The 108,514-nt window shown below is 37.8% G+C and overlaps 7 protein-coding genes and 1 non-coding gene across 16 annotated transcripts; 5 read left to right on the top strand and 3 right to left on the bottom strand.

Moving 5' to 3' along the window:
* Positions 1-5,486: 5,486 nt before the first annotated feature.
* LOC116207652 (probable methyltransferase PMT3) lies at positions 5,487-11,917 on the bottom strand. Of its 4 annotated transcripts, XM_031540695.1 has the most exons (10): positions 11,621-11,917; positions 11,420-11,479; positions 10,149-10,538; positions 9,762-9,926; positions 9,491-9,673; positions 8,395-8,989; positions 7,542-7,654; positions 6,864-7,084; positions 6,213-6,566; positions 5,487-5,845 (listed from the first exon to the last, which is right to left on the bottom strand). In XM_031540695.1, exons 3-9 carry the CDS (start codon positions 10,410-10,412, stop codon positions 6,254-6,256), a joined length of 1,854 nt encoding a protein of 617 aa, XP_031396555.1. In that variant the 5' UTR covers positions 10,413-10,538; positions 11,420-11,479; positions 11,621-11,917; the 3' UTR covers positions 5,487-5,845; positions 6,213-6,253. The 4 variants fall into 4 exon arrangements, with proteins under 4 accessions (XP_031396555.1, XP_031396554.1, XP_031396557.1 ...); XM_031540694.1 differs by lacking the exon at positions 5,487-5,845 and having other exon boundaries at positions 5,901-6,566; XM_031540697.1 differs by lacking the exons at positions 5,487-5,845; positions 11,420-11,479 and having other exon boundaries at positions 5,901-6,566; positions 11,621-11,879.
* A 7,930-nt stretch (positions 11,918-19,847) lies between these two features.
* On the bottom strand, positions 19,848-21,076 carry LOC116207256 (non-specific lipid-transfer protein-like protein At2g13820). Its single transcript, XM_031540160.1, has 3 exons — positions 20,542-21,076; positions 20,307-20,357; positions 19,848-20,161 (listed from the first exon to the last, which is right to left on the bottom strand). The coding sequence occupies exons 1-3, from the start codon at positions 20,873-20,875 to the stop codon at positions 20,028-20,030; spliced, it is 519 nt and encodes a 172-aa protein (XP_031396020.1). The 5' UTR covers positions 20,876-21,076; the 3' UTR covers positions 19,848-20,027.
* A 6,699-nt stretch (positions 21,077-27,775) lies between these two features.
* Positions 27,776-32,382, top strand: LOC116206608 (TMV resistance protein N-like). Of its 5 annotated transcripts, none has more exons than XM_031539383.1 (5): positions 27,777-28,329; positions 28,593-29,697; positions 30,141-30,969; positions 31,201-31,415; positions 31,536-32,382. In XM_031539383.1, the coding sequence occupies exons 1-5, from the start codon at positions 27,830-27,832 to the stop codon at positions 32,136-32,138; spliced, it is 3,252 nt and encodes a 1,083-aa protein (XP_031395243.1). In that variant the 5' UTR covers positions 27,777-27,829; the 3' UTR covers positions 32,139-32,382. The 5 variants fall into 5 exon arrangements, with proteins under 5 accessions (XP_031395244.1, XP_031395243.1, XP_031395242.1 ...); XM_031539382.1 differs by having other exon boundaries at positions 31,060-31,415; XM_031539381.1 differs by having other exon boundaries at positions 31,045-31,415.
* Positions 32,383-48,805: 16,423 nt separating this feature from the next.
* LOC116209729 lies at positions 48,806-48,912 on the top strand. Its single transcript, XR_004157321.1, has one exon. It is a non-coding gene; the product is annotated as a small nucleolar RNA R71 (small nucleolar RNA).
* Positions 48,913-51,214: 2,302 nt separating this feature from the next.
* LOC116209032 (TMV resistance protein N-like) lies at positions 51,215-52,003 on the top strand. The gene has a single exon (XM_031542599.1). It carries the CDS (start codon positions 51,449-51,451, stop codon positions 52,001-52,003), a length of 555 nt encoding a protein of 184 aa, XP_031398459.1. The 5' UTR covers positions 51,215-51,448.
* Positions 52,004-54,030: 2,027 nt separating this feature from the next.
* On the top strand, positions 54,031-58,838 carry LOC116206751 (TMV resistance protein N-like). 2 transcript variants are annotated; one of them, XM_031539558.1, is made up of 5 exons: positions 54,031-54,631; positions 54,895-55,999; positions 56,439-56,714; positions 56,802-57,152; positions 57,914-58,838. In XM_031539558.1, exons 1-5 carry the CDS (start codon positions 54,132-54,134, stop codon positions 58,514-58,516), a joined length of 2,835 nt encoding a protein of 944 aa, XP_031395418.1. In that variant the 5' UTR covers positions 54,031-54,131; the 3' UTR covers positions 58,517-58,838. The 2 variants fall into 2 exon arrangements, with proteins under 2 accessions (XP_031395418.1, XP_031395417.1); XM_031539557.1 differs by having other exon boundaries at positions 54,033-54,631; positions 56,802-57,716; positions 57,914-58,837.
* Positions 58,839-67,459: 8,621 nt separating this feature from the next.
* Positions 67,460-69,663, top strand: LOC116208285 (plant-specific TFIIB-related protein PTF2). The gene is made up of 2 exons (XM_031541636.1): positions 67,460-67,783; positions 67,858-69,663. Exon 2 carries the CDS (start codon positions 67,901-67,903, stop codon positions 69,485-69,487), a length of 1,587 nt encoding a protein of 528 aa, XP_031397496.1. The 5' UTR covers positions 67,460-67,783; positions 67,858-67,900; the 3' UTR covers positions 69,488-69,663.
* A 21,834-nt stretch (positions 69,664-91,497) lies between these two features.
* Positions 91,498-92,739, bottom strand: LOC116207049 (protein LIGHT-DEPENDENT SHORT HYPOCOTYLS 4-like). Its single transcript, XM_031539909.1, has 2 exons — positions 92,590-92,739; positions 91,498-92,296 (listed from the first exon to the last, which is right to left on the bottom strand). The coding sequence occupies exon 2, from the start codon at positions 92,291-92,293 to the stop codon at positions 91,730-91,732; it is 564 nt and encodes a 187-aa protein (XP_031395769.1). The 5' UTR covers positions 92,294-92,296; positions 92,590-92,739; the 3' UTR covers positions 91,498-91,729.
* Positions 92,740-108,514: the final 15,775 nt, after the last annotated feature.

Genomic DNA, 108,514 nt, shown 5'->3' with positions numbered 1-108,514 from the left:
ACATTTCCATAGTTGTTTGGTTAGGTCCATGTTCTTTAATTTGCTGTAGAAGTTCCTCCATATGTGCAATACACAATTTCTATGTGGAGCACCAGGACATAATTCCTCCAAAGCCAATTTCAAACTCTACAAGAATCTTTATTGTCAAATAATATTCTAGTTTTAGTAATATTAAAAAATTACAGTTAATTGATAGGTGCCTTCTGTTGATCTGATATAAATTTCCAACCATTGTCATTGTATTGTCCAATATCCCCAAGCAAATTTGTTAAAAACCAACTCCATGTATCCCTACTTTCTTGCTCAACAACAACTACTGCAATCACATAGAAATGTTGATTGTGCCATCTTGAGCAACAACAGACAGTAACTGTCTTCCATAATACCCCTTTAGAAAACATCCATCCAGCCCAAAGAAGGGCCTGCATCCTTTTTTAAACCCCTGAACATTTGCATTAAAGCAAATATATAGCCCACTAAATGTTGGTGGCAGCTCTAGAGTAGGTCTATGTACTTTAAAACCAAATGTAGAATTAGGATTCCGCCTCCTAAGTTCCTCACAGTAGTCCCACAATTTTTTATATTGCAACCTCTCAGACCACTCTACAATTTTTCTAGCCAACCTCATTACTCTGTATATCTGATAATCATCTACATGAATACCTCTATACCTTTAAACCACTCAAAAGTATCATGTGCTGACATTGTTGGGTAAGATCTTAATTCATCAACAAGTTGAGCAGCCAACCACTTCTTATTAGCTTGCTTGTTTTTGAACCCCCTAACATAAGTATGTGGCTCCACGAACTTCTTTATTTTGAAAGCTTTCACCTCATTACTCCAAGAATAGGAGATCTCACATTTGCACCCTTCCGATCTACACTTTGCCCTAACCCTTTCGTTGTCATCTTCACAAACTCGAACACCCTTCCTATTGCTATATTATAATTTGTCACAGCTTTCTTGAACATAGTTAAGTTTGAGAATAACATGTGTAACTGTAATTGAACCTCCCCAAATGTGGCATTCTCATCAAACTCGGGGTACTTTCTCAACTCCTATTCACCTTTGTCATCATCAGAGATACACTTGTTCACTAACTCTTATGAAATATAGCTTTCCTCTTCGTCATTGGATATAACCATATCCGTTGTTCTTGGTAATAATCTAACAACTATCTCCTCCCCATTTTCAGAATCTGATCCGCATTTTCAGAATCTGATTGATCACCAAGATGCTCTTGTTCTTCACCCAAATGACTTTCAGCATCGTCATTAAATATACATTCTTCATCCCAATAAACCCCTGAATCAACATGTTCAGTACCTTCATACTCAAAAAGATCCTCCTGTCTATCTACATCATATCCTTCAAGATTATCCTCCTCACCAACCTCATAATCATTCATTCATAAAACCAAACTATATAGTAAATATAAATCTAATACCAAACATAAAGCATAAACAGATAGTAATCGAGAGAGAGAGAGAGAGGCAAATAAGAGTCATATTAAGTTCCAAAGAAGTGGAACACACTGTTGCAATCAACAGACTTTCGATAGCCAAGGCATCAGAACATTGCTACGATCAGTTCCATAGAATACATAATGCAAGCTCATTGTTAAAAATTTTATGCATTGGCTACTTCATATGCGATACAATACAGAATGCAAGTTCATTGTTATATCTATTTATGCTTTCAGTTAGAATGTTTATGCATTGGCTGCAAAACATTACATTTGTCCCAGAACTACCCAAAAACAAACCAAAACCGCCCAAACGAAAAACTATTAATCGGGATTTGAACTGACTTGCTCCCTATGTGCAACAAGCGGCTTCTCCCAGGAAAACAACACAGCAGAACACCCGCAAGTTCAGGCAACAAAACACAGCAGAACACCTGCAAGTTCAGGCAGCAGAATGAGGAAGTAGAACACAGCGGTAGTCGGGCTTCTCACCGAAAAACAACCACCAGAAATCTTGCGGCGGCTGGAGCACGACTGAACCGGAAGAAGGCAGGGTTTGCTCGATTTGGGCCAATTTCGAGCGGGAAACCGAGAAGAGGAGCAGGGGCAACCAATTTGACAGACTCACGGCATGGAGAAGGCGTTTCCATCAGGGACCTGCAATCTTTCGAATAGAAGGACCAATTGGTTCAAACGTTTCAAACGGTCGGACCAATTAGTACACAAAAAACCTTTCGGGGACGAACTTGCCGTGAGGTGTATGTTTCAGGGACCAAATTGTCAATTTTTCCATAAAATTAGAATGTTTTTACATGAATGAAAAAGAAATAAGTTAGTCACTGCTTACTAAATGGTCAAGAGTCTTCTAGTCAATGAGCATAGATATGTTAACTTGAGTGAGTGTAAAACAATGACAGAGCAGTAAGAATATGAAATATCCATTTCCGATAAGAAGCTCCTTGTTCTTTTCAAGTTTTCGTGAACGGCCAAAATGTATATGGCGAAAATAGAAAGAAAAGTTCAGAGACAATTAATTAAGGAAATGAACATCTAAAGTTTTGATAAGTACATATTTAATTCAATCAACTATCAGATAATCAAGGCATAATCTTCCCAAAAATGGACAGTAATCGCAAAACATGAAGTTGTATGTATATCTTTAATGGACCGACCCAGCTTGACTGGATTAGTCGCGAATATCAGAATTCACATCGAAAAAATAATGTATACTTTTTAAGGAATCATATGATAATACATATATTAATGCATTTTAAGCTAATATTGTTTCGTTCTTATATATAAATAAAATAGGGCAAATTATAAAAAAAAACTTAAATTTTGTAAAAAGTCTCAGTTTTGTCTTAAATTTTGTTTTGTAACAAAAAAAATCATAAGTTTTCTAAAATGCTCAAAAATAACCTCCGCTATAACTTTCGTCAATTTTTGCTGCTGATGGTGGGTTCCTTTAACAGTCCACGTAGGTCACACGTAGGCAAAAATTGACGGATGTTATAACGGAGGTCATTTTTTAGACAGTTTAGAAAACTTATGATTTTTTCTGTTACAAAACAAAATTTATGACAAAATTGAGATATTTTACAAAATTTGGGTTTTTTTTTTGTAATTTACCCAATAAAATATTAAATAGAGCTTATCTAATATGATGAATTTAATATTTTCTTATTTATGTTTAACTTGAAAATTATTAAAGAGTTAATTCTTAATTAATATGTTCAGGGACCAATTTAAATAATATTTTTATAAAATAAGAAAAATCATGTTATGAGTGACATGTTCGAGCACCGTGCGGGTGAAATGACTAGTTATTAATTCATATGCATGAAATTCATTTTCTTTTACATGATTTTCTTTTTCTTTTTTTTAATGACCTTGGTCTAATCTTTGGGGTCGTTTAGTTTGCGGATTATTAAATTACTGGGATTTTATATTGCAAGGAAAATTTTAACTGTGGAATCATTTTCTAGAAATATATGAAAGAATGTGAGATTGTTGTATTTGATAAGTGTCATAGATTACTAAGAAAGTGAGTAATACTATAATATTTAATTCATTTATGCGAGTTAACTCATGGGACCCACGATGGTATTATAAGAATACCATGTGTCACGGAGGAAAAACCTTCCCACCCAAGGGTAGAAAATTTTATATTGCGTTTGGTTTCATAGTAGGATTTTAAAATCAGATTTTAATTTTGAAAAAGAATGGTATAAATGGGGTCCACCCTTTGATTTTGTATAAATTATGTTGTTTTGTTGTGGAAAAAAATGGTATAAATGGAACTCACTCTTTGACTTTGTATGAGTTATTTTGTTTTGTAGTGGATAGAGTTAAGTTAAAATTGTGATTCTAAAATAACATTATGAAACTATGAAACCAAGTTAAAACTTTCCCCCAAACACTGGAAAATAGGTAAGAAAGTTGGGATTTTCCCGGGAAAGTTGAAACATTCTCGCTATCCAAACAGCCAACAACCCCTTAGGCTGCATAGAGCCCAACCTCCTATGGACCCAATGCGTACCCGTACCATGTACATAAGTGATGGCTTTCAAAAGATTTTCGCTATATGGTAGGATCGACTTGCAACCTCTCATGTTATGCAAGGGAAGGTGAGATGTATTCAATCCCCACATAAATATTCTCAACTCATTCTCAAATTTCCGAAGTCCACCCCCATTACTACCGCCTCCTCTTTTGTCGTTGCTGGTAAAACTTCACCTTCAACGACGACAAACACCTCATCCAGTCGATCGTGAGGTGCAAAACCTGATCCGACCTCACCATGGCCCGGTATCATTAAGGCCAAGATCTGGACTCCAAAACCTTAAAAACTTCAAAGAGGCTCAAACCCCCTTAAGCCTAGCTCCTGAGCCTCCAAGGGCTTGAGAGATGAGTTTGCTGGCCCCGAGCAACTTGAGCCCTAGGTTGAGTGAGCTCAAGGTTCGGGCCTCCTGAGCTAGAGAGAGAAATTGATTCATTATTACAAAAAAAGATCTTGAGGTGTTTTACTTTGTTTTTTTTGGAAAATAACTCTGTACATCACGATTTTTTTTTATCTTTTTCACACTGCAGTGTAAAATGAAATACTTTCACCACACGTCACGAAAAAAATTCACCCCACGGCATGCCATCTTTTTTTTTTAACCATACAACACGACTTTTTTAAGTGAGCTTTTTCTGGGATAGTTTTGCATGAAAACTTAAGGGACCTAAAACAAATAGACTAATATAAACAATTTGAAGGAAGTCATCGGAGAAGGGGGTAGGGGTGCCCCGACCGCCCACTAACCCCCGATTTGGGATATCTCAATCTCATGCGATCTCCCAAATCGAGAGGGTAGGGGCGCCACCGCTAGCCATTCACCCCCAAATCGAGGTCGTTGTGGGATTTCAACAGCGACCTCGATCAAGGGGTGGATTGCCGGCTGTGCACCCCCATCCCCTTCTTCAATGCCCCTTGATTTTTTTTTATAACTTTATATTATTTTATTTTGATTTATTTGTTTTAGGTCCCTCAAGTTCCCATTTTTTCAAAAATGCTTTGAAAAAACTCACCGTCAAAACCGTGCTGCATGTTTGGAAAAAAGTACACGGAATGCTGTGACTCTGTGAGTACAAAAAAAATTTTATTGTGACGAATGCTAAAATTATTCATTTTATAATAAGCGCAAAAAGGACAAAAATATCGTGACATATAGTGTTACTTTCCTCCTTTTTTATGAATAAGATATTTTTCTATTTGAATATGTTCTACTTTTCTTATCCAGGTAAACCAAGTACAAAAATTATAGTTTTCAATTAAATAGATGATGGTGCAATGACCCACGCTCTCGTATAATCAAGAGCGTGCAATAAAGAATTCTCAAGTTCGATACTTACGCAGGATCCTTGTGGCCCTTCATTAAATATTTTAGGATTTTAATTTCATTATACTAAGTCTATAAACCTTCTTTGTAACAAAAAAAAATCTAATTTTCAGTTTTCCACTTTCGTCCAAACAATATTTTAGGTAAATAACAATTCTATAGAAATTCAATTCTAACTCTTTAATCTATTTCAGCGAACACTATTTTAATAGTTACTCTATTCAGCGAACAAAACATAACAAAAGTGCTAATAATTGAACATTGATTGTCTTGGACTCGGCATTCCTGGTAGCTAGAAACCATTCATCGGTCCAACTTCACAAGCCGGACAGAGTAAGAGAAACATCGGATCATTCTCCTCTTTAACTTTTGAGGGCTCCTCAATCCAAATCCACCCGGGACATATCATCTGAGAACTGAGGCCGATAATAAGTCTGGCGATAACAGCAATATTCATTATTAACTCAATCCAAGCTGGACCAGGATCTTGCCAAACCTAAAACCAAGCAACAGTGACTAAGATAAAGGAATATAGAGAAGAATACAATTTGTACGGTTTATGCAGAGATATCGACTTCATGAATGGTAATATCGCCAAATGTAATTGACTTGCGTTTACAATCCCTTTCAGCAGACCAAAATGGGCCATCTTTTTCCTCACCGATCCGCTGAAGTAGGGTGGTTTTCAACTTCCAAGCACAAATGAAAGAAAAACAAATAAATTATAATCCTATAAGATGTTTGTAGCCACCTTAATCCTTATCAGCAGAGACATCAATAAATCGAAAACAAAAGAAGAATCACTATAAACCGATCGCAATGCTACAAAACGTGAAAAACTGGTAATTCTTTAATTAAGCAACCTGTTTGTCCCCGAATGACCCGATGTCCTCATAGCCCTTCTCTATTCGGAGTCCCTGAAACTCTCGCTTGTGCGCCATATTTTCTTCTGCACAATGAACACGACCTCCTCTCCTTCCTCGTCAGAGGAGTCTGAGGTTGCCACCGCCTCCCAGTGCAAGGCAGTCAGGTACTTCTTGATAAAGTCCACAATTGATTGCTTGTCCCGGATGATGATAAAGCCAGTGGGCCTGAGGATCCGGTCCATCTCGAGCAGGAGGTCCTCACCGCTGCAACCCTTCTTTTCAATGTCTGAGAACACAGTCCATGCATGGAGCAAGTCGTAGGTCCGAGGATAGGTCGAGTATGCTTCACACCTGTTTATACACATGCCTCACTTAGTTTTATAACTACTAGCGATCAACAAAAGACTCCATAGTTCTTCCACTTATTCAACTTTTTTTTCTTTGTGCATTTTCTTTTCAGTACGAATATAACCTACATGTTTAATTGAACTATGAGCTAGAGGTCTTTTAGTTTTCGGCTGCACACCAAAATTGTATCCAAAACTACAAAGATAATAGTATAATGACAGAAGCTGGTTTCAAAACAGTGATGCAAAAAGGTAAACAAGAAATAAGTGCGAGTGACATGGAAATGTCATGAGTAAATACCAGCTGTGAATTGATCCAATGAGGCCTCTGTCATAAATAAGCTTGAGTGTGTTTGGCCCATCTTCCGGGACAACATTCATCACCCACACGTCCTTTGTTCTCAGAGCAGCAGCGAATGAACCCATGTTTGCCTTCATGTCCATCACGTTCCTCACGGTGTCGGACGAGATCTTCGAGCTCAGCAGGCTCCAGTAGTTCTCCACTCTCCTTTGCCACATCTCCTGTGAGAGAGAAAAAGAGTTAAGCCCCATATGATTTCCTTGTATCATAGTTATCAGAACCGAACAGGTGTCCAACAAATCAATGCACAGCATAAATGGTTTCGACCCATCAATGGGTTTGGTGCATCAAATCGCTTACAGGATTTTATTTAACACAATAGTCAATACTATATTGAAAATGCTAATAATATATAAAATTATCCAGCTCAGGTCTGCTCAAATAGTAGAACCGCTGTTATGTTGATTCTCCTCATATCTGAAAGGTTTAATCCAGTTCCTGCAGGATCTCATCCATTAACTTTGTACAATAGCCAAGGTCCATTTCCGACTAATCAAACTGGGAGGCGTGGTCTACTCAGATAACCATATTGCGTCTACACCACGTGCAGCGTTTGAACACCAGCTCACAAATACATTCTTGTAAAGACATTTTCGAAAAACGTCCACGTGAAATTACCGTATCCTTGGTGAACATGTCAGTCGAATAGCCAAAATCAGTAAGCCGGGGAGGTGGAGAAGTTAATCGAGCAGGCCATGGAGCCAATCCACTGCCCTTGACTCTATGATCATCTGAAAAAGATGAAAAAAAGAATTATGTTTAGTTTTTAAGTTATAATCCAACTTTACTCAACTCTATTCTTCCCAAATTTAACAATATAATAATTACTATTTTGTCTTTTTCTTCCATTTAATGATATATTCTCACTCATATATTTTTCCTAACCATTTTTAAATTTCAGTTTAACAATACCTTCTCACTCATACTTTTTCCTAACCATTTTTAAAATTAAGTTTTTAATAATAAATTCCCTGTCCACTTTCACATCTACATATACATACATATATATATTCTCACATATCAATATATTTGTCAACACTTGCAATCATTGCACAGAATCAAGTTGAGTTGGATAATTTATCCAACTCGAAAACCAAAAGCAAGCTTAGTCTGTAGTAGATTTTCCAAGCACTATATATATTTTCCAATCACATGAAAGTACTTGAGAGTGACAAGAAGAAAAAAGGCATCACAGATGAAGAAAATTAAGAAATATAATGAGACCCGAGAAGCATACATAGGAAAAATCTTCAAGATTTCATCATCATGCATCATCATCTTATTTTGGTACATTCATGGAGATTACTATTTCTGACCTCCCAGCAGGAATTTTTATAAATTATTAGCAAGAAGACTCTGACTATAAATTAAGAGGCTGAAATGTTACTTTAATCCATAGTGTTGTAGTTCCGTACCCCCCCAAAAAAAAAAGGGTAATCAATCCAAGGAAGTAAAATGAATTGAAACTCACGTTCGGAGTAAGGAGTGATGCATGCCTCCATATTAACGCCCCATACTGCATCAGGATCGTCGTCAGACCGACACAGCGGTGGTTGGGTGCCCGGCTCCCTTGCCATGTAGCAGTCATTATTGAGCGGCTTCTGCCAGATCACTGTCTGGTTCCTCTTGGAAGCAATCCTCCAGCACATCCTCTCCACGAGAGCACTCATTTCTCTCCATATCCTAAGGTCCTCCTCGTCCTGGGCATACGCCTCGGGGGAAGAGTAGGCAAAGTAGCCTCCAGGTCTTAGCAATCTGTCGAGCTCAAGGAGAAGGATGCCGTCCCTTTGAAGCCAATCAATACGGCACCTAGAGCAGTGGGCAAGCTCATATGACCTGCTCGGGTATGGGAGTCTCTTGGTGCCTAACACACCGAGGTAGGCTGGGATCCCCCTCTCCAGTGCAAACTGGATCTGGTTCTGGTGCACATCATTCGGTGCTAAGGACATGGCTATGACATTTGATGAGAGAAGGTATCCACCAAAGCTCGCCACACCACACCCAACATCAAGCACAGTCCGTAGCCTACCGCCATTATTTAGGTTGTTATTCGAGAAGTTGAGCATCTGCCCCGATTGGAAAGTGTTAAAAACAGCTTAGTTGCAAAGTAAATTCAGTACGTCAAAGGGAGAAAAGTGGAAGAGCAATACAATTATGAGAAACAACAATTAAGGTCACAGGGAATCAATATTCCGATTATTGACTTACTACATGATAATGTATTTAGAAGAGAATGCTATGATTATGAATGCTAGATAGCCTTTGTTTGGTTCTGGAGAATGGTAACCAACTTTAACTTTTCATGAGTGAAAAAAAGAAGTCAAACTCTCTATGCTTCATACTCTTTAAAGATAAGTTTCTCGTTGTCAATGGAAACTGTATCTTTGGAAGAGTAACCTAATATTTCCGAAGATCGAAGGTCAACAACAATCCTCTGCAACCAAAAACAAGCTACAAAATGTACATACGAGCAAACAAAACAAAAGAGCAAGACGAGGGGTAACTAGCATGGAAGTGGTCCAATTTTTCAGACACTTTTTCTTTTTCCTGAGAGACAAAGGGCTTACATTGGCCATTGCAGCAATGTACTTATCAGCTCCATAGTGAAAGTGGGTACCCCCTCCTGGAAAGTTAATCTTGTCACCTTTCACAACCATCCAGTTCTGATCAGACTTCTCATGGGCGAGGTGAGTGTGAGGTATGTTTGCCTTCCAGACCTCATCTCGGCTCTTTGGCCACTTGATTGGGACCTAAACCATACCACAAGGACAAACAATCTTAGATAGACATAACAATTACAGAGCCGCTCATAATCAAGAGCTTATCCTTAAGGATTACCTGGTAACCCGGAGGAGGAGGAATCAAGCAATTGTACCGTCTTTCAGGAGGAGGACAGTGCCTCTCATAGTGCTCCATAAGGGACAGATCAAGTTTCAACCTCATCTGGTATATGAGGTGCCTATCGAGGCAAGGAATCAACTCTGAATGGCGATCATCACAAACCTTCAAATACAAATTACAGACACGAGAATGTCCAGTGAGAGGATTGAACTTCATAAAGAAAACTTCTAGAAGGGCCCCTGCCACCCTCATTTGTCATAGGGAAGGTCCATCGTTGGGTACTTCCGACGTACCACATCATCATAGTCATGTGAAGAGCAAGCAAAAAGCCACAATTGGGAAAACCGAAGCGGACAAAGAATTCATTAGCAATAGACGACTTACTGGAAAGCTCTTCAGGGTCACATCATTCTCGTCGTCCCCAAATTTCAAGGAAGATTCATCCTGCTTCCCATCACCATCATCATCCCCTCCCAAATAGGAGGAACCGAGCTTTCTCAGCGATCTGCTCCCATACTCGAGCGCCCCTCGGCCCTGGGAACCGAACAGGGAACCGTAGTATGCGTAGAGAAACACGAGAAAGATCGCGACAACACAAACTGAAGTTATCAAGCGCCTCTTCTGAGACCCATCAGATCTTCCTCTCATCGTTTCTATGTAAATGACGGTCCTCTCCTCCCAAATTGTAAGTCTAAATCCTTGGCGACAACGGAAGCTCACGAAGAGAATCTCATTTTAGTGGAATGCCTCGTCCAGTGTTAGCACCCAAAATTCCTAGCAAATATTCAACAAATATAGATGAGATTTTTGGGTAGATTAATAAGAACAAGGAGCCACAAGGCAAGATAACCTGTCAAGAAAATTGGCTGAAATTTATTAAGGAAATTTTCACTTTGCACTGCAAGAGCTCTATGAAGTAAGACAGACTAAGAGAGGTCTATTATGTAAGACAGACTGATGCTCCAGATTTGCTTAGATATAGAGAGCTTAAACCTAAGCTACAAAATGTCTAGCAGCAAACTGAATTTACTGTCACAAGCATCATAAGTTTGTTTATTCAAGATTTTTAAAGTCATACAGACGCAATTAATACAAATAAAGTGGACACACACTATACCAGTCAAACAACTGAGAGAACCATATCAACAGCCATCACATATGCAGCTCTTTCACTTTCTTAAGAGCAAAGAAATAAAAGGAAAATGACATGACGTAGATCCAGCCCAACAGCAAGCCTGAGGCAGCATTAACCCACAGAAACGTACCACACCAGCAGATCTAAATCCTAGATCCCAGTGAAAGACCATACACAGAAACAACAAAAACCCGATAAACAGGATTGCCCAACATCAAACAAGCCCGCAGATTGCTCAGAAAAGGTGACGAGCATTCCTTGAAGTCCAATGTCACCGACAACTGATTAGGAATTCCAAATCTAGGATCGGCCAACCCCAAGTAAACATGGAAAATGGCATAGAAAACATGGGAAAAAGCCACAAAAGCGACACACTCAAGAACCCAAATCGACGAATCTAACGCCAAGAAATTCAGATCGACAATCACCAGAGCCGAATCTCCCAGACCCACAAAACCATTTCCACCGGATCCGAAAAAAGAAACCAAATTTACGAGGATAGAAACAAGGGATAACTCACTGGGGCGTTCGAGATGTTGAACCAGATGAGAGGGGGCCCAAGATCCGAAGTCTGGTTCTTCTATATGTGGAAATAAATGAATCAGAGAGAGAGAGAGAGAGAGAGAGAGAGAGAGAGAGTGTCAGATTGGATCTCGGGGGAATATGGTTTTGTGGGGTTTTTCCAAATTAAGGCAGAGAGAATGAGATAAGAGAGAGAAACCTTGACTGGGCAACTTCAGAGTGTATCGTCGTATGCCGTTTGCTTACACGCTGCTTGCTTTGCTTCCTCTCTCTCAGACCCAACGAGAATTAACGAGGAGTAAGTAAGCACAGAGGAGAGCAAGGGGGGAGGAGAGTGTCAATGATGAACGTCAAGGTCGGTGAAATTGTATATACATATATATATATATATATATGCAATTGACGAGGGAGACCATTGTTGTCTGTCGGGTAGATAGTGAGAGACAGAGCGATAGATAGATCTGAAATGAGATCTCTCCTCCTCTTCTCCGTCAAAAATTAATTAATTTTTTTGTCATTCTTTCTGTGGGAATGTGAAAAAATTGAAAATTTAGGGGCAAATTCGGGGAAGCCCATGTGGAGGGGAATCAGTCTCTCTCTCTCTCTCTCTTTCCTTTGCCCTGCCCGGCTTTATGATCAGATCTCTCTGCCTACGGCCTTTCTCTTCCCTCCCCACCTCCCTCCCCTGCCTTCAAGCTGTTCACTTTTTCAATTTTCTTTGTTTTAAGCGATCACGCTGATCTAACATCGATTAAATGATGCATGGGCTGCGTGTGCTATGTGGGCGTCATTTTTGTATGTTTGCGTCGGCGTGTTGTTCATCTCTACGAGGTCGATGAAGTAGAAGAAATTCAAGGCACGTGAAATGAATTGAGCGTAATAGGCTAAGATCTCATCATTTACTTGTGGAAAGATTTTAGGCATGACTCAAGAGCAGTGTTATTAGAACTGGACCGGATATCGAACACTTCGAGGCATGAGTTCACGGGTTTATGAGTTCAACCGGAGGTTCGATGGGTCTGACTGTACGTTTAATTAAAAATTAAATAAATAATAATATTACCAATGAAAATAATTATAATTTGATAAATATGCAATAATTACAATATTACTATGAAAAACAATTAAAATATGGTTATGAATAGACATTTAGAAAGGTCATTGAGATAAATTATAAAGGAATGGTAAAAAGTGCACAATAAAAAGTTGATAACTCATGGATAAATAAGTGGGTGAAGTCATAATTTGGAGGTTTAAAGTTCAATTCCTTCTCCAATCATAGCCAACAATTTTTAAAAATAAAGAGAACTCATAGAATCGGCCAATGCACAGGTAAAATCAGACCAATCAAAGCGCTGGTTCCCAATTCAATCGGTTGAATTGGCCGATCCAGTCCAATTCTGATAACAGTGCTCAAGAGTTGTTTTTTTTGTTTTCCATGCTGAAAGGGAATGAATTATGACTCATGAGTTGTTCATCCGAAATTTGAATCCTTCCCTAGGAAAATACATTAAAAAGAACTAAATGAATATCCACGCATTGCATGAACATTCTTGTCAATTAAAGATATAGTTATATTACTAATAGGGTGTTCGGTTTCGGGCACCCTATTTTTTTCACGATACCCGAACCCTACCCTGTAAGGAACATGTTCTAAGATTTTGAAACCAAACCCTACCATGTTGAATCATGGAACCGGAACCTACCCGGAACATATATTATTCCACAAGTTCCGGGTACCTTGTTAGAACCTGTAAAATTTTTTTCTCGCTAAATAAAATAGAAAATGTCTCATCCATAATCAGTAATTACGCATAATAGAATGTCGACATAGATTTATATTAAATTCACAATACATCTATAACAAAGAGTAATATGTCTCATCAATCCATTCACAAAACTAAACATTTGTAATACGATCAGGCCTCACCGAGGATACACCTATCATCGTCAAATCAAAGCTAAAGACGACAAGGAATGCGAAGCTTCCACCAAGAGAAGAGAGAGACGGATAGGGGAATAGGGTAAAGTAAAAGAGATAAATAAATCTGAATATAACTAGGGAAATTATTATCTAGACCAAGTACCAGTTTCGGTTCCGGTTCTAGGTACCTCATATGTAGGAACCGAAACCAGAACATGTTTTCACCAGTTCCTAATTTTAATATTCGGACCCTACCCTAAAAGGTAGTTTTCGACCGGTTTCGGGTACACCCGGTATCTGTGCACACCCCTAATTACTAATATGTAATGTTATTAAGATTAAATAAATTATTTTGAAATATTCTTTTGTGAGTATTGAATTATTTATGTTGCAATGTGTGATTGTACTTCGTTTTCGTTCCTACATATGTGATTGTACTTTGTTTTGGTTCCTATATATTATAAATTTATAATAATAATAATAATAATACATAAATGTGATATTAGCTTTTTAAAGTACATTAAACTTATATTTGACAAATTTTTTATTCCGTTTTTCAACGAAATTATTTATCCCTTTAAATAATTATACATCAGTTATACATAAATATTGTAATAATATCATTAAAAAAATCCTCTAATGGAATATTTTGAATATATTATATGAAATTACATAACTAAGGAAAAGAAAGAATAATGGGGGAACTAATATAATATAATATAATATAATACAATGCAATATAATATAACATAATATAACATAATATAATATAATATGTAAATCTATCACCTTAGAATTTATTTAAGTTATTTAGCAATATATATATATATGTAATATTTAATATTTATAAGGGCAAATTACAAAAAAAAATCCTGAATTTTGTAAAAATACTCAGTTTTGTCCTAAAATTTACTTTGTAACAAAAAAATTCACATGTTTTGATAATCGTCTTAGATTTGACCTCTCATTACTATTCTGTTAAGCTTTTCGTCTATTTACCTACGTGGACTTTACGGGACCCACAAAGTTTACATATAATCTGATCATCTTCTCTTTTCTTTACAAAAATAACCTAAGTTTTCAGAAAAGTTTCAGTTTTATTCTAAATTTTGATTTGTAATTTTAAAAAATACATATTTTAAAAGTTTATCAGAAATGGTCCATGAGAGGATATGCTAGCCAAGACTGACTTTAGGAGCACTGCAAGGAGACCCAGATGGGGAGACATATTAATCTTTCCCACTATTATCGAATAATCAAAGCACGCACAAATTGAACATATCTTAAAATAACTTTTATAGTTGCAAATAACAAAATAATCTTCAAAGAGACATATATGCGAGCGCGCGCCAAATCGGGTTTGTTGAATTTGGTACATTTTGGCATCAATTTGGCGCGCACACACACACACACACGCATATATGTCTCTTTTAAGAGTATTTTGTTAGTTGCAACTATAAAAGTTATTTTAAGATATGTTCAATTTGTGTGTGCTTTGATTATTCGATATAGAGACGTTGAAATCATTGACAGGCATTACACATGTGACATTTTAAACATTCATATACAACACTCATAAAACCTTCATTAATAAACAAATAAGATAGTTTAAATAAAAAATCTAAATTTTCAAAAAGTCTCAATTTCATCATAAATTTGGTATGTGATAAAAAAAACACATGTTTTATAAATTATCTTGGAAACAACCTCTCTCCTCATCTGGTCTCCTTGCAGTGCTCCTAAAGTCGGCACTGGCTAGCATCTCCTCTCATTGAACATTTCTAAAAAAATTTTAAAATATGTATTTTTTTAATTATAAATCAAAATTTAGAACAAAACTGAGATTTTTCTGAAAATTTAGGTGATTTTTATAAAGAAAATAGAAGATGATCAGATGATGTGTTAACTTTGTGGGTCCTCTAAAGTCCACGTAGGCATATAGATGAAAAACTTAATAGAATGGTAACGAGAGGTCAAATCTGAGGCGATTATCAAAACATGTGATTTTTTTTATTACAAAGTAAATTTTTGAACAAAACTGAGACTTTTTACAAAATTTAGGTTTTTTTTTTGTAATTTACCCTATATATAAATGCATTATGGAAGTAGAGCTTTCATGTATATAGGACATAGTAATATTTCGAGTATATTACTAATTACCATTCAATTAATTAAGAGATAATTAAGGGGAAAAAATAATAATACTAGAACTAATTCTCTGTGTAAAAATTAATCGTTTCCTACATAATACATTACCTTTTTAACAGTTGTTCAATTTCTGAAATTTTCGGATTTGTATATAATTTAGTGGACATAGATGTTAAAAGAGTGTATTGTCCTGCAATTCTTTGTAAGAAAAAGTAACTTCAAAGAAAGAATTTGAATGATGTAATAATTTATCCAAATTAGTTTGCTCAACATACTTCGAAATTCCTTCGTGATCATTGATGTAATGATGATGATGGAAAGTTCAAAGTCCTCATTCAGAAAATCTGCTTCAATACTGCAGCTTTGATCTTTTATTCCCTAAAATATTAATTTTCAATATGAATTTTTATCAATTATATCATGAATATAGACCATGGATCAATTAACAAATTATGTAAAAATAATCTCGAATAGTAATAGCTAAATATATATTTTATGAGTAAGGTGAGCGACAGTTTTAACTTTTTTCATGTTTTCAATAGCGTGAGCTTTCCAATCTTCTTTTTCTTTTTACTCGGTCACCGACATTGTAATAACAATATCTTTACATCAACATTTAAGATACTTCAATAAGATTGTAGTTATCTGAAAATTCTTGCCGATCTATAAGCCTCCTTCACGAAGTAAAGTTCGAAATAAATCGGTCTGAGACTTCTTACGCTTGCATGCATTAATAAACCATAATTTCATTAGGAGCCATAATTTAACAAATAATCAAATTTTATATATTTAGTCAACAAGTCCAAAGCATATGCTTTCATTAAGGAAAATCATGTCAAGACTAATGATTTCTAACATAAAAAGAGTTGATAGAATTAGCTCACGCACATAATCGTGTGGAGAGCACTCCTATTTATAATGACCCGATACAGTAAATATGTAAAAATATTGAATATTGCAAATATCTTAAATAATATCAATTCAAATATTCTTCAATATCTCTTGATACAATATCTCTTGATTCTTTCTCCAATACTCTCCCGCAAGTACAATAGTTGGGAGCAACATTGCACTTGAATCCACAAAAGAAAAATGCTGCTAGTGACTCGGCTGATCCATGTTTGATTGAAGAGAAATGATAGACGGACCACATGTAGGCTTGGTCCTCTTAAAAGTAGAAGGAAAGCATCATTGGCCTTGGGCTGGGCTGAATAGATCGGATTGAGTGAAAGTGGACCCAACTGAAATTAGATCCACATGCAATTCAAATGTTCTTTGCCTTGTCTTCTTATTCCACGGAGTTTTGATAGCCATAGCCTCCATTATGAGGGCACTAACACGAAAGACAATAATAAGGGAAGTCGAAACTTAGAAGGCTTCAAGGAGGTCTACCATGAGAGACTGATTGAGGTATGTTGGCCACGACAGAGGACACTATTAATAGGGAGAACATATGACATAGGACAGACCAAAGAGAAGCTCGATGGTTGTAGTAGGAAAGGGAGGTCGCCGAGTGAAGGAGATGTTGAGAATAAATTGAAGTCAGAATGAGGGCAATAAGGTCGACACGAAGCAGGGATTTTCATAGAAAGTTAAGAGAGAATTAGTGACTTGAGGAAGCTAAAGAGGGCGTCCCAGTAAGAGAAGGCACCGGGAGATCTGAAAGCCGAATCTGAATGCGATGCGAATCTAGCTGCGTTATTTCACAATAAGCGGAATCTAGCAGCAATCAATGAGTAAAAGGAAGCAAATTTCGGCCAAAAAGAATATTGGAGGGGTTAGAAGGCCGAAGATGAGAGTGTTGGGATTTATTGTTGCCCTAGAAGCAATTCGTCATCAATTTTGTATTATGACATTTGTCAGCACCCCATTTTGGCTCATCAACTCAAACAATGCGCGTCAACAACGATTCAGCCTATGACTTGAGCGTCAATACATAAGAAGGCTAGATAGAGTAGTGAGTCATTATTCATCTTCAAGTCAACAGAGACAAGCAAATGATTCAAGCACATAAAAGAAGAACTTCCAAGATCATCCAGCGATATACAGTGCAAACAGAGAGCCTAAACAGCCTCCAAACCGGCATTTTCAGAATATAAAGCCGACAATGCTATTTTCCATCGGTTCAATGGACCATCAAAAGATAGTCAATATTGAGCTTCAAAAATCTAACGCGATGCCAAACATATGAAAAGTGTCTCCAAACACAATTCGTAGATCATCAAATCTATACAAAGCAATTTTTTGAATACAGACAACTTTTCAAAAGAAGTCCAAAAACGTCGATTCATCAGACAAAAGCTAATGCCTGATGTCAGACACAGTCATACCCCACAGTTCTACATATCATAAGCCTCACTTCAAATTGCTTCTCGGAAAGTCATGCAGACTCCTCAAATGACTCCTGAGTGACAAAAGAAACATACATTTCAACAGAAATACATAACCAAAGACTGGTTTGACGAAATATCGGCAAATAAATTTAGCCTTGCATTACCCCGAAAATTGCAACGGTTAGACGCAATTGGTCAAATCATATTGCATAACTACTTTCGGTTTCACGAATGACCTTCGAATAGCAGAAAACGTCATTTTCAACACAAATACATAATCAGAGGTCCTTTTGGTGAAAACTTGACGCCGGATGACTAGTTAATATGGTGCTAGCAATCCCAAGTCTCAATGTGGAATTCTCAGACTAAACTACATAAGTCATCTAGGCCTCACAATAGTTCTAGAATGGTTCCAAATGCCCTTTGACAATCCTTTGAGATTTGTTTTCAACGAACGGAGATCGCAGTGGTCTCTAATTCACCCAAGCAAGTTAGGAAGCAATCTAAGAAATCTGACTACAAACTCCTAGGATGTCTCCGATTCCACATTTGCGATACCGGCTTAAGAGTCAACTATTCAATATGAATAACAATACATGTCAAAATGACCAACGTGGAACGCAAACACGAGATACGCTCTCAGAAACGACTAACTTTGCTCTGATCGCTTGAAACGAGCAAAATCAGCTTCTGAGCCCCAAAACCATCCGAGCATTTCTCATGCAAAATGAGCAATCTTAGGCTCATCGGGATCGTTTCCTCTCGCATATTGTCGATACGTCGTTCTTTCGAATCACGAAACTCAAACACGCAATCGATCGACACCCGAGCTTTCCCGACTCACTTCCAACCCAAGCCGGACCCATGGCATCTTCTTCCCCTTGCTCAAGACAACCTTAGCCACTTTTGCCCATTTTACCCTCAAAATATCTCAAGTCTTCCATTCTAACACTCTTCCTCAACCAACCATCTTCTTCCATCAAGCCCTTGTCTTCATTCAATCAAAATCCCATGCTAATTACCCTATTCTTCCTCTAAGCAAACCACCATTCACTAAGCTTCTCCTCTAATTGCACTTTGCTTGTTTAATCTTGCCATTAGCGTGCATATATATAGCCTAAGCATAATCAAGCTTGCACACATACACATTGCCATCATCTCTTGCCATTTTTCACTCAAGCAAAAAGCTCTCAAGCCCCCTTAAATTCAGCAAATCGCACAGCCACTGCCCAGCCACAGAACAAGGCCAAAATCATTGGAAAACAAACCGTTTTCCGGCGACCTCCTTTTCGACTTAACCAAGCTTCAAACAAACTTCATACCTCATATATATTCGACCTCCCGAGTCCATTTCCGGGGTTAGTTTCAGCATTTGAAGCCTCCAGCCCATCGTTCCAGGCCTGATCAAAAATGGATCAAAATTTCCACTTCCCGATTTTCCGGCCACCACCTTTCCGACTTAACTCGAAACTCAATCAAACTTCATATCCCACCTATTTTGGACCATCTGAGTCCATTTCCAAGTTTAGATTTTCCATTTGAAGCCCTATGATTTCGAGTAGAAAACGGGGGCTACCATAAATGAGGGGCTAACATAGGCGGTTGGTTGGGTGAGACGAGACGATCTATTGTTTGCAAGTGTGAGTGGTAGTAACCAAACCGTCAGAGATGTTCCAAGAACACTTTGTAGGCATCCACTAGGCCAAAATGGGAAGTGAATGAACGTACAAGGGAAGTCCAAGGGAAGAGGGCCATGGAAACGGAGGAAGGATGTAATTACTGCCATGGGCCAAGCAAGGATTGGAGCCTCGTTGAAAGCCCATCCACTGGGGAGATGCCGCAGTGGGCGGTTGTCGGAGGAGAAGCGAGCCTAAAGGGGCAGCAAGAGACACAATGGGTGGAAGCCACATGGGGGGGGGGGGGGGGGGGGGGGGGGGGGGGGGGGGGTGTTGCGGGGGAGGGGTGGGAGGGGATAGGGAGAGACAAGGCAAGAAATCAGGCGAGACAAGGAGTCGTAAGTAGAAGGAGAATGGGAAGAGAAGAGATTCTCTTCAGCAATACAATTCGGTGTATGTATCAGCCCTCGAGGGGCTAACCAAAAATTGTACGAAATCAACAACTCTCGTGAAAAGGTTCAAAACTCAAGCTAACTATAAATAAAGAATGCATAAACATATCTGTTGGTGTGCAAGTGTGCAATTTTAGTAGGTCGACCAGGTGGAGCCATATGAAGCAGCAAAGAGCAGGACGAAGAAGAGTGGAGCAGAGAGCCTCATGGATGTTCTGTCTGACGAGCCGTCTCCTTCTGTGGATGGAACAGTATTCGATCCAGTTCCTATAAATAGAAACGCTGACATTAGTGACAGAAGCTATATGGTTTCTCTATTAAGATTCTTAATTTCACCAGGGATAGTAAAAGATTGCTCTGAGTTTTGAGTAGTAGTAAAGGGTGTGAACAGTTAGAACAGTATGCTCTGTACCTGAAGGAACTGTGGGAGGAGTTCGAGTAGGAGAACCGGCAGGAGAAGCAGCTGCTCGTCCAAAGACACGACTTTAGTCAGAAAGCAGGAAAAGGGACGAGGAATAAATACTTCATGATATAAAATGCTATATGATAAATTACACTCTAAGTCTAAGCATCACGGGGCAGAATGGCAGGAAGTGACCTATTGGGAAAGCTAATTTGAACTTCGACCTTTCAGTCGTTTCACCCACCATTGCAGAGGCTGACAGATGGGGTCTGAACGTTGCAGGCGCCAGGAAGGCCCATGGCCTGGGTCTGATTAATGGTGATGCCAAGGGAGGAGGCGCCCCCATTGAGGACCTGGCAGAGGCACTGGGGCTGTGACCGGATGACGCTGGCGAGCTGTGAGCAGCAGTTGGAGGACGGGGTGGACGAGTTTCCACTGATGTAGTTGAGGCACGAGGACATGCTGATGAGCACGTTGGTACAGTCCAAGCTCGACTGCGCCGCCGCACCGGCCCAGAGGGTTGCTGCTGCCACAACCAGGATAGTAACGAGGCCAATCTTCATTCTCCTTCTGGCCATTTCAGGGGGTTTAGTGTTGTAAGTTTGCTTAACTGACAAGGAATGAAGTATTTGGATTCGGAGTTGTTTGTTTTCCTGCAACCGTGGAGCGTGGGGAGGAAGAGCGGGGAGTTCGGGGCTCTTAAGTAGCCGAGACGGTGGAAGAAAAGACAAAAGGTAATATTCTATGGGCGATCAAACATCGTTTTTGCCGGTGAGCTACCTTTGCACATCCATCTATCTAATTATTGAATCTGTTTAAAGTGAAAGAGGATTTGCTTTGTGGTTCATTGGACAGTTTCAAAAGAGGAGACTTTTTGTGGAGCCTCCAGTGGGACGCAAAGAAGCAAACAACAGTGTTCAATTGGACGTGTCCGTGTCTCTCTTCGGAGCTTTCCATGTTGCCGTTCTTTTCCCTTTTTCTTTCTGTGGTTTAGTTCGGCGAACGAATAAAATTGAGTTCTTGTGGAAGGAGATATGGCTGGAGAATCAGATTCAAATGGGTACTTTTCATTATAACGATCATGACGTCTTGGACTTAGTATAGTCGAGTTCGAATATTTCTGGACAACCATGAAAAGTAAATCCTGCTTACGTGCTTGAGGCTGGATTTTTCCAACCGCAGCAAATACATTTCTAATGATAGAATTAGTTGGACACTTTTCAATATTTTATGGTGCCTGAGTCATCAATTTGAAATGAATTTATTAGCTCTTATGAGTTAAGATTAATTGCATTTTTATTTTGTTCTAGTAGAATTTATGAGTTTTCAAGTATTATTTCGTATTTTTTGCCTTATCTTTGAAGAAATCATTTGACTTGACATATCTATACTATCTGGTTGACTCGGAAAAAAAATTACGGTAAACGATAGTATATGCCGCTTGATTTTAATTGATAAATCCCGTATGTACATGTATTTTGCTAATTCTTGAGCAAAAAATAAAAAATAAAAGAGAAAATAATCTCACATATCCCAACCTTTTCAAATTTTCTTAGATCCATCCCGTACTCTTAAAATTATCTAAAAAGGTCTAACGTTTTTATTTTGTTTGCCATCTATCCTGCTGTTACATTTTTCGTTTAGAGTTGATAGAAAAGCTGACTCGGCTCCGTTAAGTCGTGACTGTGCCTACGTGGAAAAAAAGTGGGCTATCTTTGCCCATCTCTCCTGTTCGCTTCTCTTTCACTTTCCACCGTGCCAAACTTTCCCAAATTCTCTCCGATCGGAAGCAAATCTTCGAGATTGAACGTGGCGTCGACGATTACGATTGTTGAAGGAAGTCTTTGGATTGTTTTTTTTCTTCCGAAACAGAATGCTGAGGTATACCCTCTGAAATCCCCTCCCGATTGAATCAATTTTGTTGACAATTACGATTGTTGAATCCCGTCTTTGGATTTTTTTTTTCGAAACAGAATGCTGAGGGATACCCTTTGAAATCCCCTCCCGATCGAATCCACGAGCGGTCGTAGTACCAGAAGATCACCGTCCTTAAAGTTGAGGTTAGGGATTTTAAGCAGCAGGAATTTAGTTGCTTGCACTTTCCGGAGGTGGTCGCACAGTAACAGCAGCCACTCCCGAAGCATGTCATCGTAATCAGGTTCCACCGAAAAAAAAAATTTGTAAAATCCCCTCCGCTGTTTTGCTTACTTTGTTTAATATTGTATGACCGATTATGAATGCGATGATTCAATATTATTTTGCCTATTTTTCTTTGAAAATGAATCTTGCCACTCTGTTCTTCCGAAATTCGCACCTTTAAATTGAGATCTTATCAAGCTTTGGCTAAATATGCTATCGGTCTTCATCCTAATACTGATGCAGATTCTTCTACGTCATCCATATTCTAGCAGTATAGCTGATCTCAGTTTTCCGAGCTTGATAGATTAATGCCATTGTCTTAGCAGCTTAGTTATGGGAGTTCAAGGAAGAACTTTCCATATAGTACACACAACACAAAAGATAGAGGGCAAAAACTTCAGAATTAATAAGTCTTTGACCCATATTACATAGTTATGTCAAGCTTCACATTTTTAACGGATGCTTGGTTTATTGCACTTGCAAAAAAGAAAGGAGAGCCAAATGTTCAGGCTCAAATTTTCAGAGAATTGTCACAAGCAAAGAAATGAGTTGGAGTATTTACTGGAGAAAGTGGAAGGAGTTATGTTCGTGTATGTCATTATAACAACGTTACTTATAATATTTATTTGAAAGATATTCAAAACCTTGTATGTGTTGCTTCAGGTACCAGATTAACCATTCCGAATGAGTTACATGGGAAGGCTTGGAGGGCAATTTGTTAGTCCATGCCGAAGCGAGGAATCTCATATGCATCAACCAACTCCTAGGAATGAGCAGCAACAACGGCAGCTTCAGCAAAGTTATGTGCAGATGTATGAGCAGAGTTCCTTGGATAGGAATGAGCAGCAATGAACAACATCAGTGGAGGCCCTTGATGTGAAAATGAATGGGTTATGTTCTTGATGTGAAAATGGATGGGTTATGTTTATATCACATCTACTAGGCCTAGATCATGTGTTTTAAATGTGCGTTCTGAGTAAGAGCTTCATATGTGTGTTGATATGTATTCTGAGGAAATAGAACTTCTCCCGATAGTATGGATGTATCGACTCTGAAACTTGAAAGCATTCAATTACTTGAAGTTCAGAGGAAATCTTCATAAGCTGTGATTGGTAAATTGGATTTGGAGACAGGAATGACTCTGGGGTAGGAGATACTGTCATTGTTGGAGAAAACTGCTTTCGGGTTTAATCTCCAGAAAATGAGAAATCATGAAAAGGGAATGACATGGAAAAGTATTCAACAATTAATGTGTTTTCGAGTTTGATCTTCAGAAAACTTATAGGGAGCGGAACCTAATGGTCCCTTCCGAGCATCGACAACATGTGTTTGTGTTACGTCCTTTTTATGCGACTCTGTCACGGCAATTAAGGATTTGAGTCAACGGGCGATGCATGACATAATGCTAAAGATGCAAACTCAGATCATTCGTCTTCTTCTCTATTCCGGTGCCAATTTCTGTTCTTTTGCGTAATACTATGGTCGGAAAACAAGAATGAAGTTTTTGGCTGTATAGATTATGCTGTGATTCCTATGATTTGTCTTAACCGAAATTGATGGTGGTGAAACAGTCAATGACTGACAGATCAAAGAAGATATTCAACAGACCTTATATTTCATTACAAATAATGAAGTCCACTCCGTACGGAGTAAAGCCTGCAGGTGATATTATTGCATTTACCCTTCTCCATGGCCTCCTCCTACTTGCCAATACAGAACTTGCACCCCAACCACATCCCAAACAAAATTCTAATCATAATACATATGCAAATTGCAGAAACAACTACCCAAGAATTACTATTATCTCGGTGCTTTAACTCCTCTTTCAATTCCTTAATCTTAAATTTCATATAATTCATTTCCCATTCTGTTCTTTTGCGTAATACTATGGTCGGAAAACAAGAATGAAGTTTTTGGCTGTATAGATTATGCTGTGATTCCTATGATTTGTCTTAACCGAAATTGATGGTGGTGAAACAGTCAATGACTGACAGATCAAAGAAGATATTCAACAGACCTTATATTTCATTACAAATAATGAAGTCCACTCCGTACGGAGTAAAGCCTGCAGGTGATATTATTGCATTACCCTTCTCCATGGCCTCCTCCTACTTGCCAATACAGAACTTGCACCCCAACCACATCCCAAACAAAATTCTAATCATAATACATATGCAAATTGCAGAAACAACTACCCAAGAATTACTATTATCTCGGTGCTTTAACTCCTCTTTCAATTCCTTAATCTTAAATTTCATATAATTCATTTCCCATTCAGACGAGGAAACTTCTTCTGCAGCAATTTCTGAAATCGATTTCCTCTGAGAAACTTCAAATGGATGGTCAATCCACCTAAAATACCCACACCCTCCATTTTCCCGGTACCTTGGGCATCCAACAAACTTTTTACCTGGGTTGTTAGCTGTGCGTGATGTCTTCTGTTGGACTTGCAATCCGTAGCTGCAAAGGGCCGCATTGCTCCCAGAAATGGTTGAAGATTCCCTTGAACCAAATGTCTCCACTCTTCGATGCTTTCCTCTGGAAGCTCGCTCTCCTATTCCATATCCAATGACGGCTTCTATGCCAGTCAATTTCTAACTCAACTCACTCCCTCGACTCCAACAATCAGTCAAGAGCACAAAATTTCCATCAAGAGGCCTGTGTGGCTGTGAAAACCAAAAGTATTGCTCGGGTTATGAAACTTCATTACAGGCTGCTTTTATGGATTTTCAACTCTTTCAAGATTATAACGCAAAGAGAAATTTATCAAAAGTTGGGGATTTTCCCCCCACCAAAAGGTATATTGCAAACAAACAGCTGAGAAGCAAATAGAGAAGAACTCACCATGGAAACACAAAACGATGCGAGCTTCTTTTTCCTGAGGGAAAAAAACAGAACAGATCAACCCCAGGGAAACTCCGAGTACAGGCCTTCCAAAGGCCTTCCTTTGTGTTATAACCTTAACTTCAAAGACGGTGATCTTCTGGTACATATGCTTAAGAGAGGTTCATCCTTCCCAAAATCAAAAGATGCATAGGAGAGGTTCATCCTTTCCAAAATCAAACGGGGCCCATAAACGATAACATCCCGTGAATTATATCCTAAGCTGCTAAGACAATGGCATTAATCTATCAAGCTCGGAAAACTGAGATCAGCTATACTGCTAGAATATGGACGACGTGGAAGAATCTGCATCAGTATTAGGATGAAGACCGATAGCATATTCAGCCAAAGCTTGATAAGATCTCAATTTAAAAGTGCGAATTTCGGAAGAACAGAGTGGCAAGATTCGTTTTCAAAGGAAAATAGGCAAAATAATATTGAATCATCGCATTCATAATCGGTCATACAATATTAAACAAAGTAAGCAGTACAGCGGAGGGGATTTTACAATTTTTTTTTCGGTGGAACCTGATTACGACAACATGCTTCGGGAGTGGCTACTGTTACTGTGCGACCACCTCGGAAAGTGCAAGCAACTAAATTCCTGCTGCTCAAAATCCCTAACCTCAACTTCAAGGACAGTGATCTTCTGGTACTACGACCGCTCGTGGATTCGATTGGGAGGGGATTTCAAAGGGTATCCCTCAGCATTCTGTTTCGAGAAAAAAAAAAATCCAAAGACTTCCTTCAACAATCGTAATTGTCGACGCCACGTTTAATCTTGAAGATTTGCTTCCGATCAGAGAGAATTCGAAAACCTAATTTCTGGGTTTATGGAGAGAGACAGAGAATTTGGGAAAGTTTGGCACGGTGGAAAGTGAAAGAGAAGAGAACGGGAGAGATGCGCAAAGACGGCCCACTTTTTTTCCACGTCTTTTTTTTTTCACGTAAGGACAGTCACCGACTTAACGGAGCCAAGTCAGCTTTCCGGTCTACTCTAAACGGAAAAATGTAACAGTAGGATAGATGGCAAACAAGATAGAAACGTTAGGCCTTTTTAGACAATTTTAAGAGTATATGATAGATCTAAGAAAATTTTAAAAAGATTGGAATATATGAGATTATTCTCTCAAAATAAAAATACAAACTTCAAAATTGACTCGCATTGATCAAATATAGCAAGTTGGGTCTACATATTCTTAGGCATTCCCGATCTCATGATAGTATTCACCCAATCATCAAGTTGAACACTCAATTCACTTGCACATCTGATTTACACTCAAATGTGTAAACGTAATGCAAAACATGCTTAGTGCATGATTATAGATATTTGCTTACTCATTCCCCTTTCGACTAATAGAGAAAAAAATGATGCTTACATCAAAAGGATTTTATCTCTGGATTAGGATTTTTTTTAATTGAAAATTTTTGTACCACATACACATAGCTCTTGCCCTAGAATAAATTTGGAGAGATTTGGCACTATATGAAGCAATAGACGAAGTTGACTAGACGTTTCATGATAAGCGAAACATATATGATCGTGCTATGCCGCATACAAAACTTTTGTCTTCGGAGAATTGTGCAGGAGATCCAAAGACGTCATGCATAAAGCTTCTTTTATACTTTTGCCTCAGGAGAATTGCAGAGGAGTTCGTTCTTGAAACTTCACACCCAAAATTCTTGCCTTTGGAATACTACCGAAACTGAAATTACGTGACTCGACCCTCAACCATCCATAAAAAGAACTCTTCTTACCTTGGGCAAACCGTGGAGGAGATCCAGAGAAGTCTTGCACAGAGCTCCTTTTCTTTCTCTTGCGTAGGAAGATGTGTGGAGGTGTACTAGAATCGTCTGGCATTAAGAGGACTGTGGAGACTTTGAAACTGAAATCAGGTGACTTAGTCCTCGACCATCCGACCACTACACCGAGTTACTCCATACAGGCCTTTCCATTCGAATGATGCATGAATAATGATCCATTGCCTTAGTCATCATTCTCGCCCTTTATTTTTACTTAGTTGTTAATTTTCTTTAGACCATCTAGATTGTTTAGAAAGGCATTAGCGCCCATAAATTAAACTTAGATCAGATTGGGATTCGTTAAATCATGCACATCTCATACTAGAGCATATAGGTGGCCTAGGGCCAGTTACATGGCTTTAGCACATGTACATCGCAGCTGGGTCACATTAGTGTCCTAGACCATTGACACTCGGAGAATGTCTTAAGGCATGTTAGTTTCATAGACGTTTGATATGCATACCTCCTAGTGTATTAGAGGTCTTAGCCATACATCCAAGTCGCTTTCATCATCTTACCATGATGTCCCCGTTTAACAACTGCATTAAAAAAAGATATATCTCTACATCATTTGCATTTACTAAGAAGTTGCTGAGAGCTGGCCAATTGACTTTGGCATTGACTTGGCACAATAGAAATAGATTCTTGGCTCAATATCAAGCACATATTTTAGAGGCCTCAGGAATCTCTGAACTTTTCCTTTCACCATGTCTACTGAATTCGCAAATACTGCCCAACAAAGATGGAGATCCGATGTGTTCCTCAGCTTCAGAGGTAAGGACACTCGCAGGACCTTTACGAGCCACCTCTACTACTCCCTAAAAGAAAACGGTGTCAACGTATTCATGGATGACACCGAACTTCTCAGAGGAGAGGACATATCATCCGAACTCACAGAGGCCATCAGGAGCTCTAGGTTGTCCGTGATTGTCTTCTCAGGAAGCTATGCCAGTTCAAGATGTTGTCTCCAGGAACTAGTGGAGATATTGGAATGCAGGAACTCCATTGGGCAGATAGTTCTTCCTGTGTTTTATGACATCGATCCTTCCGACGTGAGAAGACAGTCCGGGAGTTTTGAGAAAGCATTTATGGAGCATGAATCGAAGGCTGCGTCAGACGAGGAAAAGGAGGTTGTTGCTCGATGGAGGGCTGCTTTGACTGAAGCCGGAAAATTATCAGGCTGGGATATGACAAATTTGGCAAATGGGTAACTTACTCTAGTCCTATACAGATGACGGGTTGATTGTTCTTTCTGTTCCTTTGTCTTGCCAAAATACTCACCATCAACCTTTTTCTTTTTTTATTTTGCAATTGCGATCCATACTTTAGTCCCAAAAAAAGGAGTACATAAAGTTTATGTCATATTTTTTTCTCTATTTATTTATTTATTTTATCAAGTTTAAGGTAGTGGTTAGTAATCTTTTGAAACTCAGATGATAAAGGGTATTCCGGTTTTGGAATGATATTAAGGAAGGAGGCAAAAATTGTCAGAGATATTGCTTGCCGAATATGGAACGAATTGAAGAATACACTTCTAGATGTCGCAATATACCCAGTCGGGCTCAATCCTCGTCTAGATCTTATAAGTGAAAGGCTCCATCTCGGCTCTAGAGGTGTTCTGTTTGTTGGAATCAGCGGGATTGGAGGAATTGGTAAGACCACTCTAGCCAAAGCTGTATATAACCAGCTCTTTCGCAACTTCGAGGCTGCAAGTTTTACTGCCAATGCCAGAGAAATTAGTTGCAAGCAACCTAATGGTCTAGTTCTTTTACAAGAGCAGCTTCTCCGGGACATTACTAAGCAAAGGAAGATAAAGCTTGACAATATATATAGGGGAATTAATGTCATCAAGGAGAGGTTGTGCAGCAGGAGGGTACTTATTGTTCTTGATGATCTGAGCGATACAGAACAACTGAGAGCACTTGCAAGAGAGCGTGAATGGTTTGGTTCTGGCAGTAGAATCATCATAACGACTAGAGACCTCGATTTGCTGAAGGAAATTAAGGTGGATTATGAATATATGCTTGAGAAGCTGAATGATACTGAATCTCTTCAGCTCCTCAGTTGGCATGCCTTTAGAAACCCCCATCCCAAAGAAGAATACGTTGACCTATCTAAGACCATCATTGAGTACTGTCAGGGGTTGCCACTAGCTCTCGAGGTGTTGGGTTCTTTGCTGCTTGATCGAAGTGTGGAGGAATGGAGAAGTGCATTTGCCAAACTGAAAAGAGCTCCCCCTGCTCGTATACAAAGTCAACTCAAATTAAGTTTTGATGCTCTCAGTGATGACAATGAGAAGGATTTATTCCTCGATATTGCTTGCTTCTTTGTCGGTCATGATAAAGATTACGTTATCAAGATTTTGAACGGCTGCAGTTTAAGTGCAGAAATAGGACTAAGTATCCTCATTAACAGGTGTCTTGTGAAAATTAACAGAGGGAATCAATTGGAGATGCATGATTTGATTCGGGACACGGGAAGAGAAATTGTATGCAAAGAATCTCCCAGGAATCCTGGAAATCGTAGCAGGTTATGGTCTCAGAGCGATGTCCTCACCACTCTACAAAACCATCTAGTGAGTGTTTGATAATCTTTTATTCTCTTGGTGTTGATGCCAATTTCACGAAGCACTAATCTATACAAAAGATCATAAGTGGATTAGCACACATATTGAGATATCATGCGGAAGTTGGTGTAATGCCCTGAACCAAGACCTGTTTTTGAATTAACTCAGATGAATATAGATATAGTGTGGAGCAAAAATTTTGTTAACTGATAAATCAAATCCAAGTGCTTCAGGTTCAAAAAATTGAAAGACGCGAATGTGAAAGCAATTACGAAATTGATCACCCTCTAAAATTATTTGAACCATCAGAAGTCTAAAAAACTAGAATGACTAATTTATGCTTTTGTTGTATCTTTTTTTTTTTTTCCTTTTTTCAGTGATATATATAACCTTTTTTCTAACACTGTTTTTGCTGCACTGAACCCTGAAATAACGTGGGGGAACTATATTAGGGAACCCATCAAGTTGAAGGACTTAAACTGGATTCGCCAGACTTATGTGAAGTACACATATGTACAGAAGCTTTCGCGAAGATGTGTCAATTAAGACTACTCCAACTAAACAATGTACATGTTCATGGGGACTATGGGCTTCTGTCTAAAGAGCTGAGATGGTTGCAATGGCGTGGATTTCCTTTGAACTTCATACCAGATGGATTCTCTATGGGAAACCTGGTTGCTATTGATATGCAATCTAGCAAACTACGAGCAACTTGGAAAGACACAAAAATATGTTGTCACTCTTCTTTTTTGCATAAAATTCATTTATTCAAACGGGGAGATACTTGTGTAATCGTTTTCTTCTCCATATTTCAGCTCGTAGGGAACTTGAAGGTCCTTAATCTCAGTGGCTCACCCTTCTTGACCAAGACCCCTGACTTCTCAAATATTCCTAGTCTTGAACAACTTATTCTCGCGGACTGTTCTGAGCTGAAGTCTGTTGACCAATCAATAGGACATCTCGAGAGACTAGTTAAAATGAATCTGCAAAACTGCAGAAAGCTCCGATGTCTTCCTAGTAGCATCTGCATGGTGAAGTCACTCCAAACCCTTGACATCTCTGGTTGTTCGAGTATAGACAGATTATCAGATGACCTTGGAGATTTGTACTCTTTGTCAGTGCTTTGTGCTGATAGAACGGCTATAACACAACTTCCTACAAGCATGGTAAGCTTGAAGAAACTGGCAGTATTATCCTTCAGTGGCTGTAAGGCATCAACCTCTGGCTCCGTTTCTTCACTCATTTGGTCATGCATATCAGAAAGAGAAGTGCCCAAGCGAGGTAACCAGCTGACCACTACATTATCAGGCTTAATCTCGTTAACCAAGCTAAGTTTAAGAGACTGCAATCTTTCAGATGATGCTATTCCAGCACAATTTGGGAGCTTAAGGTCCCTTATATCTTTGGACCTCAGTAGAAACGATTTTTCTCGCTTACCAGCTGCCATCAGTTGTCTTCCTAAGCTCCTGAGCATTAATATGGAACGTTGCGCTAAGCTTGAATTCATTCCAGATATGCCCCCAAGTTTGAGCACTCTAAATGCAAATAATTGCATATCTCTGGAGAGAATATCTCTGTCAACATGTCGTAATACACAGATATTGGGTCTCGTGAATTGCTCCAAGCTGGTGGAGATTTTTGGCTTAGATCAATGGAAAGCTGGTGGATCAATAAGATTTGATGGTTGCAAGAATCTGTCGACCAAGTTTAAAGAGTTTCTCATGAAGGTTCATGCTGTCTTTCCCTCTCTCTCCCCCCTCACGTTATGTGTGTAAGCTACAGTTTTCCATTATTTGAACATCAGATTCTAATATCTCATTTCTAACCAGTTGGTCTACTTCTTACAGAACTGGGAGGGAGGCCGGTTTGTTATACCAGGGAACAACATCCCGGAGTGGTTCCAGTATAAAAGTGTCATTCCTTCGATATCTTTCCAATTGCCTCCTTGCAATGATTGTAAGCTGAAACTGATCACCCTTGGCATTGTGTACACACCCAACACTGGTCCCACACTGGATGTAGAGTGCCCCTTATTTACTCTCACTGATAAGGCCAGCAAACTGAACCTGACTGATTACCTTGGAAGGGTGTTCCCTAATTTTCCACTCCCATCTGAAGATCACACTTTCATGTTTCACTTGACACCCTCTGATATCATGGGAGGCTCGGGTCACAGGTACACTAAGGTCCAGCTGGATCTTGACTGTGATAGTCGTTGGACTATTAAGGCCATCGGAGTCCATTTACAGATTAGTGTCTGTCCGAGATGTCAGTTATCTCACATGGGGAATTCAGTGGTTGGAAGCAGCAGCCTAATAACAACTCATGAAATGCTGCGATGCGATCACCTGGATGCTACTGCAGCAATCAGTGATGTCGGAGCAGGTCCCCTTGATTGCCCTTTCAAGGAGAGCCTGGAACATAAAAGGATGCGGTACGAGCTCCCTTGAGAAAGGGATCTAATGGCAATGGGGTTGGTGTTGTTCAGTATAGCAGATTCAGCCAGATTTAAAGCCGATGGAGTTGGTGCTGCCCCAAAACAATCTTTTGGAATTCTTTTTTATATTTATATTTTTATCTTTTATTGTTCAACCCCCAGTTCTGTTTGTATGCATGTGGTGTTATGGCCGAGATATTCTTAAATGACTTTATCTTATAATAAGATGGCCAAGAAGAACAACAAAATAACTACAATTATAAACAACTAGTCCGTGCGTTGTATGAGATAATTCCGTCAATGTGAAAAGAAATTGTGATTAAAAATTAAAAGGAAAAATTCCTTAAAGAATCAAAGTGAAATAAAAAAATAAAATAAACAAATAATTTTAAGTTTAGTAGTAAACGAGCTTACTTTCTGAGAGCTTGCAAATTGGAGTAGCAATACCTTTCGAGAGACGAAACTCACATCGCCAATTTTGAAAAAAAAAAGGAGAATAAAAGCAAAATAAATTCATTCGAGAATCAAAAGTGAAACAAAAATAATAAAATAAACAAATAACTTCAAGTTTAGTAGTAGACGATCTTAATTTCAGAGAGCTTACGTATAGGGTAGCGGTACCTTTCGAGAGACAAAACTCACATCACCAATCTTGACAAACAATATGAGGAGAAAAAGCAAAAAAATAGAGAACAATAAAATAAAAAAAAAAAGAAAAATAATTTAATAAACTCACTTGCATCTAAGGATAGACATGTGTTTGGAGAGCTAGCTCTAGTTGTAAACGTATTTTAAGAGTTGAGTAGGCTCACTTATCAAAAGAATAGGTTCATGTTTATGTGTATGATAATTTTATAACTATCATACAAAATTTAGATAAAATATAATCTGATTTGTTTTATAAAAAGAAAATATAATTTATATATATATAAAATATTATCTAATCCACTTTTTAAAAATAGATTTACATAATAATATATAATTTGTTCATACTTTTTCTTACTACATATATATATACACACACTAAGTTGTCCATGTAATCATATATTAAAATATTCATATTATGTATGAATACATACTAATATATACTTGTTTTGATATTATTATTTACTTATGAAATATTAATTTTTATTTTGGAAATTCAAAATTATTAAATCTTCTCATTTATTTCAAATACATTCTATTTTGTAGATTTTAAAAATTAATGAAATCAAGAAATCAAATTTTATGATGAGATTCTTTAAAAATATTTTTTATTAAAAATAATTTCGAAAATAGAAAAGTAAAAAACATGGAAAATTTTATTTAGAAAATTCATATTGCCTTAAATTGGAGATTACTGTAGTATCAAAAAAATTATTATATTTTCGATTTCTAAATGGAATATTATATCCAAAAATAATTTCAAAAGTTTTTGTTGCTAATTTTATAATCGAAAATAATTTTAAATTTTAAAAACTCAATAATTGAGAAATTATTTTTTTATTTATATAATTCCCAAAATAAAAAATCGTAAATAATTTCAAATTTTAAAATCTAAAAGAATAGATAAATTTGTTTATTAAAAGTAACTCTAAAAGTAAAAAATATAAAAATGCTAAGAAAATTACTTTTAAAAAATTCATATTGCCTTCGATTGGAGATTACCGTGATATCCAAAAGATTTTATGTTATTTTCAATATTTTTAAAATGAAATATTGTAATGGAAAACTAATTTTTCTAGATTTTGGTGCTAATTTTATAATAAAAATTATTTAAAATTTTAAAACTCAAAAAATTAAGAAAATTTCATTCAGAAACGAAGTATTTTGAAGCTATCTGACTAGGTTTACCTCGTATGTTGCTTTTATATATATAAGTTGTGGAGCCTTGCTTTGCACATGATATTTTTACCAACTTGACAATATATATATATAATAAAAATTAAAAGAAAAACTCCTTAGAAAATCTTTTGTGAAAAAAAAAGAATAAAATAAACAAACACGTTTATGTTTAGGGCTAATAATACCTTTAGAGAGATGAAAAACTTTAATAAACTAATGTGCATCATAAACATACTTTTCGAGAGGTTGCGTCTAGTTGTGTATGATAATCTCTATCTAAAACTATCGTACAAAATCTAGATAAAATATAACCTGATTTATTTTCTTTTTTAGGTAAAATTTGTTTTGAAAAGAAAATCTAATTTTTTTCGGTAGGTAAAAAATTCTAATTTATATATCTATAAAATATTATCTAATCTATTTTTGAAAAATAGAATCTTTAACAGCATATGATTTATATATACTTTTTATTCCAATATATATACTAAAGGTTGTACACTTAACCATATATTAATATATTTATTTTATGTATGAAAATATATACTAATATATACCTATTTTGATGTTAATATTAATGTGATCATATATTGCTTTTTATGTTAAAAAAATTCAAGATTATTAAATAATGTCTATGTTTATAACAAAATTTTCTCGTTTATTTTAAATAAATTCCTGTTATATAAATTACAAAAGTTAAAGAAATCAAGAAATCAGGTTTTATGATGAGATATCTTTAAAAAAAATTTAATTAAAAATAATTCCTAAAAGAAAAAAATAAAAATCTGGAAAACTCATTTCAGAATATATATGCTAATATATACTTATTTTTATGTTAATATTTATGTGATGAAATATTAATTTTATTATTAAAAATCCAGGATTATTAAATAATATCTATATATATATATATAATAAAATCTTCTCATTTATTCAGACACATTATGTTATATAAATTATAACAATTAACGACATCAGTAAGATTTTAAGATGAGATATCATTAAAAAATATTTTTTATTAAAAATAATTCCGAAAATAAAAAATAAAAGCCCAAATTCCATTCAGAAAATTTATATTGCCTTCAATTATAGATAACCGTAGTATTTAAAATATTTTATGATATTCTCAGACTTTTTAAATGAGATATTATAACCAAAAATTATTCCGAAAGATTTTGTTGTTAATTTTATAATAAAAGATAATTTAAAATTTTTAAAAACTTAAAAAATTGAGAAAATTTCATTCCGAAACGGACATGTGATTAAACATTAAATTTTATTTTAAAAATTTAAGATTATTAAATAATATTTATATATAATAAAATCTTTCCATTTATTTCAAATACATTATGTTATATAAATTATAAAAATGAAAGACATCAAGAAATAAGACTTTATGATGAGATATCTTTTAAAAAAAATTATTATGGAAGATTTTGTTGCTAATTTTATAATAAGATATAATTTTAAATTTTAAAAACTCAATAAACCGATAAAATTTCATTTAGAAACGGAGCGTTCTGAGGCTATGAGCTCACCTCGTATCTTTCGTATATATAGATAAATATAGATATAGATTGTGGCAATTCCTCGAGTAATTAACATTCATTTTCCCATATGTTGTAATCATTGGTGCATAATATCACGCCAAGTGATACTAAGAAGTCTCTCATTTCTTGATATGCAATAACACATATCGTGAGGGTCAACGGTGATCACTCTCGTCTCATATCCAAGGAATTATTTGCTGCTTAAGCGAAGTGCGGTGGAATGGAGAAGTGCAACAGACAGATTGAGAAGAGCTCCCCCTGATTGTATATAGCATCAACTGAAATTTAGTTTTGATGTTCTCAGTGATGACTAGGAGAAGTTTTATTCCTCAATATTTCTTGTTTCCTTGTTGGTCATGATAAAGCTCACGTGATCAAGATCTTGAGCGGATGCAGTTTAAGTGCAGATATAGGACTAAGTGTGCTCACCAAAAGGTGTCTTGTAGAAATAACCCCTTCGAATAGATTGGAGTTGCATGACTTGGTACGGGACATGGGAAGAGAAATTGTGTGCAAAAAGTCTCCTAAAAATCCTGGAAATCGTAGCAGGTTATGGTCTCAGAACGATGTCCTCACCACTCTACAAAACCATCGAGTGAGTGTTCGATAATCTTTTGCTCTTCTGGTGTTCATGCCATTTTGACGAAGCACTTGTCTATGGTGGATCAGGACAAATACTGAGATATCGTGTGAAGGTGGGTGTAATGCCTCGAACCAAGAACTAATTTTGAAATAACTAAGATGAAAATAGATATAGTATCGAGCAAAATTTGTTAACAAATAAATCAAATCCAAGTGCTTCTAGGGTCAACAAATTGAAAGACACAAAAGTAAAAGCGATTACGAACGGATCCCCCTCAAAAAATATGTGAACCATCAGAAGTCAGAAAAAACTTGAATGACTTATGCTTTTGATGTATCTTCTTTCCCTATTTTCGGTGAAATATATTAACTTCTTCTAACACTGTTTTTACTGCGATGAACCCCTGAAATAACACGGGGGAACTATATTAGGGAACCCATCATGTTAAAGGACTTAAACTGGATTTGCCAGACTTGAGTAGTGTATTGGAAATCGTAGCACGTTATGGTCTCAGCCCGATGTCCTCATCACACTTCAAAAGCATCTAGTACTGTTCTCTTAATCTTTTTTTTTTTTTTTCAGTGAGCAGTGTTCAATGATCTTTTACGTACTCTCTCGGTGTTCTATATAAAACATCATTGAGATATCATGTGGAAGTTGGATGCGATGCTGTGAACCAAGACCTGATTCTGAAATAACTCAGATGAATATAGATATAGTTTCAAGCAAAACTCTGTTAACACATAAAATCAAATCGAAGTGCTTCTAGCGTCAAAAATTGAAAGTCACCAAGGGTAGAAGAAATTACCAAAACGGATCACTCCCAATGTCTTATATTAGATAATGAGCCCAAGGACACCTTCGAAATATTTCAAGAAGTTGGAAAAACTTGAATGACTACTTCACGCTTTTGAGATGTATTGAATCACGTAGGTGAGATTATGAAATTCCAAACTGGCCATTGAAGACAACATTCTCTTAGAAATATTGGATATCATGGAAAATTTGTAGTCTTTCTAGGCATACTTTGCGGATATATAACCTTTTCTAAAGCTGCTTTTACCGTGATGAACCCCCGAAATAACATACAGAGGAACTTTATTTATACAAGAACAGAATTTCCAATGCAGATGATAATGCAAATAATCTTCCTTTCTTAAGGAACCCATCAAGTTGAGGGAATTGCAATAAATCTGCCAGTGTTAACTGAAGTAGAGGCAAGTACAGAAGCTTTTGTGATGATGAGCGGATTGAGATTGCTTGAGCTAGACAACGTACATCTTCACGGGGATTATGGAGTTCTGATTAAAGAGCTGAGATGGCTGCGTTGGCACAAATTTCCCTTGAACTTCATACCAGATGGCTTCTGTATGGGAAACCTGGTTGCTATTGATATGCAACACAGCAAACTTCGAGCAACTTGGAAAGCTACAAAGGTAAGGCACTTGTATCTCTTGCGTAAAATTCATTCATCTAATCAGCTGTGAGATACTTTTGTATTGATTTTCCTCTCTTGTTACAGTTCTTAGGGAACTTGAAGGTCCTCAATCTCAGTCACTCACCCTTCTTGACCAAGACCCCCGACTTCTCAAAAATTCCCAGTCTTGAAGAATTTATTCTCGAGGACTGTCCTGAGCTGAAATCTGTTGACCAATCAATAGGACATCTCGAAAGACTTGTTAAAATGAATATCGACACTGCAGAAAGCTCCAATGTCTTCATAGTAGCATTGGCAGGTGAATTCCCTCCAGACCCTTGACATTTCCGGTTGTTTCGAGTGTAGATAGATTACCAGATGACCTTGGAAACATGTCCTCTTTGTCGGTGCTTCGTGCTGATAAAACGGCTGTCACACGACTTCCTCTGAGCATGGTGAGCTTGAAGAAATTGACAGTTTTATCCCTCAGTGGCTGTAAGGCATCGAATTCCCGCTCTGTTTCTTCTTTTATTTGGTCATGGATATCACGAAAGGAAGTTCCCAAGGGATGCAATTAGCTGCAATCTATCAGATTATGCTCTTCCAGCGGAATTTGGGAGCTTACCATCGCTTATGTCATTAGACCTCAGCAAAAACAAATTTTCTCGCTTACCAGCTGCCATCAGTCATCTTTCTCAGCTCTTGCACATTAATGTGGAATATTGCACTGAGCTTGAATTCCTTTCAGATATGCCCCCACGGTAGTGAAATCCGGCAATTTTGACACGAATATACCTAATCATATATGTTATATATATATATATATATAATTAAGAGAGAATATAGCGGAGTGGCGCACCTCTCGCTTGGTGATCAATAAGTCCCAAGTTCGATATTCAGTGGTACTACCCGTGTCCCTTTATTAGATATTTAAGATTTTTATTTTAATGTACTATACTCAGCCTCTCTTCTAATAAAAAAATAAATATTATATATATATATATATCTATATATTGCTGCTGATTGACACCGTTGACAGATATAGATCTATACATGTGTGTGTGTGCATATAATTATAATGTAGGTGGCTTGAAACGAAAATAATAAAATAAAATAAAAATAATAATAATAATAATAATAATAAAGAAATGGAAACAAAATAATTTGACTCCCTAATAGTGGAACTTACCGCACCAAATTCGCGCTTTTCTCTCTGTTATCTTCTCCACTGCCTCTTTATTGTTTTTATTTATTTATTGAGTTTATCCTGTTGGGGCATTTGGGTTCGAGGGGAAGAACAAAGGCGGGGAGAGAGGGGGAGAGAGAGAGAGAAGCAGCGAGAGAAAAAGAGCGAGAAAGAGAGAAGGCTACATAAGGAGGTCAAGGCGAGTAAATGGCGTGTAAGCAAGCTGAAGACGGGGGAAAGGGACCCGATTGGAGGCAGATCGAGCCAACAACTTGAGGAAGAATAAAAACAGAAGGGCAAAAGAGAAGCAGAGAGTTAGAGAGAGAGAGAGAGAACGAGAAAGAGAGCTGGTGGATTGCCACCGGGAGAGATTTGGCATGGAACAAGGAAGATGGGCAGCAAGAAGAAGGCAGACAAGTGTGTGTGTTGGGGTTGGAAGCAGGAAGAAGTTCCATGAGATAGGTTCGAAAACCCAATTATATGATGGGTATACTTAGGTATGTAGCTAATTTTGCTTCTATGGATTTGTTTTCTGGATTGTGTTTTTCTTGTAGGTAATTTGACAGTAAGAGATGGTAGAATTATAAAATTGGCAACGATATATTTTGGTCCGACAAACTTGGCAAGTCTGCCTAATATATTTACTATATATATATATAGACACACGCACGCGGATAAGTTTGTCTAATATATTTACCGTGTATATATATCCCAACGGTATGGGTTCAAGTCCACAAACTCCCGTTGGACCATCACACTGAAGAAAACGCTAAGCACATATTGGCTCCATGTTCCACCGAATCCTCGAAACCGACATTCCAGACACTCCCCAAGGCAAGCTGGTCTCCCCTTCCATCGCCTCAGAGTCGAACACGCAGTGAACGATCCTCTCATCGGCGGGTTTTACATGGAATGGGAAGGTTCAAATCGACTGTGGGTCTAGTTTAAATACGAGCGCCTCTCCGATTTCTGTTACAGCTGCAGGCGCTTGGCGGGCATTCCTTCGGTCCTTCCCGCTATTCCACGAAACTTCTACCTCGTACGACCCTTCTGAGGAAACCCAACTACACTAAATGGAGTCTTCAATGTCACGACACAAAACAACTCACTCCTCACAACCCCTATTATGGGCCTAGCCTGTCAGCCCAAGAATGCCAACCCATTTCCCACCTCCTTCTCCCCAGTGGACCTGGACCATCCAGATATCGGCTCGAAGAGAAAGAAAGAAGAAGCCCTTGAACCATGGAAGCCCCCGTAAAAATCTCAAGCTCAACCCACCTCCCCCTGGCCCAAGTTTCGACCCTCGCATCTTTTTGTCCCACATAAGCCTCCCCTCTTCTACAATCGCTCCCAGCGCCCCACGCCGCGCCGCCCCCCCCCCCAAACAAATCTCAATTTCACCTGCCTTCCCAATCATTACTGAAACTAACCAACGAAGCTTCTCTCAATTTTCTTCTCCGTCGGACTTTCTCCCTGTCCACACCTACGATTGTCAACATCTCCGGCGGAGGATGATTTTTCACTCTCTCTTTTTTTTTCCTCTTTCTTTCTTCCTCAGAAGAGAAAAAAGGCTTAGAGAGAGAAAGAGAGTCATTTTCCAGTCGAAATGAAACTTGTGATTTCCCTCAATCCCCCTCTCGCCCCGCTTCAATAAAATTTTCCGACGATAATCAGATCATTTAATTTTTTTAGCTATAGTAAGGTGTGCCATGTATTACCAAAAGCAAATTTCATCAGGGAGGTCCTTAACAGTAATCCTGAAAATGTGAATCGTGCAATTTATAAATTTCGATTAGATGTTCGACCATCCAAAAGAACAAATATAATGTAGTTCCAATAAGCACTTCTGAATTGACTCGTTCGATCTAAGAGAGTGCCTCCTGAGAAATCCCATAAAAGAATTATAACAAGACTGGTAATTAACCAAAGACTATAAGAATTATAGCCACATAAACCGTGGCAAGTGACAATATGAGAATATTCAAATCAAGGACTAGTAACTATTAAAAATAGATATCTATACATCAATATAAATATCAGAATGTGCCGCTTAGGACGAAAAATACTTTTGGTTGCAAAACTATTTGAGTCACCATCAATAGAGACGTAACACTTGGTGCGACGTCGCATTGCCACCTCGATGTTAGAAGTCAAAAAGACTTGAACGGATGAAAAGTTTTATTAAACCAAAAACAATTCTTAAATAATATATATATTTACGCTTACATTATATTGAATTTTATTATTCAGGTAATATAGAGTCGTGCAGTAATACGTAAAATTTGGTATTATTATTCTTTGTTACTTTTTTCATTGTATGAATCAAATAAAATATATTCATCGAGAGATTTTTTGAATAAGAGAGAAACAATACATTTTGATAGTAGGTTAAGTACTTAGATTGCGCAAAGTATCAAGATAACATATCGCATGCATAAAATACTGTATATGAACAACGAAAATTCACTTTTATAGAGGTTCTAACGAAAGAATTTATAATAGTAATTTTGTAAGTTATTGAACAATTCTAGCCCGCTCATACACGGGCCCAATCGACTAGTTAAGCTAAAGAAGAGTTCCACAAAGGAGAGTTCCGTGGGGAAACTCGATCCGCTGCGAATATATATAAAGATAAGCGCGAATTCTACCAGCAAGTGCACTGGGTCAGATCAAGTAATATAGTGATGAATAAAGTGTCAATCCCACGAGGATTAATTAGGTACTAAACCTATATTAGATTTTATTATTATCTAGGCAATCAAATTAAGAGAAATAACTAATTAACTACTAATCAACCTAAATCGTCACAAAGAGCAGAAAGAGAATTGTATGAAAATATATCAATTGAAAGTGGAAAAAACAGAATCCACCCTAGTTTCACTAATCAGATTGCCATCATGTTATATAGATTAATAGCTATATGGTCATTCAAGTGAGTTTATCAAGCCTTTAAAATTAAAGTCTTAAACCCCTAATTAATTAATTAGCTCCCGCATCTCTAATTAATAGTAGACTCTAAATTACAATCATACACCTTCTAGTGCTATGATTGCCTAATGCCCTAAATTAATTATCCATAATGTTTTAGCGAATAACTAACTAGAAACATTGCATTAATCCATAGATAATCTCTAATTAAAGTAATTAACGCAGCTTCCGCATCTAACTAATTAGTCTAATCAAGAATTCTTAACAAACCCTATATCAACTCCCGTATCAATAGTGTTTCTAACAATTATAACCAATTGAGAATTATAATTGAAATTATAGGAATTGCAATCATGAATCATCCACACATCTATTAATCCTATAACATGGCTGCAATCATTATATTAGCTATCTAGGGTTTCATTATATTCCCACAAGAGAAGCTTAGAACATCATGGAATTGAAAACACAATTATAATTCAAATGAGTCATTGTAATAAAATTCATATTCGATAGTAAACTCAAAATATTGAATTCTAAAACAAAAACCCAACAATTCCTGTAAGGAATAGTCTCTTTCACAATTCTTCGCTTCAAATCAATTGATCCAAGTGACGGCTCCAAACAAGACTCTCTCCAAAAACTCTCCAGGTTAAAAGAATGGTGAAATATGGCTCCCCCAGAGTTTCCTAATCTTGTTATAAGGAGTATTTATATCCAAAACAAAAAAGATTTTCAAAAGATATAAGCTGGCTCCAAATTGCACAAAACTCCTCAATATTGCTCGTAATTCCATCTAAGTCCTCAAAGACCTATAATATCAAATTACACATGATTAAGCATCAACTTCTTATAATTTCTATAAAATTAATAATAATTTAACATGAATTGCACAATAAAATATGAGTATAATATGCCCTTATCAACTTCCCCACACTTGAACTTTTGCTTGTCCTCAAGCAAAATAAATAAGACCAAGGAAAGAAATCTATCATAGAGAGTACAAATTTTCATATTCATTGATTCAAGCATCTGATATCGCACAATTTATAACTCGCTATTTTGTGGTGCTCACTACTCAAACCAAATTGGAAACATGTGATCAGAGTACTACAGTTGAAATTAACTAGCTAATCTAGAGAAAGCAAATTTTAATCCAAGCGTTTAGCCTAAGATTTCTATTTCAAAAGTAAATACTCAGTCCTATAAGGAAAAATACACATTTAAACTTTACAGCTGTGAGCAGGCATATGATCCCTCTAATTATCCCTCTAAGCAAGTCAACAAGGTAGTGAAAGCATATGGTATATGCTTCGTCCCTAGGTTTTCTTCCTTTTTATTACAAGTCTTAATTCATTTTTTTGTTTTTGCATTCAATTTTTCCTTTTTGTTTCTTAAGCAAATTTTTTTTTTCAAGTCTAATTTTTGTTTGAACTTGTGCCTTTCCGCCCTTGTCGTTATAGTGAGTTCATTAAGTCGGCACATCCCGGGCTCATCACCCAAGTGACCGGGTTTTAAAGGGACCCCTACAAACTCTTCCTCACTCTAACATTCAAGTTAGGATACTCATAACTCAATTCTCGAGTCATTGGAGTAAAGGCTATGCTTGCTTTTTTTTTTTGAATGCTCACTAACACTTTTCAGACTTCTTTTATAGGAATCACTAAGTATAAAGCTTCTTCTACCTTTTTCACTAAATGTTAAAGTGCTATTAGAACAATTAAAAAGATGATATACTAACTAACTTTGCTTAGAAGTATACCTGTTTATTTTTCACTTAAGGACTTGACCGACTATTAAACTTCAAACTCTAGGGCTAAACACTAGGTAAATTTGATTTCTAAAGATTTGACTAATTAATTTTAACTAAGTACAAAAATCACCACAGTGGTGAGTAGGGCGCCTAAGTGAGTCAATTTTTTCAAACAATTCCTGAACAAATGCTATCAACAGTATTCTTCGTACAATCTCTAGATTTCAATATAAAAAAAATAAAAAAAAATTTGGCCTAACAATTGTTAGATAACTTAAGGACAATTATAGTTCAAGGTGACAGGGAAGTATAACCATTTATCAACAAAGACATGTATTAGATGTCATGAATAACAAATTAAATTACAGAATTCAGACATCAACACTATATTCAATTTTATACTCCATCTGTTTAGTATTTCCATTCCCCACACTTAAATTAAATAGTGTCCTCACTGTTCCTAATGTAGCTCCAGTAAAACGAAAATCAAAATAAAGAACATAAGAGAAAAAGAGATACTAATACTTCCCCGGTTTCGAAACATTAAACTGAAACAATTGGAGTTCCAACCGGTATAGCAATAGAGAGAGTCAGCAGTTGTTATCCACCCTGGCTTCAAAAACAAAAAGAAAACAACAAAAAGAAAAAAAATAGCAGATAATCCATCTTAACTAGAACAAATGAAGCAAAAGAATCGAGAGCCAATAGGGATTTTAGCTCTTAGACATGGGCTGCTTCCCATGAAGCACTTAGTTTATAGTCACTAGTTCGACTTTTCTAGTTCTTCAACCGAATTTGCTAGATCCACCATAAGGGCATCACCATCAATGTTTTCCCCTTCAAAGTAATGCTTGAGAAGATGACCGTTTACTTTAAAAGTGGAGTCATCTTCTAACTTCAGCTCAACTGCACCATAGGGGAAAACATTAGAAATAACAAATAGTCCAGACCATTGAGATTTTAACTTACCTGGGAACAACTTCAGGTGAGAGTTGTATAATAGGACTTTCTGACCAGGCAAAAATTCTCGCTTTATGATGTTCCTATCATACCATCGCTTGGCTCGCTCCTTGAATATCCTAGCATTTTCATATGCTTCCTCTCTCATCTCAGCCATCTGATTCAACTGGAGCAACATCTTTTCACCTGCAGCTTGTAAATCAAAGTTAAGGTATTTTATGGCTCAGTATGATTTGTGCTCAAGCTCTACTGGTAGGTGACATGATTTATCATAGACAATCTTGTATGGGGACATTCCTATAGGGGTTTTGAAAGTTGTCTTGTAAGCCCACAATGCATCATCAAATTTTTAAAGACCAATCTTTCCTAGATGCATTGACTGTTTTCTTTAAGATACGTTTTATTTCCCTATTGGACATCTCAACCTGTCCACAAGTCCGTGGATGATAAGGGGTGGCAATTTTATGAGTAACTCCATATTTTGATAATAATTTTTCAAACTGCCGATTGCAAAAATGCGATCCCCCATCACTTATAATGGCTCTAGGTACCCCAAATCTTGAAAAGATTTTCTTTTTCAAAAATTTAATTACAACTCTGGCATCATTACTTTGTAGAGCAACTGCTTCTGCCCATTTTGAAACATAATCAACAGCCACGAGAATATATTTATTTGAAAAAGAAGAGGGAAAAGGACCCATAAAGTCTATTCCCCACACATCAAAAAGCTCAATTACAAGAATATTGTTTTGTGGTAATTCATGTCTCCTAGAAATATTGCCAATTCTTTGGCATTGAGCACAAGGCATAATGTAATTCCTGCAATCATGAAATACTCTAGGCTAATAAAATCCACAGGATAAGATCTTAGCTGCAGTTCTTTCCACACCAAAGTGGCCTCCTGCTTCCTTAGAATGACAGTGTTGTATTATGCTAAACTGTTTAGTTTCAGGCACACAACGTCTAATTACTTGGTCAGCACAACATTTAAACAGATATGGTTCGTCCCAAAAATAGTATTTCACATCATGCAAAAATTTCTTTTTCTGTTGAGATGACAAACCATATAGTGTGATTTTGCTGACCATGTAATTGATTATATCAGCATACCAGGGTAATCCTTGGATTTCTACTGCATGTAATATTTCATCAGTGAACTTTTCATTAATGAGTGGATCTAATCAATCAGATTCCAAACGGGATAAATGATCAGCCACTACATTTTCAGTTCCCTTCGTATCTCTAATTTCCAAGTCAAATTCTTGCAGCAGTAGAATCCAACGAATTACCCTAAGTTTAGCATCAGCTTTAGCAAACAAATATTTCAGGGCAGCATGGTCTGTGTATACTATGATCTTAGAACCTATCAGATAAGGCCGGAACTTGTCACATGCAAATATGACTGCTAAAAGCTCTTTTTCAGTTGTAGCATAGTTACTCTGGGCCTCATTTAAAGTTCTACTAGCATAGTATATTGCATGAAATATCTTACCTCTCCTTTGCCCAAGTACTGCTCCTAACAGCATAGTTGTTGGCATCACACATCAGCTCAAACGGAAGCTCCCAAATTGGTGCAACGATCACTGGTGCAGAAGTGAGTTTCTCCATCAATAAATTGAATGCCTGCAAACAACTGTCATTAAAAACAAAAGCAGAATATTTTTCAAGTAAATTACAAAGAGGTCTAGAGATTTTAGAAAAGTCCTTGATAAATCTCCTGTAGAAGCCAACATGTCCTAAGAAGCTCCTGACTCTTTTTGCTGAAGTGGGTGGTGGCAACTTCTCTATTATCTCCACTTTTGCTCGATCAACTTCAATCCCCTTTCTTTAACCCCTTGTGACCTAAGACTATTCCCTCTCTTACCATAAAATGACATTTCTCCCAATTCAAAAGTAGATTAGTCTATTTACATCTATTAAGCACACAGTCGAAATTTGTCAGACAAGATTCAAATGACTTCCCAAAAACAGAGAAATCATCCACAAATATTTCAATAAAATTCTCTAACATGTCAGAAAATATAGACATCATGCACCTCTAGAGAGTGGCAGGTGCATTACAGAGACCGAAGGGCATTCTCCTAAAGGCAAAAGTGCCATAGGGACAAGTGAAGGTGGTTTTCTCCAGGTCCTCGGGTGCTATATGAATCTGATTGTAACCAGAATAACCATCTAGAAAATAATAATAATCATGCCCTGTAAGTTTTTCTAGCATCTGATCAATGAAGGGGAGGGGAAACGGTCTTTACGGGTAGCATCATTTAGTTTCCTGTAATCTATACAAACTCTCCACCTAGTCACAATACGAGTCGGGAATAATTCATTGACCTCATTTTTAACCACAGTCATACCACCCTTTTTAGGCACTACTTGAACAGGACTAACACATTTACTATATGAGATAGGATGATAATACCTACATCCAACAATTTAAGCACTTCTTTCTTCATTACCTCTTTGAGAGTTGGGTTAAGTCTTCTCTGTGGTTGCACTGTGGGTTTACACTCAGCTTCCAACAGTATCATGTGAGTGCAAATCAGAGGGCTGATCCCTTTGATATCTGTAATAGTCCATCCTATTGCCTCCTTGTGCTCTCTCTCAGCATGATTAGCAGTTGTTGCTCCTAATCACATGTCATGGAAGAAGAGATAATTATTGGCAAAGTATCATCTATTCCAAGATAAGCATATTTTAAATGGCTTGGCAAGGGTTTAAGTTCTAGCACAGGGACTGTGTCAAAGATGGCACTAGTTTTGTCGCACTGATGCCCAGCTCTAGTAGCGAGCCTTGATTTCTGACACCTTCTCCACATATTCTTCCTCAGGCTCATCATCATCACTCCAATCATCCAGATCCCTAAGGACTAATTCCATTTTATCCATACTTGCTTTCTCCTCCACAGACTCAGAGATAAGCTCATCAATAATATCAATAGTATAACATGATTTGCCATCATCAAATTTCTTTATGGCATCATAAACATTAAAATTTATTTGTTCATCCATAACTCTTAAAGTGAGCTTACCTCGATTGACATTTATTAATGCTTTACCTGTCGCAAGGAACGGTCTGTCAAGGATCATGGGCACCTCTCTGTCCTCCTTCATCTCCAGGACTATGAAGTCAACTGGAAATATGAATTTTTCTACCTTCACCAGGACATTCTCAACAATGCCCTTTGGATATTTGATACTCTAGTTAGTAAGTTGTAAGGTAACATGAGTTTCCTTGCATTCTCCAAGTCCAAGTTTCCTTAAAGTAGATAGAGGCATTAAATTTAAACTTGCACCTGAATCGATAATAACTTTTTCAAAATGAAAATTCCGTATAGTGCAAAGGATAGTGAAACTCCCCTAATCTCTTTGTTTGCGTGGTAAGTTAGATGTCCTTCTGAAGAATCATAGAACACTCCCCTGTAAGCATCACAGGCTCACTCCCATCAATCTTCCTCTTTTCAGTGAGCAGATCCTTCATAAATCTGGCATATGAAGGCATTTGCTGGAGTGCTTCTGCAAATGGAATGTTGATTTGTAGCTTTTTAAAGACATCCAAGAATTTAGCAAATTGAGCGTCCAGCTGCTGTTGCTTCAATCTTCCTAGAAATGGGATAGGTGGAACGGTTTCACCTCTGGTGACTTCTGCTTTGGTTCCTCCACCTTTTGCTTACCTTTGTCTTTTTCTGGACTCTCTTCCTAGGTTTGAGCTTTTCTGTTGACTGTGTCCAATTCCTTGCCATTCCTCAGCATTATAACATTGACACCCTTTGGGTTCTCCTCAATGTTGCTGGGTAAAGACCTTGATGGTCTATTACTGAACTGTTGAGAAATCTGACTAATCTGACCCTCTAGGTTTCGAATAGTGGCTTGTTGATTCTGTAGCATGGTGTTCGTCTTTTGCATATAGCTCAACATGAGCTCTTCCATTCTAGACTGATTCTGCTGAGGTGGAACATTCTGAGCAGGGCCTTGCTTCTTGAATCCAAGTGGCTGTTTAAGTGCATTATTCTCATTCCTCCATGAGAAATTAGGATGATTACGCCATCCTGGATTGTAAATGTTCGAATAAGGTCCTTGATTACCCCGTTAGAAGTTGTTGACAAAGTTCACTTGCTCTCCATTAAGTGAAGCTGAGGGATTTCCAAACATGCATTCAAGAGTCGAATGTGGTCCTGAACACAACTCACAAAAAGCAACCTCGATTAGTATTAAAAGAATGTGTTGAGGTGAGTTTACTTACCTGGGTAGTGAGAGCTGAAATATGGGCTGTCAAATTAGCAATAGTGTCCATGTCATTGACTGATGCCACTCTTGATTTGCTTCTCTCATTCTGCCAATTATGTGTACCGAGGCCATCTCTTCTATTAAAACACTTGCTTCATCATAATTCTTACCCATTAGTGCGCCTCCAGCTACAACATCTACTAGAGACCTCAATGTCTCATCCAGGCTAAGATAGAAGACCTCAATTAGGAGATTATCTGGCAATCCGTGATGTGGGCACTTTCTGATTGCCTCCTTGAATCTCTCACATACCTCATAAAGTGATTCACCACTGAACTTGGTGAAATTAGTGATTTCGTTCCTCAATCTTGCAGTCCTAGTTGGTGGGAAAAATCTCCTGAGAAACTTAGATGAGAGGTCGGCTCAGGTGGTGATGGACTCTTATGGCAGTGAATTGAACTAGGCTCTCGCTTTATCAATAAGCGAGAAAGGAAAAAGCCATAATCTAATAACATCATCAGTGACATTATTCATCTTTATCGTGTTATAGTATTGGAGGAATCCTGCAATATGCTCATCAGGACTCTCGTTGGGATATCCTCCAAACTGATTTGATTGAACCATCTGGATGAGTGTCGGCTTCAGTTCAAAGTTATTAGTCAGAATAGTGGGCCTTTTGATCGCAGAACCCATAATAGTAGGTACTGCATAGTCTCGAAGTGCTCTGGTAGCACTCTGTACCTGTCGGTTGATGTCATCGTCTGCCATCTCAACTGCCTGCAATTCTTTCCTGCTTCTGTTCTCTCTTCTCAACTGGCGCAAGGTGCGCTCTGTCTCAGGATCTAATGGTAGAAGTTCAACACTTCTACTCCTGCGCATATAATACCTGCAAAGAGAACAAGAAACAGACACACAGTAAAATGCACCTAAATTAACAATAGAACTAAAGATGGCCTAATATTAAGTTAATTCCCCGGCAACGGCGCCAAAAACTTGATCAGCTGAGAATATATATAAAGATAAGTGCGAATTCTACCAACAAGTGCACTGGGTCAGATCAAGTAATATAGTGATGAATAAAGTGTCGATCCCACGAGGATTAATTAAGTACTAAACCTATATTAGATTCTATTATTATCTAGGCAATCAAATTGAGAGAATTAACTAATTAACAACTAATCAACCTAAATCGTCACAAAGAGCAAAAAGAGAATTATATGAAAATATATCAATTGAAAGTGAGAAAAACAGAATTCACTCTAGTTTTACTAATCAGATTACCATCATGTTATATAGATTAATAGCTATCTGGTCATTCAAGTGAGTTTATCAAGCCTTTAAAATTAAAATCTTAAACCCCTAATTAATTAATTTGCTCCCGCATATCTAATTAATAGTGGACTCTAAATTACAATCATACACCTTTCCTATGCTATGATTGCCTAATGCCCTAAATTAATTATCCATAATGTCTTAGCGAATAACTAACTAGAAACATTGCATTAATCCTTGGATAATCTCTAATTAAACTAATTAACGCAACTTCTGCATTTAACTAATTAGTCTAATTAAGAAATCCTAACAAACCCTATAGCAACTCCCGTATCATTAGTGTTTCTAACAATTATAACCAATTAAGAATTATAATTGAAATTATAGGAATTGCAATCATGAATCATCCACACATCTATTAATCCTATAACATGGCTGCAATCATCATATTAGCTACCTAGGGTTTCATCATATTTCCACAAGAGAAGTTTAGAATATCATGGAATTGAAAACACAATTATAATTCAAATGAGTCATTGCAATGAAATTCATATTCAGCAGTAAACTCAAAATATTGAATTCTAAAACAAAAACCCAACAATTCCTTTAAGGAATAGTCTCTTCCATAATTCTTCGCTTCAAATTAATTGATTCAAGTGACGACTCCAGACAAGACTCTCTCCAAAAACTCTCTAGGTTAAAAGAATGGTGAAAGATGGCTCCCCCTAGTTTCCTAATATTGTTATAAGGAGTATTTATATCCAAAATAAAAAAGATTTCCGAAAGATATAGGTTGGCTCCAAATTGCGTAAAACTCCTCAATATTGCTCGTAATTCCATCTAAGTCCTCAAAGACCTACAATATCAAATTACACATAATTAAGCCCCAACTTCTTATAATTTCTATAAAATTAATAATAATTTAATATGAATTGCACAATAAAATATGAGTATAATATGCCCTTATCAAAACTCTACTTTAGTCATGTGTCATATTGTGGAAGGATTCGAATTGTGCAATAAAATATTCAACAACTCATTTCTCTTTTCTTTCTTCATAATTAAAAAATAAAGAAAAAATCTTTTCCAAATGATTAGGCAGTAGGGTACATATGTTTATATGTTAAATAAAAAAAATTATTGATTAGGTAATAGAGTCTTTAAGAAAAATATGTTTTCTTATTTACATATTAGATATATATTTGTATCACCATCTCTATGAAAGTTTTTTTAAGTAGAATTATCTTTTTTGCGATAATCATATTTTAAATTTTTAGTTTGATGTATTAATGTGTTTATATCATCATTGATTCATAGGAACTTTAACTATATCATTGAATTTGTACATGTATTTTACAATTATAATTATAAGTCAATGTACTATTGGACAATATAACATTAACCAAAATAGATGAAAAAAAATATATTCTTTAAAAACTTTAGACCCGTGCATGGCACGGTGAATTATCTACTATTTCTGCATTGCTGGGAAGCAACTGAGAATTTGTCGGCAATGGCTTTTTGACTTTGACGTCGACTTGGCGCAGTAGGAAAAAGATTCTTGGTTCAATATCAAGAAGAGATGATAATTGTACAGCTAGGCCTCAAGAATCTCTGAGCTTTTCCTTTCACCATGTCCACTGAATTCGCAGATTTTGCCCAGCAGAGATGGAGATACGATGTGTTCCTCAGCTTCAGAGGTGAGGACACTCGCAGGAACTTTACCAGCCACCTCTATTACCCCCTGGAAGAATACGGTTTCAACGTATTCATGGATGATACCGAACTTCCCAGAGGAAAGGACATATCATCCCAACTCACAGAGGCCATCAGGAACTCTAGGATGTCCGTGATTGTCTTCTCAGGAAGCTATGCCAGTTCAAGATGGTGTCTCCAGGAACTAGGGGAGATATTGGAATGCATGAACTCCATTGGGCAGATAGTTCTTCCTGTATTTTATGACATCGATCCTTCCAACGTGAGAAGACAGTCCGGGAGTTTTGAGAAAGCATTTATGGAGCTTGAATCGAAGGCTGCAGGCGCTTGGCGGGCATTCCTTCGGTCCTTCCCGCTATTCCGCGAAACTTCTACCTCGTACGACCCTTCTGAGGAAACCCCACTACTAAACGGAGTCTTCAATGTCACGACACAAAAACAACTCACTCCACAACCCCTATTATGGGCCTAGCTGTCAGCCCAAGAATGCCAACCATTTCCCACCTCCTTCTCCCAGTGGACCTGGACCATCCAGATATCGGCTCGAAGAGAAAGAAAGAAGAAGCCCTTGAACCATGGAAGCCCCCGTTGAACCATGGAAGCCCCCGTAAAAATCTCAAGCTCAACCCACCTCCCCTGGCCCAAGTTTGACCCTCGCATCTTTTTGTCCCACATAAGCCTCCCTCTTCTACAATCGCTCCAGCGCCCCACGCCGCGCCGCCGCCCCCCCCCCCCCCCCCCCCCCGCCCAAACAAATCTCAATTTCACCTGCCTTCCAATCATTACTGAAAACTAACCAAGAAGCTTCTCTCAATTTTCTTCTCCGTCGGACTTTCTCCTGTCCACACCTACGATTGTCAACATCTCCGGCGGAGGATGATTTTTCACTCTCTTTTTTTTTTTTCCTCTTTCTTCTTCCTCAGAAGAGAAAAAAGGCTTAGAGAGAGAAAGAGAGTCATTTTCCAGTCGAAATGAAACTTGTGATTTCCTCAATCCCCTCTCGCCCCGCTTCAATAAAATTTTCCGACGATAATCAGATCATTTAATTTTTTTAGCTAGCTAGTAAGTACAGTGCCATGTATTACCAAAAGCAAATTTCATCAGGGAGGTCCTTAACAGTAATCCTGAAAATGTGAATCGTGCAATTTATAAATTTCGATTAGATGTTCGACCATCCAAAAGAACAAATATAATGTAGTTCCAATAAGCACTTCTGAATTGACTCGTTCGATCTAAGAGAGTGCCTCCTGAGAAATCCAATAAAAGAATTATAACAAGACTGGTAATTAACCAAAGACTATAAGAATTATAGCCACATAAACCGTGGCAAGTGACAATATGAGAATATTCAAATCAAGGACTAGTAACTATTAAAAATAGATATCTATACATCAATATAAATATCAGAATGTGCCACTTAGGACGAAAAATACTTTTGGTTGCAAAACTATTTGAGTCACCATCAATAGAGATGTAATACTTGGTGCGAGGTCATATTGCCATCTCAATGTTAGAAGTAAAAAAGACTTGAACAGATGAAAAGTTTTATTAAACCAAAAACAATTCTTAAATAATATATATATATATATATATATATATATTTAAGCTTACAATATATTGAATTTTATTATTTAGATAATATAGAGTCGTGCAGTAATACATAAAATTTGTTATTATTTTTTTGTTACTTTTTTTGTTGTATGAATCAAATAAAATATATTCATTGAGAGATTTTTCGAATAAGAGAAACAATATATTTTGATAGTAGGTTAAGTACTTAGATTGCGCAAAGTATCAAGATAACATATTGCATGCATAAAATACTGTATATGAACAACAAAAATTCACTTTTATAGAGGTTCTAACGAAAGAATTTATAATAGTAATTTTGTGAGTTATTGAACAATTCTAGCCCGCTCATACATGGACCCAATCGACTAGTTAAGCTAAAGAAGAGTTCCACAAAGGAGGGTTTATGAGGGGAACTCTACTTTCGTCATGTGTCATATTGTGGAAGGATTGGAATTGTACAATAAAATATTCTACAACTCATTTCTCTGTTCTTTCTTCATAATTAAAAAAAAAATTTCCAAATGGTTAGGTAGTAGGGTACATATGTTTATATATTAAATAAAAAAATAAATATTGATTAGGTAATAGAGTCTTTAAGAAAAATATGTTTTCTTATTTAGATATTAGATTATATTTGTATCACCATCTCCTTGAAAGTTTTTTTTATTAGAAATATCTTTTTTGCGATAATCATATTTTAAATTTTTAGTTTGATGTATTAATGTGTTTATATCATCACTGATTCATAGGAACTTTAGATATATCATTGAATTTGTACATGTATTTTACGATTATAATTATAAGTCAATGTACTTTTGGACAATATAACATTAATAAAAATAGACGAAATAAAAAAAATTATTGTTTAAAACTTTACTCCCCGTGCATCGCACTGTGAATTGGTCGGCAATGGCTTATTGACTTTGACATTGACTTGGCGCAGTAGGAAAAGATTCTTGATTCAATATCAAGCAGAGATGATAATTGTACAGCTAGGCCTCAAGAATCTCTGAGCTTTTCCTTTCACCATGTCCACTGAATTCGCAGATTTTGCCCAGCAGAGATGGAGATACGATGTGTTCCTCAGCTTCAGAGGTGAGGACACTCGCAGGAACTTTACCAGCCACCTCTATTACTCCCTGAAAGAAAACGGTGTCAACGTATTCATGGATGACACCAAACTTCCCAGAGGAGAGGACGTATCATCCCAACTCACAGAGGCCATCAGGAGCTCTAGGATGTCCGTGATCGTCTTCTCAGGAAGCTATGCCAGTTCAAGATGGTGTCTCCAGGAACTAGTGGAGATATTGGAATGCATGAACTCCATTGGGCAGATAGTTCTTCCTGTATTTTATGACATCGATCCTTCCAACGTGAGAAGACAGTCCGGGAGTTTTGAGAAAGCATTTATGGAGCATGAATCGAAGGCTGCGTCAGACGAGGAAAAGGAGGTTGTTGCTCGATGGAGGGCTGCTTTGACTGAAGCCGGAAAATTATCAGGCTGGGATATGACAAATTTGGCAAATGGGTAACTTACTCTAGTCCTATACAGATGATGGGTTGATTGTTCTTTCTGTTCCTTTGTCTTGCCAAAATATTCACCATCAACCTTTTTCTTTTTTTATTTTGCAATTGCGATCCATACTTTAGTCCCAAAAAAAGGAGTACATAAGGTTTATGTCATATTTTTTTCTCTATTTATTTATTTATTTTATCAAGTTTAAGGTAGTGGTTAGTAATCTTTTGAAACTCAGATGATAAAGGGTATTCCGGTTTTGGAATGATATTCAGGAAGGAGGCAAAAATTGTCAGAGATATTGCTTGCCGAATTTGGAACGAATTGAAGAATACACTTCTAGATGTCGCAATATACCCAGTCGGGCTCGATCCTCGTCTAGATCTTATAAGTGAAAGGCTCCATCTCGGCTCTAGAGGTGTTCTGTTTGTTGGAATCAGCGGGATTGGAGGAATTGGTAAGACCACTCTAGCCAAAGCGGTATATAACCAGCTCTTTCGCAACTTCGAGGCTGCAAGTTTTATTGCCAATGCCAGAGAAATTAGTTGCAAGCAACCTAATGGTCTAGTTCTTTTACAAGAGCAGCTTCTCCGGGACATTACTAAGCAAAGGAAGATAAAGCTTGACAATATATATAGGGGAATTAATGTCATCAAGGAGAGGTTGTGCAGCAGGAGGGTACTTATTGTTCTTGATGATCTGAGCGATACAGAACAACTGAGAGCACTTGCAAGAGAGCGTGAATGGTTTGGTTCTGGCAGTAGAATCATCATAACGACTAGAGACCTCGATTTGCTGAAGGAAATTAAGGTGGATTATGAATATATGCTTGAGAAGCTGAATGATACTGAATCTCTTCAGCTCTTCAGTTGGCATGCCTTTAGAAACCTCCATCCCAAAGAAGAATACGTTAAACTATCTAAGACCATCATTGAGTACTGTCAGGGGTTGCCACTAGTTCTCGAGGTGTTGGGTTCTTTGCTACTTGATCGAAGTGTGGAGGAATGGAGAAGTGCACTTGCCAAACTGAAAAGAGCTCCCCCTGCTCGTGTACAAAGTCAACTCAAATTAAGTTTTGATGCTCTCAGTGATGACAATGAGAAGGATTTATTCCTCGATATTGCTTGCTTCTTTGTCGGTCATGATAAAGATTACGTTATCAAGATTTTGAACGGCTGCAGTTTAAGTGCAGAAATAGGACTAAGTATCCTCATTAACAGGTGTCTTGTGAAAATTAACAGAGGGAATCAATTGGAGATGCATGATTTGATTCGGGACATGGGAAGAGAAATTGTATGCAAAGAATCTCCCAGGAATCCTGGAAATCGTAGCAGGTTATGGTCTCAGAGCGATGTCCTCACCACTCTACAAAACCATCTAGTGAGTGTTTGATAATCTTTTATTCTCTTGGTGTTGATGCCAATTTGACGAAGCACTAATCTATACAAAAGATCATAAGTGGATTAGCACACATAATGAGATATCATGCGCAAGTTGGTGTAATGCCCTGAACCAAGACCTGTTTTTGAAGTAACTCAGATGAATATAGATATAGTGTGGAGCAAAATTTTGTTAACTGATAAATCAAATCGAAGTGCTTCAGGTTCAAGAAATTGAAAGACGCAAAAGTGAAAGCAATTACGAAATGGATCACCCTCTAAAATTATTTGAGCCATAAGAAGTCAGAAAAACTAGAATGACTAATTTATGCTTTTGATGTATATTTTTTTTTTCCTTTTTTCGGTTATATATATAACCTTTTTTCTAACACTATTTTTACTGCGATGAACCCTGAATTAACGTGGGGGAACTATATTAGGGAACCCATCAAGTTGAAGGACTTAAACTGGATTCGCCAGTCTTTAGTGAAGTACAGATAGGTACAGAAGCTTTAGCGAAGATGAGCCGATTGAGACTACTCTGGCTAGACTGCTTACATGTTCATGGGGACTACGGGCTTCTACCTAAAGAGCTGAGATGGTTGCGCTGGCATAGATTTCCTTTGAACTTCATACCAGATGGATTCTATATGGGAAACCTGGTTGGTATTGATATGCAATATAGCAAACTACAAGCAACTTGGAAAGCCACAAAAGTATGTTGACACTCGTCTTTTTCGCATAAAGTTCATTTATTCAAACAGTGAGATACTTGTGTAATCGTTTTCTTCTCCATATTTCAGCTCTTAAGGAACTTGAAGGTCCTTAATCTCAGTCACTCACCCTTCTTGACAAAGACCCCTGACTTCTCAAATCTTCCTAGTCTTGAAGAACTTATTCTCGAGGACTGTTCTGAGCTGAAGTCTGTTGACCAATCAATCGGATATCTCAAGAGACTTGTTGCAGTGAATCTGCGAGACTGCAGAAAGCTCCGATGTCTTCCTGGTAGCATCTGTAGGGTGAAGTCCCTCCAAACCCTAGACATCTCTGGTTGTTCGAGTATAGACAGATTACCAGATGACCTTGGAGATTTGTACTCTTTGTCAGTGCTTTTTGCTGATGAAACGGCTATAACACAACTTCCTCCGAGCATGGTAAGCTTGAAGAAACTGAAATTGTTGTCACTCAGTGGCTGTGATAAGATGTCGACCTCTGGCCCCGTTTCTTCACTCGTTTGGTCATGGATATCAGAAAGAAAAGTGCCCAACCGAAGCAACCAGCTGACCACTACATTATCAGGCTTAATCTCGTTAACCGAGCTAAGTTTAAGGGACTGCAATCTTTCAGATGATGCTATTCCAGAGCAATTTGGGAGCTTGCGATCCCTTAGTTCTTTGGACCTCAGTCGAAACGATTTTTCTCGCTTACCAGCTGCCATCAGTCGTCTTCCTAAGCTCTTGAGCATTAATATGGAAAGTTGCACTAAGCTTGCATTCATTCCAGATATGCCCCTGAGTTTGAGCATTCTAAATGCAAATAATTGCATATCTCTAGAGAGAATATCTCTGTCAACATGTCGTAATACAGAGATGTTGGGTCTCATGAATTGCTCCAAGCTGGTGGAGATTTTTGGCTTAGATAGCTGGAAAGCAGGTGGATCAATAAGATTCGATGGTTGCAAGAATCTGTCAACCGAGTTTAAAGAGTTTCTCGTGAAGGTTCATGCTGTCTTTCCCTCTCTCTACGCCGCCACCCCCCCCCCCCCCCCCCCCCCCCCCCCCCCCCCCCCCCCCCCCCCCCCCCCCTCCCCCCCCCCCCCCCCTCCCTCACGTTGTGTGTGTAAGTTATGGTTTTCCATTATTCGAACATCTGATTCTAATATCTCATTTCTAACCAGTTGGTCTACTTCTTACAGAACTGGGAGGGAGGCCGGTTCGTTATACCAGGGAGCGACATCCCGGAGTGGTTCCAGTATCAAAGTGTCAGTCCTTCGATATCTTTCCAATTGCCTCCTTGCAATGATTGTAAGCTGAAACTGATCACCCTTGGCATTGTGTACACACCCAACACTGGTCCCACACTGGATGTAGAGTGCCCCTCATTTACTCTCACTGATAAGGCCAGCAAACTGAACCTGACTGATTACCTTGAAAGGGTGTTCCCTGAATGTCCACTCCCATCTGAAGATCACACTTTCATGTTTCACTTGACACCCTCTGATATCATGGGAGTCTCGGGTCGCAGGTACACTAAGGTCCAGCTGGATCTTGACTGTGATACTCGTTGGACTATTAAGGCCATCGGAGTCCATTTACAGATTAGTGTCTGTCCAAGATGTCAGTTATCTCACACGGGGAATTCAGTGGCTGGAAGCAGCAGCCTAATAACAACTCAGGAAATGATGCGATGTGGTCATCTGGATGCTACTGCTGCAATCAGTGATGTCAGAGCAGGTCCCGTTGATTGCCCTTTCAAGGAGAGCCCAGAACATAAAAAGATGCGGTACGAGCTCCCTTGAGAAAGGGATATAAAGGCAATGGGGTGAGTGCTGTTCAGTATAGCAGATTCACCCAGACTTAAAGGCAATAGAGTTCGTGCTGCCGATCGTGATCTTGAGAACCTTCCATCCCCAAGTGTGATCCTAGGTCTCCTGGAGATAATCCTATCTTTTATTTTGCAGTACCCAAAACAATCTTTCGGAATTCTTTTTGTATTTTTATTTCTATCTTTTATTGTTCAACCCCCAGTTCTGTTTGTATGGTATGTAGTGTTATGGCCGAGATATTCTTAAGTGACTTTATCTTATAATAAGATGGCGAAGAAGAACAACAAAATAACTACAATTATAAACAACTAGTCCCGTAGGTCGTGCGTTGCACGAGATAGTTTCATCAATGTAAAAAGAAATTATAATTAAAAATTAAAAAGAAAAATTCCTTCGAGAATTAAATGTGAAACAAAAAATAAAATAAACAAATAACTTCAAGTTTAGTAGTAAACGATCTTACTTTCTGAGAGCGGGTAGCAATACCTTTCGAGAGACGAAACTCACATCGCCTATTTTGAAAAAAAAATATGAGAATAAAAGCAAAAAAATTCATTCGAGAATCAAAAGTGAAACAAAAATAATAAAATAAACAATTAACTTCAAATTTTGCGATAAACGATCTTACTTTCAAAAAGTTTATGTATAGGGTAGTTGTACCTTTTGGGAGACAAAACTCACATCACCAATATTGAAAAACAATATGAGGAAAAAAAGTAAAAAGATAGAGAAAAATAAAATAGAAAAAGAACAATAATTTAATTAACTCACTTGCATCTAAGGATAGATATACGTTTCGAGAGCTAACTCCAGTTGTAGACGTGTTTTGAGAGTTGAATAGGCCCACTTTTCAAAAAAGTCGGCCCATGTTTATGTGTACGGTAATTCATGTTTGTAATTATCATACAAAATTTAGATAAAATATAATATGATTTATTTTATGAAAATAAAATATAATTTATATATATGTATAAAATATTGTCTCATCTATTTTTTAAAATGGATTTCTATAATAACATATAATTCATACATACTTTTTCTTACTATGTATATATATATGCATATATAATAAAAGTTGTCCGCGCAACCAAATATTAAAATATTCTTATTATGCATGCATACATACTAATATATACTTGTTTTGATATTATTATTTATGCCTGAAATATTAATTTTTATTTTAGAAATTCAAGATTATTAAATATTTTCATTTATTTCAAATACATTCTATTATGTAGATTCTAAAAAGTGAAGAAATCAAGAAATTGAATTTTATGATGAGATTTCCTTAAAAAATACTTTTTATTAAAAATAATTCCGAAAATAAAAAACTTAGAAAATTCATATTGCCTTCAATTGGAGATTATTGTAGTATAAAAAAGTCATGGTTTTTTCGATTTCCAATCATAACCAAAAATAATTTCAGAAGATTTTATTGCTAATTTTATAAGTGGAAATAATTTTAAATTTTAAAAAGTCAAAAAATCGAGAAATTATTTTTTTATTGAATATAATTCCGAAAATAAAAAATCTTAAATAATTTAAAATTTTAAAAATAAAAGAAAAGATAAATTTGCTTATTAAAAATAATTCTAAAACTAAAAAAAACTAAGAAAATTACGTTTAAAAAATTTATATTACCTTCATTTAGAGATTACCGTGATATTCAAAACATTTGATGGTATTTTCGATCTTTTTAAAATGGAATATTGTAATGGAAAATTGATTTTGCTCGATTTTGTTTCTAATTTTAAAATAAAAAATTATTTTAAATTTTAAACCTCAAAAAATCTAGAAAATTCCATTCAGAAATTTAGCGTTCTAAGGCTAATTGGTCGGGTCACCTCGTATATTACTTTAATATATAGAAGTTGTAGAGACCGTGCATTGCACATGATATTTATACCAACTTGAAAAATTATATATAATAAAAAATTAAAAAGAAAAACTCCTTAGGGCATGTTTGGTTCGCGGGAATCGATCAGGAACGGATTAACTATTCCGCACGGAATAGGTAATCCGACGTTTGGTTCACGGGAGTGCGGAATAGCTATTTCGGATCGGGAGATCTATCCGGCTTATATACGGAATTCGTGTGCCTCCCAAGGATGTTCGGATTGGGCATTCAGCATCCGGAATTAGCGTGAAAAACCAAAAATGCCCTCAAATTTCTTGAGTTATTACAACGAAATGCATCGAGCTTTTCTTCCTCAAAAACCCCTGACAAACTGCCGCCCATCCTCGAAGACGCACCGCCGCCCTTCCTCGACGAACCTCCACATGAGCAACCGCACGAACCCATGGCTCGCAAGCCAGGGGTCTCGACGAATCAAAGCACGAACCCATGGCTCGCAGCCCCAGCCCTTCAAACCCTTCCATTGCTGAGATCGGGACTCGAGTTTCCAGAGCCAACTCGCCGTAGCGATCTTCAATGGATCCGCAAAAATGGGCAAGACATAACCGCCTGAAAAGAGCTCATCTGCATGAATGAGCGTAAGAGGAGCCTGTGATGTTGGGAAATCGAACTTGAAATCATGGGAGCTTGATCTCTAGTAGAATCTTTTGGATGGAGGTAACCTCGGGTCCATCTCGATGAAGGAAGCTTCATCGGCCGATTCAAAAGAGGCTCCGATGGAGCTGTCGAGGCCTTCCTGAGACGGCTTGAGGTTCCCTGTAGCAATCGAGACCGATGGGCACTGTTCATCTTCTTCAACGAAGAAGATGAACAGTGATCGATTTTATAGTTGGGGGTATATATGTCTTTTTTTATTTTATTTATGATCTATTCCCGATTTTTACTATTTTTCTATTCCGTCCAACCAAACAAAGTGAATTTCATCAAAATTTTCATTATATTCCCTATCTATTCTAATCCATATCTATTCTATTCCATGTCTATACTAGTCCTGCGAACCAAACGTGCCCTTAGAGAATCAGAAGTGAAAATAAAAAAGAATAAAATAAACAAACACCTTCATGTTTAGGGCTATAATACCTTTAAAGAGATGAAAAACATTAATCAACTAACTTGCATCATAGACATACTTTTCGAGTGCTTGCATCTAGTTGTGTATGATAATATCTATTTATAATTATCATAGAGAATTTAGATAAAATATAACCTAATTTATTTTCCTTTTTCGGTGAACAAATCTAATTTGTTGTGAAAAGAAAATCTAATTTTTTTCAATAAGTAAAGAAAATCTTATTTACAAAATATTATCTAATCTATTTTTTAAAAATAGATATCTATAACAACATATGATTTATATATATATTTTTATTCCTATACATATACTAAAGGTTGTACACTTAACCATAAAATAATATATTTATATAATGTACGAATATATATAGTAATACATACTTATTTTGATGTTAATATTAATGTGATGAAATATTGCTTCTTATGTTAAAAAAATTCAAGATTGTTAAATAATGTCTATATTTATAATAAAACTTTCTCATTTATATTAAATAAATTCCTGTTATATAAATTACAAAAGTTAAAGAAATTAAGAAATTAGGTTTTATGATGAGATATCTTTAAAAACTATTTTTAATTAAAAATAATTCTGAAAATAAAAAATAAAAAACTTGGAAAACACATTTCAAAATATGTAAGCTAATATATACTTATTTTGATGTTAATATTTATGTGATAAAATATTAATTTTACTTTTAAAAATTTAAGATTATTAAATAATATCTATATATATATATAATAAAATCTTCTCATTTATTCAAATATATGGAATATTACAACCAAAAATTATTCCGGAAGATTTTATTGTTATTTTTATAATAAAATATCATTTTAAATTTTAAAAACTCAAAAAATTAAGAAAATTCCATTCAAAATGGATATTTGATTAAATATTAAATTTTATTTTTAAAAATTCAAGATTATTAAATAATATTTATATATAATAAAATCTCCTCATTTATTTCAAGATTATTAAATAATATTTTTATATAATAAAATCTTCTCATTTATTTCCAATACATTATGTTATATAAATTATAAAAATTAAAGACAACAAGAAATTAGATTTTATGATGAGGTATTTTTAAAAAATTATTAAAAATAATTTCAAAAATAAAAAAAAATAAAACCTAAAAAAATTCATTCAGAAAATTCGTATTGCCTTCAATTAGACATAATCATATTATCCAAAGATTTTACAATATTCTCGATCTTTTTTAAATGGGATATTATAACCAAAATTTATTCCATAAGATTTTTATGCTAATTTTATAATAAAAGATAATTTAAAATTTAAAAAACTCGATAAATCGAGAAAATTTTATTATGAAACGGAGTGTTCTAAGACCATTTGGTCAGGCCCATCTCGTATCTTGCTTTCATATATATAGATATAGATATAGATATAAATATAGATATAGATTATGCCAATTTCTCGAGTGATTAACACTCATTTTCCCATTAGTTACAATCGTTGGTGCATACTATCATGCCATGTGATACTAAAAAGTTTCTCGTTATGTCTAGCCTTCTCTCTGTTTTGATTTTAAAAAAAAAACTTTTTGCAAATAGTTGTAGCCGAGTTGAGGAGATGGCATGGCAAGCAGCTCTGATGGTTAATCGCATATTTTTTTCATTTACTGTTTCATTTACTCGGTTTACTGATTGACACTAATTTTGGAGGCATATATGATACTTGGGCTCCAGAGGGGGAGATGTAAGAAAAATTACCAACTTGACCCTTAGCCCAAGTGTTATATTTGGTTATTTACTAAAATCGCCCTTTGGGGGAGAAGGATGGACTGTTGGTGTGGACGATTTGGAAGATATACCGATTCGATCCGAGCTCTTATTGAATTGCTCATTCAATGAGTATTCTCAATATTATGCCTTGAAGAGGACTCGAACCTCCACGCTCTTTAGCACGAGATTTTGAGTCTCGCGTGTCTACCATTTCACCACCAAGGCATCTTGAAACTGAATCGTATTCCATGAATATGATATCTATCTAGTGTGATGTATGGAATATATGACAAAGGTGGAGTATTGGAGTATTTCTATTGATCGGTCATGTCATGTAGGCCTAAGTCGGACATCCAATTGTTTCGATTTGAATTATCCGGAGGATGCCTTACATATATTAATATTATATCAAATCAAAAAGATGGACAATCAAACCTATTTCTCGATTCAATAGAAGCCAAAAGAGTTGAATAGGGTCCCAACCCAAATAAGGAGAGATATTTAAAAAGCGGGTCCGATTATGCCTATTCCTAATCCTAAATGGAATGTAACGACGTAGGGATCCATATGTAAACATAGTATCTATTTAGATACGCTCGTTTCTGTCCTAGTTGATCCTGATTCGACATTAGAAGTATATTGATTTTTCACCAATAACCGAATACTTTTGTCTGTAAATACTGCATATTTGATTCCATCCATAAATCTATTTTCTTCCCTGGGAGTTCTAGTCTCAATAAGAATGCTAGTTCTTACTGTTCATATGTGATGATATGAATATACCACACCAATTCGTTATGTATGGATGATGAGATTCCATTGATACAGAGCCAATTCCAATAGACTTATTGAAATATTAATTTTTATTTTAGAAATTCAAGATTATTAAATATTTTCATTTATTTCAAATACATTCTATTATGTAGATTTTAAAAAGTGAAGAAATCAAGAAATTGAATTTTATGATGAGATTTCTTTAAAAAATATTTTTTATTAAAAATAATTCCGAAAATAAAAAAAAAACCTAGAAAATTTATATTGCCTTCAATTGGAGATTATTGTGGTATAAAAAAGTCATGGTTTTTTCGATTTCCAATTATAACCAAAAATAATTTCAGAAGGTTTTGTTACTAATTTTATAAGTGAAAATAATTTTAAATTTTAAAAAGTCAAAAAATCGAGAAATTATTTTTTTATTGAATATAATTCCGAAAATAAAAAATCTTAAATAATTTAAAATTAAAAAAGAAGAAGATAAATTTGCTTATTAAAAATAATTCTAAAACAAAAAAAAACCAAGAAAATTACGTTTAAAAAATTTATATTACCTTCAATTAGAGATTACCGTGATATCCAAAACATTTGATGGTATTTTCGATCTTTTTAAAATGGAATATTGTAATGGAAAATTGATTTTGCTCGATTTTGTTTCTAATTTTATAATAAAAAAATTATTTTAAATTTTAAACCTCAAAAAATCGAGAAAATTCCATTCATAAATTTGCGTTCTAAGGCCAACTGGTCGGGTCACCGTGTGTATTACTTTAATATATATAAGTTGTGGAGACCGTGCATTGCACATGATATTTATACCAACTTGAAAAAATATATATAATAAAAAATTAAAAAGAAAAACTCCTTAGAGAATCAGAAGTGAAAATAAAAAGAATAAAATAAACAAACACCTTCATGTTTAGGGCTATAATACCTTTAAAGAGATGAAAAACTTTAATCGACTAACTTGCATCATAGACATACTTTTCGAGTGCTTGCATCTAGTTGTGTATGATATTATCTATTTATAATTATCATAGAGAATTTAGATAAAATATAACCTAATATATTAATATCTATTTACATATACTAGAGGTTGTACACTTAACCATATATTAATATATTTATATAATGTACGAATATATATAGTAATATATACTTATTTTGATGTTAATATTAATGTGATGAAATATTGCTTCTTATGTTAAAAAAAATCAAGACTATTAAATAATGTCTATATTTATAATAAAATTTTCTCATTTATATTAAATAAATTCCTGTTATATAAATTACAAAAGTTAAAGAAATTAAGAAATTAGGTTTTATGATGAGATATCTTTAAAAACTATTTTTAATTAAAAATAATTCTGAAAATAAAAAATAAAATACTTGGAAAACTCATTTCAAAATATGTAAGCTAATATATACTTATTTTGATGTTAATATTTATGTGATAAATTATTAATTTTACTTTTAAAAATTCAAGATTATTAAATAATATCTATATCTATATATATAATAAAATTTTCTCATTTATTCAAATACATGGAATATTACAACCAAAAATTATTCCGGAAGATTTTATTGTTAATTTTATAATAAAAGATAATTTAAAATTTTAAAAACTCAAAAAATTAAGAAAATTCCGTTAAAAAACGGATATGTGATTAAATATTAAATTTTATTTTTAAAAATTTAAGATTATTAAATAATATTTATATATAATAAAATCTACTCATTTATTTCAAGATTATTAAATAATATTTTTATATAATAAAATCTTCTCATTTATTTTCAATACATTATGTTATATAAATTATAAAAATTAAAGACAACAAGAAATTAGATTTTATGATGAGGTATTTTTAAAAAAATTATTTAAAATAATTTCAAAAATAAAAAAATAAAACCTAAAAAAATTCATTCAGAAAATTCGTATTGCCTTCAATTAGACATAACCATAGTATCCAAAAGATTTTATATTATTCTCGGTCTTTTTTAAATGGGATATTATAATAAAAAATTATTCCATAAGATTTTTATGCTAATTTTATAATAAAAAATAACTTAAAATTTTAAAAACTCAATAAATCGAGAAAAATTTATTCAAAAACGGAGCGTTCTAAGGCCATCTGATCGGGCCCACCTCGTATCTTGCTTTCATATATATAGATATAGATATAGATATAAATATAGATATAGATTATGGCAATTTCTCGAGTGATTAACACTCATTTTCCCATTAGTTGCAATCGTTGGTGCATACTATCATGCCATGTGATACTAAAAAGTTTCTCGTTATGTCTGGCTTTCTCTCTGTTTTGATTTAAAAAAAAACTTTTTGCAAATAGTTGTAGCCGAGTTGAGGAGATGGCATGGCAAGCAGCTCTGATGGTTAATCGCATATTTTTTTCATTTACTGTTTCATTTACTCGGTTTACTGATTGACACTAATTTTGTTCACTCATGGGTTTGGTTTAGCTGACATTGGGAAGGATTTGGGACCCTCACAATGCCTTTAACGATTACCTAAACTCATTTGTCCATACATTGTCTTAATTAATCCCTTAAATTTTTCAGAAAATTTCTCAAACCCTGCGTGAATTTATTTTATTATTATTATTATTTAAAAATAGCTGGGGTATTTCTACCACAATTTAGCTAATACACTCCTTTTGCTATTTGAAGTACCTTATTGCCCTCAATCCCATATTTATGACTCTAACGTTACGGGCGAGCCAACTACTTGGATCCTTGGACATGCCTGAAGTGGACTGTGAGCACGAGGCTCATCCCATGACTTCGACTATTGGACTCCACGAGATCCCGGGCATGTTTTAAAAATTAAAGGAAAAAAATAGGAAAAAATAAGAAAGAGGTGGTAAACTAAGCAGGGGAGGTACTCGGTGTTAAATACCTTTTAGGGACTAAACTGTTGACCCGCATACCTTTGAAGGACCAAAATTACACTCATAAAACATTAGGGCATTATTTTTGTAAGAGTAAATTAACAATTTGTCCCTCAAGAGATCGACGTTACATCAAATCAAATCTCAAGAAAATTTTTACATCAATTTTGACATTTACCTATTAAATGTACATCATATTACTCATTCCTTCTATCTACTGTTAAAAACTCGAAGGAACCCTTTGACGGAAGAGACAATATGACATACATTTAATAGATCAAGGTCGAATTGATGAAAAAAGAGTAAGAAATAATGCCACATCAAATATTTCCATATACTATTGGACGGCAGGTAGACGGAAGGGGTCATATGATGTACTCTTAATCAGTAAAGGTTGAATTTGATGTAAAATTGTTTTTGAGATCTGATTTGTTGAAATATCAATCTCGAGGGGCTAATTGTTAATTTACTCTTTTTATAATTTACTTCAGCCTCAAAAAATATTTTACATTGACCGCCTGCGCAAGCATTGACCGGTGACGTCGCCATCCTCTTCCCCTTCCGCCTCAACCATCGGTCTGCCTTCCCTCCGACACCTCTCACGTTGGACTCGACCTCCGGCTCCATCATAAGACGATCTTCTCGCCTCCCGTCTTCGCAGCAGAGGCCGGATGAAGCCTGAGCTCTCCCGTCGCAGTTGAGGAGGTAGCCCTAGCTCGTCTCGGAAAGGGCTCCGAGTCCCCAACACCCTCCTGTCCGATTACTTTCTTGCTTCCGTTGCTTCAGTATTTCTTCGGTGCTTCCCTGGTCATCATATCGGCTGCTCAGGTATGAAATCAGTTTTCTGCTTTGGATGAATGAAAATTTTCTTTCCCTGATGACTGGTTGGATTGTTTTTGTAGTGCCTCAACACCTCTGCAATTGTTTCCGCTCCCCCCCTGCAAAATGATGAAATCCTGCAAAAGCTGCAGCTCTCGAGCGCTAACACACGATGACGTCACTGGCAGCCTTCTCTGTGCCGATTGCGGCACCATCATCCAGCTTGAAACTTATGAGGCTCAGATTGGTGGCATCACTGGCCCCACTGGCACCTATGTCCGCGTTGGAACTTCAGGCACTGGATCCACCCTCCCTTACAGAGAGAAGAAGATATTTGAGGCTCAGAAGATGATCGACGATTTCACATTCAAGCTAGGGCTTTCCACTTCGAAATCGGATGAAGTAAAGGACATGATTGTTAGGATAACTGAGGGCGAATACGGACAGGGAGAATGGTTCCCTGTCCTGATTGGTGCTTGCGCCTGTGTAGCCATGAGGAGAGATAACCAGTCGCTCCCTGTAGCTCATGCTGCGTCAGTCATTGGCTGTGATGTTCATGAGCTAGGTAGAATGATAACTCGTATCGTAGATTTTCTTGATTTGAAGAAGGAAAAAGAGTTCCCTATTTATAATATTGTAACAGCTTTTGACCGGGCAGTGAGAGAGTACTCGGTATTTAGTAGGCTTTCTAAGGATGAGATCGCGAAGTTGCACAAGCAAGGGTTGTTCCTGATTCAATGTGCGATAAAGTGGTTCCTTACCACTGGACGGAGGCCTCTCCCTGTGGTGGTGGCAGTGCTGGTCTTTGTTGCGGAGTTAAATGAAATTCAGGTAAAGATTGATGATGTAGCAAGGGAATTTCATGCTACTGTATCTACCTCAAAGCGGAGATATAAAGAGCTCCTGGAGGCCCTTGTGGAGGTCTCACGGGCCCTACCCTGGGGAAAGGATGTTACAGTCAAGAACATAATAAAGAATGCTCCATTGGTGATTCAGTACATGGAGACAAAGTCAATGTTGAAGGGGAAGGGTAGGAAGAGCGAGGGGTTTGATTTGGAGGATGTGGTTAGCGGGTGCTTTATAAAGGGTTTTGAGTACGAGTTTGATGAGAGGAATGTTGCAGAGAGTGAGTCTCGGTACTTTGAAATTGAAGATAGGAGCAGGAGTGGTGGGCTGGGTGTTAATGATATGAAAATTTCTTATGAATGTCTATGCTTGATTTACTCGAAGTTCTTGGAGGAGAAAGGAGAGGTTGCATCTGCTGAGGATATAGGAAATGGTAACCAGAGAAAGAGGATGATGGGTATTGATCTTTATGCTTGCAGCGAATGGTGGAAAGGAAAATCTGATTTAAGCAAAAAGCTTATGCTGGAGCAGATACTAGGAAAGGATGTGGGGATGGATCCAATGCCTCCATCATTTGTGAACGGGCGCAGGGCAGTTGAGAGGAGGAGAGAGAGAATAAATGCAGCTAAGCAGCGGATTAATCGGATCATGTCTTCGAATTGCGCTGGTCCACCAGATGCTCTTGAGTTTCAGTCTGCAAATGCTTCCTATGCTCGGAAGAGGAGGAGAAGTAAAAAAGAGGAGGTTGACTGGGAGGATTTTATTATTGAGACCCTTCTACTTCATCGGGTTAAAGAGGAGGAAATTGAGAAAGGCCATTACAATACTTTGTTGGACTTATATGTCTTCAATTCCGGTGTTGTGTAAGTAGTCCAGGTTAAAGACAGATCCCTTTTGGCATCTATATTACTGCATAAGTTCGGATGCATAATACTATTTTTTATTTTTTTTCTCTTACCCTCTAGTTTGTTGTTCCTGCTTCTGTTAATCTTTAAGTTTATCGCAGGCCAAATGGCTCTGACATGATAAGATTTGATCTGATAGACTCTGGCCGCCTTTATTTTTTTCCCCACCCATCTGACAATTATAAGCTTTTTTTGAAAGAGATTATGCAATATGAAACTCTTCAGAAGTATTAGATGAGATTATAAAATCAGTTTGCTGGTAGAAACAATGAGAAATTGCCTAACTAATGGGAAATTACTCGGAGTGCTTAATCATTAAGAGAAAATCACATTGTAATCTTGTTTATAGGCATGGGTGCTAGTGTCACGATCAATACGGTAGTTAGTGTTGTTATGATCTGTTGTGGAGGCTTCTGTGGAATCCATGCTCTAAAGAAGTATCGGTTACCAAATTGAGAGAGCAAGTAGAATGAAAGCAAAAATTCTTCTTGGAGGCTTTTATGGTCCACTTATGGTGCTACCGCTTCTTGCCTCCATAAGCTATTGAATATCACATTAAGTTGATACAAAGGCCAGCAAGAGGTAGCTGTGGTCATATTAAGTGGAAATGAAGAAATTTCCAATTAAGAGGGAGAGTGGGGCATGAAGGAGGTGTAGCTTGCATTGCAAGTAGTTTTTGGGAATTTGTGGTTCTAATCTTTTGTTTTCTGTTTCTCTCTTCTCTGTTATGGTAAAGGTGAAGTAATTCTCTTACTAGCAAAATTCTGTCTTCAAGAGATCACAGCTAGCTCTTGTTGGCCGTGACCGCTTTGGGAAATTCTTAAAGTGACTTGTGTTAAAGTGGCTCTGATATTTCAGAATTTTAGGGGAAACCCTGCCAGTCTTTCAGGTCGTATTTTGGGGAAGCAACGGAGAATGTACTATGGCCAATGCTCTCTGTAAGGCATTGAAGAGGCCAGCCACTTGAGAAATCTTTCCTACTGGGCGAATTCGTACTTTTGCAGCAGTAGAGCTGAAGAGACGAGATCTAAACTGCTTGTGAGAAACCAAACTTCTGACCGGAGAGGCTGGAGTTTTAAGGTATGGAGTCTTACCTTCACATGTGCTTGAGGCAGTTAAAAGTAGAGTCTGGTTAGCACAGTGTGAAACCGTGAACAATCATTGTTTCTGGATGCTACTTCTGCTGATATATGACGTGGCTGTGTAAAAATTGTTTACATTTTTCAGTGTCGTATATGATTAATCCCAGTTCTAGTCGTGGAACTCAACAGTTTATTGCAGGGAGCCAAATCCCTTCTCGGATATGTTGCAGCAGCATTCAATTCATGGAAATATTTGCCTGCGCAGATCTATCAGTATCTCAAGCCTAGCCTTTTACTTTCAGGGAGCAGAGCAGAAGCTGGTGACCCATCTGTTCACGGCCGCTGGTTTTGAATGAGTTCTTGTTTTCCTGGATTATTGTTCTGTATATATGTGATTGTCCGATTGTTTTCTGTCATCTTGCAGAATAAGGGAAGGACTCTTTGGTACTTTTGGTTGGAAACAGGAGAGTCAGCACGATCTTGATCAGATAAATAACGAAGAGAAATAATTCATCCAAGTGGTTGTACAATTCCAGTCAATAATGAGTCGTCATTGACATTGATAATAAGCTATATCCATAATATGTTTTTGTATGCGGTGCATACTACTGCGTATGAGAATGAAAGCAGAAAACATGTCAAGCTTTATTAGTTCATGTTATCTACGACTTCAACTTCGACAGGAAAGCCAATATCGACGTAGTTAATTTGGGATTAATTTCTTTCAAGCAATTTGGGGTGCTTAGTGCGATTTTTCATTGGCTGATTAAGAAGAGTTGGCGGTTTGAGATTAAAATTTGAGAAAGATCCGATGGGGGGAAAAAAAAAAAGAAAGCGAAATAGCAAAGCCTAAAAGAAAAAAAAGAAAAAAACGAGTCAACACCAAAAAGTTATAATACAATGCAGAAGAAAATGTTGATGTGGGTAAAACAATTATTAACTAGTCTGGAAACCAGCAATTGTGCGGACACTAACAGTTTGAATTTTTGACAATCCAGTAAAAATACAATTCCAATAAGAATATCTTTATAGACTTATTAAAATATTTTTAAATCATACAAAACATGAACTAAGAAATGATTATGGGTGATTTATTATCTATATGATCATGAACTAAAAATAATATAAATTTACTTTTTATAATTATTTTTTATCTCGAATTTTTAACAATCCGTTAAAACACAATTCCGATAAGAATATTTTTACATACTTATTAGAGCATGTTCGAATCATACATAATATGAATTAAGAATTGGTTATAGGTAATTTACTGTCTATGTGATCATGAACTAAAAATAATGCAAATTTACCTTTTATAATTATTTTTATTGGATTTTCATTGGAAAATGTAAAATTAATTATGCTAATTGTGAAAAATCATGTTCAAATTAAATAACGGAGACTCGAAGAGTCGGTCAATGAAAATGCCCAAAAAGCCTATGTGGAAGGTTCTCAGAAATTTAATGAAGGGCTCTCGTTTATAAAATCCTATTTTAATTATATACAAGAAAGTAAAAAAGAAAAAAGTCCTGAGAGTGTCACGCGGTTTTCTCATAAAATAACTTGAGATCAATTTTGCTATGCCGGAACTTTACCATAAAAATTTCAAGTAATCCTTATATAGGAGAAAATTATGTTTATACTTAAATTAAAAACTATATTGAAAAAAAAAGAATATAGAATATGATAGACATTTGCCTACTTTTATAGAATTCTATATATCTTTAGCTAAAAAGTTGTCTGTGGTTTAGTAAATTATCTATTGATAATATTCAATTTAGTAGTTTTATTCGTAATAAGGGCATAAGTGAAAGTGAAAAAAGAAAGAGTTATAGATAACTTATTTTTTAAAAGGAGGAGTTGTTACTATTATAAATCACATGACATGCACATGAAATTTTACTCCATAATAAAATGTGGAGAAACATCTATTGAAGCTTATATTATTTATAATAATGTACTTAAGAAAAATTTCTTTGAAAAATCCAGGATCATTGGTAGGCCCTAGCTAGTTTCCCTCGCAACTAGCAAATATCTATTATAGGTATGTAATTCAGACTCATCGAAATCGTGCAACTAGAGGTCTCTATTCGGGTGACAAAATTGTGCCACATCAGTCATTTGATAAGTTTGTGACCCTCACAAGAATAGAACAGGTAATTTATATCCTTTCTTACTTCCCACATCCTTATCCGACACTAACTTCGGTTATTTATGGTGCATTTGATTTCAGAGTTAAAGTAACTTTGATTTTGATTGTGGAAAAGGACAAATGAGATGGGATTATAAATTTGACTTGGAAAACGTGTATTTTTGTTGTGTAGTGTGTTGAGTTAAAATCAAAATCATGATTCTAAAATCACACTAACAAATCAAACGCAACATTAAGTACTTAGTAACATTCAACCTGTTGGGTATCCCTCCAATTTGGAGAAAGTTTGGCTCAAATTGTGTTGGGTTTTTATCTGGCTTTAATAGGCCAAAGGACCCACTTTTGTTAGGGTTTATTTTGCAGCACAGTGACTGATTTGTAGAGATGAACAAAACAGAAAAGCAGCAGAATACAGAGAGCAGCAGAGCAGAATTTCAGTCCGACTAGCTGGAGATCAAACCTCGATCGGAACGGTAAATGAACTCCGATTGGGACGAAATTTTGATAGAGGCTTCACGACTTGTGAAGCTAAGTTCTAAACGGTTAGAATTTCTATTTGAGCTCTGTAGGTGCTGTTTCAGCTGACTTTGTGAACCACCTAGTGTGGGTGACGAATTTAGTGTTTGGGTGATCCAAGAGAGTGTTTCTCTTGAGTTTGGTAATCCAAGGGTTTACCCTTGATGAAAGACATTGTATAACCTTCATTCATAGTGGATCGTTGATTCGGAATTGGTCCCATGGTTTTTCCCCACATCGGGGTTTTTCACGTAAAATTCTTGGTATTCTTTTCTTTACTGCTTGTTGGTTGATTTGATTAGTTCCTATCTCGATTACACTAGTAGGGGAGGAAGATTAATCGCTGTGTTGTTGTTTGGTTGAGCACATCCCTTCCTAACAAGTGGTATCAAAGCCTCAGGTTAGAGAAGTTTGAGTTTTTTCGGTGTTTTCGAGATGGAGGAGTCTACAGGATCTATGTTCAAGTTGAATGCAACCAACTACTCTATATGGAAGTCTCAAATGGAGGATCTTCTATTTTGCAGGGACTTGTACGATCCCATTGAAGGGGATTCCGCGAAACCCAAAGATAAGGATGACAAGGCTTGGGAACGCACAAATCGGAAGACTATTGGTTTGATTCGGCAATGGATGGACAATAGTATTTATCATCATGTTGCTTAGGAGACAAATGCGAAAGGTTTGTGGGATAAATTGACAAATCTCTAAGCGAGGAAGACTCCGCAAAATAAGGCATTTCTCGTGAAGAAGTTTGTTCATCTTCGTTACCAGGATGGAGGTGATATGGCTGTGTATATGAGTAATTTCCAGGATATTGTTAACCAGTTGACGAACTTGGAGATAATACTACTCGATGAGTTGCAGACTTGTTTACTTTTAGAGACTCTACCGGATAATTGGGACACACTTGTGGTTGCATTGAGCAATTCTGCGCCAAATGGGAAGCTATCATTGGCCACGGTGACAGATAGTTTATTTAATGAGGAGACTAGAAAGAAAAGATCTGGGATTTTCATTCGGTTTGAAGCTTTGGTTACTGAACAATGGGGGAAAATTCAAAGCAAAAATTCATCTTCTAAGCATGGTAACTCACGTGACAAATCAATGGTAGATCAAAGTCGAAGACGAGGAAAGTGGTCACTTGCTATCACTGTGGAAAAGAGGGACATTACAAAAGGAAGTGTAGAGTTCTGAAGAAAAATCAGAATGGCAACGGTGAGAGCAAGAAGGAAGAAGACACTACAGCAGTGGCATCTGATGGAGAGACCTACATCATTTGTGATGAAGCTTATGTGAATTTCACGTGTCAGGACTCTACCTAGGTTACAGATACAGGTGCCTCGTTTCATGTCACTCCTCATCGGGATTTCTTCTCATCTTACACTGCCGGGGACTATGGTTATGTGTGAATGATGAATGGACAGTCATGCAAGATTGTCGGTATTGGTGATGTCTGTCTAGAGACCGAGCTTGGCTGCAAGTTGCTTCTGAAGAAGGTGAGGCATGTTCCAGAAATTTGCCTTAACCTAATCTCGACGGGTTATCTTGATGATGAAAGCTATAGTAACGAATTTAGCAATGGGAGATGGAAGCTCTCCAAGGGTTCGTTAATTGTAGCGGCACGGGGTCAGAAGACCGATACTCTCTACAGGCTATGTGCCAGGCACAACTCCGATCAGTTTAATGTTGTTGAGGATTATCCTATCGAGCTATGGCACAAGAGACTTTGACATATCAGCGAGAAAGGTATTCAAATTCTTGCTAGAAAGCAGTCTTTGTCCATTAAAGGTATGCACTTGAGCACTTGTGATCACTGTTTAGCTGGTAAGCAGATGAGAGTTTCTTTTGTTAGAAGTCGCCCCTCTAGATGCGATTATATACTTGATCTTGTGCATACTGATGTTAGTTTCATGTCGGATAGATCTCTTGGTGGTGCTATCTATTTTGTGACCTTTATAGATGATCACTCCAAGAAGGTTTGGGCTTACCCTATGAGAACTAAAGATCATGTGACTGAGATTTTCAAGAACTTCCATGTAGCAGTGGAAAGAGAAACGGGCATGAAGCTGAAATGTGTCAGAGCTGATAATGGTGGTGAGTACAGGGGTCCTTTCGAGAACTATTGTAGGACTCACGGTATCAAACTTGAGAAGACGGTACCGAAGACACCACAGCAGAACGGGCTTGCAGAGAGGATGAACCGCACAATTGTTGAGAGAGTTCATTGTATGCTTTCTCAGGCGAAACGTCTAAGTCTTTTTGGGGCGAGGCAATGAGGACAGCGGTTGATCTTATTAATCTTACATCGTCAACCGTACAACTGATGCTGGAGCCACAAGCACGATCAGGGACGATGATTGTATAAGGTGCCCACCACGGGTCACATCAACAATGAAGACCGGAGCATTCACGGTCATCATTCACCCAGAGTCCACCTCGGATATCATCCGCCCACGATGCGCATTTCCAAGCGACGTACACTGAGGCATCCCCGGTTGAAGCTCGCGACAACATGACCTCGGCAAGCGACATATACTAGGGCATCCCTGGTTAAAGTTAGCCCTGAGGTCACCATAGTTGATCACTCTAGCAAACGACAATAGAACGCTCTCGGTCATCCGCATCAAGAACGGGCGTCTTCCACAGCAAACACCAGGATAACCTCGGTCACATACTCCCTAGGGCAATTTTGAATTTTCTTTTTTCTAGACAATAGGAGAACTTGTAAAGTGTGCAAGGGAGAAGAACACGTAGTTCGACTTCCGAATGCATAAGATGAGCCTCAAGATCTAAGTCTCCACGGGACAAAGCACACCAAAACGGCCTCGCCGATGCAAAGCAGAGGAGTTTCAAGCAAAGACACGGGGCACAAATCAAACCCTAGCTGCAAGAAAAAAATAGAGCGAAAAGAAGCAGGAAAAACCCGCCAATGGAGAGAGAGGGAAAAGACGCGGGAAAAACTCGCCAATGAAGAAAACAAGGGATTGCCAAGATACAAAACTCTGGCACCGCCAATTCGAAGAAATCAACAAACCCTAACAAAAAGGGGAGCAGTAGACGCAACTCATCGACGGAGATAGAACGCAACGCATTCGGAGGTCGAATCCTTCGAACCCTTTGCCCTTTCAAACTCGAGAGCCAAAAGAATCGAGCCCACTAGGTCGAAAACCCCTCGGGGCGACCTAGGCAAAAGGTAGGGCAAGAGAGAGGCACGACTGAAAATCTCGAGGCGGGCGATCGTGGCAGAAGGAGAGCTCATCCCCTTTAGGTTGAGAGGTGCAGCCCCGAGGCTGGTGTCCGTAGCAAAAGGAGAGCAAAATGAGAGACAAACAAAACCAACTCCTTCGTCCGCTGCACACCGCGCAAACTAGAAATCCCCAAGGGAACGACCACGTTGTCTACTCCGACATGATCCCCGATCGGCTCTCCTGCACAACTCGACTGTCCAAGACGGATTCTTCCTCAAGCACAGCGGGCGATCAAGCATGCAATCCAAGCAGTTCAAGACAGTCAACACCAACGACAAGATGGAGGAGAAGAGGGGGTACATCTCGCGGCGGATGTGAACCCGTGTATCCTTTTAGCTTGGGGCAATGTGCTCCCCAAGCTTTCTCTGTTCTCTTTGACATTGCATAACTTCAAAACGGTTCACAGCCACCCTTCAATCGGCTACTACAAAGCCCAAATCTTAGACATTCATTTCCGATAGTCTAGTCATAACACTATGGAAATGACTAGACCGAGGTCTGACCAAATTTGCACAGAAATCCCCCATGCGGGTCACAAATGCAGCCGCCCTACGGCACTCTGACAAGGAGGGTCATAAGCCGACGGGCGCGTTAAACAATCGATAGAGTCGTTAGGGCATCATTGAGAACGTCTCGGTATGCTCATACATGGCCGACAGGAACCCAAAGACCTCGCATCGAGGCCTTCGGAAACGGGAACTCATTCGCATTACCGAAACAAAATTTCTTCCCGGGTCGCTTGAGCGACCTGAAATTGAAGAACATGAATAGCAATGACCCCCTTTTACTTGTGCATATACATTGTTAGTAACTCACCAATGATCTACTGATGATATTGCGGCCACAGGTATTGTAATCCAGCAAGAACTACGATGGCTCTGATTCCCGATCCCTCAAGGTACGTAGGCGCTCCACCCTAGATCTCGAGTCCCACATCACAAGACTGGGGCATCCCCAACAAACAGGCAACCGCCCCAACAGCGAGACCAGTCTCCGGCAAATCAATTCCCTCACGGCTGCATACCTGATGCCATTGTCCAAAAAATTCTCAATCGTGCGACAAATGGCGATCGACGCCAACCATCACGTCCCCACGGCATAACACCCACGATATTTACTGCTTTTCGAACTTTGCGTCCACATTTACTGCTTTTCGGACTTCGCGTCCACAGTTACTGCTTTTCGGATTTTGCGTCCACGGACTTCCCGTCCACATTTATTGCTTTTCGGACTTCGTGTCCACATTTACTGCTTTCCGAACTTCGCCTCCACGTTTATTATTTTCCGGACTTCATGTCCACGTTTACTACTTTTTAGACTTTGTGTCCACCTTTACTGCTTTCCGGACTTCATGTCCACCTTTACTGCTTTCCGGACTCCGTGTTCATCTTTACTACTTTTCGGACATCGTGTCCACCTTTACTGCTTTTCGGACTTCGTGTTCACCTTTATTGCTTTTCGGACTTCATGTCCAGGATTTCGTGTCGACCTTTACTGCTTTTTGGACTTCATGTCTAGGACTTCGTGTCCATCTTTACTGCTTTCCGAACTTCGTGTCCACCTTTACTGCTTTCCGAACTTCGTGTCTACCTTTACTGCTTTTTCAGACTTCGTGTTCATCTTTACAGCTTTCTGGACTTCGTGTCCATCTTTACTGCTTTTCGGACTTCGTGTCCAAGACTTCGTGTTCACCTTTACTGCTTTTTGAACTTCGTGTCCACCTCTACCGTTTTTCGGACTTCGTGTCCACATTTACTACTTTTCGGACTCTATGTCTAGAACTTCGTGTCCATCTTTACTATTTTTCGGACTTCGCGTCCACATTTACTATTTTCTAGACTTCACATCCACATTTACTGCTTTCACGGGCTTCAGCCCTATGTTTATTGCTTTCATGGGCTTCGTCCCCGCATTTATGGCTTTCACGGGCTTTGGCCCCGCATTTACTTTTTTCAAGGGTTTCGGCCTCGCATTTATTGCACTGAGTTAAAAATTTATACTTTCACACTTCCTTGCCATGATTCCTTTCTCTTTTTCCTCCCACGAACGGGTCCGTTCCGCTTGCACAGTTTACTCTCATACATCCAAAATAAGAGAGCAAGCGACTATTGGGAGAATGTTCAGACGGTCGCCAGGACCAAACGGGGTGCTTCTCATAGTCTTTGGCTGCATCCTCTATCATGGCACGCAACCAAAGATGGACAAGCTGTCAACATCCCATTTTGGTTCACCGGCTTTAGGACAGGACATTAACAAGGCTCTTGATTAGGACTCCAAGACTCTAACAAAAATGGCGAGAGCAACATATGGAATTTTGTGGCATGCACAATTGATCCTAAAGAGTGAGACACGAACTATCGATATTTAAACCAAAGGCAGTGGACAAAGATGACCTCACATCTCTGTATCGTTTCTTCAGTGAGTACGACTATCTTCATGTATCCCAGAGCCAGGTTCAGTATTTTTAGATCAACATTTGGTGAGTCTTGGACATTTCAAGACAAAAATCACATTGAGAGCCCATTCGAGCAAAGAAATAAAATTCATGGGAGCTGGAGTGCCCAAACAATGAATACAGCAACTCGAGCATGGGATTCAACGCATCATATCATGATCAATCATGAACCTAAAAGGGAGATTCTTATATGCTTGACCTGGAAAATCAAGTTAGGTTCGATTTGATGGGTCACTCGTCCCAAGATTCAATATGGAGAGAGAGTTATGAATTTTTGAGCGTACCATGCCCGAAACTGGTAAACCGGGACAGATTCTGCCTGTCGATGGAGAAAATCCATAAAAAAAATTCGATTCTTCGTATTTTCAAGTATGGCCAATGTCAATGGATTCCCAATTCACTGACGATTCAGAAAATCAAAGAAAATGGGACATGTTTTTGGCTAGATTAATACAGAATTGAAGATTTTCTCACAGATTAGAACCGAATCTCCCTGTTTCGGTCAGCTGTTGAAGAAAAATTGTTTTAGGTACTTCCCGAGGTCGGAAAATTCTCAAATTTTACCAGAACGTGCCTAACTCATGTAGGGATCAAGGAAAAATGTCAAATAGGCCGAAAGGTTCATGAGAAATTCAGGAAAATATCGGATGTTCAGGTCATCCCATGAACTGTTGGGCACAACCCTGTAACTTTACCTACCTTTTCCTCTATTCTTCTGCCCGCCTTCCCCACCTCCTCACGCCAACTTCCCTGCAACCTTGCAGCCCCTCGTCAGACGCCACCATCCCTGGCACGTCTTCTTCTTCACGGTTTTCTTCTGCAAGGAAAAGGGGTAGGAGAACAGAGGGGACAGAGAGCAGCAAAAAAAAGAACAAATCACCATCTCCTCTCCCATTCAGACAGACACCTCACGGCTTCCCCTCACGCTCCCGTTTTTCCCTTAGCTCCCACAGAACCCCAGCTGAAGTTCTCTGGTCGAACCTCAGCTCACACTGGCAGCTACCTCCAGATTTATTTATTTTTTTTCCAGCTCAGGCTCTTCCCTTAGTTCCTTCGCCCTCAGCTCGTTTCTTTTCCTCGAACCTCACAGCTCGCCTCCTGAACTCCCCAGCACTTCCGCAGTCCAAACTCTCGCTTCTCTCACGCTCTCACCCGCTCCCTCAACTCAGTTTTACCCGACTTCCCCTCAACTCCCTCGAACGGACTCCCACAACTCGTTTTCTTCCTCACACACGACTCCCTCGGCTCGTCCTCTCCCTCACTGACACCATCTCCCCCTCTCCCTCTCATACGGGACAGCAGATTAGAAATAGCAGAGGCAAAGGCATCAGCAACTTCTTCACGTGACCAAGGCCATTCCCTGCAGTTTCGATCGTTTCCCGCGCCTCCCTTGAGCTCCCTGAACTACTTGAAGCTGCTGACAATGCCCCGAAGTCCCTGAGCTGAGTCTCTCGTACATTTCTCTCATTTCTCTCCTTTGCTATTCGTGTTTTGTCCGTTTATTTTTCGTTTTTGCTGCTCCTTTTCTTCTCCTTTGCAGGTTCTTCCTGGAGCTGCCATGCTGCTGAACGTCTTCATGTTCCCAAGCTGCTGCTGAGTGGCCGAGGACGGCCGGTGAACAGTCCGCTCGAGTCTCCGTTGCTGCGGCCATTCTCTGTCCGTGCGGGCTCTTTGTTGTCTGCCGCTGGCCCACACTCCCATGACATGCTGTTATCGTCATTCCGGCTCCATTCCCTCGACCTCTTGGGGCTGTTTTGTTGCTTATTATGTCATATTCTTCTCCTAATTGTTGCTGCACTATGATGTGTATTTTTGCGTCATTCCGTTGGCTTTTCCCTTCTATTTGCAGATCCGACATCCCCAAACAAATCATTATGGACTATGGCTGCCATGCTCCTCCCCTTGTTGCAGCTTGCCGCTCCACGTCTTGTCCTAAGGTTCCCAAAGCTCGGTTATGACAAAATCGGACCTCAAGATGTTCTTCGCAATTTAGGCTTTGGAAAGGTATAAATCCCAGACTTAGTGGCATGTTTAGAACTTCATATTCATACATCGTGTTTGCTTGGATGGTGCTGATAAGAAATGAATGTTCGTGGATCGTGTGGATGAACAAATTTATCCCGAACCCGATTTTATGAACTTTCCATTTTGTCTCATTTCAGTCCTGAGGATGCCTTTTAGTTTCTTTTTATATCAGCCCATAACTTTCCGATGCGTTTCAGTCAAGTCCCGGCCATTTTTAGCATTTTCCAATCAGTCCCTGAATTTTTCCAGAAATTTTCAATCATCCCTTGGAACTTTTCAATCTGTCTTAGTTTAGTCCCTGGGGCATTTTTCACTTTTCAGATCAGCCCCGAACTTTCAAATTCGTTTCAAACAAGTTCTGGACTATTTTCAGTAATTTCTATGCAGCCCTGAATTTTTCTAGAATTTTTAAACTAGTTTCGGGGAACTTTTTATGTTGTTTCATTTTGGTCCCTACGGCACTTTTCATTTTCCAGATCAGCCCCTGAACTTTCGAATCCGTTTCAAACAAGTCCTGGACCATTTTCAGTAATTCTTACAAAGTCCCGAATTTTTCCAGAATTTTCAAATCAGTCCCTGAAACTTTATCCGAATTTTCAAATCAATCCTTGTTCTTTTGAAGTTGTTCAATTCAGTCCTCGGACATTTTCTAAGATGTCCAACCCTTCTTACTTTGATTCTCGACCGACAACGTGTGTGTTCTCGTTTAATGCGTTTTTCTCCCGTTTATTATGTGTATATAACATGACAATATGTGTTTTTTCTGTGTTTTCTATCTTCCATAAGTTGATGCCGTTTTATCGATTCTATTAATATTATGTTGTGTATGCTCGTATGCATTTCTCGTGATCATGGCGGCACCGACTATGTAAAATATGTATGTTCATCGTGTTTGATGTGATCATGTATTCTTGCTTGATATTTAGATGTGTTCTTTATCATTTAATCGAAACCTCACACGAATCAGCTTAATCATGCAAACTCAACCTAAAATCAATTTTTTTTTTAATTTCAAGGCAGTCGAGAATTAAGGTTCGCATCGGACGGTCCATCAATGATCGGTTCGACGACCTGAAACCCGCAAATTTAGAGCATTTGGAAAAATTTAATTAATGTAATCAATAATTCCACTCATTGGGTAATTATGACGTTCATGCAACTAATTAATTCACTTGGCCCTAATAATTTTGCACAAATCGGTAATTAATCGATAACACGCGTCAATAGGCTACAAACATGTGTTAGTGCTCTTCTTAAAACTTGCGAATTTTATAAAACCCGAGACACGTGGCTCGATGTGACATGGACGTCTAGGAAGGACTTGCGCGTCTTGACTCGAAGCCTCACCTCATTTCAGGAAACTCAAGTTGGGGCGCGAAAGTTCTTTTTGGATCACTTCCGGATAGACTAATCGGTCCTTTGGCTCTTTTAGGGTTCTTGCACAACCTCGGAGGGTCCAGGGGATCGGTCGGCGCCGGTCACAGGCCGAGGTGGCTCGCATCGCGTAGTCTCTCTTTTCTGAAAATAATTTTCACCTCAATGGCAAAATCGTTTATTTGTACCTTAGCGATACCCTTAGGGTTAAAATAAGAGTAACACTACGGTATTAGGGTAGGGATGGCCTACCTGTCTAGGCGCAAGTTCATCTGCATAGCCCTCTCTATCCGACCGATGAGTTTTTGTTATTCTAGCATACTCTCGGGTGGTTAGATTGGGCAATTTGTCTCAAAATACAAATATCGTACTAATTGTATACTTGGTTGAAGACAAAAAAATGGGCAATAGTGGGTTAGGCACTAGGTTCTAGGGTTTACGGGCAAAATCCATGCTCTATAATAACCCGTAACGACCGTAGTGTCACAATATAAAACAATCCTAAAAGCAACCCACAAACACAAGACTTGACTGCAGACATCACGTCTATTAGGTCCTCGGAAAATAAGGCCAAAATGCGAAATACCCCGGTTAATATTCAGTTAAATCACTTAAATTCGGCAATAAAAAAAACCTCATTGTTTTTTTATTTGTGCTTGTTACATTATTGCACTTGTTTGTTATGCGGATCTAGCTCGAGCCTTTAGGATGCGATTCATAAGGGGTCCAACACCCCTAACCGTCGATCACGGGATTCAATCCCCCAAACACTGAAAGCGCATCTTAATTTCAATTTTAGTCTTTTCAAACCACACGGTGAGCATGAGCGGAATAATGACCGGATGCAAATCGACCGGGATTCAGTTGTTGTAATTTTTATTTTATTTACTTGAGAGAACAATGTAAGGGTTTATGTTGTACATTTATTCATGTAAGAATCACGGTCGGAGAGTGGACGGTCAGAGTGTTTCTTCGAATTTACGGTGTCAAAACGGGCGGGTCAAGTGCAACCCTAAATCATGCGGTAAATAAATAAAATGGCAAGTCTAGCAAGTTAGAGTACCAAAAGGGCGTGTGGGATATAGGCCCACACGTAATAGAATCTCCGAATTCGGAATTTTCGGTTCCATACAGACCATTGCCTTAGCATACTAGGTGTATCACATACCTCTAGACCCGGGCAACTCACCGGCTCTCGACCTTCGGGTCGTAAACAGGTAGTGGCGACTCCTTCTCACGTGCGTCCATCGCGCGTCCCCGGAAAGATGGACACTCCCAAGCAGCGTTGCATAGGCGCGTGCATGCGTGCCCCGATGAGATTAAATTCGGGTGCGCACACCATGGTCTGTATAAGGCCAGATATCGTTCATTCTGTTGGTGTGGTTAGTCGTTTTCTCTCAAATTCGGAGAAAGAGCTTTGGAATGCAGTTAAGTGGATCCTGAGGTATCTCAGAGGAACATCCAAGGTGTGTTTACACTTTGGCACTGGTAAGCCGGAGTTAGTGGGCTACACGAATGCAGATATGGCAGGAGATATCGATTCTCGAAAATCCACTTTGGGATACTTGATGACTTTTGCAGGGGGAGCTATCTCATGGTAATCAAGGCTTGAAAAGTGCATCGCTTTGTCTACAATGGAAGCCGAATACATTGCGGTGACCGAAGGTTGCAAGGAGATGTTGTAGTTGTAAAAGTTTTTGCAGGAGTTGAGCTTGAAGCAAGAAAGGTATATTCTACATTGTGATAGTCAAAGCGTCATTTATCTTTGCAAGAATCCCACTTTTCATTCAAGGTCGAAGCATATCGATATCAAGTTTCATTGGATTAGAGATGTGTTGGAGTCCAAGCTGGTGAAGCTAGACAAAGTGCACACCGATGAGAATGGAGCTAATATGATGACAAAACCTCTCGCTAGGGAGAAACTTCATGTTTGTCGAAGTATAGCCGGTATGCTCGAAGCCTCCAAATAGTCGGGAAGGGGAGTTTGTTGGGTATCCCTCTAAGTTGGAGGAAGTTGGGTTCAAATTGTGTTAGACTTTTATCAGGCTTTAATAGGCCCAAGGACCCACTTTTGTTAGGGTTTATTTTGTAGCATAGTGGCTGATCTGTAGAGATGAATAGAACAGAAAAGCAGCAGAATACAGAGAGCAACATAGCAAAATTTCAGTCCAACCAGCTGGAGATCAAACCTCAATTGGAAGGGTAAACGAACTCCGATTGGGACGAAATTTTGACAGAGGCTTCACGACGTGTGGAGCTAAGTTTTGAACATTCAGAATTTCTATTCGAGCTCTATAGTTGCTGTTTCAACTGACTTTTGTGAACCACCCGGTGTGGGTGACGAATTTAGTATTTGGGTGATCCAAGAGAGTGTTTCTCTTGAGTTTGGTGATCCAAGGGTTTACCCTTAATGAAAGACAATGTATAACCTTCATTCATAGTGGATCGTTGATTCGGAGTTGGTCCCGTGGTTTTTCTCCACATCGGGGTTTTCCACATAAAAGTCTTGGTGTTCTTTTCTTTACTGCTTGTTGGTTGATTTGGTTAGTTCATATCTCGATTACAGTAGTAGGGGAGGAAGATTAATCGCTACGTTGTTGTTTGGTTAAGCACATCCCTTCCCAACACAACCAAGCAAGCCTAGCTGTTCTAATGTACATAACTATAAAGTCCTAGATCTATGAAAGCGTGACATCGATAATTAACTTAACCTTGAGATATCCAAACTTGATTTTGAAGGTAGCATATAGATGCTTCAATATCAAAACCTATATATATATGCACACATACACGAAAGCATAAACATTGTTGCATGCCTGATGGCACCAAAATACTCGGTTGTTGAATGTAATTTTCTTGAATATTTGGATTTTTTTAAAATTTTGAATAATTAACAAATTGTGGGGCCGTTCGTTCATTTCATGAAATAATATACCCCATATTTGTATTTCAAAAAATATGTTATTTATATAAGTAAATCATGGTTACATCATATTTGCTTTTCAAAAGCAAATTAGATCATGTTTTCTATAGATATGAATCATATATGCTTTTTTAAAAAACAAATATGACCAAATCTTTTTATAAATATTTTGTATGATATGTTATAAATAGGAAATACAACACATAAATTGTGAATGGTTGACTCCAAAGAATACTACTATCACTTGACACGAGCTGCTAAAAACTACAACAACTATTAGCTATGAAGGCAAGTCGTTCAACTCTTTTTTCTTTTTCTTTTTTACTTTTGATTCTCAATCTCAAATATGAAAACTGATACCAACCATCTCAATTTTTCTTTTGAAAAAAGTATGACCATTTTTTACTTTTTTCTTTCACTTTTTCACTTTTGAAGATGAGTTTCCTTTTTCTTTTTGGATTATCGAATAGTAGTTTCTCAACCTTATATTATTCTACCCTTGCATATTGCCATATTTGGAATATGTCTTTTTCATATTCTATCTCATACAAAGCAAAATTCACAACTAATATAATATATAGCACTGTATCTCACCAATCATCCCAGATTATTAACTCATTAAAATCAAAAGGCGCAATATTATATAGGGGTAAATTACTTTGGTGGTCCAAAAGATTTATAAATGTAACATTGTGGTCCAAAAAGTTTTTTCTACTACTTTTTGTTACACGTAATTTCAAAATTATTTCAATATAGTATATTTTGTCATCTCACACTTGACGCCGTCTTCTCGACACTTGCATGGCGTATTATGTGTCAGTATTTATCTGATGTGGCTCAAATTTTAAAATAAAAAAATTATTTTTAATTTAAATTAAAAATTTTTATGTTTTCTCTATCTCTCCTTTCTCTACTATCTCTCTCCTCTCTCCTCTATCTCTCTCTTCATTTTACTACATTATAAATAAAATAAAATTTAAAAAATCTCCCCTACTCTCTCCCTCTTTCTCCTATGCCTTGCCCAAAACCTTCAAACCTTCACGCCTTCTACCATGATTCAAATCTTCCCACGATTCAAATATGAACAAAAACGCAGAGAAATAATTTTACCGAACTGATTCCAATTTGTGTTTTTCTTTTTTATTAACATTTCAACTAAATCGGGGGTGGGGGCACCCTCACCGACAACACCACCCTCAACCTAGGTCACCGGTGGGGTTTGAGCCTGCCGGCGTCCTTGGTCGGGGCTAGGGTCGTGGGTAGGGGAGCCCTCACCCCTACTTGCCAGCCTACTCCTAAGTGAGCTAGCTGGCCAGTGCAAACCCCACCGGCAAGCTCGGATGGGGAGTGAGGTCACCGGTGGGGCCGCCCCGACCCTCGACTCAATCGCCCTTAATTTAACAAAAAAAATGATGGAAGAAAAAGAGGAGAAGGAACTAAGAGGGACTCAACAGTGAGTGCCTAGGCAATGGAAGAGAGAGGTGCGGGCAGATGAGGTGAAAGAGAAGAGAAGAGGGGACATATAAGGGTGAGAAGAAGGGGAGAGAGAGAGAGATTTTTTAATTTTTTAATTTAATTTAATTTAATTTATTTTTATTTTGAAAATTAAAAAATAATTGTGTATTATTTTTCTATATTTTTACTTTTTGTGGTTTTTTTATTATTTTATGTACTTCTTATTTGAATTTTTCACAGTGTATTTGATTTTAGAGTTAAGTAGAGTTGAATTTTGATTTTCATTGAGTTGTAATGATTGTGTTATTGAATTATGAGAAAAAATGTGAAAAAGTAATGAATAGTTGAAAAAAAAGTAATGATTGTGTTGTTGAATTGTGAAAAAAGTAATGGATAGTAGAAAGAATTTAGTATTAAAAATTGAATTGAATGGTTAAAAAAATTAAAGAAAAATGGAAAAATAATAATTGTGTTGTTGATTTTTGTTGTGTAGTGAGGAGAGTTAAAGTTAGAGTTAAAATTTTAAAAATATGATTGCAAAACCAAACGGAACGTCAGATTTTATATCCTTTTAAACGATGTGGCGCACTATGGTTGGTCCGTGTGACAAAAGTGACATATAATATTTGTCACGTTAACAATAGCTGACGAAGTCAAGCGCGAGATGACAGAATGCACTATATTGAAACGATTTTGAAATTACATGTTCCAATAAGTAACAGAAAATTTTTTTTGTACCATAGTGTTACATTTATAAAACTTTTGGGACCACTAGAGTAATTTACCCTCATATTAGAGAAAAAATATTTGCAAAATCTGCTTTTGGCTTAACACTTACTAATTTTAGAAAATTTCTATTTTAAAAAAGCTTTTATTTTTTGGACGTTTTTATTTTTTGAAAACCAGCTATTTTTGAAAAAATTACTGTAAAAGAAAGTTGCAAAAAAGAAAACTTGATATACAAAAGGAAAGTTTCTAAAGTAAGAAAGATGCTGAAAACGGACAATCTCGGTGCTACAAGTTCTCCTCGTCTGCCTGGTGTGCAACAACGTGTAAAAGAAGACCCTGCTCTTTGATTACTCCACCAACTCGCCGAAGATGCAGAGCCGCCCCAAATTGTACTCTCTGCTTGGATTGCGGGTTAGGAAGAGAAGTGCCAAAGCCCACTGAGGTAAAGAAACTGGCGGTGGTATGGCGAAGCCGCAGCGACACAGCGTCCTCTTGCGAGGTAGAGAGAGATCTTAGAGAAAGAGAAAATATTGGAGGAATCTAAAAGTTAGTAATTTCCACTCGTGACGTTGCTATTTATAGGCCTTTACTTAGGCATGGTGACACCCATCGATGGAGAGTTCAAGGCCGGCTACCTTCTTGTCAACATGGCGTCTGTCCCCTAGCTATGACGAGCACCGGAGCAGCGCCGAGCTCCGAGTCCACCACAGCTTTGGGTTCTGTTGGTTCTCTAGGCCTTAGCCAAACGTTCCAAGCCCCTTTTACTACGAAGCCCAGACTAATTGGGCCCGGTCCATATCAGGAACGGTTATGAAATATAATAACCCACCATAACCCATCCCTATATTATTCTTCCTAACCGGCTATTTAAACAAACTCTAAGGCCCCAAAGTCAGCCTAGTGCCAAGCATCAAACAGGGAAAGAGAGAGTGTGTGTGTAGGATAAATCCATGCAATTTAGGAGGAGTCAATGAAAGAACGTAAATCATGAATTTTTTAATTGAGTAGATAAATTATTTGTTAATGACAACAAGACGGGTAATCAAAGTGCGTGAGAGAGGTGGCGGAGATGATCGGGCACCATCAAATCATCGGAAAAAGGCCATTAGGGGCTAGAGGCTAGAGAAACATGAATCGGACCATAGGGGGAAAGAGAAGAGAGAAGGAAAATAGGCTTACCTAAAAAATGTGAACAGTTTTGAATCTATCTTGAAATATTGAACGGATCAAATTAATGGTTGGTCACGGCCGCGACATTTCTGGAACAAAATGAAATCACATATTTTGTGAAAAAATATCTTTAAAACACATGTTAAAATTGAAAATTTTTAGAAATCATGTTTTTTTTTATGTTCATTTACACATAAAATAATATAGCAAAGAAGGAGAAGGATTTTTTTTTGTGAACCTTGATATATGAAAGTTCAATTAGACCACAATTAGTCCAGTCGAATCGAGTCGATTCATTAAGAGGTAAAGTTCTCATAACGTGGAATTTTTTCATTCACAAGACTCAAACTCGAGACTTTACTTAATGAGTACAAGTGTTAAACCGCTTGAATCAACCCAGGTTATCGAAGGAGGAGGATTTTGATAGTTTTAAATAAGAACGGGTTAGAAATATAGAAAGGGTATTTAATAAAAGAAGAACGGTAATCTAAAATTGATAGTTTTGAATAAAAAAAGGTTAAAAAGAAAAAAAGATAAGAAGGAAGGGGTGTCGAGCCGAGGGTGGTTAGGCTCATAAGACAGCATACCAATTCCGTCTTTACTTCCCACTCCAGTATTTTTGTGAAGCGACACGACAAGCAAAATAAATAAATAATATATAAAAGACGTTTAGTGCAATGAGAAAGTACTACGAGGCGTTTGATTTCAGAGTTAAAGTAATTTTGATTTTAATTTTGATTTTGATTGTGGAAAAAGACAAATGAGATGGTATTATAAATTTGACTTGAGAAACGTGTGTTTTTGTTGTTTAGTAGGTAGAGTTAAAATCAAAATCACGATTCTAAAATCAATTTCAAATTTCAAACGGGGCCTATATCTTCTTCTTCTTCTTCTTCTTTTTGCGTGAACTATGGTACTTGAAAGTTAAGTTGAATCCCGACTAATCCAGTCGAGTTGAGTTGACCTATTAAAGGGTAAATTTTTTACATTCACAAAAACTCAAACCCGAGATCTTGTTTAAATGTTTTAATTACTAGATCATAATGATCACTATTCATCATTAATTATTATATGAAAAATAAAACAAACATTTTCAATTTGCGAACAAATATCAAATATTATTTTGAAAAAATAAAAAAAAAACCTTTCTCATCATGAATAATATTTAAAATAATCTTAAAAAAGTTCTTTTGATAAATTAAAAAAATTTCATTAACATCGAATCAATTTAAATTATTAAATTTTTTATATACCCGTGCAACTCGTAGACGTGCATCTAGTTATCTATTAGTATATACTAGCAATATGTCAGCGTTTCCTTGCAAATTATATATGCCATTTTTTTTGTGCTCAAATTTTAACATAATATATTTTATTGCATAGTAAAGGAGTATGTAGTATTTCAGAATAAACATGTGTGATGATAAAATTACGATATCATTTTTATATCACATATATTATTCAGTACCAAATATTTTCACACTAAAAGCTAGACAATAAAATTACCAACACGGATTGATTCAATTGGTTCAACGTTTGTTTCCCTTAAATAAGATCTCGAATTTGAATCTCGTGAATAAAAAAATATTCATGTTATGATAGCTTTACCCCTTCGACCTGACTCGAATTAAACCAGTCGAGATCCATTGGGCTTCTGAATATCAAGATGCCCAAAAAGGAAAAAAAAAAATGATAACATTTTGCTTTGACTAAATTTGAAATTCTTTTTACTATTGCGACTTAATATGAAAGTATATGATTAAATCTCTAATTTATACATTACATTATTGTTCTACTCCTAAAAGTAGCAATTGTTACTAAGAAAGAGGGTGTAGTGTAATATTATATGCTCTCGCTTGTTAAATTATAGGTTTTAAGTTTAATTTTCGTATTGAGACTACCTATACTCTTTTATCATATGAGGTCGCTTTCGGAAAAGAAAAAAAAAACAGAGAGAGAAGAAGAAAAAAAACAGCAGTTGCACTCAGAGGGGTTCCTTTTCTGACATAAATATGATGAATAAATTCTAGATCCAGATTTTCATTGATTTGTAGACATATGAAACATACATGTCATCAAGTGTCTTCCTTATGGTTCAATCATTTCGAAAAGCTGCATAATCATAGAAGAGGAAACTATACTTGCAGCAATTTTAAGAGTAACAGGACAAACGAAAGGGAATAATTTTGACCTAGGTTTCATTTGTCTCTTAATTGTTTTTTTTTTACGGTGAATGTCTCTTAATTTTATCTAACTGTATATCTGCCGACTTGTTTCAACTTTTGATTCAGTGGTCACCTTACGAGAAACTTGAAAAGGGAATTGGCTTTTCTATTTTGACAGAAAGGAAAAGGCAATAAAAGAATAATTTTAATACTCAGTGAAATCACATTATGACTAGAATTAAGTCGAATTTTGAGTCCATGATTTCACTGAGGAAAAAAAAGACGTGAAATGTACTTTTTCTTATAAGGTATTTCTGGTTGGACACAGAAGCCTCAGCGAATTAATTAACAAATGATATTAACACCGATGTTTTAACTCATGTGGCCCATACATGTATAGAATGTAATGAACATTACATGCAGATATTTCGCTGATGCTAATGGCCAAGGCCTCGCAATATGTCGCATGCAATAACATACATAGTCTATAGGCATATCATTATCTTTCGGATCAATTATCAAAACTACAAAATTCATAACCATATCAACTGTTCACACGAGTAATCATCTTCTGCTATCCAGACCAAATTAGTCCAATTATATGATCGATTTCTCATATCTTTATAGGACGACACATATGTAAAACGGGATTTAATTACAAGCGATGCAACTGCATGATATAAGGGATTCGATGGATTTCATTTGATCAAAAGTAAGAGACAACTTATAATCTTGATACTTGATAATCGATACGCTAGCAAATATTATTTGGGCAGATACATGACTGGGTCCTAGCTGACATTGATTCGATTTAACTAGTATACTTACAAATAGCTAGCACATGTAATTAGGACTATATGATCAGGCTAGATTCAAAACCCTAGCTAGCTAACTCACTTACCTGCCCTTATTATTGGTCTTCGGCCATTTGAGGCGGGAATTGCGGGTGCGGTGGAGGAGGCGGAGGAGGCGGCGGCCGCTTGCGCTTCTTCTTCTCATAGCTGATGCCCCTCGCCCTGGCCTGGGAGTCACGGACATCCCTGAGGTAGAGCCTCACCGCACGGGCCCCAAACGGATTGGCCTCCGGCTTCCCACCATTTTCCTCAAAAGCGGCCCGGAGACGGCCGACCAGGGCATCGAGGCTGCCCCAGGCTTGGCGGAGGGGGCAAGGACAGGGGGCGGGTGGGACGGGGTGGCCAAAGAAGGGGCACATGTTGGTGTGGACCTTGGTCTTCCCGAACTGGTCGAGGTACCGGAGGAACTCCAGCACGTGGGCCCCGCTGCACCTCGACAGCGTCAGGGGTGGCCTGTGGTTCCTCAGGTACTGCCCGAACGTGTTCCAGTCTCTCCTCTTCTGGTTCTCGTACCTGCTCGAGCTCGAGGAGGGCGGTGCCATCGCGGAAGAGCCCGTGTTTGGCGGGGTTGATGGCGATGATGCCATATCGGAGCCCGAGAAGCTGAGCGATGAGTTCATGTTCTGAGAGAGACCGTGAGATATATGATGAAACCGATGACTAGGGTTTCTTTGTTAGGAAAATGAAAGACATAAGAAGTAATAAAGAGTAGGGTTTGTTAATTATCTGAATGAATGATTTGATCAATCTAAGAAAACTATTTGAAAGATTTTTTTTTTTTTGCCCTAATTGATGACTTGTTGAATGATTGTGTGAGAATGTTTGAATGGAGGATTCAGTGCTAATAAGGGCATGCAGATGAGATCTTTGCCTTAAAAGGAGGAAGCAAAAGCAAAACTTCAGGTTCTTTGCTTACCTTAGCCCACCCTAAAAAACGCAGAGATCACAGAGACACTCATGGGGGGAGCTGAGACACACGGAGACAGAGAAAGATGATGGATGGAAGAGACTGTTTATTTATTATTAGGGTTTTCGACTTTTCTTTTCTTATTTTGTTTGTTTGTTTGTTTGTTTATCAATTTATTATTATATGTGAAATTTTGGGGGAGAGACAGTTAGGTGATAGATGGAGACACAAGAGGAAGAGTCACTGGGTAAATGGTGAAAGATGTAATAATGAGAGAGAGTGAGGTTACCCATCGAGGAAAAGAGAGAGAGAAAGTGAGTTTGATGCAAACGTGTATATATTGCACTCAGTTCGAGCTTAGAAAATTTTTAATTCAATATTTATTTTAGGAATTTATTTCAGTTTATTTTTTATAACCTTTCGAAATTTTACAAAATCTCAATTAATTCAGTTTAAATCGAATTAACTACAGAAAAGTGTTTGGTTTTTATTTTAATATATTCAACTCAATTTTATTCTTTTGTAAATTCAACACTACAATCATTATTGTTTTATTTTTTTATCTCATTTAATAATAATTTTCACTCATACATTTTTATAACAATTTTTATAATCAATTTTTTAACAATAAATTCTCAATTTACTTTTACATTTATATATACAAACATATATATATTACTTAGTAAAAAAAAGACATATTTTCACTCGTCCATATATTTATTAACTCTTGCAATAATTAGTTTTTATCTCTTTTTATTTCTTAAAATAGAGTCGAGTTGAGTTAAATCCCAACTCAAAAACCAAACACAAGCAGTTTTATTTGGAAATGGAGTAAATTTTTTTTATTCTATTCTATTTAACTTCACTATCTTCAATTTAACAACACAATTATTACTTTTTTTATTTTTTATCAATTTTTTTATATTAACTACCATTCGATTTAATTTTTAATATTAAATTCGTTTAATTATTCATTATTTTTTTCACAATTTAACAATATAATCATTATTTTTTCTAAATTATTGATTACTTTTCTTCTTTTTTATATTTAATAATATAATAATTATTATTTTAAATAAATATAATTATTTATAGTTGAAATAGTGGGAGTTAAAACGAAACCTCTTATATTTCTATATGTAATCCCTTTTAGCATCATGAGTTTTGTTTATAATGAGCAGAAGATATATATATATATATATATATATATATATATAATAAGTGAAGGACAGAACAATGTGATTTTGCTTGTTTTGTTTTTACTTCACAGCTCGCCCTTTAGTATTGATTGACAAGACATTAAAAAAATTACCAATTTACCCTTACCCCAGGGATGAAATACGAGTTCGCCCTTAAGGGGCGAGACCTTTGAAATGATAAATATAGACATCTTTATCTCGGATTGTGGAAGTGAATGCTAAAAATTTAATCAAATTTAGAAAAATAATATATAAATTTCCTAAGAATGTCAAAATCTCAAGGGAAACAGCACTATCGCCCCCTCCGTCCTTCTCTCGGTCCATCCTCGCCTTGCCCGTTTTGGAGAAAATTAGCACAGAGTCCTTGCAATATGTCAATTACTACAGTACATAAAATTTATCATATATATATACGTATACAATATATAAAAACATGACTGCAATCGAGTATGATAGCGGGTTTGCCATATAAGCTTTTCCTTCTTAAGTATTGCACGCGATCTTCCATATATCAACCAACTGACAAAAGAAATCAGTGCTCTTATTATTAAAATGATATATTAACAAATCATCTTATAATGTAGATTTTATTTTTAGTAAGGTCTAAGATTCTCATATTCGAGGATCGGATTCATACTAATTAGCTGTAACCGGCTATACATTAACAATGCTAATTGATGTGGATACTAGACAGAGTTTCATCAAATCATGGAAATAGGTAATCTAAATAGAGCAAATTACACAAAAAAATTTAAGTTTTGTAAAACGTCTCAATTTTATTCTAAATTTTATTTTGTAATAAAAAAATTACATGTGTTTGATAATCGTCTCAGATTTGACCTCTCGTTACCATTCTGTTAAGTTTGCCGTCTATTTGACTACGTGGACTTTACGGGACTCACAAAGTTTACACATCATTTAATAAATCATATGATTTTTTTTCATTACATACCAAATTTATGATGAAATTGAAACTTTTTTTAAAATTTGAATTTTTTAATTAAACTATTTTATTTGTTTATTAATTTATGTCTGAAGTTAACAGAAAAAAATGACGGAATTTATAACGGATGTCATTTTTTAGATAATTTAGAAAATTTATGGTTTGTTTTGTTATAAAATAAAATTTAAGACAAAACTGAGACGTTTTACAAATTTTAAATTTTTTTTTGTGTAATTTGCCCATATAAATATCAATTATATATGAAACAGTATGATGTTCTCTGAAAAAAGTAGTATGATTTTGGTTATTGTAGGAGAGTTTGCATATTAATTTGCATACTCTTGAAGACCTTTTTTCTTTTGTTTTACATTTTATTAATTATAAATTTTATTCAATTTTTAATGAACATAAAAAAGGAAAGAAACTGTCATCTACGAATTTATTTCATTAGGCATATATATATATATATTAAAAATAAAATAATTATTTAATAATTCATGAAAAATGTTTTGTTCTGTTATTTTATAAAGATTTTTCTCTATCTTAGTTAATTCATTGAGATTATTGTCATTCCTCTTTGCATGTATTATATTCTGACTTTAAGATATTTTACTTCTAATATGATATTCCATCATGAATTTGGTCGTTTATTAATATTTTATAATATTTTGTTGATATATTTTCGTAAATATGAGGCTTCTCTTACCTAGCCCCATTTCATCATTTTTTTTTTTGCTCTGAAGGATAATTCCATTTCATCAAGCTTGCAAGGTAGTTACGTCAAGCGACGTAATCCAAACTTACTAACAAGCGAATATACAAGCACCATCCGTGCATGCACTGGTCACCCCCACCAGCAGGAAATAGATAATTGCATACAAAATATATTATGTTTCGGTGGTAGGAGAATCTCTACCATTCATTGTGCGAATGGTCTATAGGCAACCTGATGGATCAACGTGAGCGTGACTACCAAGTGCTGATCAAAGAGAATCTCATGATTAAAAGAGATTGTAGCGTAGTGACGCACGTCCTCACTCGTTGATTTAAAAAATGCAAGTTCAATATTTAATGCGATTATTCATACCCTTTTATTAATTATTTAAAATTTATTTTTTATTACATTAGATTTTGGGTCTCGTTTAAAAAAAAATCTCATGAATGGCGTATGAAGTGAAGGGTAGACGTAGACTTTTCAATTGATTACGTGTATTAGCTATGCATGCAAAACATCATTAGTAAACCACCGAATGATTTTTTAATGAACAAAATTGTTGAAAACATTACTTTTATAATAATTTTGGGAGATCGAATATTTGTTAATAATCAGATTTTATTTTCTTTACTTTCACTTTTTTTAATAAATTTCGGAAAGAATTTTATTTCTTCTTTTCTTTTTTATGATAAATTATTAACTCTTCTCTGAGGGGGTAAACGGGTGAGGGTTCCATCATATCAAGCAACAGTTGATGGGAACAGGAGGAGAGCACACAGATCTGATCTGATCTGTTCTGAATGCTCAGAGAGAGAGAGAGAAAAGCAGTCTTTACACCCAACGCCATGGAAATTTCTAATCAGTGGCCAAACTTTTGTTGCAAAATTTCCGCAATTTCCTCGTCCTATCCCCCACTCCTCCTTCTTTGCCCCCCTCTCATTTTGAAATTACCAAAACATCTAAACGTACAAGAAAACTCCCATCTCTGAACACCGAACCTCTCGCAGCATTTGCTATCAATTTAATTGGACTTAATTTGATCCATATATGGCTGGGAAAATTCTACCTTCCATTGAGTCGATGGCTCATCAGGACCATGTGACCATTAGATTAAGATAGGGCACATTCCAAGTTAATAATTTAAGAGTAAGCTAACAATTTGGTCAAGCAGTCATTAATTTCATCATCAACATTTCATTGCCACAAAAAACATCCCCTATTGTTGCACTTCCGTCTATCAATTTAGTCCTTGCCATTAAAATGCGGTAGACGACATTAATTTAAATACTAAAAAGTTAATAAAAATTTTAAAAAAAATTCAAAAGGGGCAGATCGTGCCAGCCACCTCCCCCGTCTGGAGCTTTCAACGACCTCCCCGACAGGGGAGGTGGCCGAGAAGGGGCCATAAGAGAGAGATTGTACCCCTTTTGATTTTGATTTTTTTGAACTTTTATTAATATTTAGTATTTAAATTAACAACATTAATGGTATTTTAATGGCAATGATTAAACTGATGGACGTAAGTGTAATGTCGAGAATATTTCTGATGGCAATGAAAATGTTGAGGATAAAATTGATGGCCGCTTCAAATAGCAAGGACTAAATTGTTAGTTTACTCTTAATTTAACGAAAATTGATGTCTCATCAACAGTCCATGCACGACCGAAACCATTTTCCTCGCTGTGGCTCTCACAACACTCGTGTTATTCATATTCACATTTTTTTTCGCTTTTCTTTTATGTGCCTATGTTCTTCTACAACAAATATGTCAAAAGTTCTTTCCCGTGGAAATGACTGAATATGTCAAAAGTCCTTTCCCGGAAAAATGACTGATCTATACTTCAAAGTAAAAGGAGAGTTTTAATAGAGAACTCTGCTTTACTTGACACATACCCATGAATTATTGATTAATTCACTATTTTTTTCTGTTCTTTCAAAAGCTTTTCCCCATTATATTGCACCTTCATGTAGAAGTCCTTCTAACTTCCCAACTAATATTTTTCCTTTCAAAATTCTCCAAAACTCCATTAATATGAAAAAGGAACCTATTTAATACTTTACTGAGTTTACTCAACAATCTATTATAGTTTTTTTTACAAGCATAATCTACCTTAATTTTAATTTCCATATTTTCTTTAACTTCCTATTTATTTTTATTTTTTTTTTGCTGTGAACTTTAGTATTCGAAAGCGCAATTGAGTCCCAACTAATCCACTCGAACTGGATCGACCTACTAAGGAGTAAAGCTATCACAACATAGATTTTCTACATTTACGAGGACTCAAATCCAAGACATTACTTAAGCGGAACAAACACCAAACCACTTGAACCAATTCATGTTGGTTATTTTTAAAATATTTTTAATTCATTAAATGTTTTTTTTTAATTAATAAATGGGCACGGATAGTCCCACTAGGTATTGAATCTGCGACCTTTAGGTCTACATGCAAGGGTGTGCTAACTGCACTACACCCTATTTTGATTCATTCAACGTTTTTTAATCCTCAAATACCACAATATAGTTCCCATATTTAATTTGAATTATGAAGGAACATAAGTTAATATTTCAGTAACTCTTCTTTACTTGACAAATGTCCATCAATTATTCTTGGTTAATTCACGTTTTCTTCTTCTTTTTTTCAAAAGTTCCCCATGTACGGACCCGAATGTGGACTCTCGTCGGGGCCCACATTGCGCGCTTTTGGATCGCGAGGCTTGGAAGTGTCCACCTTCCCGTGGGAACGCGTGACGGACACGCGTGAGAGAATGAGTCGCCATTTATCATTTTACGACCCGTAAGTCGAGGGCGGATAAGTTACCCGGGTCTAGGGGTATGGAACACCTAGTTTATCGTTAAGGCATCGATCTGTGCAGAACTGAAAAATCCGTGTTCGGGGGTTCATGTTACGTGCTGGACTATATCCCGCACGCCCTTTACTCTGATTTACTAGGCTTGCATTTTGTTTTATTTACCGCATGAATTAGGGTGCACTATACTCACACGTTTTGACACCGTAAAATCGGTGAATTAAACGATGTTGATTGAGAAGCCGAGAGAAAAGCAAGCCTGTATGTCGGGGAATGGGTTCACTATCTTTCGTTACAGTTTATCGAACCATAACGGTTGACTCCCTGCGTGAACCGAAACCACGAACTTTGAGGTTTACTTTCCTATGAGCAAACGTTGAATCGATTTCGATTAATTCTACTCTCGAACCGTTCGCTCACTGAATGAGATTCTTACAATAACAAAATGTACAAATAACTCCTTACAATGTGCTATCAGAATAAATACAATAAATTATAAATTACAAATGATTGAATCTCATTCGGTTCGCTTTCAGTTAATATTCCTCTCGACTCACCGTGAGTTTAGGAAATAACCGAAAAGTGCAATTCAGTGGGCTCTTAGTGAATGGAGGATTGAACCCCATGAGTGATGATTAGGGCGTTGAATCATGTGATCAATGATTAGGGCGTTGAACCCTAATATTGATCGGCCTAAGGATCAAGCTGGACTCGCATGGCGAACAGGTGCAGAAAGATAACAAGCAACCGGTGTCAGCACCCCATTTTGGCTCACCAACTCAAACAACGATATCAGCAATGGTCTAGACCATGACTTGAGCAGAATACAGAAAAACGGCTCAACAAAGCAGGAAATCACTATTCATCCTCAAGTCAGCAAAATCAAGCAGATGACATGTACACACGATAGAAGGACTCCAGGGGTCACCAAAGGGCAACAAAGTGACTAGAGAGCTCAACAATGTCCAAAACCGGCATTTCTAGTTTACCACATAGATAGTCCAATTTTCCGATAGTTCGCTCGATCACCGGAAGATAGCCAATATTGGACTCCAAAAATCCACTCCAATGCCAAACAGATGAAAAGTGTCCCCAAAGGTATTTTGCAAATCATCTGCTCTATACATAACAACTTTCTGTATACAGACAACTTTTCAGTAGAAGTCCAAAAATGCCGGTTTCTTGGAGAAAAGTTAATTCCAAATATCAGACGCGGCCATGCCCCACCAGCACACAGAGCATGAACAATGCTTTAGATTGTCTCTCGGAAGTCACACAGACACTTCAAATGACTTCCGAGCGGCAAAACAAGCATACCCCTCTTCGGAAGAGCATAGCCGGAGACTGATCTGATGGAATTACGGCAAACGAAGTTCACACTACATTGCCCTGAAAACTCCAGCGGACATTCGCAATTGGGCAAAACAGACAGCAAAACCCTTCACGGTTTCCCGAGTAACCTCCGAGGAGCACAAAAGGCCATTTTCAGTGAAGATCCATATCCGGAGGTCCTCTTTGGGGAAACTTGATGCCGAATGCTTACGTTACACAATGGTAGCCTTCTCAAGGCTCGATGTGGAGTCGTCGGAATGAATCACACAACTCGTCTAGACCCCCCGAACAGTGCTTTAAGGGTCTCAGATGCACTTTTCATATCCTTAGAGGCCCAATCTCGGCAAACAGAGATCACAGTGATCTCCGGATCGCCCAAGAAACTCAGAAAGCAATCTGAGAAATCCAGTTTCGGCCTCCTAGGACACCTCCGGCTCCATATTTTACATTACCGGCTTAAGGGTCAAGTGCCCACGTAATTTGACAATTTATGTCAAAATGACCGACGTGGGATGCAGATACAAGATATGCTGTCAGAAGTAGGCAACCTCGCTCTGAATGCATAAAAGGAGCAAAACCGGCTTCCGAGCCTCATACATTTGGCAATTTCTCACGGAAAATGCCAATCTCGGACTCTTTAAACCCGTTTCCTCGCGTATATCGATAATTCAACATTCGGTTAGAACCACGAGCCTCGAATGCGCGATCAATCGAGACCCGAGCTTTTTCCCGGTTTCTCCTCTTCGGTCGTGGGACCCACGGGCTACCCAAGATGAGTCACCCTATGCTCTAGAAGCTTCTTCTTCCTCTTTAATGCAAGAAGCCAACTTGCCCTCTCTTAGCCAAAATATCTTGGAGAGGTTGAAGACAACACTCAATGCTCATCAAAGCTTCTTGGCTCTTCTTCATCAAGATTGCATGGTCCACATTCATCCTCATCTCCTTGTCATCTTCTCCATGCAACTTGCATCCTCTTAGGAAAATATCAAGCCTACAATTTGAAGACAACACTCCATCTTCATCAATGCTCATCAATGCTCCAATCTCTTCTTCATTAATGCAATGGAAGAGGATGAGGCTTGATATTTTCTTAATCAAACCGAAATTTGCTAAGCATGGGGGTTAAGAGCACTTGCTTTTGCTAATTGTGTCATTAGCTTTGCCTATAAATGGCCCAAAAGTGATTAAGATAATCACTTCTCCTCTTACACACTCTCTCCAACCTTTCTCCTTCAAGAAATCCTCTCAAACTCCATAGCCAATAACACTCAAGAACCAGAAAATTTCAGCACTTAGAAGGAAGAGAAAAGAGAACCGAAAAGATCCAAAGAGAGCCTTGAGTTCTTAAGTCGGAAGCCGATGTTCATCATCCCGACTTAAGCTCAAAATTTCTCAAACTTCATATCCCACTCATTTTGGACCCATGGAGTTCATTGGTGAAGTTGGTTTTTCCATTTGAAGTCTTTAAATTATTGTTTCAGGTCATTTAGAGCATTTCGGGTGAAGAATCGTCACTCTCGGGTGAATAGTGACTCGCCAGCGCCAGCCGTGCGCACGCCCGCGCACGCCCGAACGCCTGCCCGCGCCCCGCGCACGTCGCGCGCCTCCCGTGCATTCCAGCCGCACTCCCCGTGCACCTAGCTCCCCGAACGTGCATCCTTTGCACCCGAGCATCCTTCCAAGCGTTCAACCGAGTCACCCGACTCTCGAACACTTCCCCGACTCTTTCCTCGTATCCCGAGGCTAGGTAAATCACTCTTGACTTAGAGGAGTTAGGGCTTTTTATATTTTTGCATGGCTATGGAGTATTATGGTATTTTATGCATACTTAACTTACAAGACTTCACTTTTATGCAATTTTATGTTATATTATGCATGTGTATTACCTTATAACTTGCTAGCATGTCGGAAAAAGGTTTGGATTGTTGTTTGGAAGACCATCCCGACCCGGAAATGGGAAGTGAGCTCACGGCCAAGTCTCTAAATGGGATGGTCGAGACTTGAGTTGCTCTTTTCGGGTTAAGATTGGTCTCCTTAACCCGATCCAAGTTATTTTCCGAGTTTATTTTGTTATTCTTGCATGCATGAAGCCGGTATTATTTTATCGATTCCTTAAATAACATGTTTGTGAATGTTTGCATGTTTAAATGAGTTAATCAAATCATGGTAATACCGGCTTTTGTCAAAAACGTGTTTTTCATCATGTTTGATGTTTGAGCATGCGAAAAATGATTAAACCAAGACAAGGAAATTATTTGTGATTTGAATCGAGCCATGAGAGTATTCGGCCATCTTTGACAAGGTGAAGCCGAGGGCTTCTTGGCCTTTTTGGATCAAGAATGATTTCCTTATTTCGAGTTTAATTCATTTCTCGGATTGTACGAAATTGTAATTTCGGTATTTCCACGATTCCCATGTTAAAACATCGTTTACATGTCTTTTCAAAACAAAGCATGCATGGATTCGGGTATCGTTGACTCATTCGGGTCCATTCGGTTACGAGGGTAGTTTCGGTCATTGGACCAAATATCCTCGATCCTTACGGATTCGTGTTGGTCGTCGAATCATGAATCGTTTTCACAATTAAAGTATTCGGCAATAACCTTAAGCATTAATTCCACGAACGGGTTAATCGGGACGTTCGCACGGTTAATTCATTCAATTTAAACAACTTTGCACGAATTGGACATTAATTTGTAACTCGCGTCGACGAATTACAAAACGGTGTTAATGCCCTTTTCAAAACCCTCATACTTTCAAATCCTTATTGTGTTGTCCTCCTTTTCTGAAAACAAATTTTCAAATCAAGGGCAAGAACATCATTTCGTGATTCGCCGACATCCTAGCGCAGTTTAAGATGTCAGTTGGGTATTCTGTATCAAAATACAATCATCGGACTAATCATTTCACTCGACTTAACCAAATCCTAGAAAATGGTTAGGCGGAACTCTAGGTTCTAAATCTAGAGTCAAAATACAAGTTTGGATCAATTCAGTGGTAATTCAGTGTCACAACACCGAATCACTATAAAAGCAATCCACACACATGATATTCGATTCTCTTTTCCAAATTTCCAACAAAAGCAGAATACTAAAACATTGGCACGTGTTTGATTGCTTAGCATATGGCATTTGCTTGCAAAAACATTTTTGGATTAATAAACTTTTTAATCCACGTACATTCGGTAAATACAAAACACCTTGTCTGTTATTAACATGTTGCGTGTTATCTTTCCGCACTTGTTTGCCATGCGGGTCGAGCTTGATCCCTAGGCCGAATAATATTAGAGTTCAACACCCTAATCATCGAGCACAGGATTCAACTCCCTAATCAACACTCACAGGGTCCAACGCCCTATTCAGTGAGAGCGTCCATTGAATTTCAGTTCTTTGGTCTTTTTCCCTAAACTCACGGTGAGTTAGAGTGGAATAATAACCGAACGCGAGTCGACTAGAATTCGGCCATTTGTAATTTGTATTTATTGTTTTCGAGAGCATTGTAAGGACTTTTATTTTGTACATTCTGTTCTGTAAGAATTCCAGTCGGTGAGCGAACGGTCCGAGAGTCGAAATAATCGAATCGGTTTAATGCTTGCCCAAAGGAAAGTAAGCCCAAGAACTCGCGGTTTTGGTTCACGCAGGGATTCAACCTCCATGGTTAGATGAACTGTAACGCAAGATTGTTAACCAACTCCCTGACATAAGGGTTTAATTCTCTCTCGGCTTCTCAACCGACCTCGTTTAGTTCACCGAATTTTCGGTGTCAAAACATGCGAGCCGAGTGCAGCTTAATTCATGCGGTAAAACATAAAACATGCAAGCCTAGCAAATCAGAGTACCGAAAGGGCGTGCGGGATATAGGCCCGCACGTAACATGAACCCCGAACACGGATTTTCCGGTTCCGCACAGACCAATGCCTTAACAACAACTAGGTGTTCCATACCCCTAGACCCGGGTAACTTATCCGCTCTCGACCTACGGGTCGTAAAACGATAAGTGGCGACTCCTTCTCTCGCGCGTGTCCGTCACGCGTCTTCACGGGAAGGTGGACACTCCCAAGCCGCGCAATCCAAAAGTGCGCAATGCGGGCCCCGACGAGAGTCCACATTCGGGTCCTTACAGCTTGGCAACTCCGCTGGGGACATACTTAGTGGGTTCAGGCTCGATCCGTTTGCTTGCTTGCATGTTTCTTTATCGCTTTCCGTACATTTACTTTTCTTGCACATTTACTTTTCTGCACTCGCATTGCATCATTCTAGTGGATTTAGGTACCACGCTTGAAATCCCACGAGCGGCAATCTAGGAATCTAGGTTAGACAGGGGTTCGAAGTAGGGGTACGGCGCGCGATTCGACTGTCGCTTAGGCCTTGAAAAGAATCTCGCCCGATTTCAAGGAATTGACACCCTTGAATCGGGAGCCCCCATCTATAGTTAGTGGTTTTTCCAGTAGAACACTGAAACCATGCATAAACAGAGACCGTCATGCTGGACCAAAATAACCTCACGCCGACAACCGACCAAAAAGTTGAGTCTTTGAGTCGACCCCTAGTTTTCTTTTAGGCGGGCCTTTTGTTGTTTTTCTACAATGAGCAATGTACATTGCAATAGATACATATATACTTTACTTTTCTGCACTGCATGCATGTTTTCAAAACAAATTAGGACATTGCATTGGTTCGATTTTAAACGTTGAACCGACAGTCTCTTCCATTTAGGTAAGGATGGTCCGTCCGGCTCTTTGTCTAGGCTCGACTGCATCGTGCCGCTGGACCAGCAGATCAATCATAAGAAGGAATGCTTTGACTGACCGACCAAGCATACATCCGCAACATTTCAGCAGCTTGTCACTTTTCAGTGATCACCCCATCGATCAGACATTCCCAAGGACAGCTATCGAGAGCCTAGACAGAGAGATAGCGTGTTTGAACGCTACGCTGGACTGGACGTGGGCAAATGCGCGAAAGGTCTCACATCCCTTGGGCTAGTTGCCAGCAGCGTCTTCGCCCGTTCGGTCCTACGTGACGCTCACTCGGCTGCCGAGCGCGATGGATTGTCGATTCAATGTTTAGATTCCTTTTTAAAATCAAACGATTCATCTTCGTAAATCAAGGAATATGAATCGGACCAAGCAATGACATTAGTGTTTCTTTGAAATTCATGCATTTCATTCATTTAATTATTGTCTTGCATGTTCAATTTAGTAGACCTTTTTCTTGCACCCATACTTACACACTTATGAACTAGGTAACCACAACTGGCGGCATCACACCGCTATCCCACCCGGCATCGACTAAGGATGGAAGAAATTGATCCACCAGTCCCTTCGGGAGAAGTAACCCCACCAACTACAGTGAGGTCCCAATTGTCTGCTACACATGCTCCACCATATGCCCCGCCATCCATGTACATGCCATCGACTCCGGTGCCTCCAGTTTTACCATCTTCCAATGAAGCTATACGCATCGCAGTGCTCGAAGGCACAGTTAATCAGATGGCCTCCAACATCACTGAACTCATGGCTTTGCTCAGCGAACCAAACTGTGCCTCTTCAAGTTCCATCCCGCCTCCTGCGTATGGGTCAATGGTTGATCCGTCTCCTTGGGTCCCACCAACCCTTGCCCCAGAAAATGATGTTGTGCCTATTCCAGCGCTGACACACTTCCCGGCGACTGTTCCACCGTTGACACACGCACCGGAGGTCTGTCCGTCTGTTGCTTCTCTTCCGGTAACACTTCCGGTGACTTTCCCTCCTCCGCCAATGACGGTACCGATAATTGATCCAGCTATGCTTGCGCTTCCTCCGATATACACAAGCTGTGGCTGCCCCTGAAGCTCCACCGACATATATTATCCCTGCTGCGGAGATAGAACAGGAGCGCCGAATGAAACGAATGGAAGAGATGATGAAGGCTCTCCAGGAAAGTGACTCTCGTTATGACACGAGTTACTTGGACCTGAATCTCTTTCCAGACATGAGGCTACCTCCAAAGATCAAGATTCCCGACTTCGACAAGTATGACGGGACCACAGACCCAAAGCCACATCTGCAAGGGGATATGAGCAGTTTATGATTCAAACTTTTCAGGAAAGTTTGAAAGGAGCAGCACTCAGTTGGTTCACCTCTCTCAAAGCAGCGGACATTCCCACTTGGGATGAACTCGCTAAGAAGTTTGTGACCCAGTATGGCTACAATACTGGCATAGCTCCGTCCTATCTCGAGTTAAGCGTCATGGAAATGCAAGAGGAGCAAGCCTTTGAGGACTATGCTACTCAATGGCGTGCTGAGGCGGCCAAGCACCGTCCTTCGATTGACGAAGCGGAACAGATCCAGATATTTCATGGGACCCTCGAGGGTGCATACTACTCGCACCTCTTGGGACACATGTCATCTTTCAACGCAATGATAAAGGCTGGCAAGAAGGTTAGCCTTGGGATTAAACTGGGAAGGATTGACCATTCGGTCAAAAAGGGAGAGGGTGAATCCTCCAAGAAGACAGCCGTCACTGCTGCTTCCTCCCACAACAGGAAAGGCAAAGATGCTAATGTTAGCGTGGTGAACCCGGGGCACCCCAGCCATCAGCAATATGCAGTTAATGTCGCTCCGTCATTTCCACTACCGTACCATCCTGCTCCACAGCAACAATACCCAACTCAACCGATTTACTACTCGGCTCCTCCTGCCTACGCACCTCTTCAAGCCCCGCAGTCTTTTGGGCAGCAATATACCCCGGCCTTTCAAGTGCAATCAAGCAAGCCCCCGGCTTCGAGAATTCCTCACCCGGCCCAGCGAGCCCCAACACCGCTAACCCAGCAGGGTAACAGGGGCCAGGTTAGGCCTCGACCTCAATATCCACCTTTTCCTGTTCCTCAGTCAAACATATTCCGTCAACTTCTTGCTGCCGGAAAGATCAACCCGGAAGCCCCCAACGAGAATTTCAATCCTGCAAATCTGAACCAGAACCTTCGTTGTTAATACCACATGGGTGCTCCAAGACACACGACCGATAATTGTTACACCCTCAGGGGCAAGCTGCAGGCACTGATCGATAAGAAGTTGCTCTCGTTCAATGAGGTGAAGCCACCAAATGTTCAGATCAATCCTCTCCCTGACCACGGCTCCAGCTCAGCCCGACTGTCAACATGATCAGGGCCTATCTTCTTGGAAAAGATGAAACCAAGGAAGAGTAGATGGCCTCCCCACGAGGCTACATGTGTATATATTGTTCCCCGCTTGTCGGCGAAACTATAAGCCACACAGCAGAAGAGGGATCTTTTTGTTATAGCACTGACTTTAATAAAATCCCTTCGCACATATTGTGAATTCCTGTGTCCACGATTCCTATTATCCTTAATTTTTTCTATCGGCAATTCTGCATTCTAAAGCAAAACACTTTTATTTCTAGGCTTGTCTGAAATCCAAAATCGACTTGGATTCAACTTCATCCAAGCGATACTCTGAAGAGCAAGTCTAATCCTTCAACTGCAAAGACCAGAAGTGACAGCTCTACAAACATAGCATGACCCAACTCTCGATCGCAGGAGATACCAGCATGGTCATGCCTCCGATCAAAGAATGGATCTCACCTGTCCTCTGCCGTCACCGCCAACTAAGCACTGGAACAACATGCGCAGTCTTCTTTAAACTCTCTTTTGCTTTAATTCAAATGCATTCCTACAAATGGGTTCCCGACATGAACAAATCCTTCAAACAGGATATTAGGACAGTCTTTGCGACGCCCTATTAGTTCTGTTGGACCTGTTCGACTCGCCTGTCCTCATGGGACCCAACTCCTCGAGCCTTCCCTAAGACGGCTGCGCAGGCCTACTCGCAATTAGGGAAAATATACTTATGTAACCTCAGTCACGGTCTAACCACTCTACAGTGGAGATGACTAAATTCCCAGAAACAAATGTCGTCTGCATACGGCACCCATGGGTTGCGTGCAGGACAAAAAGGGATTTTCCCATGGGACCACCCCATATTTCTTACCACATATTCCCCGTATAATCGCCTAATGCATTGTTTTCTTTGTCATCCTTCACAGTGGCACATTGACCACAGGCAAAGAGCGATGCACGAGTTCACGTTTCCCCGAGAACTTGTCTCGGACCCTTTCCTTATACTTTAACGAGGGAGGCGTCCAACGATGAGGTACCCCCCATGAAGTCGAAGACGAGGACAATCGAACGAATCACTCAGCATTTATACAACCGTCTTCCTTGAATATCCAGTTACTTCAGCGGCGTGCACCTCCAAGAGGCACGCGATGTAAAGAACAGCAAGTGATAATCAAAGACATCGCACCAGACGCCTGCCACGGGCCATTTCAACAAATGAAGACTGGGGCATCCCCGTTCAACATTCGCACCGGGGCAACCTCGGTTCCCTATTCACGGGGCAATTCTACATTTTCTTTCTAGTCAACAGGGGAAATTCACATGCAATGCTTGCAAGGACAAATGACACGGAGTTCGACTTCTGAGTGCACGAGAGTCAAACTTCCAAGAAAGCCGGCCCTCACAAAATAGGGCTAGTAACATGCAACAAGTCTCCACGAGGCGAAGCACACCAAAGCGGCCTCAGCGATGCAAAGTCGAGGAGTTTCAAACAAAGACATGGGGCACAAAACAAACCTCAGCTGCAAGAAAAAAAAACAGAGCGAAAAGAAGCGGGAAAAACCCGCCAATAAAGAGAAAGAGAAAAGACGCGGGGAAAACCCGCCAATGAACAAAACAAGGCAACGCCGACGTTCACCAAAGGCACAGGCGCCGCCAATCCTGAGAAATCAACAAACCCCGACAAAAGGGGAGCAGCAGACACAACTCCTCAACGGAGATAGAAAACAATGCATTTGGAGGTTGAATCCTTCGAACCCTTCGCCCATGCAAACAAGAGAGATAAAAGAATCGAGCCCGCTAGGTCGAAAACCCCTTTTG

The sequence above is a fragment of the Punica granatum genome, chromosome 5 (genome assembly GCF_007655135.1).
Source record: "Punica granatum isolate Tunisia-2019 chromosome 5, ASM765513v2, whole genome shotgun sequence".
NCBI classification, from domain to species: Eukaryota; Viridiplantae; Streptophyta; class Magnoliopsida; order Myrtales; family Lythraceae; genus Punica; species Punica granatum.
The sequence above is the reverse complement of the archived record's forward strand: the minus strand, read 5'-3'. Positions and strand labels throughout refer to the sequence as shown.

Coding starts and splice junctions, on each gene's coding strand:
- LOC116207652 (XM_031540695.1), bottom strand. CDS start 10,412: ATGAGAGGAAGATCTGATGGGTCTCAGAAGAGGCGCTTGATAACTTCA. Junction 9,674..9,761: donor CTCCTCCTCCGGGTTACCAG/GTAATCCTTAAG, acceptor GGTATGGTTTAG/GTCCCAATCAAGTGGCCAAA. Junction 6,567..6,863: donor ATTGGATCAATTCACAGCTG/GTATTTACTCAT, acceptor GTGTATAAACAG/GTGTGAAGCATACTCGACCT.
- LOC116207256 (XM_031540160.1), bottom strand. CDS start 20,875: ATGGCCAGAAGGAGAATGAAGATTGGCCTCGTTACTATCCTGGTTGTG. Junction 20,358..20,541: donor ATCTGTCAGCCTCTGCAATG/GTGGGTGAAACG, acceptor TTGGACGAGCAG/CTGCTTCTCCTGCCGGTTCT. Junction 20,162..20,306: donor TCCTCCCACAGTTCCTTCAG/GTACAGAGCATA, acceptor TTCTATTTATAG/GAACTGGATCGAATACTGTT.
- LOC116206608 (XM_031539380.1), top strand. CDS start 27,830: ATGTCTACTGAATTCGCAAATACTGCCCAACAAAGATGGAGATCCGAT. Junction 28,330..28,592: donor ATGACAAATTTGGCAAATGG/GTAACTTACTCT, acceptor AATGATATTAAG/GAAGGAGGCAAAAATTGTCA. Junction 31,416..31,535: donor TTAAAGAGTTTCTCATGAAG/GTTCATGCTGTC, acceptor TACTTCTTACAG/AACTGGGAGGGAGGCCGGTT.
- LOC116209032 (XM_031542599.1), top strand. CDS start 51,449: ATGTCCACTGAATTCGCAGATTTTGCCCAGCAGAGATGGAGATACGAT.
- LOC116206751 (XM_031539557.1), top strand. CDS start 54,132: ATGTCCACTGAATTCGCAGATTTTGCCCAGCAGAGATGGAGATACGAT. Junction 54,632..54,894: donor ATGACAAATTTGGCAAATGG/GTAACTTACTCT, acceptor AATGATATTCAG/GAAGGAGGCAAAAATTGTCA. Junction 56,000..56,438: donor CCACTCTACAAAACCATCTA/GTGAGTGTTTGA, acceptor GAACTATATTAG/GGAACCCATCAAGTTGAAGG.
- LOC116208285 (XM_031541636.1), top strand. CDS start 67,901: ATGATGAAATCCTGCAAAAGCTGCAGCTCTCGAGCGCTAACACACGAT.
- LOC116207049 (XM_031539909.1), bottom strand. CDS start 92,293: ATGAACTCATCGCTCAGCTTCTCGGGCTCCGATATGGCATCATCGCCA.